Genomic DNA, 144,179 nt, shown 5'->3' with positions numbered 1-144,179 from the left:
CAAAGACGACGTAAACAGATGGAGAGACACTCCATGTTCCTGAGTAGGAAGAATCAATATTGTGAAAATGACTATACTACCAAATGCAATCTACAGATTCAATGTGATCCCTATCAAAATGGCATTTTTCATAGAACTAGAACAAAAAATTTCACAATTTATATGGAAACACAAAAGACCCCAAATAGCCAAAGCAGTCTTGAGAAAGAAGAATGGAGCTGGAGAAATCAACCTTCCTGATTTCAGACTATACTACAAAGCTACAGTCATCAAGACAGTATGGTACTGGCACAAAAACAGAAATATAGACCAATGGAACAAGATAAAGTTCAGTTCAGTTCATTGCTCGGTTGTGTCCAACTCTTTGTGACCCCATGAACTGCAGCACACCAGGCCTCCCTGTCCATCACCAAGTCCCGGAGTTCACCCAAACTCATGTCCATTGAGTTGGTGATGCCATCCAACCATCTCATCCTCTGTTGTCCCCTTCTCCTCCTGCCCTCATTCTTTCCCAGCATCAGGGTCTTTTCAAATGAGTCAGCTCTTCGAATCAGGTGGCCAAAGTATTGGAGTTTCAGCTTCAACATCAGTCCTTCCAATGAACACCCAGGACTGATCTCCTTTAGGAACAAGATAGAGAGTTCAGAGATAAATCCACACATCTATGGGCACCTTATTTTTGACAAATGAGGCAGGAATATACAATGGGGCAAAGATAACCTCTTATATAAGGGGTGATGGGAAAAAGATAGCTACATGAAAAAGAATTAAATTAGAATATTTCCTAAAGCCAGACACAAAAATAAACTCAAAATGGATTAAAGACCTAAATGTAAGACCAGAAGTTATAAAATTCTCAAAGGAAAACATAGGGAGAACACTCAGTGACATAAATCAAAGCAAGATCTTCCATGACGCACCACCTAGAGTAATGGAAATAAAAATAAACAAGTGGGATTTAATTAAGCTTAAAGATTTTGCAGAGCAAAGGAAACTACAAACAAGGTGAAAAGACAACCCTCAGAATGGGAGAAGATAATGGCAACAACTGACAAGGAATTAATTTCCAAAATATACAAGCAGCTGATATAACTCAATACCAGGGGAAAAAAAAAAATCGAGAAGTGGGAAAAAGACCTAAACAGACATTTCTCCAAAGAAGACATACAGATGGCTTACAAACACATGAAATGCTGCTCAACATCACTGTTAGAGAAATGCAAACCAAAACCACAATGAGATACCACCTCACACCTGTCAGAATCATCATCAAAAAGTCTATAAACAGTAAATGCTGGATAGGATGTGTAGAAAAGGGAACCCTCTTGCATTGCTAGTGGGAACATAAATTGATACAGCCACTATGGAAGATTGCATGAAGATTCCTTTAAAAACTAGGAATAATACTACCATATGACCCAGCAATCCCATTCCTAGACATATACCCTGAGGAAACCAAAACTGAAAAAGACATATGTATCCTAATGTTCATTGCAGCATTTCAGATCCTGATGCTGGGAAAGATTGAAGGAGGAGAAGGGGCGACAGAGGATGAGATGGTTGGATGGCATCACCAACTCAATGGGCATGAGTTTGAGCAAGCTCTGGGAGCTGGTGATCACCAAGGAAGCCTGGCGTGCTGCAATCCATGGGGTCACAAAGAGTCAGACACAGCTGAGCAATTGAACTAAACTGAACTGAATCATAGCCACAAATCTGCTTATCATCATTACAATACTGTTTACTCCCAATTTTACCCACCCTACAATCCATTTTCCCTCTGGTAGCCATTAAACTGTTCTCCTTATCTATATGTTTGTTTTTGATGGTTTGTTCAGATTTCACATATGAGTGAAATCATACAGTATTTTTCTTTTCTGGTCTAAAGCAATTCACTTAGAATAACACCTTCAAGATTCATCCTTGTTACAAATGGCATGATTCTATACTTCTTTATGGCCCAGTAGAATTCTACTGAGTATATGTAACCCACATTCTTTATTTTTTATACATACATCATTAAAAACCTAGATCGTTTCATATCTTGGCTTTTGTAAATAACGCTGCAGTGAACATAGGATTGCATCTATCTTTTCAGGTAAGTGTTTTGATTGTCCTTTGGATAATACCCAGAAGTGAAATAGCTGGGTCATATGATTGTTCTGTTTTTATTTTAGTTTTTTGAGGAAATTTCAGTTTTCTGGAGTAAATACAATATTTATAGATCCATCAACAGTGTATTAGGTTTCACTTTTCTCCACCTACTCCCCAATACTAGTTCATTCTTACTTCTTTGATAATAGTCTTTATAACAAATAACTGTGAAGTGATAAGTGGTTTTGATCTGCATTTCTCTTATAACTAGTGATATTGAACATCTTTTCACAGGCCTGTTGGCCATCTGTATATCTTCTTTGGAAAACTGTCCATTCAGATTCTCTATTAATTCTTTCACCAAGTTCTTTCATTCTTGTTGTTGTTGTGTTGCATCAGTTCAATTCAGTTACTCAGTCATGTCTGACTCTTTGCGATCCCATGGACTGCAACACGCCAGGCCTCCCTGTCCATCACCAACTCCCAGAGTTTACTCAAACTAATGTCCATTGAGTCAATGATGCCATCAAACCATCTCATCCTCTGTCGTCCCCTTCTCCTCCCACCTTCAATCTCTCCCAGTATCAGGGTCTTTTCAAATGAGTCAGTTCTTTGCATCAGGTGGCCAAAGTATTGGAGTTTCAGCTTCAGCATCAGTCCTCCCAACAAATATTCAGGACTGATTTCCTTTAGGATGGACTGGTTGGATCTCCTTGCTGTCCAAGGGAATCTCAAGAGTCTTCTCCAACACCACAGTTCAAAAGTGTCATTTCTCAGGCACTCAGCTTTCTTTATGGTCCAAATTTCACATCCATACATGACTACTGGAAAAACCACAGCTTTGACTAGATGTACCTTTGTTGGCAAAGTAATGGCCCTCCCTTTTAATATGCTGTCTATGTTGGTCATAACTTTTCTTCCAAAAAGCAAGCGTCTTTTAATTTCCTAGCTGCAGCTATATATCTGCAGTGATTTTGGAGCCCCCAAGAATAAAGTCTCTCACTGTTTCAATTTTTTCCCCATCTGTTTTCCATGAAGTGATGGGACCAGATGCCATGAACTTATTTTTCTGAATGCTGAGCTTTAAGCCAACTTTTTCACTCTCCTCTTTTGCTTTCATGGTTCATGTATTGCTGAAGCCTGGCTCAGAGAAATTTGAGCATTACTAGTGTGTGAGATGAGCGCAACTGTATGGTAGTTTGAGCAATCTTAGGCATTGCCTTTCTTTGGGATTTAAAGGAAAACTGACCTTCTCCAGCCCTTTGGCTACTGCTGAGTTTTCCAAATTTGCTGACATATTGAGTGCAGCACCTTCATAGCATCATTTTCAGGATTTGAAATAGCTCAACTGGAATGCCATCACCTCCATTAGCTTTGTTTGTAGTGATGCTTCCTAAGGCCCAATGGACTTTACATTCCAGGATGTCTGGCTCTAGGTAACTGTGAGTGATCATACCATCATGATTATCTGGGTCATGAAGTTTTTTTTGTACAGTTCTTCTGTGTATTCTTGCCACCTCTTCTTAATATCTTCTGCTTCTGTTAAGTCCATAACATTTCTGTCCTTTATTGAGCCCATCTTTGCATGAAATGTTCCCTTGGTATTTCAAATTTTCTTGAACAGAACTCTAGTTGTTCCCATTCTATTGTTTTCCTCTATTTCTTTGCAATGATCACTGAGGAAGGCTTTCTTATCTCTGCTTGCTATTCTTTGGAACTCTGCATTCAAATGGAAATATCTTTCCTTTTCTCCTTTGCTTTTTGCTTCTCTTCTTTTCACAGCTATTTGTAAGGCCTCCTCAGACAGCCATTTTGCTTTTCTGCATTTCTTTTTCTTGGAGATGTTCTTGATCCCTGTCTCCTGTACAAGGTCATGAACCTCTGTCCATAGTTCGTCAGGCACTATATCAGATCTAGTCCCTTATATCTATTTCTCACTTCCACTGTATAGTCATAATGGATTTGATTTATGTCATACCTGAATGGTCTAGTGGTTTCCCCCACTTTCTTCAGTTTCAGTCTGAATTTGGCAATAAGGATAAGGAGTTCATGATCTGAGCCACAGTCAGCTGCCAGTCTTTTTTTTTTTTTGCTGACTGTAGAGAGCTTCTCCATCTTTGGCTGCAAAGCTTATAATCAATCTGATTTCGGTCTTGACCGTCTGGTGATGTCCGTGTGTAGAGTCTTCTCTTGGGTTGTAGGAAGGGGGTGTCTACTATGACCAGCTGGTTTTAGAAAAGACAGAGGAACTAGAGATCAAGTTGCCAACATCTGGTGGATCTTTGAAAAAGCAAGAGAGTTCCAGAAAAACACCTATTTCTGCTTTATTGACTATGCCAAAGCCTTTGACTGTGTGAATCACAACAAACTGTGAAAAATTCTGAAAGAAATGGGAATACCAGACCACCTGACCTGCCTTTCGAGAAACCTGTATGCAGGTCAGGAAGCAACAGTTAGAACTGGACATGGAACAACAGACTGATTTCAACTAGGTAAAGGAGTACCTCAAGGCGTTATATTGTCAGCCTGCTTGTTTAACTTATATGCAGAGTACATCATGAGAAATTCTGGGCTGGGTGAAGCACAAGCTGAAATCAAGATTGTCGGGAGAAATATCGATAACTTCAGTTATGCAGATGACACCACCCTTATGGCAGAAAGTGAAGAACTAAAGAGCCTCTTGATGAAAGTGAAAGAGGAGAGTGAAAAAGTTGGCTTAAAGCTCAACACTCAGAAAACAAAAATCATGGCATCCAGTCCCATCAATAGATGGGCAAACAGTGGAAACAGTGACAGACTTTATTTTTCTGGGCTCCAAAATTACTGTAGATGGCGATTGCAGCCATGAAATTAAAAGACGCTTACTCCTTGGGAGAAAAGTTATGACCAAATTCGATAGCATATTAAAATGCAGAGAAATTGTTTTGTCAACAAAGGCCCATCTAGTCAAGGCTATGGTTTTTCCAGTAGTCATGTGTGGATGTGAGAGTTGGACTATAAAGAAAGCTGAGTGCCGAAGAATTGATACTTTTGGACTGTGGTGTTGAAGACTCTGGAGAGCTCCTTGGACTGCAAGGAGACCCAACCAGTCCATCTTAAAGGAGACTGATCCTGGGTGTTCATTGGAAGGACTGATGTTGAAGCTGAAACTCCAATACTTTGGTCACCTGATTCGAAGAGCTGACTCATTTGAAAAGACCCTGATGCTGGGAAAGATTGAAGACAGGAGGAGAAGGGGACGACAGAAGATGAGATGGTTGGGTGGCATCACCGACTCAATGGACATGGATTTGGGTGGACTCCAGGAGTTGGTGATGGACAGGGAGGCCTGGCGTGCTCCGTTTCATGGTGTCACAAAGAGTCGGACCACTGAGCGAATGAACTGAACTGAACTTTCATCAAGAGGATCTTTAGTTCTTCTTCGCTTTCTGCCATAAGGGTGGTGTCATCTGCATGTTTGAGGTTATTGATATTTCTCTCAGCAATCTTGATTCCAGCTTGTGTTTCATCCCACTCAGAATTTCTCATCATGTACTCCATATATAAGTTAAATAAGCAGCGTGACAATATACAGCCTTTACATACTCCTTTCCCTATTTAGAACCAATCTGTTGTCCCACATCCAGTTCTAACTGTTGCTTCTTGACCTGCATATAGATTTCTCAAGAGGCAGGTGAGGTGGTCTGGTGTTCCCATCTCTTTCAGAATTTTCCACAGTTTGCTGTGATCCACACAGTCAAAGTCTTTGTCATAGTCAATTAGGCAGAAGTAGATGTTTTTCTTTGGTTAGTTTTCTGTAATTGTAGTTTTCATTCTATCTGCCCTCTGATAGGCAAGGATAAAGGCTTGTGGAAGCTTCCTGATGGGTGGAACTGGCTTTGGGGGAATCTTGGTCTTATTCTGAATCACTGGGCCATGCTCAGTAAATCTTTAGCCCAATTTTCTGTTGATGGGTGGGGCTGTGTTCCCTCTCTGTAGTTTGGCCTGAGGTGAAACTATGGTAGGAGTAATGGTGGCCTCCTTCACAAGTCTCTTCTGGGGTCGCTGCTCCTTTCTCCTGGGTCCTGGTGCACACAACATTTTGTCTGTGCCCTCCAAAGTTCCGTTTCCACAGTCCTGTACAAGTTCTGTAATCAAATCTACTGGTCTTCGAAGTCAAGTTCTCTGGGAGTTCTAAGTCCCTTTGCTGGACCCTCAGGTTGGGGAATCTGTTGTGGGCCCTAGAAGTTTGTAACAGTGTGAAAAGTACTTTTATATAATTGTTCTATATCTTGTGGGTCATCTACTCAGTGGCTCTATGATGGGGTTAATGGCGACCTTCTCCAAGAGGATTTATGCCACAGGCTGCACCTTCCAGGTCTGCTGCAGCCAGAGCCCCTGTCCCCACAGCAGGACACTGCTGATCTGTGCCTCCACAGAAGATACTCATTTACACAAAGGCAGGTCTGGCTCAGTCTCTTGTGGCATCTCTGGGTTCTAGCATGCACAAGGTTTTGTTTGAGCCCTCCAAGCATCTCTGGTGTGTATGGGTTTAATTCTAAACATGATTTTGTCCCTCCTACCACCTCATGTGAAGAGTTGACTCATTGGAAAAGACCCTGATGCTGGGAGGGGTTGGGGGCAGGAGGAGAAGGGGACGACAGAGGATGAGATGGCTGGATGGCATCACCGACTCGATGGACATGAGTTTGAGTAAACTCCAGGAGTTGGTGATGGACAGGGAGGCCTGGGTGCCGCGATTCATGGGGTCGCAAAGAGTCGGACATGACTGAGCGACTGAACTGAACTGAACCATCTTGTTAGGACTTCTCCTTAAACCGTGGACATGGGGTATCTTTTTTTGGTGAAGTCCAACATTCTCTTGTCAATGGTTGTTCAGCAGTGAGTTGCAATTTTGGAGTTCTCACAGGAGAAGATGAGCACATGTCCTTCTACTTCACCACCTTGAGAATCCTCCTGTATGGGACTCTGCACCCCTCCACACTAACTGCTTCAGTCATGTCTGTAAAAGATTCTCACCAGTCTGATTTACCTGGAGTCTGGGTTCTAGATGAATCTCTTCTTTGAAAGCAATGAGGTAGTGGAGGGCCCCAAGGGTCTTTTCACAGTCAAGTGGTAGTAGCCCAAGGTAGAATGGGGACCCTCTACACAGCAGCAGCCACCCTTGACACTGGTATCACAGAGGAAAAGAGACTTAGCACAAGCTTGAAAATGGTTTCCTAAAAGGAGTGCTGTGTAATAAGACTTAGATTAAGATACGTGTATGTGTGTGTGTGTTAGTCACTCGGTTGTGTCCGACTCTTTGTGACCCCATGGACTGTAGCACACCAGGCTCCTCTGTCCATAGAGCTCCCCTGGTGAGCAAACTGGAATGGGTTTTCATTCCCTTCTGCAGGGGATCTTCCCTACCCTGGGACTGAACCTGAGTCTCCTGCATTGCAGGCAGGTTCTTTACTGTCTGAACCACTAGGGAAGCTCACAAGTATACCTGTACCTATAATTGTTGTCCTATATCCTCTATTTATGCTTTCACAAACATCTTTCCTTATAAGTGGTAGTTACTATATTCTCAAAAAATGTAGAAGTGTATGTAGGTTTTCTGTTGCATAAACAATGAATAGGAAGACTATTATCTCTGAAATTAAGGATAATATACTGAATGTAAGTATAGTGTGGAAAGGAGAATGACAGCACATCACAAGCATGGAGGGAGATAAATTTTATCCTTTTGTTTTGACTGAGAACAGACCAGAGGTCAAAGCTGATACCTGAAATTTATATTTTCATCAGAGTGGGAAATGGATAAAGTTTACTTCAGATAGATCAGTTTTTCAGAAAGGCAAACAATTTGGCTTAGGATTTGGGAAACTAGATCACTGTTTTACACATATACCAGATACCAGGAGGCATGACAATTTAAACAATTCTTTTGTACTCATATTTTAAGTAGGAGTTTTTTTTTTTTTTTTTTTTTTTGCCATGCTGCATAGCAAGCAGGATCTTAGTTCCCTGACCAGGGATTGAACTTGTGTCCCCTGTAGTGGGAGCATGGAGTCTTAACCATTGGACCACCAAAGAATCACAGTGGGATGATTTTTTATATATATATAAATTAAGGAAATCACATTCTGATAGGCTTCAGAGGATATGAAACCTTGGTTAATAGTGAAAAGATTTGTAGAAATTAGTATGACAATGAAGTGATGTCACCTAGCATTCAAAAGTGGGGTCATGAAATAAATCAGACCTGGTTTGAGTCTTGGCTTTTGCTCACTAGTTACATGATATTGGGGAAATAGTTTAAATGGATCTCTCTAAAACAAGGGAACTCTCTACTTCATAGATGATTTAAAAGTTAAATGAGATAATGCATATGCATTACTTATTACAGTTCTGGCACATTTTGAGAAATCAGTAGATAGTATTATTCTTAGCAAAATAAAGAAATTGAGAGTGCCTAAGAGGAAATGTCATATGTAAATACTCAGAAATGTGAAACAGCCTAATGAGTTCTGTACAAATTAAATTTTGGTAGATAGAGAAGTGTGAAGGAAAATGAGGCTAGAGAGGAGTATATGGAGCCAGAAAATGAGTGACCTTTGGTCTTTAGAAAATGAAAACTTCAGTGTTGTTGGGTTACTTTAATGGACCGAAACCTGGTGGTCTGGAATAGAAGATAAGAAAGTGGAAGAAGGAAAGAGGTTAATATTCCCTGGGTTATGCAGCCGGCCTTTGCTCTCCAGGGAATCAGCCAGAAATAGAGAGACAGAGAGAGAGAAAGAAGGACACAGGGACCCAAGTCTCTGGTGGAGCAAGGGTGCTTTGTTGAATTCTGTAAGAGTATATATACCATATTACAAGGTAGCTCCTTCAGATAAAGATCAAAAGACTTGACTTTGCAAGTTACCAAGGAAACAAGGAGCAGTTGAGTCCATAAGGCCAAAAGGCAATCCCTATCAAAAGAGGGTTGTAAATAATCCCTTTCACCAAATGGAAAAGCTAATGAAGGAAATCCTATGCAAGCATCGCATCTCTATGATCTCAGTCCTGGGAGCTGCTTGTCAGCTCCTCTTGCCCTTGATAGGGACTGATAAGGAACAGAGGCCTCAAGAGAGACAGGAAACAGCACACAGGAATCCTACTGTTAAACATTCCCTGACAATTCCCCCTATTTTATTATATTTGTAAAAAAGGTCCTGACCATTTGAGCTTGTTTAGTTTTAACAATTTTTGCAGAAAGGCAACGGTAAACAACAAATATAATTGCCAAGACAATCTCTAGAATTACAGTTCCAGACCCGATGCTGTGGGTGATGCTTTGAAACCATCCTCGTGGGTCTAGCCCAGATAATTGATCAGCTAGGTTGTTCAGCTAAAATTTTCAGATTGGTGGATGAAGGCAGACTTTTAGAGAAGGTTTCAAAGATTTCTTTTTGCAATAATTGTACATTCAGAGAGGCATTATCATGTATATTGTGTAAATGAAATTTGATTCGCTCCCAGTTATAAGTACTATGATTGCATTGAACAGGAGTAACACAGAATTGAGTAGAATTCCAATCACATTTTAGTATCACTTGTTTTTGTACATCTGTTAATTGATCTCCAACCAATTTGATGGTTGTTTTTAGTTCCTGTATTTCATCTTGAGTATCCTCATCTATCTGAGCCTCAGTGGCCCACATAGTATGAGCATCTTTAGTCCAATTTTGGATAAAATTATGGGATTGAATTGAGGTTTGTAAAGCAAAGCCAGCGACGCCAGCAGTGGTGCAAATACTTATTAATCTCAAAATGCCAAAAATCAGCCATCCAATGAATCGTGTAAATCATTGGAGTAATTTAGAAAGTAACTGGGAAGCAAGCCTGGCCATGGGACCTTCTTCCCAGGGCCTTTGGAGATTTACTGGTAACCACAAATTACATCGAGATCTAAGAATCAAAAGGGATTCATTTCTTATGGAAATAGAAGAGTTAAGACAGGTATACAATTTGCAATTTATACAAGTTACAGAACGTAAAGTCTTAATGAATTGTAAGTTTCCTATGGCTAAAACAAAAGGAAGGGGAATACAAGCTTGTATGAAATATGATTGATTATAGCGAAAGAAATAATTACAATGACTACGACTGGTTCCTGTGAAACGTCCATCCGGTCCAAGTTCCAAGTTCTTCGGTGGTGCTCGCAGCAAGTTTCCATGTGTCCCATTGTTCAGGCCCAATTTGTTTATCGAGGACGATCCGAGGATGAGGGGATGCCATTCCACCGTCAAGCCAGCCAAGAAGTTCTTTGTAATGGTCCATCGTAGTGTTAGTAACCTTCCAAGCCACTTGAGTAACATAATCACACACAGTGCTGTTAATATCATCTGAGCAGTTAGACAACCACATACCATGATGTACCCAATCAACAATGGTGTGGCTAGCCACAAATATTAGTTTTCCTGATTTGGCTTGACATTTGTCCCAACGAACAGGAGTATATTTAAAGTTCTTATACGTAAACCCTTTACATATTGTTCTTTGTTCTATCCCTAACTCTTTCCCTAAAGTTTCAGTAGTGTAAACATGGTTCACACACAAAGAAAGGGAAGTAAATAATCCAAGCAATGTCCGAAGGTCTTCTTTGGAGGCGGGACGAGTTTGTTGGCTGATGTTTATGCATAATTCCTCTGCGCCCAGGCACAATGGAAGGACTTCATAGCCTAAAGAAATGTTAATTAGTTTTCCCTCCTCCCCAGGGTGTGAGGGCTCCTTCACATTCCAGGGAAGGGGCATATTGGTGGAGTCGTTGGTTGATACAATCGGTCCATTCTCCGTCCATTCTACAACCTGCAATAAAGGGGGGTTGGGTAAGTAAACCCAGTAATCTGATTAGTTAATTCGGCTGGAGCAGGGGGTCGCAGGCCAACCGAGCAAGCATAGAGATAAGAAGGTTTTCTGGACTCTGAGGCATTCCCTGTTGAGAAACCAGATTTTCAGCTTGATTAGTAAGGGTTTTTATCTGTACCCAAGAGGGGAGGTCATAAGGTTGGTGTCGCCAAGGGCAGTGCTTCCTGGAGATTTTTAGAGCCGACATGGCCCATATTGGAATTTCTTCCTCCTAGGGTTTTTGTTGTTTCATCTCTGTTTTGAATGCCAGGGACCCCCTTGGGTCGAATCTTCCAAAGAGGAAGCCATGTGAGTTCGTTGGATCCATCTGGGGAAATACAAGCATATCCCTTTCCCTGTAAGATTAATTTCCCAGATTTCCATTGTTTATTGAACCCGTCTTGATACCAAATGGACAGAGGGAGAAAAGTGTCCTTCAATTCCTCAAAATGTTTTTCTGCTCTTGTCAAGCTATCTCCTTGTGGTAAGTTTTAAAAATTTAAAACAAATAAAGCTGTATTAAAATAGTTATAGGTTTAGAGAATATCTTATGTTGGAATCTAGTAGAGTCTGCTTTAGAAAGGGAAGATAGCAATGTTCCAGTGTATTCTGCCTTTTAAAATTTTTTTATTTGCAATTTTAGTGTGTGATGTGAATAAGAGCGTATAATTCGTTTTGCTGAGCAGAATGGAATTTGGTATAAAAAACTTTATATTCTCTGAGAGACCAGAATGAGGCTTTAGCGTTCTTAGTCCCTTCTATATAGAAAACTTCAGCTTGAGGTATTGGCTGTGAACTGACGACGTGAGAAAGAATACATTCAGTATTTTTGAAGAAATTCCATAGCTTGTTAGAAAGATAATGTGTAAGGCATAGTTCCAGCGAGGCAGAAAAGGAAAGACGACCTCAACAGAAGTAAGTTACCTTTATTTAGGCAAGGAGGGGCGACAGTCGGCCTAACGACCAGGCTGAGCGCCGAAAGGGATCAGGGAGGCTTCATACTTATAGGGAGGTTTGTGGAAGCGATAAAGGAAACGTCAATCAGGCGGGATATTTTGAGTATTCTTTTGTTGAGATGACACTTGTAGTTGGGCAGGGGGTGATAAGTCTTCTGGGCGGGTGTAAGGGGTGGTAGGTTTTTGGACAGGGGGTGATAAGTTCCAGATAGATGCAGCTGGCCTGGAGCATCAGGATGGAACTAAAGTTATGCTTTGTTCTCTCCGAAGTTAGATGATTCAGCAAGGGGCCCTTGAGACTGTTGTTCTCTTTTCTAGGCCCAAAAGACTCCTTCATAATGAAATGAAATTTCTCCAAAATATTCCAGAAAAAGCTATTTGAAAATCAGTAGAAGTTTGAAGGCATTCTCAAATTGAAATTTATTGACAAGTATCACAATTTTATGGGGATTGGAACCAATTAGAGTTTTAGTTCTATTTAGTCCTATTTGATAATGATTAGAGCAATTAAATCAAGGTAGGGTGCAAGTGACTTTATTCTTCTAAAATGGGTATAGATCCATTCTATTGGGTGTTCTTGTTGGGGAAGAAGTCCTGTGGGAGAATGAAGAGAGGGGAATACAAATAGTTCTAAAGGTAAATCTAGTCTAATGTGAGTAAGAAATTGCTTTTGTAATTTATTTTGTACCAAATAGAGTGCCTCTTGAGAAAGTGCTCAGGGGCTATTTAAATCAAGATCTCCTTTCAAAGTATTAAATAGATTCAGTTCAGTTCAGTTCAGTCGCTCAGTCATGTCCGACTCTTTGCGACCCCATGAATCGCCACACACCAGGCCTCCCTGTTCATAACCAACTCCCGGAGTTCACTCAAACTCATGTCCGTTGAGTCGGTGATGCCATCCTGCCATCTCATCCTCTGTTGTCCCCTTCTCCTCCTGCCCACAATCCCTCCCAGCATCAGAGTCTTTTCCAATGAATCAGTTCTTTGCATCAGGTGGCCAAAATATTGAAGTTTCAGCTTCAGCATCAGTCCTTCCAATGAACACCCAGGACTGATCTCCTTTAGGATGGACTGGTTGGATCTCCTTGCAGTCCAAGGGACTCTCAAGAGTCTTCTCCAACACCACAGTTCCAAAGCATCAATTCTTTGGCACTCAGCTTTCTTCACAGTCCAACTCTCACATCCATACATAACCACTGGAAAAACCATAGCCTTGACTAGACGGACCTTTGTTGGCAAAGTAATGTCTCTGCTTTTTAATATGCTATCTAGGTTGGTCATAACTTTCCTTCCAAGGAGTAAGCGTCTTTTAATTTCATGGCTGCAATCACCATCTGCAGTGATTTTGGAGCCCCAAAGAATAGTCTGACACTGTTTCCACTGTTTCCCCATCTATTTCCCATGAAGTGATTGGACCAGATTAGTCAGTTAATAATTAGCAATGCCTAAAGAGGGTCTCCCCTGGTGGCTCAGAGGTTAAAGTGTCTGCCTCCAATGCGGGAGATTTGGGTTCGATCCCTGGGTCTGATCCCTGGGTTGGGAAGATCCCCTGGAGAAGGAAATGGCAACCCACTCCAGTATTCTTGCCTGGAGAAACCCCTGGTCAGAGGAGTCTGGTAGGCTACAGTCCACAGGGTCGCAAAGAGTCGGACATGACTGAGCAACTTCACTAAAGAGGGTCTAATCCAATTTATATCACCTAAGAGTTTCTGAAAATCATTTAAGGCTGATAATTTATCAGTACTATCTGAGTTAGTTGGGGAGTAGTACGTTGTCTATTAACAAATCCTAAGTAATGATAAGGAGTAGAGGTTTGAATTTTTTCAGGGGCAATGATTAATCCAGAGTTTTTTAAGCATTATTGAGCTATATCAAACATGTGTTAAGTTTCTAAAATGGATGGAGCTGAAAACAATATATCATCCATATAATGGATAACAAGAGAGACAGGAAACTGTTTTCTCACAGGCTCAAGTGCTTTAGCTATGTAGTACTGACACATGGTGGGAGAATTCATCATTTCTTGAGGCAATACAGTCCATTGATATTGTTTAAGAAGCCCGATATGATTAGAATAAGGGAGAGAGAAAGCGAATCTCTCTCGGTCTAAAGGGTGTAGAGGTATATTAAAAAAGCAATCTTGCAAATCAATAATAATAATGTACCAATTTTGAGGAATAGTGGTAGATGAGGGGATTCGGTTTCATAGAAGCATTAACTTTTCTAAGGTCTGTTAAGAGATGCCATTTGTTAGATTTCTTTTTTATAACAAAAATAAGGTAATTCCAAGGAGAGCAAGATTCCCCGATATGTTTCAATTCTAATTGTGTATCTATAAGTTCTTTAGCAGCCTGTAGGTTCTCTTTCGTGAGAGACCACTGCTCTGTCCAAATGGGCTCCTCTTACTTCCAAGTTATTTTAATAATTGTATTATTTGTTAAATGAGCAGGGGCCCTAGGAAAAATGTGGAATGTAAATCTGAGTTTGCCATCACATAAGTAAATCCCTTCCTATTAAACTAAGGGGTGCATCTATCACTTAAGGTTTTAATGTTGCAGGTTGGCCTTCTGGTCCGTCACATGGGTAGATTTGAACACTTTGATAAACTTCTTGTACTTTGGTTTGAGAAATTCCTGCAATTTGGCAAGAGATTTTTTTATATAGGCCAGGATTCGAGCCATAAATGTTTGGATATAATAGTAATATCAGACCCAGTATCAAGACCAGAAAATATTTTACCATTGATTTTGATATTTATATTCAGTCAGGCAAATTCAGATACCAATGATGTTTATAAGGACTGTTTTTGATCTGTACTGCCAAATCCGCCTATCTGTACGTCATTAGAGGAGTTAATAGAAATGTAAGGTAAAAGGAATAATTGAACAATTTTGTCCCCCTTTTTGAATTGCCATAAAATCTGAGATGACATCATAATTTGAATTTCTCCTTTATAATCTGAATCAATTACTCCAGGGTGAACAGTAATCCCTTTAGAAGTCAAACTAGATCGGCCAAGTAAGAGATCAAAGGTGGGGGGGGGGGGGGCAAAAACTCTGGTAGGTATTCTAGAGGGGACTGCTTGAGGGTAAAGGAGAAAATCATTTAGGGCTCGTATGTCAACAGCAGCACTGCCGGCTGTAGAGGGTTTGAGGAAAAAGATGGATCTTGCCCCTGGTTTTTATTGAAGGGGACCTGGGGGGTCCCTAATAGGTTTTCTTTCAATATCAAATTTAGATTTACACTATTTGGCCCAATGCATTCCCCTACAGCAGTGGGGGCAGACTTTTGGAAGTTTTTTATGAACTTTCTTAGGGCAATCCCTTTTTAAATGGTTCTTATCCACGCATATAAAACACCCCTCATTTCCCTTTTTAAAGCAAGCAGCCATTGTTTTAGCTAGCATTTGCATTTTTTTGAGTTTCTGATCCTAGATTGCGACAAGCTTTCAAATAATCAATAATAGTCCCTGTCTCATGAATTGGGGCTATAGACTTTTGACTTTCCTGATTTACATTTTCATAAGCAAGTAACTTCTCTAGTTGCCTTTTAGCTTCTTCTCCGATTACAGTATGGGAAATAGCAGTTTCTAATCTAGCTAAAAAATCAGCATAAGTTTCATTAGGTCTTTGTAATATTTTAGTGTAGCTACTTGTAGGTTCCCCGTGAGGAGTAATTCTATCCCAAGCTTCAAGGGTCACTGTTTTTAATTGTTCATGCAACAAAGGAGGGCACTGTATTTGAGCGTCTATTAGCATCAAGTTGTCTGGTGCCAGTTAACATTTCAACAGTAATTTGGTTTTGGGGAGCACCAGTTCGAGCGTTTTTGTTAGCATGATCTCTGGCTATATCTTGAAACCACATTGTCCATTGAAGATATTCTCCCGGTTTAAGGAGAGCTTTTATTAAAGTTCGCCAATCATAGGGAATAAAGGTTCCAATAGAAGATACCATAGCATTTAGAATTTCTCTAGTAAAAGGCGAATGTGGGCCATACATAGCTACAGCCTTTCTTATTTGTTGCATGTGAAAAAGGTTAATACCTTCATATTGAGGTATTATTTGCCCTTGAGCATTAGCATTTCTAAAAACTGGGAAGGCGGAAAAACAATCAGCTTCAGAGACTTGTGATTGCAAAGCCAGCAATTCAGAGAGCCTCTGTCACAAAGGAGAGTGAGTAGGTAGCAATTTTTTGCAAATATGAGTTTGTGCTAAAGATTTGTCATTATTATCCAGAAAAGTATTGCCAGTTTTGGTGTCACCAAGTATCTCAGGAGAGTCGTCAGAACCATTAGGTTCTAGAAAAAGAGAGACTTTTGGATTCACACCTGTTGTCAGAGGAGGAGCATTTGGAGCAGCCGGGGCAGGGCTTGTAGGAAAATTCTGAAATATTTTGTGTTGTTCTAATTGGGCCTTTTGTAAAGTTTCATCATCTAATTCATATTCATGCAATAAGCATTCTGTCTGTTGTCAAATATCGGGAGGGCTAGAATTGCCTTGAATGAGAAGGCAGTGTCAACCCACTCCAGTGTTCTTGCCTGGAGAATCCCAGGGACAGGGGACCTGGTGGGCTGCCGTCTATGGGGTCTCCCAGAGTTGGACACGACTGAAGCGACTTAGCAGGAGCAGCAGAACTGCCTTGAAATGGCAGAATTACAGCTTGAATGAGAGCCCACAGGGGCCAGAAATCAATTGGAATATTTTTCTCCACATGGTGGCTTGTTCAACATTCTCCTTGACCTGATGCCAAATTTCTAAACCAAAACTGCCTTCTTGAGGGAACCAGGGATTATGTTCAACTATTGTTTGAAGGCAAGCCTCTACTCATTGGCGTGAAACCGAAAGTTCCTGAACTTTAAATAGATGATGCAGTAAAGTACAAAAGTGAGGGCTTTCCAGCCGTTTGACCCATGTCCTTGTACTTACCAGCCTCAATAGACCCTGAGTCATTCCGTCCGAAGTGCCGTGTATACCAGGCCCCTGTTCTCTACTCCACTTGTTGGGGTCCTTTAATGCGCAGCCGGCCTTCGCTCTCCAGGGAATCAGCCAGAAATAGAGAGAGAGAGAGAGAGAGAGAGAGAGAGAGAGAGAGAAGGACACGGGGACCCAAGTCTCTGGTGGAGCAAGGGTGCTTTATTGAATTCTGTTAAGAGTATATATACCGTATTACAAGGTAGCTTCTTCAGATAAAGATCAAAAGACTTGACTTTACAAGTTACCAAGGAAACAAGGAGCAATAGAGGCTATAAGGCCAAAAGGCAATCCATATCAAAAGAGGGTCATAAATAATCCCTTTCACCAAATGGAAAAGCTAATGAAGGAAATCCTATGCAAGCACCCCATCTCTATGATCTCAGTCCTGGGAATGGCTTGCCAGCTCCTCTCGCCCTTGATAGGGACTGATAAGGAATGGAAGGCTCAAGAGAGGAAGCAGCACAGAGGAATCCTACTGTTAAACATTTCCTGACACAGTGTGAAAAACACTTATATGGGACAATTATTTGGAGGAGTACATCAAGTAAAGTTTTTTTCTTTGTTTAATTGCTTCTGTTAAATTGAATGCTACTGCTGCTGCTGCTGCTGCTGCAGCTAAGTCGCTACAGTCGTGTCCGACTCTGTGCGACCCCATAGACGGCAGGCCACCAGGCTCCCCCGCCCCTGGGATTCTCCAGGCAAGAGTACTGGAGTGGGGTGCCATTGTCCCCTCCAATGCATGAAAGTGAAAAGTGAAAGTGAAGTCGCTCAGTCATGTCTGACTCTTAGCGACCCCATGGACTACAGCCCACCAGCCTCCTCTGTCCATGGGATTTTCCAGGCAAGAGTACTGGAGTGGGCTGCCATTGCCTTCTCTGTAAATTGAATGCAAGGATGGCCAATTCAGGGATTCTAATAAGGAAGGTGACTTAAGTGGACTTGGACCTGCCTGAACATATCAGTATTTGGACATGCATTGTTTGCACTCACATTTTGCTTTGATTTGAATCATTAAAAATCCCACATGAGAGAGATGTGGAGAGAAGAAAGGTAGACAGAGGTGGCACATTCATTGGCTGAGTCTTTGTTTGTATGGATGCAAGTAAGACAACAATGAGACTATTAATTTTGGCAACACAGAAATTAGAATGATTACAGAGATTAGCATTGCTGCTATGAAAGAATAGTGTGCAAATTTGCAAAGTGTTTCATATCCTTTTTAGAGAAATCTTACAGGCCGAGTGGAATGATATATTCAAAGAGCTTAAAGAAAAACTGCCAACCAAAAATAGTCTGCCTAGAAAAGTTATCAGTGTCATTCAATAGTGAAGGAGAGGCCTCAAAAGCTCAAGATGGCAGAGTAGGACATGTGCTCACTACTTATGCGAATACCAGAATCACATCTAACTGCTGAACAACCATTGGGGGGGAGGGGGGAATAGAAGCTACCAAAAAATTACCTTACATCCAAAATCAAAGAAGTCACAACGAGATGGTAGAAAAAGCACAATCATGATGAAAGCAAATTCTATACCTGCTGGGTGGGTGACAAACTGGAAAACAATTACATCACAGAAGTTCTCCCACTGGAATGAAAGTTCTGAGCCCTACATCAGGATTCCCAGCCTGGGGTGTTGGTAACAGAAGGAGGACCCCCCAGAGAATCTGTCTTTGAAGACCACCAAGGTTTGATCATAGAATTTCACAGGGTTGGGGAAAATAGACACACCATTCTTTGAGTTCATGCACCAGGTCCCTTGGATAAAAAGCAGTGACCTCATAAGAGACAGGGCCAGATCTACCTGATATTATTGCTGTCTTTTGCCAAGGCAGGGGATGTTTGAGGCTCACTATGGTAGTAAGGAAACTGGCATCAGCAATTCTGGGGAGTATTCAGTGGTGTCAGCCTTACTGGTGGCTACAAATAGCCCGATCAAACAGCCTTTAGGCTCCATTGCTGAGAAGCCTCAGGCCAAACAACCAATGGGGCAGGAACACAGCTCTACCTCTCAGCAGACAACTGGTTTAAAGTCTTATTGAACAGACCAATCACAAGTAATGAAATTGAAAGTGAGATTTAACAACTGTCAACAAATAAAAATCCAGGACTGAAGGCTTCACAGCTGAATTCTATCAAACATTTACAGAGGCATTAATACCTCTCCTTGTAAAATTATTCCAAAAAATTGCAGTGGAAGGACTACTCCCAAGTTCATTCTATGAGGCCACCATCACCCTGATACCAAACCCAGGCAAAGATACCACACACACACACACACACACACACACAAATTACAAGCCAATATTACTGATGAACAAAGACACAAACGTCCTCAAGAAAATACTAGTAATTCAAATTCAATAATATATGAAAAAGATCATACACTATGATCAAGTGGGATTTATTCTGGAGATACAAGGATTCTTCAAAATCCATAAATCAATCAATATGGCACATCACATCAAGAAATTAAAGAAACATATGATCATCTCAATAGATGTAGAAAAAGCTTGACAAAATTCAATACACATTTATGATAAAAGCTCTCCAGAAAGTGGACATAGAAGGAAGTACCTCAACATAATAAAGGCCACATATGACAAACTTAGAGCTAACACCATATACAGTGGTGAAAAGCTGAAAGCATTTCCTCTAAGGTCAGGAATGAGACAAGGATGCCCATTTTCACCATTTGACCACTATTCAACATAGTTTTAGAAATCCTAGTCATAGAAATCAGAGGAGAAAAAGAAATAAAAGGAATCTAAATTGGAAAGGAAGGAGTAAAATTGTCACTGTTTGCAGATGACACAATACAATACATAGAAAATCCTATAGATGTTACCAGAAAACTACTAAAGTTCATCAGTGAATTTAGTAGGTGGCAGGATACAAAATTAATACACAGAAAACTGCTGCATTTCTATACATGAAAAATGAAACATCAGAAAGAGAAATTAAAGAAATAATCCCATTTATCACTGCATCAAAAGAATAAAATACCTAGAAATAAACCTACCTAAGGAGGCAAAAGACTCATACTCCAAAAAATGTAAGATGCTGATGAAAGAAATTGAAGACACTACAAACAGAAAAATATACCATATTCCTGGGTTGGAAGAGTCAATATTGTGAAAATAACTATACCACCTAAAGTAATCTACAGATTAGATGCAATCTCTATCAAATGAGCAATGACATATTTTCTCAGAGCTAGAACAAAAAAATCTTAAATTGTGTATGAAGGCAAAAAGTCCTCAAATAGCCAAAGCAACTTTGAGAAAGAAAAATGGAGGTGGAGAAATCAGACTCCCTGACCTCAGACTGTACTACAAAGCTAAAGCCATCAAAACACTATGGTACTGGCACAAAAATAGAAATATAGATCAACAAAACAAGAGAGAAAGTCCAGAAATGAACCCACCCATCTATGGTCAATTAATCTATGATGAAGAAAGACTATACAATGGATAAAAAGTCTCTTCAGTAAATGGTGCTAAGAAAGCTTGACCTCTACATAACACTTTTTAACAACACATACAAAAACAAACTCAAAATGGATTAAAGACTGAAATGTAAGACCAGATACTTTAAAAGTCCTGGAGAAAAACAGAAGACAGAATACTCTCTGACATAAATTGCAGCAATATCTTTTTGATCTATCTCCCAGAGTAATGAAAATAAACAAATGGTATCTAATTGAATTCAGTTTTTGAATAGCAAAGGAATCCATAAACAAAACAGAAAGACAACCCACAGAATGGGAGAAAATATTTGCAAATTATGAAACTGACAAGGGATTACTCTCCAAAATTTACAAACAGCTCATGAATCTCAACAACAAAAAGGTAAACAACCTAATTAAGAAATGGGCAGAAGACCTAAAAAAACATTTCTCCAAAGAAGACCTACAGATGGCCAATAAACACATGAAAATATACACAATGTCACTAATTATTAGAGAAGTGCAAATCAAAACTACAATGAGGTATAACCCCACATTGATCAGAATGGACATAATCAAAAAAATCTAAAAACAGTAAATTCTGGAGAGGGTGTGGAGAAAAGGGAATCCTCTTACATTATTGGTGAGAATGTACATTGATATAGCCACTATGGAGAACACTATGGATGTTCCTTAAAAAGCTAAACATAGAACTACCATATGACCCAGTAATCTCACTCCTGGGCATATACGCAGAGAAAACCATAATTCAAAAAGTCACATGCATCCCAATGTGCATCACAGCACTGTTTACAATAGCTAGGACATGGAAGCAACCTAGATGTCCACTGACAGATGAATGGATCCAGAAATTATGGTACATATATACAATGGAATATAACTCAGCCATAAAAAGAATGAAAAAAATGTTATTTGCAGAAACATGGATGGATCTGAGGATTATCATACTAAGTGAAATAAGTCAGAGAAAAACAAATATCATATGATACCACATATGAGGAATCTAAAAAGATACAAATGAACTTATCTACAAACCAGAAACAGATTCATAGACTTAAAAATGAACTTATGGTTACCAAAGTAGAAGTTGGGGAGGGATAGACTGGGAGTTTGGGATTGACATGTATACACTGCTATATTTAATAGAAATAACCAACAAGGACTTACTGTAAAAAATAATAAAAATTTTTAAAACACACTAAAAAATGAAGTAGAAACAAAGACTTTTCAGACAAACAAAACTTAAAGGAATTTATCAACACTAGATCTGCCTTACAAGAAAGATTGAAAGACGTTCTTCAAGTTGTAGTTAAAGGATGCTGATTAGTAACATGAAAACATAAAACACACTTGAAAAAGTAAATATATAGTCAAAAGCAGAATACTCAAATACTGTAATATGGTGGTGTCTTAATTGTAATATGGTGTTTCATAGTATAAATGTTAAAAGACAAAGTAATAAAAATAACTATAGCTACTATCAACATAGTCTGTTAACAAATATATAACATAAAAAGAAGTAAATAGATGAATGAATAAAGAAGATGTGGTATATGTGTATATATAAATATACATATATATAATGATTGAACATTAGCAATAAAAGTGAATAAAATCTACTATTTGCAGAAACATAAAAGGAACTATAGGCATTGTGCTAGGTGAAATAAGTCAGACAGAGAAAGATAAACAAAAGTTTCACTTATATATGAAATCTAAAACATTTAAACTCATAGAAACAGATAATTGGTTGGTGATTGCCAGGGGCTGAGGTGGTGGGGAAATAGGAAAATATTGACCAAAGGGTACAGACTTCCATACATAAAATGAATAAGCTCTAGGGTTCTAAAACACGACACTGTGATAACAGTTAAAATAATGAAAGTCGTTAAGGGAGTAGATCTTAAATATTCTCATCGCAAGAAAATAATTATGTGACATGATAGAGGTATTATTTAAGGATATGGTGATAACTGTTTCACAATATGTACATATATCAAATTAACACATTGTACACGATCAGTTCATTCACTCACTGAGTCGTGTCCGACTCTTTGCGACCCCATGAATCACAGCACGCCAGGACTTCCTGTCCATCACCAACTCCCAGAGTCCACCCAAACTCATGTCCATCGAGTTGGTGATGCCATCCAGCCATCTCATCCTGCATCATCCCCTTCTCCTGCCCTCAATCTTTCCCAGCATCAGGGTCTTTTCAAATGAATCAGTTCTTCACATCAGGTGACCAAAGTATTGGAGTTTCAGCTTCAACATCAGTCCTTCCAAAGAACACCCAGGACTGATCTCCTTTAGGATGGACTGGTTGGATCTCCTTTCAGTGCAAGGGACTCTCAAGATCTTCTCCAAAACCACAGATCAAAAGCATCAATTCTTCAGCACTCAGCTTTCTTTATAGTCCTACTCTCACATCCATACTACTGGAAAAACCGCAACCTTGACTAGACGGACATTTGTTAACAAAGTAATGTCTCTGCTTTTTAATATGCTGTCTAAGTTGGTCATAACTTTCCTTCCAAGGAATAAGCGTCTTTTAATTTCATGGCTACACACACTATCTGCAGTGATTTTGGAGCCCAGAAAAATAAAGTCAGCCACTGTTTCCACTGTTTCCCCATCTATTTGCCATGAAGTGATGGGAATGGATGCCATGATCTTAGTTTTCTGAATGTTGAGCTTTAAGCCAACATTTTTCACTCTCTTTTTTCACTTTCATCAAGAGTCTCTTTAGTTCCTCTTCACTTTCTGCCATGAGGGTGGTGTCATATGCATATCTGAGGCTATTGATATTTCTCCCAGCAAACTTGATTCCAGCTTGTGCTTCATACAGCCCAGCGTTTCTCATGATGTACTCTGCATATAAGTTAAATAAAGCAGGGTGACAATATACTGCCTTGACGTACTCGTTTTTCTATTTGGAATCAGTCTGTTGTTCCATGTCCAGCTCTAACTGTTGCTTTCTGACCTGCATATAGATTTCTCAAGAGGCAGGTCAGGTGGTCAAGTATTCCCATCTCTTTCAGAATTTTCCAGTTTGCTGTGATCCACACAGTCAAAGGCTTTGGCATAGTCAATAAAGCAGAAATAGATGTTTTTCTGGAACTCTCTTGCTTTTTCGATGATCCAGCAGATGCTGGCAATTTGATCTCTGGTTCCTCTGCCTTTTCTAAAACTAGCTTGAACATTTGGAAGTTCATAGTTTGTGTACAGCTGAAGCCTGCCTTGGAGAATTTTGAGCATTACTTTACCAGCATGTGAGATGAGTGCAATTGTGTGGTAGTCTGAGCATTTTTGGGGTTGCCTTTCTTAGGGATTGGAATGAAAACTGACCTTTTCCAGTCCTGTGGCCACTGCTGAATTTTCCAAATTTGCTAACATATTGAGTGCAGCACTTTCACAGCATCATCTTCAGGATTTGGAATAGCTCAACTAGAATTCCATCACCTCCACTAGCTTTGTTCTTAGTGGTGCTTCCTATGGCCCACTTGATTTCACATTCCAGGATGTCTGGTTCTAGGTGAGTGATCACATCATTGTGATTATCTGAGTCATGAAGATCTTTTTTATACAGTTCTGTGTATTCTTGCCACCATTTCTTAATATCTTCTGCTTCTGTTTGGTCCATACCATTTCTGTCCTTTATTGAGCCCATCTTGCATGAAATGTTCCCCTGGTATCTCTAATTTTCTTGAAGAGATCTCGAGTCTTTCCCATTCTATTACTTTCCTCTCTTTCTTTGCACTGATCACTGAGGAAGGCTTTCTTATCTCTCCTTGCTATTCTTTGGAACTCTGCATTCAAATGGGTATATCTTTCCTTCTCTCCTTTGCTTTTCACTTCTCTTCATTTCATAGCTATTTGTAAGGCCTCCTCAGACAGCCATTTTGCCTTTTTGCATTTCTTTTTCTTGAAGATGGTCTTGATCCCTGTCTCTTCTACAATGTTACGAACCTCTGTCCATAGTTCATCAGGCACCCTGTCTATCAGATCTAGTCCCGTAAATCTATTTGTACACCTTAAAATTTCACAATATTGTATGTCAATTATACATCATTGAAGTTGAAATAGAAAAATACAGGTGCTGAAGGACATCAACAATGCTAAAATAGAGATCCATATATTTACTACTCTTGCCATTGAGGTTGACCCCCAGAAAGACTGAACTTAGAAGAAAGGGCCAAGCAGTGGAGTAGGGATTATTATAGAACCCATTCTCAGAAAGCCTAAAGCCTATCTCTGACATGAGTCAGAGTTTGAGTCACCCTTAATCAGTGGGGCTAGGGGAACATCTTGGAATTTACACAGGATGCCTTAACAAAGCCTAAAACCAAACCCTGACATGAGTCAGAGAAAAGTCAAGCTGTGATCAAAAAAAAAAAAAAAACAAAAAGATACTTGGGCAATCTTCCAGAAAGTCATAACAGTTTCCTAAATGCGCTTAATCACAGAATTTAACATTATAAAACAAAAAAATTATAGCAAATTCAAGTCAACAATCAAGTTAGATATTTAACCTCTGATTCAATAATTGATAGAAAAGAAGAAAAAAATCAGAAAAAATGCTTAAAAGATTAATACCACTTGTGACCTTTGTGATCTAATTTCCATAAAATATGATCTAAGTTAATACTGTAAAAGCAACAGGAATCTGCATGTTCTTTTCAAGTGTACATGCAATGTTTGCCAAAGTAAAATAAAATGCAAGGACTTTCAGTTCGCATCAGTAAAATTCGTCTGAAATCAGAGTATATTTCATGACCACATAGGACTAAATCAGAAATCAACAATGAGATATTTAGCAAAGTCTCAAATATCTCAAAATTATATTATACATTTTAAAATAAGCTGTTAGTTAATAGATGCCAAGGGTTACTAGAGACAATAAAATATACTCCATAAAGCCTAGGGTAACAAAACAAAAGTATTACTTAAAGGAAAAAGTTTTTAAATGTTCCTATTAAAGAAAGAATAATAACATAATTGATATAAATTTGCATTTTAAAACACTAGGAAAAAAGGGATCAAAGAAAACTATAGTATAAGGGCAGTAAAGGGCTTCCCTGGTGACTCAGAGTAAAGAGTCCACCTGCCAATGCAGGAGACTTGAGTTCAATCCCAGGGTTGAGAAGATGCCCTGAAGAAGGAAATGGCAACCTACTCCAGTATTCTTGCCTGGAAAACCCCAGCTGCAGAGGGGCCTGGTGGCCTACAGTTCATGGGGTCCCAAAGGAGTCAGACATAACTTTTAGCGACTGAACAACAACAAAAAAGGCAGTAATAGTATAAGTAGAAATCAATACATGAATTTATTTTGTGTATTGTAAAACACAAACAGACAAAACAAACAGTAGGCAGACAATAAAACAGACAAAAACATAAAGAAAATTAATAAGGTCAAATGTTGATTCTTGTAAAAGATTAATTCAAGTGGTTGTTGTTGTTCAGTCACTAAGTCATGTCCAAATCGTTCTGACCCCATGAACTGCAGCAAGCCAGGCTTCCCTGTTCTTCACTATCTCCCAGAGTTTTCTCAAACTCATGTCCATCAAGTCAATGAGGCCATCCAACCATCTCATCCTTTGTCATCCTCTTTTCCTCTTACCTTCAATCTTTTCCAGTATTGGGGTCTTTTTGAATGAGTCAGCTCTTCCAAACAGGTTGCGAAAGTATTGGAGTTCCAGCTTCAGCATCAGTCCTTCCAATGAATATGCAGGGTTGAATTGATTTCCTTTAGAGTTGATTGCTTTGACCTCCTTGCTGTCCAAGGGATCCTCGAGAGTCTTCTCCAGCACCACAGTTTGAAACCAACAATTCTTTGGTACTCAGCCTTCCTTATGGTCCATCTCTCCCATTTGTAAATGACTATGGGAAAAAGTGTAGCTTTGACTATGCAGAACTTTGTTGGCACAGTGATGTCTGCTTTTTAATATACTGTCTAGATTTGTCATAGTTTTTCTTACAAGAAGCAAATGTCTTTTATTTCATGGCTGCAGTCACTGTCTGCAGTGATTTTGGAGCCCAAGAAAATAAACTCTATAACTGTTTCCACTTTCCCCCCATTTGCCATGAAGTTACGGGACCAGATGCCATGATTTTCATTTTTTCAATGTTGTGTTTTAAGCCAGTTTTTTCATTCTCCTCTTTCATCTTCATCAAGAGGCTCTTTAGTTACTCTTCATTTTCTGCCAGCAGCGTGGTATCATCTGTGTACCTGAAGTTATTGATATTTCTCTGGGTAATCTTGATTCCAGCTTGTTCTTCATCCAGCCTGGCATTTCACATGATGTTTTCTGCAATACAGCCTTCAGTTCAGTTCAGTTATGTTGCTTAGTCATGTCCGACTATTTGTAACCCCATGGGCCACAGCACTCCAGGCTTCCCTGTCCATCACCAACTCCCAGACCTTACTGAAATTCAGATCCATCGAGTCTGTCGTCCCTGTCTCCCCCAGCCTTCAATCTTGCCCAGCATCAGTGTCTTTTCCAATGAGTCAGTTCTTCGCATCAGTTGGCCAAAGTATTGGAGTTTCAACTTCAGCATCAGTCCTTCCAATGAATATTCAGGACTGATTTCCTTTAGGATGGAGTGGTTGGATCTCCTTGCAGTCCAAGGGACTCTCAAGAGTCTTCTCCAACACCACAGTTCAAAAGCATCAATTCTTTGGTGCTCAGCTTTCTTTATGGTACAAAGCTCACATCCATCCATGACTACTGGAAAAATCATAGCTTTGACTAGACAGACCTTTGTTGACAAAGTGATATCTCTGCTTTTTAATATGCTGTCTAGGTTGGTCGTAACTTTCCATCCAAGAAGTAAACATCATTTAATTTCATGGCTGCAATCACCATCTGCAGTGATTTTCGAGCCCAGAAAAATAAAGTCAGCCACTGTTTCCACTGTTTCCCCATCTATTTGCCATGAAGTGATGGGACTGGATGCTATGATCTTAGTTTTCTGAATGTTGAGCTTTAAGCCAACATTTTTCACTCTCTTTTTTCACTTTCATCAAGAGTCTCTTTAGTTCCTCTTCACTTTCTGCCATAAGGGTGGTGTCATATGCATATCTGAGGCTATTGATATTTCTCCCAGCAATCTTGATTCCAGTTTGTGCTTCATCCAGGCCAGCGTTTCTCACAATGTACTCTGCATAAAAGTTAAATAAGCAGGATGACAATATACAGCGTTGAGGTACTCCTTTTCCTATTTGGAACCAGTCTGCTGTTCCATGTCTAGTTCTAACTGTTGTTTCCTGACCTGTGTACAGGTTTCTCAAGAGGCAGGTCAGGTGGTCTGGTATTTCCATTTCCTTCAGAATTTTCCATAGTTTATTGTGATCCACACAGTCAAAGGCTTTGGCATAGTCAATAAAGCAGAAATAGATGTTTTTCTGGAACTCTCTTGCTTTTTCTATGATCCAGTGGAAGTTGGCAACTTGAGCTCTGGTTCCTCTGCCTTTTCTAAAACCAGCTTGAACATCTGGAAGTTCATAGTTCCTGTATTGCTGAAGCCTGGCTTGGAGAATTTTGAGCATTACTTTACTAGTGTGTGAGATGAGTGCAATTGTGTGGTAGTTTGAGCATTCTTTGGGGTTGCCTTTCTTAGGGACTGGAATGAAAACTGACCTTTTCCAGTCCTGTGGCCAATGCTGAGTTTTCCAAATTTGCTGACATATTGAGTGCAGCACTTTCACAGCATCATCTTTCAGGATTTGAAATAGCTCAACTGGAATTCCATCACCTCCACTAGCTTTGTTCATAGTGATGCTTCCTAAGGCCCACTTGACTTCACATTCCAGGATGTCTGGCTCTAGGTGAGTGTGAGTGATCACACCATCATGATTAACTGGGTCATGAAGATCTTTTTTGTGTAGTTCTTCTGTGTCTTGCCACCTCTTCTTAATATCTTCTGCTTCTGCTAGGTTTATACCATTTCTATCTTTTATTGAGCCCATCTTTGTATGAAACGTTCCCTTGGTATCTCTAATTTTCTTGAAGAGATCTCTAGTCTTTCCCATTCTGTTGTTTTCCCCTATTTCTTTGCATTGATTACTGAGGAAGGCTTTTTTATGTCTTCTTGCTATTCTTTGGAACTCTGCATTCAAATGGATATATCTTTCCTTTTCTCCTTTGCTTTTCGCTTCTATTCTTTTCACCACTATTTGTAAGGCCTCCTCACACAACCATTTTGCTTTTTTGCATTTCTTTTTCTTGGGAACAGTCTTGATTCCTGTCTCCTGTACAATGTCATGAACCTCTGTCCATAGTTCATCAGGCACTCTGTCTATCAGATCTAGTCCCTTAAATCTATTTCTCACTTTCACTGTATAATCATAAGGGATTTGTTTTAGGTCATACCTGAATGGTCTAGTGCTTTCCCCACTTTCTTCCATTTAAGTCTGAATTTGGCAATAAGGAGTTCATCCACAGTCAGCTTCCAGTTTTGTTTTTGCTGACTGTATAGAGCTTCTCCATCTTTGGCTGCAAAGAATATAATCAATCTGATTTCAGTGTAGACCATCTGGTGATGTCCATGTATAGTCTTCTCTTGTTTTGTTGAAAGAGGTATGAATAGTATGTAGACTTTTTAATGTTGCCAGTCTGACTAGTGTGAGGTGACACTTCATCTTAGTTTTGATTTGTGTTTCTCCAGTAATTAGAGCCATTGAGCATCTTTTCATGAGTCTATTTGCCATCTATATGTCTTTTTTGAATAAATGTCTATTTAGGTCTTCTTTCCATTTTTTTATTTAATTGTTTGTTTTGATATTAAGCTGTATAAGTATTTTGGAAATCAATCCTTTGTGGTAGCATCATTTGCAATTATTTCTCCAATTCAGGTGGTTGTCTCTTCATTTTTTTTTAGTTTGCTGTGCAAAAGCTTTTAAGTTTAATTAGGTCACAGTTAGTTATTTTTGTTTTCATTTACATTACTCTAGGAAACTGATTTTAAAAAAATATTGTTGCAATTTATACCAAGAGTGTTCTGCCTCTGGTTTCCTCTAAAAGTTTTAGAGCACACAGTCTTACATTTAGGTCCTTAATCCATTCTGAGTTTATTTTTGTATATGGTATTAGGTAATGACCTAATTTCATTGTTTTATATGTAAGCTATCCAGTTTCCCAATACCACTCATTGAAGGAACTGTCTTTCTCCATTGTACATTCCTGCATCCTTGGTTATAGGTTAACTGACCACAAATCCTTGACTTTATGTAGCAGTACATACTGTTTTGATTACTGTAGTTTTGAAGTAGTCTGAAGTCAGAGACTATGATTCCTCCAGCTCCATTCTTATTTTTCAAGATTATTTTAACTATTTGGGATCTTTTGTGTTTCCATATAAGTTTGAAAATTTTACTTCCAGTTCTGTAAAAAATGTCATTGGAATTTGATTGGGATTGCATTAATTCTATTTATGGCGTTGAGCAGTATAGTCATCTTAACAATATTGATTCTTCCAATCCAAGAACAAGTTATACCTTTTGATCTGTTTGTGTTGTCTTTAATTTCTTTCATCTGTGTCTTATAGTTTTCATAAAGGATATTTTTAATCATATTGAAGAAAGAAATTTCAGAGAAGCTATTACAGGATATGAAATCAAAGCTAAATATTACAGAATTGTTTGAATCTTCAGAGCAGGTAGATTACTTAGTAAATCTAGGCTTCAAGATTTGTTTCAAATATTTGCTCTGTGATTTGATAGGTGACTAATAATTTAAATGCTAGGCACCTCTGATTCATCATCTATAGAATGGAAGAAATATCTTTTATCCCAGAGGAAATTTATCAGAGATCATTTCAGACTTAAATGACCGATGATGTCCCTGAGCATTTCAGAACACAAAGTTACCTGCCTTTAATGAGATACACATTACTGGTCTACAGTAGAAGTGGTTGATCCTACAGGACAAATCCCATGATCTTTGTCACACTCACATACATAAATCCATGTAGGATGGATTTCTGGAACACTAACAAAGGTTAATACAGACAAAACTTGCTTTATTGCACTTTATTGTGCTTCATAGATACTGTGTTATTTTTACAAATTGGGGGTTTGTAGCAATCCTGTATAGAGCAAGTCTATTGGCACAATTTTTCCAAAACATTTGTCACTTTGAGTCTTCTTTTCACATTTGGTAATTCTCATAATATTTCAAGCTTTTTCACTATTGTTATATTTGTCATGGTGATCTGTGATCAGTGAGTTTGATGTTACTACTGAAATCATTTTGGGGTGCCATGAACTACACAGCCTCCTAAGTTGGATAATTTCTTTGATAAATGTTATGGGTGTTCTGACTGCTCCACTGACGGACCATTCCCCTATCTCTCTTTCTCTCCTTGGGACTCCCTATTCCCTTAAACAAAGGAATATTGAAATTAGGCCAGTTAGTAACCCTACAGAGGCCTCTAAATGTTCAAATGAAAGGAAGAGTCACATATCTCTTACATTAAATCAAATACTAGAAATGGCTAAGCTTAGTGAGGAAGAAAAAAAAGAGGTCAAAACCAGGCTTCTTGTACCAAATAGACAAGTTCTGAATGGTCAGAATAAATTTTTAAAGGAAATTACAAATTTTATCTCAGTGAATACATGAATGGTAAGAAAGTAAAACATTCTTATTGCTTGATATGGAAAAAGTTTTCTTAGTCTGGATAGAAGGATAAACCAGCCACAGTATTCCCAGGGTAAGGCCCTAACGCTCTTCAATTCTATGAAAGCTGAGAGACAGATGAGGGTTAGCAGTTTTTAGCAATAATGTATTTTTTGATTACAGTATATACATTAATACTCTTGCACACAATAGGCTACAGGATAGTGAAAACATAATTTTTATATGCACTGAGAAAGCAAGAAATTAGGTGTCACTTTTTTGCAATATTTGTTTTATCACAGTGATTTGGAACTGAACACATAATATCTCTGAGATATGACTGCACTTGAATGCAAACAGATTAAACTCAAAGGCTGGCATATCCAGGCACTCAGAAATGCACATGCTCTTTAGTCTTTTCAGTTCTCGGCCTCTCAATGAGATATCCCAAGCCTTCCTTCACAGCATGGCACCAGGAATAACATTTGCCCCTTCCTTCCACCTTTCCTCCCTTCAACTCGTAATCTTGAGTACACTTGCTCCTTCCTCTCTCTTGTTCTCCAACAACTCCTGCCTGTCCACATTCACTCATGCTGGATATGAGTGCATATCTCATTTGAGGGCCCCAACTAAGAATTGGAGGTGGTGACTCAAAAGAGGAATTCACTAAAAAAGCTAAGAGAGAGGAGAAGAGCCTTCTAGACTGAAAGAGAAAAAGAGATGTGGCCTATAGCAAGTTGACACAGTGTGAATGAAGGAAGAGATGTATAATAGGGTCATCTCGTTGTTGATCTCTGTCTCTTTTTTCTTCAAGGTCACCAAGTACAAGGTAAGGAAGGAACAACCATTCAGTCTTGATTCATATATCGAAATTTTATTAGAGGTCTTCTTCTATATAGAAGCTCTTCTATTTTCATGCCCATGTTCAGATAAGACCTGGATGTCATTAATATTGATATTTATCAGATACACAGACAACACCACCCTTATGGCAGAAAGTGAAGAGGAACTAAAAAAACTCTTGATGAAAGTGAAGGAGGAGAGTGAAAAAGTTGGCTTAAAGCTCAACATTCAGAAAACTAAGATCATGGCATCTGGTCCCATTACTTCATGGGAAATAAATGGGGAAACAGTGGAAACAGTGTCAGACTTTATTTTTCTGGGCTCCCAAATCACTGCAGATGGTGATTGCAGCCGTGAAATTAAAAGACGTTTATTCCTTGGAAGGAAAGTTATGACAATCTAGACAGCATATGAAAAAGCAAAGACATTACTTTGCCAACAAAGGTCCATCTGGTCAAGGCTATGGTTTTTCCAGTAGTCATGTATGGATTTGAGAGTTGGACTATAAAGAAAGCTGAGCGCTGAAGAAGTGATGCTTTTGAACTGTGGTGTTGGAGAAGACTCTTGAGAGTCCCTTGGACTGCAAGGAGATCCAATCACTTCATCCTAAAGGAAATTAGTCCTGGGTGTTCATTGGAAGAACTGATGTTGAAGCTGAAACTCCAATACTTTGGCCACCTCATGCGAAGAGTTGACTCATTGGAAAAGACCCTAATGCTGGGAAGGATTGGGGGTGGGAGGAGGAGGGGATGACATGGCTGGATGTCATCACCACCTGTATGGACATGGGTTTGGGTAGACTTCGGGAGTTGGTGATGGACAAGGAGGCCTGGTGTGCTGCAATTCATGGGATCACAAAGACTTGGACATGACCGAGGGACTGAACTGAACTAATTGTGATAAATTTAAGTACAGAAAAAAAAAAAAATATATATACACATATGTTTGAAATATAGCAATATATATATATACTAGCTATTAATTCTTATGAATGGGGTGTTATGGTGCTTTTCACTTTCTTTTTTAATATACTTTTCTGTATCATCTCACTGCCATATTTTAAATCTTTAACTTTTATAACTTGGAAAAATTAAGCATCATTTGTGTTGCCTTAAATGCGTGCCTCCCTTGGAATCTCATTCATAGGTTTGTTGCCTAAAGACAAAGAGTCTGTGGTTTTTCAAATCATATTGGGACACCTAAGCCTCAAGCAATATTTGAATTTATACTTTGGGTATGAACTTTCCAGGATATAATTGTGGTTAAGAATGAACAGATTGATGCTTCAACAGTACTGGAGCTTTATAAGGCTAACACAAGTTGAGGATTTCCAAAGTAGATGGCAGTGTTCATACGCACTTCCAGTTTATCTCATGATGGAACAGGACAGAGTCTGGAGCCCATATCCAGATTTCCATCTATTTTGACTGAGTCACTTCAGTTCAGTCTCTCAGTCATGTCCAACTCTTTGCGACCCCATGAATCGCAGCATGCCAGGCCTCCTTGTCCATCACAAACTCCCGGATTTACTCAAACTCATGCACATCGAGTGGGTGATGCCATCCAGCCATCTCATCCTCTGTCGTCCCCTTTTCCTCCTGCCCACAATCCCTCCCAGCATCAGGGTGTTTTCCAATGAGTCAACTCTTCACATCAGGTGGCCAAAGCATTGGAGTTTCAGCTTCAGCATCAGTCTTTCCAATGAACACCAGGACTGATCTCCTTTAGGATGGACTGGTTGGATCTCCTTGCAGTCCAAGGGACTCTCAAGAGCCTTCTCCAACACCACAGTTGAAAAGCATCAATTCTTCGGCGCTCAGCATTCTTCACAGTCCAACTCTCACATCCATACATGACCGCTGGAAGAACCATAGCCTTGACCAGATGGACCTTTGTTGGCAAAGTAATGTCTCTGCTTTTTAATATGCTATCTAGGTTGGTCATAACTTTCCTTCCAAGGAGTAAGCGTCTTTGAATTTCATGGATGCACCCACCATCTGCAGTGATTTTGGAGCCCCCAAAAATAAATTCAGACAGTTTCCCATGAGGTGATGGGACCAGATGCCATGATCTTAGTTTTCTGAATGTTAAGCTTTAAGCCAACTTTTTCACTCTCCTCTTTCACTTTCATCAAGAGGCTTTTTAGTTCCTCTTCACTTTCTGCCATAAGGGTGGTGTCATCTGCATATCTGAGGTTATTGATACTTCTCCCGGCAATCTTGATTCCAGCTTGTGCTTCTTCCAGCCCATCATTTCTCATGATGTACTCTGCATATAAATTAAATAAGCAGGGTGACAATATACAGCCTTGACATACTCCTTTTCCTATTTGGAATCAACCTGTTGTTCCATGTCCAGCTCTAACTGTTGCTTCCTGCCCTGCATACAGGTTTCTCAAGAAACAGGTCAGGTGGTCAAGTATTACCATCTCTTTCAAAATTTTCCACAGTTTATTGTGATCCACACAGTCGAAGTCTTTGGTGTAGTCAATAAAGCAGAAATAGATGTTTTTCTGGAACTCTCTTGCTTTTTCAATGATCAAGCAGATATTGGCAATTTGATCTCTGGTTCCTCTGCCTTTTCTAAAACCAATTTGAACATCTGGAAGTTCTCGGTTCACATATTGCTGAAGCCTGCCTTGGAGAATTTTGAGCATTACTTTACTAGCATGTGAGATGAGTGCAATTGTGCGGTAGTTTGAGCATTCTTTGGGGTTGCCTTTCTTAGGGACTGGAATGAAAACTGACCTTTTCCAGCCCTGTGGCCAATGCTGAGTTTTCTAAATTTGCTGGCATATTGAGTGAAGCATTTTCACAGCATCATCTTTCAAGATTTGAAATAGCTCAACTGGAATGCCATCACCTCCACTAGCTTTGTTCATCATGACGCTTTCTAAGGACCACTTGACTTCACATTCCAGGATGTCTGGCTCTAGGTGAGTGATCACACCATTGTGATATCTGGGTCGTGAAGATCTTTTTTGTACAGTTCTTCTGTGTATTCTTGCCACCTCTTCTTAATAGCTTCTGCTTCTGTTAGGTTCATACCATTTATGTCCTTTATTGAGCCCATTTTTGCATGAAATGTTCCCTTGGTATCTCTAATTTTCTTGAAGAGATCTCTAGTCTTTCCCATTCTGTTGTTTTCCTCTATTTCTTTGCATTGATTACTGAGGAAGGCTTTCTTATCTCTCCTTGCTATTCTTTGGAACTCTGCGTTCAAATGGGAATATCTTTCTTTTTCTCCTTTCCTTTTAAGTTCTCTTCCTTTCACAGCTATTTGTAATGCCTCCTCAGACAACAATGTTGCCTTTTTGCATTTCTTTTCCATGGGGATGGTCTTGATCCCTGTCTCCTGTACAATGTCATGAACCTCTGTCCATTGTTCATCAGGCACTCTGTCTATCAGATCTAGTCCCTTAAATCTGTTTCTCACTTCCACTGTATAGTCATAAGGGATTTGATTTAGGTCATGCCTTAATGGTCTAGTGGTTATCCCTACTTTCTTCAGTTTAAGTCTGAATTTGGCAATAAGGAGTTCATGATCTGAGCCATAGTCAGCTCCTGGTCTTCTTTTTGCTGACTGTATAGAGCTTCTCCATCTTAGGCTGCAAAGAATATAATCAATCTGATTTTGGTGTTGACCATCTGGTGATGTCCATGTGTACAGTCTTCACTTGTGTTGTTGGAGGAGGGTGTTTGCTATGACCAGTGCATTCTCTTGGCAAAACTCTATTAGCCTTTGCCCTGCTTCATTCTGTACTCCAAGGCCAAATTTGCCTGTTACTCCAGGTGTTTCATTACTTCCTACTTTTGCATTCCAGTCCCCTATAATGAAAAGGACATCTTTTTTTGGGTGTTAGTTCTAAAAGGTCTTGTAGGTTTTCATAGAACCGTTCAACTTCAGCTTCTTCAGCGTTACTGCTTGGGGCATAGTCTTGGATTACCGTGATATTGAATGGTTTGCCTTGGAAATAAACAGAGATCATTCTGTCGTTTTTGAGATTGCATCCAAGTACTGCATTTTGGACTCTTTTGTTGACTATGATGGCTACTCCATTTCTTCTAAGGGATTCTTGTCCACAGTAGTAGATATAATGGTCATCTGAGTTAAATTCATCCATTCCAGTCCATTTTAGTCCGCTGATTCCTAGAATGTCGACATTCACTCTTGTCATCTCCTGTTTGACCTCTTATAAACCAGACATTGGGACTGAGTCACTGTCTAACTTCATGGTGAAGGAAGAGCATTTGTTAGGTGAACTTATGTAAGCAAAATGTCAGTGGAATGTTTAATCCCTTTGAGATTCCAAGTTTTATATAATGTATGCTATTCATATCAAATAAGTCTTATTTAGACCATGGTACTCACCTTTTCTGTGTAGTTGTTTAAAGAAGATAAAATTGTCTTTTATAAAAATAAAAAATAAAAAAGAAAGAAAGAAAAACAATGAATAGGTTGAACAAGCTGTGCTCCATTCAAAGAAACCCAGGAGGGCGGCAGACCGGCTGAAATCTGATTTGTGCTTCAATTGCCACCCGCTGTTCTAGGGTGGAGTTGCTTTAGTCCAAAACAATGTTATCTTTTCAGAATTGCTCTCCTGGAGGGACATAATTTGTGTACAAAATAAGGCAGCTTCTGGTGATTTGCATGAAGTCGCTAGTATATGTTGGAAGTAATTCTAGCCATGTCTGATGTGAAATAACTGGTTCCACTTATTTATTCAGATACCAACAGCTTAGTAGTTCTCTGGCTACACTTCTGGTCCTCACACATGTGGTCCTATGAGGAAATTGCTCCAGGCAAACACTTGCATTAGGCAAACTCTGAAGAATAACACTGAAGCGTAATTAATTTACTTTAGAACATAATGGCAGAAAGTAGATATCTAACAGTGAAATTTACAATGCATTTTTTATTAAAGTATGGTTGATATAAAGTCTTGTAACATCATAATGTACTGTTTCTTTTGTACAGCAAAGTGTTTCAGTTATACAAAAAAAAAATATGTACTTTCTCATATTCTTTTCCATTTTGGTTTATTATAGGATACTGAATATAGTTGCCCTACAGTTTATTTCTTGATCACATAATTGGTACTTGGTGTTCACATTTATTTTGTGTCACTTAATCTTATACTATGGACTTTCCTGGTGACTCAGATGGTAAAGAATCTGCCTGCAATGCAGGAGACCTGGATTCAATCCCTGAGTTGGGCAGATCCCAGAAGAAGGGAAAGGCTGACCACACCAGTATTCTTGCCTAGATAATTCGATGGACAGAGGAGCCTGATGGGCTACAGTCCATGGTGTTGCAAAGAGTCAGACACGACTGAGCAACTCACATTTTCACCTTCATCATAATAAGAATGTCTTCCATGCTACTTCATTGTCAATGCTTCTTCCAATTCAAGCTTCTGGAAGTCACTGATGTAGTTTCTCAACTTAATCTTTTCACTTTTCCAGCATTTTCTAAAGTGGAAATTTAATTATATATGATATTTTGTCTAAATTCTGTCACTTAGTATAGTGCATTTAGGATTCATACAGTTGTGTGTATCACTTTATCTTTTTTTATTGCTGTGTAGAATTCAATGTGTGGACCCATCAAAGTTTGCTTATCCATTCCTCAAGTGAGGAACAATTGGATTTTTTACACTTTTAGTTAATTTTTCAGTTGCCTAGGAGATTGATTTTATTTTAGGCTTAATTTGCTGGGCTCAGTGAGTATATGTTTGTGTATAGTGGGTTAAATTGGAAGCTCAAAACTAGGGTAAAGACCATGGCCTTCTTACCCAAGGTTAATTTTAGCTTGAATTTTTCAGGAAGATAGATTCTTCCTATCAGTTCCTCTTCACTAAACCTGAGACAGCAGAGTTTAGCCTTAAGCTCCTGGAGGCAGAATCAGCAGGTTCCCTCTCTGGGGCTCTTGGTGCCAGCCTATACCAGAAGCAGTCACACAAGGCTAGTTCCCTGAGGCTCAGAGTCAGAATATGTTATTATTTCTCACTTCTAATAAATTTCCTTATACTAACTCTGTCTTCTATTTTCTTTTTTTTAAGTACAGTTCTGTAATCCTGCCCTATGTATTGGCCTTCTGAGTCAATTAATCTAGTTTATCACTCAACCAATAGTAATTCTGTATTTATAACAATAGTCAGTTGGAATAAAGATCATGTGTATAAATATAAAAATAACCCAGAAGGCAAACATTATTTGCATATGAAATCATCCCTTTCTCAGAAACTACAATGACAAAGGGAAATTGAAGCAGGATTGTGACAGCATCTTGAAAATAAAAACACTTTTAATGTATTTCAGTTTTAGAACATTCACTCTGTAGCTTTTTAGGTTGGGAGGAGTTAATTTGTTTTAGTTTTTCCTATATAAAATTATTTTGAAAAGGATAATTTTTAAAGTCTCTCCAAGATTATAGTGGAGAATGAACTTTCTGCTAATCAATATAAAATTATATATAATTACCTTCTGGACAACAAACAGCTTATTCACGATTGTTCCAATGGGCTGAATTTGATGCTCATGATCTTCGGGGTTTCACCAGCTTTTCTGATAATGTGCTTTGGGACACTGACTGGTTGGTCACCAATATATTTGCCTTAAGTGTGGAATAAACCACCCCAAATTTAGTGGCTTAGAAAAACAAACATTTATTATCTCTTATAATTCTGTAGATTGTCTGGACAGTTCCTCCGATTTGACGGATTCAGTGAAGCTGAATGATTAAATGATGTTTCTTACACAGGTCTGGAACCTCAGTGCAGGTGCTGGGAAAACGATAATAAATGGGGCCTTATCCCTTGTGGTGCTTCCTCGTCTAAGGGCTAAGCAAGGCTTGTTCACATGAAGGCGGAAAGTTCCCAGCAATAAGAGAAGACAAGGTACGAGCAGCTTTCATACCTGTTTTTACATCATGCTTTCTAATTCCCCATTGGCTAAAGCAAGTCACACGCCTACACTCAGGTATTTACTTAATCACTTTTTGATATATTGTGTGTATATATATAAAACAAAATACTGGTATCCAGAATATATATAATTCTCATACACATGTTTAAAAGGCAGACATATCACCAGATAAGTACAAAAAAAAAAAAAAAAGAATTGTCGTTTTGCTAAATAAGATATACAAATGGCATATAACCATATTAACATAAGCATAAATCATATGAACATAAACAGTGCTCAACTTCAAAAGTTGCCAGAAAAATGCATATTAAATACTCTTTTAAAAACGGTGAATAGTTTCTAAGTAAATAAACTGTTTTTAAAAAATGTGAACTATGAATTCTCAAACTGCTACACTTCAGAAAATAGTCAGGCTATTTTCTGTTGGGCTGCTTGCTAAAATGCAATATATACTAACCTTATTGTACAATAGCTATTCACAGGTGTACAGGCAAGAAAAAGACTCACAAACACAGTATTATATATATAATTATGTAACTACGTATGTATGCATATATATAAATGAAAAGACATGTGCATAATACTCATAATATTTAAAATGGGCATAAATGATTATAGCAACATTATTCATAATGGCCCCAAACAAAAACCAACAGTAGACTCTCTCACATATATATATATATGTGTGTGTGTGTGTGTATAAACCTATATATTTAACTTTGTACATACATATATATGCATATACATATGTATATGTACATTGTGGGAGACTTGAGTTCAATCCCTGGGTCAGGAAGATCCCCTGGAGAAGGAAATGGCAACCCACTCCAGTATTCTTGTCTGGACAATCCCATGGATAGAGAAGCCTGGTAGGCTGCAGTCCATGGGGTCGCAAAGAATCGGACACAACTGAGCGACTTCACTTTTTTTCTTTCTCTTTCTTTATGAATATGTATATATGGCTTCCCTGGTGGCTCAGCAATAAAGAATCTGCCTGCAATGCAGGAGATGCAGAAGACAGGAGTTCAATCCCTCGGTCAGAAAGATCCCCTGGAGGAGGAAGTGATAACTTACTCCAGTATTCTTGCTGGGAAAATCCCATGGAGAGAGAAGCTTGGCGGGCTATGGTTCATAGGGTTGCAAGGAATTGGACCCAACTGAAGCAACTGAATATAAATATATGTTATATATATATATATATATATATATATATATAAACCAAAACATGAAATGTTATAGAGCATTAAAGTGAATAAACTACTGCTACAAACTACTTCATGGATTACGTTTTGCTAACAATATTTAGGACAAAAAAAGGACAAAATAATTTGCACTGTAAAAGTCCTTTTATATTCAAAAACAGGCAAAACTAATATCTGGGATTAGAATTCAGGATAACGGCTATCTTTAAGTGTAAGTCTTAGAGGGAGCACATAAAGGACTTCAGTGGTGCTAGTAAAATTTACTGCCTAAGATGGTATGTTATCTTCCAGTTATTTTTTGATAATCTGTTGAGCTGTATTCTTAAAATCTGTGTATCTTCTGTGTTTGTGATATATTACTGTGTGTGTGTGTAGTCAGTCACTTCAGTCATGTCTGACTCTTTGCAACCTTATGGACTGTAACCCACCAGGCTCCTGTCCATGGCATTCTCCAGGCAAGAATACTGGAGTGGCTTGCTGTGTCCTCATCTAGGGGATCTTTCAGACCCAGAGATCAAACCCGGGTCTCCTGAATTGTAGGCAGATTCTTTACCGCTACAGTAGCAAGTAAATACACAGACCTATTCATAAATGTATATGTATACATTTACATGTATAATGTGTATATGTACTTATGTATATTTCACCTGGAAACTTAAATTATTAAAACTAGAGTATCCTCCCTGAATGTCTGTCTATTCACTAACCTTTCTTTTCCAATCTATCACCAAATCATAATACTTCTCAAATCTCTCTCAATTCAGTATATTTTCCTCTATTCCATTTTATAACTAAATCAAAGTTACTATTATTTCTTCCAGACCTATGATAATAGTTACTCTCCCCAAAGTAAACTGGCTACTCATTTTTTCCCAAATAATTTCCAGAAGGATCACTTTAAAATGAAATCTAGTAATACTCTATAGCTGAAAACATTTGACCAATCACTTCTCATTTTTCAGGAAACAAAGAATTCTCATCATGTTCTACAAGGCCTTACAAGGTCTTCTCTCAAGTGGCATCATACCACATCTTCGGAGATTTTCTGTAATGCAGCCTCGCTGGTTGTCTTTCACACCCTTAAGCAAGTCAAACTCCTGCCACAGGCCTTCTTCACACTGTGTTCCCTCTGACTGAAGATACATTTCATTCCTGTTCATTTTCAGAGTTTAGCCCAAAGTCACTTCTCAAGAGAATCCTCAGTTGACTGGCTCCCACTCTAACCCTGGCTATTGTTAGGTTTCTTTGACACTCCAAAGACTGTCTTCCATTCAGTTGGAACTCTTACTTCAGGTTATTAATTCATTAATTTGTGGTCAAGAAAAAGAAATTTCTCTCATTAGAATGTAAGCGCTGTAAAACTTGGATTTGTTTTTAACTCCTGGTTTCATCACCAGAACCTAAAAGAGTTTCTTTACCTATTAGGAACTCAAGGTAAACTTACTGAATGGATAAGTGGATGGATGGGTGGCCCCTCAAGAACACCACCACAGTGCAGCCGGATCATCTGGCTTAGGTGCCCCAGGTCCAGGGCCAAGTTTTATTTCATCGTGAAAAGCCAACTTTCAGTCTCGATTTTTAAAATACACTGTTTCGACATGTCTTTTTCTAATTATTTGGGGGTAAGGGGTATGGAACAGCATTCTTTGTTTTTGTATTGTAGTTCAGTTAATTTACAATATTTTTTGTTTGTTTTTACTTTTGAGCATACAGCAAAGTGATTCAATTATATAGATAGATAGGTAGGTAGATAGATAGATGGTGGGGAGAGAGCAAATTAGCCAAGATGATGTGGTCAGGCTCTGTACCCCACCGTCTCTCACTCTTGCTTGCTCCACATTTTGCAAATCATGTTTATGTAACAGCTGAGATCACTTAGAGCATGGCACATGTGCAACATGAACTATTCTCTTGGTCATGAGCTGCTTTGTGCGGTATGCCCGTAAGAGCTTCATCACAAAAGCCCTGGCTGCCAGGACATTGGGACTACACTGGAGTGGCATCATGGTTATGTTACATGAGGTATGTCATGGATCGTTATTGTTATACTGTGGTTATGTTCTGACTGCTGCTCTGACTGCTGTGTCAGCCAGGAGAGAGGCTGCTATGCCAGCCAGGAAAGAATAAACGTTTGTGTTCCTACAACTCCTTGAGTCTTCTTTCAGCCTCTTAGCTTGTGCCTTGCTTACCCTGGGTTCAACGAACAGTGTGAACAGCAAGACAACTGGCATCACAAACAGGATCAGTGATATATATATATACACATATATGACTTTTTTAAGATTCATTTCCATTATAGGTTATTACAAGATATTGAGTATAAATCCCTGGGCTCCAGATCTCCTCTACTTCACATGAGAGGTTGTGAGAAAAACATTATACAGTAATAAGTGTGCAGACATGCCTGGTTACACAGAAGGAACCAGCAACAGAAGATGAAAGATGAAACCTACAGGAAACAAAGCAAAAACTGGTTTCCTACAAGAATACTTAGGGGTCGTATGGAGCACAAATTTGCTTCATACAAAGTATACCTAAGAATAATCTAGGATGGAATTTAAAATAAAACAGGAACTTAACTGACTTCTTATATGGGGCATAGAGCTACAAGTCATTCTGTACTGGTAATTTCTCTTACTGAAATTACCATTTCAGTAATTACCATTTCATTTCATATTGGATCATTTTTACCTAGTCAGGATAATAAAATCCAAGGATCATTGCAATAGCAAAAGGAGGAAAGATTGTAGTGTGGGAAATTTGGTGCTGTCCTGACAGAGAGAAATGAATTCTTCCTTTGAGAAAAAATAAAAGATATTCCTAAGTATTTTCAGCTAATGTTCACCAACACTCACACTCAGAAAATCACAGGGCTTTGGGTTACATGGAGCAATTACGTGTAATCACTGCCATCTTGAGGCCATCGCTAAAATCTACCTCTCCTAACTTCACAGAGTGAAGGAAAATGCAAGACACAATCAGTTCCTTGGTAAAGTGCCTTAGAAACTAGATAACAATTTATATCTGTGCAGAGCCATGTGCTTTATAGTTATCATTTAATTATAGTTTATCATTTATAGTTTATAGTTATCATTTAATAGTTTATAGTTTACAGTTATCATTTAATTTTTCTCCTCAATGTGTATTTTCTAACTGGGCTTTCTAAGCCTGGAATAGTGTAGATGAAAGCCAGAAAAATATCTCTGTGGTCAACTCATATTTCTCATAGGATGATTTCAAAAAGAAGAAAGATTGAGAATGTTTGTTAAAATCTAAGAGTTTTATGTAAAAAATATAATTGAAGTAAGTAACTTAGAAACATTTTTCCCAAAAGAAAACAATCCAGCTTTCTATAGTACCATTAATGGAGCTAATCTAGATTTTAAAAAAGAAGTAAAACATGATATATTATAGGGAAAGTTAAAACAATCCTGTCCATAGTTCTTTAGGCACTCTGTCTATCAGATCCAATCCCTTGAATCTATTTGTCACTTCCACTGGATAGTCATAAGGGATTTGATTTAGGTCATACCCAAATGGTCTAGTGGTTTTCCCTACTGTTTTCAATTTAAGTCTGAATTTAGCAATAAGAATTTCATGATCTGAGCCAGAGTCAGCTCCTGGTCTTGTTTTTGCTGACTGTATAGAGCTTCTCCATCTTTGGCTGTAAAGAATATAATCAATCTGATTTTGCTGTTGACCATCTGGTGATGTCCATGTGTAGAGTCTTCTCTTGTGTTGTTGGAAGAGGGCGTTTGCTATGACCAGTGCGTTCCCTTGGTAAACTCTGTTACCCTTTGCCCTGCTTCATTCTGTACACCAAGATTAAATTTGCCTGTTACTCCAGGCATTTCTTCACTTCCTACTTTTGCGTTCAAGGCCCCTATAATGAAAAGGACATCTTTTTTGGGTGTTAGTTCTAGAAGATCTTGTAGGTCTTCATAGAACCATTCAACTTCAGCTTCTTCAGCATTACTGGTTGGGGCATAGACTTGGATTACCATGATATTGAATGGTTTGCCTTGGAAATGAACAGAAATCATTCTGTTGTTTTTGAGATTGCATCCAAGTACTGCATTTTGGACTCTTTTGTTGACTGTGATGGCTACTCATTTCTTCTAAGGGATTCTTGCCCACAGTAGTAGATATAATGGTCATCTGAGTTAAATTCACTCATTCCAGTCCATTTTAGCTCACTGATTCCTAAAATGTCAATGTTCACTTTTGCCATCACCTGTTTGACCACTTCCAATTTCCCTTGATTCATGGACCTAACATTCCAGGTTCCCATGCAATATTGTTCTTTACAGCATCAGACCTTGCTTCTATCACCAGTCACATCCACAACCAGGTGTTGTTTTAGCTTTGGCTCCATCTCTTCCCTCTATCTGGAGTTATTTCTCCACTGATCTCCAGGAACATATTTGGCACCTATCAACCTGGGGGGTTCATCTTTCAGTGTCCTATCTTTTTGCCTTTTCATACTGTTCACGGGGTTCTCTAGGCAAGAATACTGAAGTGGTTTGCCATTCCCTTCTCCAGTGGACCACGCTTTGTCAGAACTCTCCACCATGACCCATCCATCTTGGGTGGCCATACACAGCATGGTTCATAGTTTCACTGAGTTAGACAAGGCTGTGGTCCATGTGATCAGATGGGTTAGTTTTCTGTGATTGTGGTTTTCAGTCTGTCTGCCCTCTGATGGAGAAGGATGAGAAGCTTATGGAAGCTTCCTGATGAGAGAGATTGACTGAGGGGGAAACTAAGTCTTATTCTGATGGGCAGGGCCATACTCAGTAAATCTTTAATTCAATTTTCTGTTGATGGGCGGGGCTGTGTTCCGTCCCTGTTATTTGACCTGAGGCCAAACTATGGTGGAGGTAATGAAGATAATGGCAGTTCAGTTCAGTCACTCAGTCCTGTTCAACTCTGCGACCCCATGAATCGTAGCACACCAGGCCTCCCTGTCCATCACCAACTCCCGGAGTTTACTCAAACTCATGCCCATCGAGTTGGTGATGCCATCCAGCTATCTCATCCTCTGTCATCCCCTCCTCCTCCTGCCCCCAATCCCTCCCAGCATCAGGGTCTTTTCCAATGAGTCAACTCTTCGCATGAGGTGGCCAAAGTTTTGGAGTTTCAGCTTCAGCATCAGTCCTTCCAATGAACACCCAAGGACTCATCTCCTTTAGGATGGACTGGCTGGATCTCTTTGCCATCTAAGGGACTCTCAAGAGTCTTCTCCAACACCACAATTCAAAAACATCAATTCTTCGGCACTCAGCTTTCTTCACAGTCCAACTCTCACATCCACACATGACCACTGGAAAAACCATAGCCTTGACTAGACGGATCTTTGTTGGCAAAGTAATGTCTCTGCTTTTTAATATGCTATCTAGGTTGGTCATAACTTTCCTTCCAAGGAGTAAGCGTCTTTGAATTTCATGGATGCAATCACCATCTGCAGTGATTTTGGAGCCCCCACCCCCAAAAAAAGTCTGACACTGTTTCCCCATCTATTTCCCATGAAGTAATGGGACCAGATGCCATGATCTTAGTTTTCTGAATGTTGAGCTTTAAGCCAACTTTTTCACTCTCCTCTTTCACTTTCATCAGGAGGCTTTTTAGTTCCTCTCACTTTCTGCCATAAGGATGGTGTCATCTGCATATCTGAAGTTATTGATATTTCTCCCGGCAATCTTGATTCCAGCTTGTGCTTCCTCCAGCCCAGCATTTCTCATGATATATTCTGCATATAATTTAAATAAGCAGGGTGACAATATACAGCCTTGACATACTCCTTTCCTTATTTGGAACCAGTCTGTTGTTCCATGCCCAGCTCTAACTGTTGCTTCCTGACCTGCATACAGGTTTCTCAAGTGGCAGGTCAGATGGTCTGGTATTCCCATCTCTTTCAGAATTTTCCACAGTTTATTGTGATCCACACAGTCAAAGGTTTTGGCATAGTCAATAAAGCAGAAATAGATGTTTTTCTGGAACTCTCTTGCTTTTTTGATGATCTAGCGAATGTTGGCAATTTGATCTCTGATTTCTCTGCCTTTTCTAAAACCACCTTGAACATCTGGAAGTTCACAGTTCATGTATTGCTGAAGCCTGCCTTGGAGAATTTTGAGCATTACTTTACTAGCATGTGAGATGAGTGCAATTGTGCGGTAGTTTGAGCATTGTTTGGCATTGTCTTTCTTTGGAATTGGAATGAAAACTGACCTTTTCCAGTCCTGTGGCCAATGCTGAGTTTTCCAAATTTGCTGGCATATTGAGTGAAGCACTTTCACAGCATCATCTTTCAGGATTTGAAATAGCTCAACTGGAATTTCATCACTTCCAATAGCTTTGTTCATAGTGATGCTTTCTAAGGCCCACTTGACTTCACATTCCAGGATGTCTGGCTCTGGGTGAGTGATCACACCATCGTGATTATCTGGGTCATGAAGATCTTTTTTGTACAGTTCTTCTGTGTATTCATGCCACCTCTTCTTAATATCTTCTGCTCTGTTAGGTCCATACCATTTCTGTCCTTTATTGAGCCCATCTTTGCATGAAATGTTCCCTTGGTATCTCTAATTTTTTTGAAGAGATCTCTAGTCTTTCCCATTCTGTAGTTTTCCTCTATTTCTTTGCACTGATCACTGAGGAAGGCTTTCTTATCTCTCCTTGCTATTCCTTGGAACTCTGCATTCAATTGGGAATATCTTTCCTTTTCTCCTTTGCTTTTCACTTCTCTTCTTTTCACAGCTATTTGTAAGGCCTCCTCAGACAGCCATTTTACCTTTTTGCATTTCTTTTTCTTGGGGATGGTCTTGATCCCTGTCTCCTATACAAGGTCACGGACCTCTGTCCATAGTTCATCAGGCACTCTGTGTATCAGATCTAGTCCCTTAAATCTATTCCTCACTTTCACTGTAGGAGTAGTGGCAGAGACAAGCTACCCCTCGCCCAAGGTCTGGGGCGGCAGCTGAGATGATCTACCCCACTTCCAAGGAGCAGCGGCTGAGCGGGCACAGGAGAGCCGAGAGGAGCTACCCCACGTTCAAGGTCAGGAGGGGTGGCCGAGAGGAGATACCTCTTGCCAAGGTAAGGAGCAGTGGCTGCACTTTGCTGGAGCAACAGTGAAGAGATACCCCACATCCGAAGTAAGAGAAACCCAAGTAAGACGGTAGGTGTTGTGAGAGGGCATCAGAGGGCAGACACACTAAAACCATAATCACAGAAAACTAGCCAATCTGATCACAGGACCACAGCCTTGTCTAACTCAGTGAAACTAAGCCATGCCATGTGGGGCCACCCAAGACTGTCGGATCATGGTGGAGAGGTCTGACAGAATGTGGTCCACTGGAGAAGGGAATGGCAAACCACTTCAGTATTCTTGCCTTGAGAACCCCATGAATAGTATGAAAAGGCAAAATGATAGGATACCGAAGAGGAACTCCCCAGGTCGGTAGGTGCCCAATATGCTACTGGAGATCAGTGGAGAAATAACTCCAGAAAGAATGAAGGGATGGAGCCAAAGCAAAAACAATACCCTGTTGTGGATGTAACTGGTATAGAAGCAAGGTGCGATGTTGTAAACAGCAATATTGCATGCGAACCTGGAATGTTAGGTCCTTGAATCAAGGCAAACTGGAAGTGGTCAAATAGGTGATGGCAAGAGTGAACATCAACATTCTAGGAATCAGCGAACTAAAATGGACTGGAATGGATGAATTTAACTCAGATGACCATTATATCTACTACTGTGGGCAGGAATGCCTTAGAAGAAATGGAGTAGCCATCATAGTCAACAAAAGGGTCCAAAATGCAGTACTTGGATGCAATCTCAAAAATGACAGAATAATCTCTGTTCGTTTCCAAAGCAAACCATTCAATATCACGGTAATCCAAGACTATGCCCCAAGCAGTAACGCTGAAGAAGCTGAAGTTGAACGGTTTATGAAGAACTACAAGACCTTTTAGAACTAACACCCAAAAAAAGATGTCCTTTTCATTATAGGGGCCTTGAATGCAAAAGTATGAAGTCAAGAAACACCTGGAGTAACAGGCAAATTTGGCCTTGGAGTACAGAATGAAGCAGGGCAAAGGCTAATAAAGTTTTGCCAAGAGAACGCACTGGTCATAGCAAACGCCCTCTTCCAACAACACAAGAGAAGACTCTACACATAGACATCACCAGATGGCCAACACCGAAATCAGATTGATTATATTCTTTGCAGCCAAAGATGGAGAAGCTCTATACAGTCAGCAAAAACAATACCAGGAGCTGACTGTGGCTCAAATCATGAACTCCTTATTGCCAAATTCAGACTTAAACTGAAGAAAATAGGGAAAACCACTAGACCATTCAGGTATGACCTAAATCAAATCCCTTAACCAAATTACTTTTCCACAAAAGTAGAGCAAAACTTTTTAAAATTTATACAGAAATGCAAAAGACTACGAATTGTCAAGCAATTTTGAGAAAGAAAAACAGAGCTGGAGGAGTCAGACTCCCAGACTTCAGACTCTATTCTGAGGCTACAGTAGGAGCATGGCCACACACACACACACACACACACACACACACACACAATCAGAATTTAATTTCAAAAATATTTGTAATTGTTTGATTTGTTTCCTGCCCAAAAGATTTTTCCCCCAGGATTATATGGTTTGCACATATCACTTCCTATTATATATTCTAAATATTTTATGCTTTGTGTTTATTTATCTTTACCTGGTAGAATGTATGTTCCATAAGGATAAAGAACTTTATCTCATTTCCTGTTACGTTCCTGTTATGAGGGTGATTGGCACAGAGTCTAGGCTCAGTGATTAATTTTGTATGACAATCAAAAGAGAGTGCCTTGTTGTAAACAATATTATCATCTTCATTTTAAAAACCTGAGAACTGTAAATCATAATAGGTACGTAATCTGTCCAAGAACACACAGTCGATGGTGGAACCTGGAAAGCCTGCATATATTTGATTACAGAAGTCATGCTCTTTCTACCATGCCCTGCTGCCTTTAAGGAGACAAAGGTTCAGAGTTGGTGTGTGGTCCAGCACAGACACAGACATGTGGATCTTATGCCTTCTCAAGTTCCCTTCTGGCCAAAGAATTATATTCCCCAGGATGAATCTAAATTGCTCTTAACACAACATATTTTTATGTTTGGATTTTGAGTTTTCAGGATATATACTAGGGTCTTAAGGAATCACAAAATGGAAAAGATGGTATAGAAGAGAAGGTATTGGAGCTTAGGGAGGTTGATCTACAGGCAGTCACTAATAATTAAAGGTGAAAGAGAAAAAGAGAGAGAGACAAACAATTATCTTCAGTTTCTAGTTTAGAAACTTAGGCGGTAAACAAAAATAAGTAAAGAGGATCAATTTACCATAGTCTAAGAGATATGCATGGGAGAAGATTAGCATAAGAGATATACATAGGAGATGCCTATAGGCATTTCAAACATGCTACATCATGTTTGAAATGCCTATAGGACTTTAGGGTTGAGATAACTGAGTAACCAGTTGGTGGTCCCTGAGTCTAGAATAACTGCATCTTAGTACAAAAGGTACCTGTCTTTATTAAATACACATTTTTGCATACTTACAAAGATGTGATTGGACCAACATGGCATCACTCTCTCAGTCACATAAACACAGAAACATACACACCCACAAAGAGCCTCCATTGGATTGTTGGTTACACTAATCAAAGCTAAAGTGTCAATGCAAATAATTCAAGTAGAAACACTGACATAATCAAGCACACAGACAGGTACATGCACATTTGTTCCACTTCTCAGATCCCTTAATTCAAGAATCCCTGTATTCTATCTCGGAGTCACAGCATTTGCACCCAGAATACCCTTATTCTAGGGCTCCGCCTCTCTCTCTGCTGCCATGGAGCTCTCTCATGGAGCCATGCTGTGGGTGAGGCAACCATTTCCTCTCCCCTTATCTCCTTTCTGGGACAACTGCCCTATGCAAATGTGTCCACACCGGACATGACTATATCTCTTTTCAGTGTCTAAAGAAAAGTGAGGAGACGTAAAAGAGAAGACATTAAAAGAGATAGGTAAGAGAGAATGAACTGCCTTTGAGAGAACCGGAGGAATGGTGTGCTCTATGGGGAGGAGCAACTGTGTGGGTGACAGAAACTGTGGCTTTCTTATCTCTCTTTCAGGATAATCAAACGTAGAAAAGAAAGAAAGGACAAATAAATTTCAACTTAAATCTGGAAGCTGAAGTAAAGAACCTCCTATCAAAAGAATTAAATGGTATGCATAATGATTTTATAAAAGTTTAAACTCAGGAAAATAAGAGATGCAGTAGAAATATCCCAGCATATGAAGAGTTTTATATTTGAGTCGTGGATTGGGTTGCTTTCTTTTTTAACTTTTCTTCTTTAACTTTTCTTCTTCAGACTCTTCAGTATTTTTTTAAATGCTTTTTTGTATTTTATGAAAACATTACATCCCATAGAATCTTATTTTTAAAAAGATGAATAAAACAGAAATACATAGACTAGAAAGTAAAATGTGTCTTCTACTGCACCCCATCCAGCAATAAATATGTGAAGGGTTGGGAATAAAAAAATCATTTTGCACACAAAATGTACATAATATACAAAATGTATTTCTTTTATTAAAGAATATCATGTTCCAAAAGTGTTGAATATCTCCTCCTTAATCGAGATCCTCTCTGCTATCTAGACTAATGATTTAGGGTACAGATTGACAAACTTTTTTCTGTAGAGTTAAATAGAACCTCTTGGCTCAGCAGGCAGAGGGACTCTGTTCCCACTCGGTTACACCTTAAAGCAGACATGGACAATACATAAATGAGTGAGCTATAGGTGTTCCAATAAAACTTCCTTTGCAAAATGCATGTCTTTTCTAAACACAGTATTTTAATTTCTCCCACAGCCTGTAAGTTGCCTATATCTTAGTTATGACATCAGTCTGGTAGGGATTTTTCCTGAGAATTTTGAATGGCCCTGTGAATTAATACTTCAGATGATAAAGTCATTCAAGCTTATCCAGACATTTTTCCCAGAATCAGGATTCTTGTACATTCTACTAGTCAGCCTTCTATGTGATAGCACAAATCACCCATGGTTTGCCACTGCCTACGAGTGAGGAAAAATGCACATTTTTAGCATTCCTTTGCATCATCTATTAAAATGCCAACTGCACAATGAGAATTATGAAACATTGTTCTGAATTGTGTTTATTGATAACAATATTGTGTGTTGTACACTGAAGTCTCAGCTGAGAACTTTATTCCGCATGAACTGATTTTAAGAAAAGGGGGAGGAAAATGTTCTGAATTTTGGCGATTTCTCCCATGTCCTCTAACCTCTGATCTCTGGAATGGGCTTTCCTGACTTCCCTGAATTCCTTCTTTATGCATTACCTTAACACCAGCTCCATGCATCCTACAGCAGCCTACAGTCAGTGAAAGAAAACAGTGAACACACACATTTTTCTGGACATCACTCCAGATCCTCCTTGCTTTTTCCTGACTTATCCCTACTTTAGAAATGTTATTCAGATGGTTTCAAACCCAGACTTCAATACCCCCTCATGACTTGAGTTTGGATGAAAGTGATTGGTTTTATTTTCTTTAGAAGACCGTAGGTCATCTACGAACGTTGAGTGTCTTTTAGGAACCATTTACAGTCGTGATCTCATTCCACTTGCAGGTCATTGGTGAGTATCTACTAAAATGTCTGCTGGCTGGTGTCATTTATTTGATGTCTCAGGGCTTATGGTGCTCTGGAAGGCATCCACTGTCCTTCACAGAAGTAACACCCAAAGACTTATTGGGACTTCTCATTCCAGAGGTACAGTGTTCATCCAGAATTTGTAAGGTTTCAACGCTGTCATGATATGAACCCACTGCCCACCTCTGTTTATCCATGACTAATGCAGAAGCCATGATGAGTAATTGTGAATTTAATCAGTGAGGTTAAGTAGATAGAGTCAACAGGGCGATTAGCGCCTCATTTCTTTCTAGTATCTGAGGAAGAATCCACATATTTGTAATGATCTTCTTCTTCTGTCAACCTCCAGGTGTGTCAATCATTAACTAGGTGAGCATTTTAGGTCCTGTTTAAACCAATAGTTAATTTATAGAAAAATCACCCTCTTTCAGAAAAGAAAGTGAAGTCCCTCAGTCAGGTCGGACACTCTGCAACCCCATGGACTGTAGCCTACCAGGTTCCTCCGTCCATGGGGTTTTTCCAGGCAAGAGTACTGGAGTAGGTTGCCATTTCCTTCTCCAGAGGATCTTCCTGACCCAGGGGTTGAACCTAGTTTTCCTTCATTGTGGGCAGACATTTTACCATCTAATCCAACAGAGAAACGAGAAGTTTCAGTCAAAAAAACAGTAGAGATAGATGGCTCTTCAAATTTCTCCTCTTGCCACTGCTACCCTGAAAACAGGAAATAAAGGATAAGTAGCCAGCTGACTCACCTTACTTCTCTTATATTTGAGAGCCATTCAAATAAATATAGATTTTTAATGACCCTCATGTAAGTCTGCTGGATAAGAAAATTCTAATGTTAAAACTTTTCATCTACTGATATTTATAATAAAAATCTTTGAGAGTAAGCTTGCCATAATTTTTCATTTTGATTAAGATATTTATAGGAAATAAACTATTTTCTCTAAGGAAATCAAAATCTAAGAACATTGGTATGAGGAGTCTCAAAGTTGTTTCATAACTTCTTTCTCTCTGGGAAAGAACAGCATGAGGTAACCAGCACTGAATCACATTTTTGGAAAACTAGCCAATGTCCTTTTTCCCTTTTATTTTTCAAAATACTTCTTTTTCCTCTATGCTTCAGGAGATTACAAACTCCTGCAATTCAGTCTCTGAGAGTTTTATCAATTTATCATCCTACATAAACAAAATGAACATGATTCCTGCATTTCTAAGGAAAACCTCAAGATGTGGATTACTGTTGAAAATATTTCCACTGAGGTAAGACCAGTAGGGATTTCTGTAGAGAACTGTGGGTACCAGGTTGGTAACCTCAAGCTGACAAGGGGAGTTTTAGTCATGAAGAATTTGGGGGAAAGGTTTGGTATCAAGTATATTCAGGAAAGTGAAAGCAGCAGTAGCTTGATTCTAATCTTTTACTGCCTAGGCAAATAATAGACATTTCATTTCACCACAACTGAAGCCTGAACAAAGGGAGATGCGTTTTGATAATAGCAGATATTAAAATGTATTCCCCAAGGAACTATCAGTGTGAGTTATATTCAGAAACAGAGTTTGGTTTCCTTCCCTGGAAGATGCACAGGAAACTTGGTAGGAGGCCTGGGTAAAAGTCCAATAGGGGCATGATAAAAATATCAGAAAATAACATTCAGTTAAAAAAAATGCAACTGGATATAAAACTGTACTGTATGGCATTATTCTAATTTTAGAAAACACGCACTCACAGAGCAGAGCAATTTTCAATCCCACAAACAGAGATATGCAAAACATTGGTTTTTTACCTCCCTTAAGACAGTTGACAGACTATTTTTTTTTTTTTTTTTTTGGCTCCAAAATCACTGCAGATGGTGACTGCAGCCATGAAATTAAAAGACACTTGCTCCTTGGAAGAAAAGTTATGACCAAACTAGACAGCTTGTTAAAAAGCAGAGACATTACTTTGCCAACAAGTGTGTCTAGTCAAAGCTATGGTTTTTCCAGTAGTCATGTATGGATGTGAGAGTTGGACTATAAAGAAAGCTGAGTGCTGAAGAATTGATGTTTTTGAACTGTGGTGTTGGAGAAGACTCTTGAGAGTCCCTTGGACTGCAAGGAGATCCAATCACTTCATCCTAAAGGAAATTAGTCCTGAATATTCATTGGAAGGATTGATGCTGAAGCTGAAACTCCAGTACTTTGGCCACCTGATGCAAAAAACTGACTCATTGGAAAAGACCCTGATGTTGGGAAAGAGTGAAGGCAGGAGGAGAAGGGACAACAGAGGATGAGATGGTTGGATGGCATCACCGACTCTATGGACATGAGTTTGAGTAAGCTCCGGAAGTTGCTGAAGGACAGGGAGGCCTGGCATGCTGCAGTCCATGGGGTGACAGAGTCAGACAAGACTGAGCGACTGAACTGAACTGAACCGAAGCCAATTTTAGACAAATAGCCTTCAGAATGAAAAGACCAAAACAAAAGAAGGAATAAGGGAAGATAAACAGAAGAGAACGTTCCTGAGCTAAAATCTTCACTGTCATTATCATCTTCATCATCACTGCATTTCCTCATCACTATGTTTAATGTTTTTGCCATCATTCATTGTTGTTGTCCAGTCACTAAGTCGTGTCCAACTCTTTTCAACCCCATGGACTACAGCACACCAGGCCTCTCTGTCTCTCTCTATCTCCTGAAGTTTGCCCAAGTTCATGTCTACTGAGCTGGTGACGTCATCCAACCATCTCATCTTCTGTCACCCACTTCCCCTTTGCCTTCAATCTTTCCCAGCATCAGGGTCTTTTCAAATGTCAATCCTTTGCATCAGGTGGCCAAAGTATTGGAACTTCAGCTTCAGCATCAGTCCTTCCAATGAATATTCAGGACTGATTTCCTTTAGGATTGACCAGTTTGATCTTGCTGCTCAAGGGGTTCTCAAGAGTCTTCTTGAGCACCACAATTCAAAAGCATCAATTCTTCAGCACTCAGCCTTCTTTACGGTCCAACTCTCACACCCGTACATGACTACTGGAAAGACCATAGCTTTCACTAGATGCACCTTTGTTGGCAAAGTGTTGTCTCTGCTTTTTAATACACCATGTAAGTTTGTCATAGCTTTCCTTCCAAGAAGTAAGTGCCTTCTAATTTCATGGCTGCAGTCACCATCCACAGTGATTTTGGAGCACAAGAAGAGAAAGTCTGTCACCGCATCCACTTTTTGGCCTTATATTTGCCATGAAGTGATGAGACCAGATGCCATGATCTTTGTTTTTGTTTTTGTTTTCTGAATGTTGAGTTTTAAGCCAGCTTTTTCACTGTTCTCTTTTACCCTCATCAAGAGGCTCTTACCTCCTCTTCACTTTCTGCCATTAGAGTGGTAGCAGCTGCATATCTGACGTTGCTTCTCCTGGAAGTCTTGATTCCAGTTCATAACTCGTCCAACCCTACATTTCACAGGATGTACTCTGCATAGAAGTTAAATAAACAGAGTGACAATATATGGCCTTGTCATACTCTTTCCTAATTTCAAACCAGTCAGTTGTTCCATGTAAGGTTCTAACTGTTGCTTCTTGACCTGCATACAGGTTTCTCAGGAGACAGATAAGATGTTCTGGTATTTTCATCTGTTTAAGAATTTTCCACAGTTTGTTATGACCCACACAGTCAAAGGCTTTCATGTAACCAATGAAGCAGAAGTAGATATTTTCTGGAATTTCCTTGCTTTCTCTATTATCCAGCAAATGTTGGCAATTTGATTTCTGGTTCCTCTGTCTTTTCTAAAACTAACTTATACAAGTTCCTCTTCTTTTTCTAAACCCAACTTGTACATCTGGACCCATCCGTCTTGGGTGACCCGCCACGGCATGGCTCATAGCTTCAATGAGTTATGCAAGCCCCTCTCACCGTAACAAGGCAATGATCCATGAAGAGGTTTGCCATCGTATTTCACATACTTTTGTTTTGTGTATCCCCTAACAACTTATTGCAGGTATAGATGATTTTACTACTTTTGTCTTTTAACCTTCCCAATAGCTTTATATGTGGCTGATATATGGCTTGTACATGACTAACGTGACTTAGCATATAGGTATATACATACATACATACACAATATAGCAACATACAACTACCTATTAATTCCTAGGAATGGGATTTTATGCTGCTTTTCATTTTCCTTTCTATACTTATCTGTCTCTCAATGCCTAATTTTGCATCTATAACTTTTATAATTTGGAAAAATAATAGACATCATGTTTTTTCCCTAAAAGCATGCCTCCTTAGAAGTCTAATTCATTGGTTTGTTGCTTAAAAACAAATACTCTGTGGCCTGAAAACCAGAGAGGGACACTAAGTCCCAAGCACTATTTGGATTTATACTTTGAGTATGGTCTTTACAGGATATAACTCAGGTCAAGTATGAACAGACTGACTAAGTTGTGCTCTCCTCAGAGAAACCCAAAGGGTTTCTGCAAACCAGCTGCAATCCAGTCTGTGCTTCAATTGCCAACCCCTGTCCTAGGGTGGATTGCTTCAGTCCAAAACAATGACATTTTTATTTATTTAAAACTTTAATTTTGTGTTGGGGTATAGGCAATTAACAATGTTGTGAAAGCTTCAGGTGAATAGGGAAGGGAACTCAGCCATATACATACATGAATCCATTCTTCCCCAAACGCCCCCCTCGCCTCCCCATTCAGGCTGTTACATAAGACTGAGAAGAGTTCCATGTGCTGTAAGTGGGTCCTTGCTGGTTATCTGTTTTAAATATAGCAGTGTGTACATTGTAGAATTGGACTCGTGGAAGGGCCATGACTAGGTAATTTAGTAACCAAATAAGACAGCTTCTGATGTTTTACATGAAGTCAGTACTGTATGTTGGAAGTAACTCTAGCCCTGTCTGATGTCTGATGTAAAATAACTGTTTCCACTTTTTATTCAGGTACAATAGGTCAGTAGCTTTCCAGCTATGCTTTCTGGTCCTCAGTGTGTGGATCCTATGAGGAAGCTGCTCCAGGAAAAGATTTGCATTAGGCAAACACTGAAGAATTTACTTTGAAATACAGTGACAGAAAGTGGATATCTAACACTGAAACTTGTAATGCACTTTTTAACTTTTATTTTATTGAAGTACAGTTGATTTACAATCTGTTAGTTTCTGCTACACAGTAAACTGATTCAGCTGTACATTTTAATGTTCTGTTTTTGTATTCTTTTCCATGATGGTTTGTCATAGGACATTAAATGTATCTTCCTTACAGTGTATTTATTCATTACGTACTTGATACCTGATATTTTGCAATTATTTCATATCACTTAATTTTAAACTAGCTCTAGATGGTTGATACTGTTTTTCTTTCATAAGAAAAGTGTGGGACAGAAGGTAAGATCATAGTCTAATGATTAGAACAGTTCCTTCAGAACAAGAATTTCCTCCAAGCTACTGTATTGTCAGTACTTCCTTCAGCCCAAGCTCCTGGAAACCACTAACATTGTAAGAAGAAAACTTTTATAAACTTTACTCATTTCCATAATTTCCTAAAATGGAAATTAAAATATGTATACTATTTTGAACCTGGTTGCTTTCATTTAACATAGTGAGTTTAGGATTCATCTATAAGTTGTGTGTATTGGTTTTTCCTTTTTATTGCTGTGTAGAATTCAATGTGTGGACCCACTAACATTTATTTATCCATCCCCCAAGTGAGAAACAATTGGATTGTTGACACTTTTGCATAGTTACAAATAAAACCACTGCAAATATTCACATGCAGATTTTTGTGTGGTAACCTGTGATATCATTTCAATGAGTGAAACCCTTGGACTGAGATTGTTGGTCATATGGCAAATGTATTTCAAATATATAAGAAATTGCCAAACAGCTTGCTAAAGTGACTGTAGCAATTTTCATTCCCCAGAGCAATCTGTGAGAATTTCAGTTGCTCTGTATCCTCCTCAGAGTTTAGGATGGTAAGTTCATGTTAATTTTAAAAAACAGTGTAACTCTTTTACAAAGAAGTGTACCATTTAACATTCCACAATTGTATGAGAATTCTAATTCCTCCTCATCCTCACTAATCTTTGATATGGTCAGTCTTTTTAAATTTTTGTCGTTCTAATTGGTGCATAGTGGTATCTCACTGTAGTTTTAATTTGCATTCCCCTAAAGATAAATCAGGTTGAGTATCTTTTTATGTGCATATTTACTGCCTTTTTTTTTTTTTTTTTGGCCTATCTTAAAAACTCAGCTGTTTTTTCTCATAATACTGAGTTCTGAGAATTCTTTATAAATTCTGGGTACAGAATCTTTACTAGCTATGTGGCTAGCAAATATTATGCCTCAATCTATGGCTTGCATTTTCATGTTTTAAAGGTATTGAGAAATGAAGTATTTCCTGCCATATCAGTAAACAAGGATGTCAGTCATCAGTGATTCTGGCCCTCCAGATTCATCCTGACTCAATTTTCCTGGACTATTCAGGATGCAAGATGGCCAGATTGACTCTGAGAAATGTCCTAAATATATCATGTCCTCAAGATACAGCCGGTCTGTGTCTACTTGTAAAAATGTCTTTCAGAAGAATTTGTCCAACTTTGAGGAGATGATCTACATTAGACTTACAGTGTTACCAGTGAAACTGTTGGTAGGGCTATATGGGTACCACAGCATGTGTCTCAACCTTATGAAGCCCATGTCCTCTTAACTGTGTGTCTGGGCTGTGTATTTTCCAACAAGGAAGCTCCTAAGCTCTGTGAGCTGTAGGCGTACTAAATATCAGGGTCTTCCACATTCTGTTCAATAGCACCTGTCCATTTTGCTGAAAACAAACACAAAACATCACCCCTTTGGAGAGTTGACTTTCCTTGATGAAGTTCCCACCTTAATGAAACTATGAACTCTAGGTTTCAGGTGTAGTTTTTCTCCAGTCTTTGATAGCTCTAAGAATGTAAGTTGAAGTTCATTCCCTTCCTTACACTGTATTTTGTTCTCTTTTCCAAGCATCACTGCTTCTATCCTTCCTGTGCTGGCATTTAGGTCACATAATATATGATTCTTCTGTTCTGCTTTCTGCAAAGATAAAACCAACACCAAACTTTTGGTAATCTGATTAAGGAATGCCACATCAATCAGACATCAGAAGTCAGCAACAGCCTCCAGAAATTGATATAAGGCAAAAAAAAAAAAAAATTACAGGCTTGAAACTGGTAGATATATAGTTAATCAGTTCAGTTCAGTTCAGTTGCTCAGTCGTGTCCGACTCTTTGCGACCCCATGAATCACAGCATGCCAGGCCTCCCTGTCCATCACCAACTCCTGGGGTCCACCCAAACTCATGCCATCGAGTCAGTGATGCCATCCAGCCATCTCATCCTCTGTCATCCCCTCCTCCTCCTGCCCCCAATCCCTCCCAGCATCAGGGTCTTTTCCAATGAGTCAACTCTTTGCATGAGGTGGCCAAAGTATTGGAGTTTCAGCTTCAGCATCAGTCCTTCCAATGAACACCCAGGACTCATCTCCTTTAGGATTGACTGGTTGGATCTCCTTGCAGTCCAAGGGACCCTCAAGAGTCTTCTCCAACACCACACTTCAAAAGCATCAATTCTTTGGTTCTTAGCTTTCTTCACAGTCCAACTCTCACATCCATACATGACCACTGGAAAAACCATTGCCTTGACTAGATGGACCTTTGTTGGCAAAGTAATGTCTCTGCTTTTTAATATGCTATCTAGGTTGGTCATAACTTTCCTTCCAAGGAGTAAGCATCTTTTAATTTCATGGCTGCAATCACCATCTGCAGTGATTTTGGAGCCCAAAAAAGTAAAGTCTGACACTGTTAATAGATGTTAGTAAATTCAGATAGAGAAGACAGTTTTTGCTTAAATCCTATTGCCTCTTTTATGCATCTTTCCAGTCCCAAACTCCCTTCCCTTAGGAGGGCAGGTTGGCCCTGCGAAACAGTAATTAGTGGGGCCAGTAGTCAGAATAAGTAGGGGAAATATATTCCAGAGTTGGAGAACAACCACTTAAAGCAACATATCCAGGACAGACATGAGCAAATGAGACAAAATCATAAAGAGTCTAAATAAAGTGTTAGGAGTGATGGGAAGCAGAATAAGTCACCCCCAAATATTCCACTTTGACCTGTGGATTTTGAACTAAAGGCTATTGAGACTCAGCAGACTCACAAAAAGCTCTTCTACCTCTCCTTAAAATACCAAAAAAAGTATTTAGGTAGGTGACCTGTACCAGAAAGCGAGCTATTACCAAATATAAACATTTATATCAGAAAGGTTTACCTTTTTAAATTTATTTATTTTAATTGGAGGATAATTACAATATCATGATGGTTTTTGTCATACATCAACATGAATCAGTCACAGGTATACACGCATCTCCTTCCCACTGGACCACCACATCCCATCCCCAGCTCCCTCCCCACCCCATCCTTCCAGGTTGTCACAGAGCCCTGGCTTTTGGTTCCCTGTGTCATACATCAAACTCTTGCTTGTTTTCTATTTTACATATGGTAGTTTGTATGTTTCAATGCTATTCTCTCAAATCATCCCACCCTCTCCAGAAAAGTTTATCTGCATGGCAAGTCAAACATCTGTTTCCTAAACATCTGCTCTTGTCTTCTTCCTATGAATTGTCTTCCTCCCCTTTGAAGCCCCAGATCCCTACCCTCTTCTCCTTAGCTCAGGATGGCGTATAAGCTTCAATTGCCTAGCTGTCTTTGAGTCTGTTTTTTAGGGTCTTCCATATATACAGAATTACACTTTTTTTTTCTCTTGTTAACCCTTTATGTCAAGTGAATTATTAGAGCAACCAAAAAAATCTAGAAAGAAAGAAGAGAAAATTTCTCTTCCCTTACAGGAATAAAGGACAAGAAATCATTCACAGTCAAGTCCAAGTAAAAAGTGAGCAGAGTGCTGATCAGTTACCTAGAAGACTGATGGGATTTTAAGCTTAATGTAATGAGTTCAATAAATAGAAAGGTGTATGGTTGGCCAAATCGAAAGCTCAAAGCAAGGATAAAGACCATGGTCTTCTTATCCAAGATTAATTTTAGCTTGAATTTTTCAGGAGGACAGATTCTCACTATCAGTGTCTCTTCACTAAACCTAAGGCAGTAATGCTTAGCCTTAAGCTCCTGGGAGCAGAGTCAGCAGGTTCTCTCTCTGGGGCATTTGGTGTTAGCCTCAGCCAGAAGTAGTCACACAAGGCTAGTTCCCTGAGGCTCAGAGTCAAAGTACATTGTTATTTCTCACTTCTAATAAGTCTCCTCATACTAACTCTGTCATCTGTTTTCTTCTATTCATACTCCTTAATCTAGCCTTACTTTCAAGTCAATTTATCACCAACTATAGCAATTCTGTATTCATAACAATACTCATTTAGAATACAAACCATACATATAAATATGAAATTACCTAGAAGGCAAACATTATTTATGTATGAAGTACTTTTGGGGAGCTTCCCAGGTGGTGTTAGTCATGAAGAACCCACCTGCCAACTCAGGAGACATAAGAGGCATGGATTCGATCCCTGGGTTGGGAAGATCACCTGGAGCAGGGCATGGCAACCCACACCAATATTCTTGCCTGGAGAATCCCATGGACGGAGGAGCCTGGCGGGCTACAGTCCATAGGGTCACAGAGTCAGACACGACTGAAGCGAATTAGCACTCAGGCAAGTGCTTTTTCAGAAGCTACAAGAAGAAAAGAAGTTTGAAACAGGATTATGACATCTTCTTGAAAATAAACACACTTTTAATGTATTTCAGTTTTAGTACATTCACTCTACATCTCTTTTAGTTTTGGGGGTTCATTTGTTTACTTTTTCTACTTAAAAATATTTTAAATAAATCATTTCTAAAATCTCTCCAAGCTCATAGCTGAGAATAAGTTATACTTACTAATCAATTTTAGAATAGAAAACTGCCTAGACTACAAACAGCCCATTCACAAGTTGTTCCATGGGGCTGAAATTGAAGTTCACCATCTTTTCTGGTAATATGCTTTGAGAGACTGATCTGGTCAAATTCAATGTCACACACCAGGGAAATTCAGCATCACTTCCAGGAAACAACTGTGCCAATAGTATTTTGATATCATAATTATTTTGCTTGGAGTGAATTTACCCTTGAGCTTCTTACTGAAAACTTTTACAGAAAAGAATTCACTCTCAGGAGACACTGCAGCGTGACGCATCTCCTGCTTCCCTTTCCTGGGCCTTCTTTGCTTCCAGTACCTTGACTGGCACAGGGCCCTACTGAAGCACTCCTGCCTGATGAATTCCTGATGGACCACCATCTGTTTCTGCTAAAGTTGAAGGCGACAGAAGAAAGATATTAGATTGAGTAAAAAAGATACAATTAAGGAGACTTTCCTTCACTCTTCATGATAAACCTCAGAAAGCCATCCAGAGATATGTGGAGTCAAAGGAAGAGACATAGAGGAGTTAGAAAGAGATATGAGATCTAGACTGATAAGAGCCTGTTTAGGGAAGATTTCATGTCCTGCATTCAGAAGACATAGTATAATCCCCTTTGGAGGCAGACTCCCTGATCTGCATCCTTGTTTTTCTACTATATTTAAAGAACACATCAGACCTCTGAGACATTGCAAATTAAGGCAAAATGGTGACTCTCATCCAATCTTCTTCTGACTCCATTAGAGCACAACATGTTCTCAATCCTCCACCAAATATTGTCCTTAATATTCATTTTACTCTGGTAGACAAGCAAAAGGCAAAGGAGAAAAGGAGAGATATACCTGTCTGAATGCAGAGTTCCAAAGAGTAGCAAGGAGAGAAAAAAAGCCATCCTAAGTGATCAATCAAAGAAATATAAGAAACAATAGAATGGGAATGACTAGAGATCTCTTCAAGAAAAATTGAGATACCAAGGGAACATTTCTTTCAAAGATGGGCAAAATAAAGGACAGAAATGGGATGGACCTAACAGAAGTAGAAGATATTAAGAAGAGGTGGCAGGAATACACAGAAGAACTATACCAAAAAGATCTTATTGACCCAGATAATCACGATGGTGTGATCACTCACCTAGAACCAGACATCCTGGAGTGCAAAGTCAAGTGGGCCTCAGGAAGCATCACTATGAGCAAAGCTAATGGAGGTGATGGAATTCCAGCTGAACCATTTCAAATCCTAAAAGATGGTGCTATTAAAGAGCTGCACGCAAATGCCAGCAAATTTGGAAAACTCAGCAGTGGCAACAGGACTGGAAAAGGTCAGTTTTCATTCCAATCCCCAAAAAAGGCAATGCCAAAGAGTGTTCAAACTACTACATGATTGCACTCATCTCACACACTAGCAAAGTAATGCTCAAAATTCTCCAAGCTAGGCTTCAACAGTACATGAACCAAGAACTTCCAGATGTTCAAGCTGGATTTAGAAAAGGCAGAGGAACCAGAGGTCAAATTGCCAAAATCCTTTGGATTATCAAAAAAGTAAGAGAGTTCCAGAAAAACATCTTCTTCTGTTTCATTGACTATGCCAAAGCCTTTGACTGTGTGGATCACAATAAACTGTGGGGAATTCTTAAAGAGATGGGAATACCAGAGCAACTTCTGCCTTCTGAGAAATCTGTATGCAGGTCAAGAAGCAACAGTTAGAACTGGACATGGAACAATGGACTGGTTTCAAATTGGGAAGGAGTATGTCAAGGCTGTATATTGTCACCTTACTTATTTAACTTATATGCAGAATACATCATGTGAAATGCTGGACTGAATGAAGCATAAGCTGAAATCAAGTTGGTGTTGCAAAAGTCTCTTGAGATTCCCTGGGACAGCAAAGGAAATCAGTTCTGTGTGTTCATTGGAAGGACTGATGTTGAAGTTGAAACTCCAATACTTTGGCCACCTCATGCAAAGAAGATTGAAAGCAGGAGGAAAAGGGGACAACAGAGGATGAGATAATTGTATGGCATTGCTGACTTAATGGACATGAGTTCAAGCAAAATTCAGGAGTTGGTGTTGGACAGGCAAGCCTGGCGTGCTGCAGTCCATGGGCTCACAAAGAGTCAGACACAACTGAGCAATTGAATAAACTGAATGGTAGATAAGTGAGGGAGCTCAATTATCTGCACAACCTTCCCAAATTTTTAGAAATGTTCCTCTGCTTGATAAAATGAGAGATTAAGCTAAATATGAGTAAAGGGAATGACCTAAATCAGAGATTCTACAAGTGAGTTATAGGGAGAATTAAAAAGAAGAATCAATTGTATGTTTATAAATTTACCCTTAGAAATAGCAAGCTACCCACTAAGGTGTATAGAAAAGCATTACATCTTGTTATTTATCATTACAAAAATTGAAATAATTTCTTGTTGTTATTGTTTAGTCACTCAGTCATGTCTGACTCTTTGTGACCCCCATGGACTGCAGCACACCAGGCTTCCCTGTCCTTCACTATCTCCTGCAGTTCACTCAAACTCATGTCCATTGAGTGAATCGATGATGCCATCCAACAGTTTCATCCTCCATCATTCCCTTCCCCTGCCCTCAATCTTTCCCAACATCAGGGTCTTTTCCAATGAGTCAGTTCTTCACATCATGTGCACAAAGTATTGGAGCTTCAGCTTTAGCATCAGTCCTTCCAATGAATATTCAGGACTGATTTCCTTTAGATGGACTGATTGGATCTCCTCTCTGTCCAAAGGAGTCTCAAGAGTCTTCTCCAACACCACAGTTCAAAAGCATCAATTCTTCAACACTCAACCTTCTTTATTGTCCAACTTTCACATCCATATATGACTACTGGAAAAACCATAGCTTTGACTATATGGACCTTTGTTGGCAAAGTGATGTCTCTGCTTTTTAATATGCTGTCTAGGTTTGTCATAGCCTTTTTTCCAAGGAGCAAGCATCTTTTAATTGCATGGCTGCAGTCACTGTCCGTAGTGATTTTGGAGCTGAAGAAAATAAAATCTGTCACTGTTTCCATTGTTTCCCCATCTATTTGGCATGAAGTGATGGGACCGGATGCCATGATTTTAGTTTTTTGAGTGCTGAGTTTTTAAGCCAGCTTTTTCATGCTCCTCTTTCACTTTCATCAAGAGGCTGTTTAGTTTCTCCTCACTTTCTGCCATTAGGCTGGTATCATCTGCATATCTGAGGTTATTGATATTTCTCCCAGCAATCTTGATTCCAGCTGTGAGTCATGTAGCCCAGAATTTCAAATGATTTATTCTGCATATAAGTTAAACAATAGAGTGACAATATATAACCTTGATGTTGTCCTTTCCCAATTTTGAATCAGTCCATTGTTTTTGCCTGATTCTAACTGTTGCTTCTTGATTTTCATATAGGTTTCCCAGAAAGCTGGTAAGGTAGTCTGGTATTTCTATCTCTTTCAGAATTTCCTAGTTTGCTGTGATCCACACAGTCAAAGGCTTTAGCATAGTCAGTGAAGCATGTTCTTTTCTGGAATTCTCTTGCTTCTTCTATGATCCAAACAATGTTGGCAATTTGATTTCTTGGTTCCTCTGCCTTTTCTAAATCTAGCTTATACATCTGGAAGCTCTCAATTCATGTACCGTTGTAGCCTAGCTTCAAAGATTTTGAGCATTACCTTGCTGGCTTGTGAAATGAGTGCAATTGTGTGGTAGTTTGAACACTCTTTGACATTGCCCTTCTTTTGGATTGAAATGAAAAATGACCTTTTCCAGTCCTGCTCCTACTGTTGAGTTTTCTAAGTTTGCTGCCATACTGAGTGCAGCACTTTAATAGCATCATATTTTAGGACTTGAAATGGCTCAACTGGAATTCCATCACCTCTACTAGCTTTGTTCGTAGTAATTCTTCCTAAGGCCCCCTTGACTTCACACTCTAGGATGTCTGGCTCTAGGTGAGTGATCACACCATTGTGGTTATCTGGATCATTAACACAATTTTTTCCCCTTACAGTTCTTCTGTATATTCTTGCCACTCTTCTTAATGCCTTCTGCTTCTGTTAGGTCCATACTGTCTCTGTCCTTTATTTTGCCCATCTTTGAATGAAATGTTCCCTTGGTATCTCTAATTTTCTTGATGAAATCTCTAGTTTCCCATTCTATTGTTTTCTGATATTTCTTTGCATTGTTTATTTAAGAAGGCTTTCTTATCTCTCCTTGCTATTCTTTGGAACTCTGCATTCAGATGGATAGGGATTTAATTAAGTAAAATATATTCTAGTCAAACAATAGAACACTATATAAATACTAAAACTGCCTTAGGTAAACTGTGAGGTAAACTGTTATAATTGACTCAAAAAAAATAAAGGTCCCAAACAGAATATACAATGTTTTTCTTATTGGGTAAACAAGTCACACATACAAACACATTAGATAGTTACCAATATCAACTAGGTTTTCTATAGGTGATAAGATTAATACTAATTTTTTCTTTGTTCTTTTCCAAATTAACTTAGATAAGATATGAGGAGGCGGGTTGTTTTAGAAGCAAATGCTGCTTTTGAAAAGGAACTTGCTGTCTAGAGTCAAAGGAAAATAGAGGGAAAAAATGATGCATACAAGGACAACTGTAGGCGCTTCTGAGTGGGATCTCTAACAGGACCTGGAGTGCAGGACGTGTCTACTCACTAGAGGACACTGATGGACAGGGACACAGACTATTTGAACCAATGCAGGAAAATGTTAGATTCACTCAGTCAGTTCGGTCACTCAGTTGGTCCAAATCTTTGTGACCCCATGGGCTGAAGTATGCCAGGCTTCTCTGTCCATCACCAATTCCCAGAGCTCGCTCAAACTCATATTCATCAAGTCAGTGTTGCTATTCAACCATCCCATTCTCTGTCATCCCCTTCTCCTCCTACCTTCAATCTTTCCCAGCATCAAGGTCTTTTCCAATGAGTCAGTTCTTCACATCAGGTGGCCAGTTAGATTCACTCACGTCTACTCAAAGATTTCTCTTTGATAACACTTACCCCTAGTTGGATAATGTGTATCTTCATTACTAATGACTGGAAGGTACCACGTGCATATGAATCTTATCTCCTTGTAAACTGAGAGAAATACTGTACTATTGAGCCACCTGGGAAGCCTGCTCCTCTATAGAAAAGATATCATTCCAGAAACCAAGACCCTCTCCAGTCATCATTCTTGCCTGAAGAGGGCTACCTCATCTTAGCGCAAGTGCCTAAAGATCTTCCTTTCTGCACCTAAATCATGACAGCTCTGAAAGGCACTCCCAGTCCTGAGCTCGCTGTGGAGTGGCTGGGGTCTTTGTCACGATGCAATGGAACTGAAATTCTTGCTCTTCTTCTACATCATTCCATCACAAGTACTAATCCTGAGAACACTCTCACAAGGATTGCCTGAAAACCACTGTCTATCTCAGAATTTTCTTTTTATAGAATCTACCCTGTAACAATGTGTTAAAATGCCCAGAGCCTGGCAGAGATTAGGAGCTCAATAGATGTTTAATCCAATGAATCTGAAGCAATTTCTCTTTTTGTTACCCAGATGTGCCGTTCATATTATAGCCTTGCTGTCTTTACTTGCATGTTGTGTGACAGAGAACGGAGGACTCCAGTGTGGGACGTGACAAGGACAGCGACTGGCGAATGCTCTGACAAGGACTGAGGCTCCTCCACTTGCCCATCACACCTAATATGAGGAGAGACTTCTGGTGGGGCCTGTTCCTGACATCGTTTCTGGGAATTGCAGAAGCATCAGGCATCACTTCAGCTTGACTTCTCTCTTTCACTAGCTTTGTTCCTTTTTTCTGTTTGTATTTCTTATCAACTAGTTAAAAGTAAACAAAGATGTATTAACCCAAAGAGATTGAACAGAGACATCTGAGGAAATGTAAATATTATTTCCCCTCAGGAATAAAGTAAAATTATCTTGAGTCAAAACCTGCCCTGGGATTATACACATACACACACACACACACAGAGAGACATCCTGTAACTGCATCAGCATATTGTAGCAGTAGGTAAATCCTTCGGATATAGAAGTAATAGGAATATAATGACACATGAACTCGTTCTGCCTCTGACAATGATGGGCTTACTTATTAGGAACAAATCCTGTCACAGAAAATAAATACAAAAATTAGAAAATTTTACTTAGAAGAATAGTACTCAAAAGCATGAGAAAACATCAAGAAAGAAAAAAAAAATGATGAACCAAGAACCTAAAGAGTCATAATCAAGAAAAATGAAGGCAGTACAAGCAAAACCACCCATGATAAGATTAGGGAATTAGATATGGGTTTTAAAATAACAAAGATTGTCATGCTAAAGAAAGGAAATGATGCACATAATACTGATGAAAATGTCAATACATCATTTCAACAAAGAATTACCACCTGTGAAAGATGGTAATGTATATTATAAAGATGTATGTACATACAGCCAGTGTATCTTATAAAGATGAAAATACAATATCTGCTTTTAACAACACATTGGAAGGATTGAAGAGAAGACTGAATACAGCAGATGACAAGATTGATTATCTAGAAAACTGGTCAGTGGAAATCACAAAAACAGAATCAAACAAAGAAACAAAATAGAATGAAAAAGCAGAAGAGAGCATAAAGAAATATGTAGAAAGTGTTCAACATGTCCTGTTTGTGGAATTCCAAGGTGGAAGAGAGCAGAGCAGAGGAATATTTGAGGAGATGGTGACTGAGAGTTTGCCAACAGCTTAAAGGGAATCAACGCATAGATTTCAGAAGTTCAGTAAACCATAAGCAGAAAATATACAAAGAAAGCATCAACTCAGTACATTACAGACAAACTGATGGAAAACAAAAACAAACAGAAAAATCTTAAAAGATCTAAGAAGAAAAGCACACATTGCGTTAAAAGGAAATGTAATAAGCCCAATAGCTGACTTTTCAATAGAAATTATGTTCTAGAAGGTATTATAAGGACATCTTTGAAGTACTGAAAGAATAAGAAAGCAATATAAAGTATTTTCAAAAATGGAAGTCAGATATAAATACTTCTGATAAAATCTACAAGAATGCATTAATCAGAAACCTACTGTAGGATATAACAAAGGGAATTATTCAGACTATAAGAAAGAAACATCACACAGAAGCAAGAAATTAATGAAATAATGAAGAACACTTAAAAAGTCAAATATATGGGTAAATATGAAGAGTATTGACAGTTTAATATCACAACAATGATGAGGACAGTGACACTGATGATGATGACATTGATGACATTGTATGTGATTATAACATGTAGAGGTAAAATATATAATAATAATAATAGCAGTCATTGGAAGGACTGATGTTGAAGCTGAAGTCCCAATACTTTGGCCACCTGATGCAAAGAACTGACTCATTGGAAAAGACCCTGATGCTGGGAAAGATTAAAGGCAGGAGGAGAAGGGGATGACAGACAATGAGATGGTTAGATGCCATCGCCAACTCGATGGACATGAGTTTGAGCAAGCTCTGGGAGTTGGTGATGGATAGGGAAGCCTGTCATGCTGCAGTCCATGGAATTGCAGTCAAGACACGATTGAGCAACGGAACTGAACTGAATAATACCACAAAAGGCTGGGAGTGCATTAGTTAATTTTTGCTGTACAATAAACCACTCCATACTTAATGGCTTAAAATGACAAACATTTATTATCTCTTATAATTCTGTAGATTGTCCAAGCAGTTTCTCCAATCGTGACTGGCTCAGAGAAATTCGATGATCACATGACATCTCTCACTTGTATGGGACCTCAACTGAGAGACTGAGAAGACCATGATAACCGGGGCCTCATCCCTTGTGGTACCTCACCACCTAAGGGGTAAGCAAGGTTTGTTCACATGAGGACAGAAGGGTTCCCAGGAATAAAACAAGGCAAGCTCCAATGTACAAGCGGTTTTCACGCCTTTCATGTTTCCTAATGCCCCATTGGCTAAAGCAAATCGCGTGCCTACACACAGTTGCAGAGGTTAAGAAACAGAATTTCCACCTCCTGATGAGCATCTGCAATGCAGGGTGTGATGGTTGTGTTTACAACATACCACAGCGTCACTTCATCCAGTTCCCCAAAAGGGACTATCAAGAGTGTGAAAAGCAAGCCACAGCGTGAGAACACAGATGGATTTCCATGTATTGACTGAGATAGTAGTGTATCCAAGGGGTTCATTTTTTAATATTTTATATTTACAGGTGTGTGTGTGTGTGTGTGTGTGTGTATATATATATAAAATAAAGTACTGGTGTCCAGAATATAAATTGCTCTCATACACACATATTTAAAAGGTAGACACACCACAAGAAAAGTAGGCAAGAAAATGAATTGTCACTTGACAAATAAGATATACAAATGGCTAGTAACCATATAAATATAAATTGTGCTCAACCTCAAAAGTTATCAGAGAAATTCTAATTAAAATACTCTTTAAAATGGCAAATATTTTATAATAAGATTTAAAAAAAAAAACTGTGATCTAAGTAGAAATTTCAAACTGCTACATCACTTCGGAAAATAGTGGGGCACTGTTTGCTAAAATTCAATATATACTAAACTTATTTCCATTAATTACATTCACAGGTATACAGTCAAGTGAAAAATTGACACACATATACAGTATTTTATATATATATATATACTTCTATGGTTGCATATGCTGTGCTGTGCTTAGTCGCTCAGCCGAGTCCAACTCTTTACAGCCCCAAGGTTTGTAGCCCGCCAGGCTCCTCTGTCCATGGGGATCTCCAGGCAAGAATACTGGAGTGGGTTGCCATGCCCTTCTCCAGAAGATCTTCCCAACCCAGGGACTGGACCAGGTCTCCCACACTACAATCAGATTTGTTACTGTCTGAGCCACCACGGAAGCCCAAGAATACTGGACTAGGAAGCATATCCCTCTCCAGGAGATCGTCCCAAGCCAGGAATCGAACTGGGGTCTCCTGCATTGCAGACAGATTCTTTACCAACTGAGCTACCAGGGAAGCCCATATGTTTGCATACATATAAATGAAAAGACATGTATATAATGTTCATAATATTTGTAATGAACATGTGATTATAGCAGCAGTATTCATAATGTCCCCAAATAACAATCAACAGTAGACTCTCTCATATATTATATGTGTAAAACTAAGACATGAAATGTTATACAGAAATTAAAATGAACAAACAACTGCTACAAGCTACTAATGTCATTTGAAAAAAGACACAAAATAGATTAAACTGTAAAATTCTTTTTATATTGAAAAACAGGTACAATAAGTCTCTGCTGTTAGAATTCAAGATAATGGCAATCGTTAAGTGTGTCTTGGGGCAAAAAAGGGACTTCAGAGGTGCTAATAAAATTTACCAATCAAGACAGTATATCATATTACATTTACTTTTTTGATAATTTGTTGAGTTGTAGTCTTAAATCTATGTACCTTCTTTATTGTTTATATACTACAATAAAAATCAATATAAACATATACACATATATATACATATATATATTCAATGTATAAGGTATATTATATATATATATACTTATATATATGTATATTTCACCTAGTAACTTAACTTATTTGGATAAAACTAAAACATACTCACTAACAAAGCCTACTCACCAACATTCCATTTCTAATTATCATCGAGTCTTAATACTTCTCAAATCTCTCTCAATTCAGTATAGTTTCCTACATTTCCAAATCAAAGTTACTATTATCTCTTCCAGGCCTATGGTAATAGTTGTTCTCCCCAAAGTCAAATTGGCTACTCATTTTTTGCCAAATGATATCTAGAAGGATCAGTTCAAAATGAACCCTATTAACACTCTATGGTTCAAAACCTTTTGTTCTACCACTTCTGATTTTTCTGGAAATAAAGTATCCTAACCATGTTCTACAGGCCTTACCAGGCGTCACACCACCCTTTGGAGATTCTTGTACCATAGCCACCCCGGTTGTATTTCAGACCCTTAAGTAAGTCAAACTCCTGCCACAGGCCTTTTTCATACTACGTTTCCTCTGACTGAAGATACTTTCCATTCCTGGTCATTTTCAGAGTTCAGCACGAAAGTCAAACTCAAGAGAAGCCTCAGCTGACAGCTCCCACTCACCCCTGGCTGTTGTTAGGTCTCCTTGACACGCGCTCTCCAAAGAATGTCTTCCTTTCAGCTGGAAGTCTTATCTCAGATTATTAAATTCATTAATTTGTGGTCAGGAAAAAGATGTACCTCTCTCATTAGAATAAAATCTCTGTAAAATTTGGATTTGTTTTTAACTCCCTGTTTTATCACCAGAACCTAAAACAGTTCCTATTACCTATTAGGAACTCAAGAGATATTTACTGAACAGACAAGGGAATGGACGCGTGGATGACAACCTGGCCCCTCAAGACCACCACAGTGCAGCTGTACCATCTGGCTTGGGTACCCCAGGTCAACGGCCAAATTATATTTCAGCATGAAAAGCCAACTTCCAGTCTTGATTTCTAAAGTATCATTTCTCAAGATGTTCTTTTTCAATTATTTGGGGAAGAAGGGGAGGGAAGAACAGGCATTCTTTGTTTTTGTTTTTATTATTGACGTATATTTAATTTACAATGTCCTGTTAGTTTCCAGTACAGCAAATTGATTCAGATATATATATTTCAGATTCTTTTCCACTGCAGGTTATTACAAGATATTGAGTATAGTTCCATCTACTCTGTTCTACTTCAAGTGAGGAGAGGTTGTGAGAAGAACATTATACAGTAGTAAATGTGCAGACACTTCTGGTTACACAGAAGGAAACTTTGACAAAAGATGAAAGATTAAACCTACAAGGAAACAAAACAAAAACTGGTTTCCCACCAGAATAGCTAAGGGTGGCATAGAGCACAAACAAGTTTGCTACATACAAAATATACCTAAGAATAATCTAGAATGGAATTTAAAATAAAACAGGAACCTAATTGACTTCTTACATGGAGCACAGAGCTACCAGTCATTCTGTACTGGTAATTTTTCTGAAATTTCATTCCTTATTGGATCATTTTTACCTAGTCAGGATAATGAAATTCTAGTATCATTACAATAGCAAATGGAAAAAAGGTTGCAGTAGGGGAAATTTGGTGCTATCTTAAAGAGAGAGGAATAAATTATTCAGCTGAGAGAAAAAATAAAAGACAATCCTAAATATTTTCAACCTATATTCACCAACACCTCTAGATTCCCAGCTCACACACACAAAAATCACAGAGCTTTGGGTTACTTGGAGCAATTACATGTAATCACTGCCACCTTGAGGCCATCTCTAAAACCTACATCTTCTAACTTCATAGAGCAGAGAAAACTACAATGCAAGACATAATCAGTCCCTTCTGCTAAATGCCTTAGAAACTAGATAATAATTTTTATCATTGTAGCATCATGTGCTTATGTCATCATTTATATTCATCATTTACATTTATCTCATCAATGTGTATTCTCTAACTGGGCTTTCTAAGCCTGGAATAGTGTAGATGAAAGCCAGAAAAAAATCATGTGGTCAACTCAGATATCTCATAAGATGATTTCAAAAAGAAGAAATGTTGAGAAGTTTTATTTACAAAATATATTCGAGTTAAGTAACTTAGATATTTTTATCTCCAAAGAAAATAATCCAGCTTTCTGAGAAGTAAAACATGATAAAATATAGGGAAATTTAAAGTAATTCCATTTGTATAAATTTGTAAAGTAAGTCACAGCAAAATCAGTCATGAAATTTATTTGAATGCATTTCTGTTAATAGTAATTTTTAACCATAAAAATTTTTTCACTGGAGAATACAATAATAATTTACACCATGGTTGTTCTTTTATTCTGGATATATCAATACATTCTGAAACTACAACATCATACAAGCCCTAAATCACTGTCATAACACTAAGAAGCAATAATTTGCCATATTTCGAGCCCCTGGAGGATCTATATCCCTGTTCCCAAAGTGATCCTATTCTTTACTATACTAGTTGGTAATCCTAAGACTAGAGTGAAGTGCTTACATCAGTTTTGGCTTTATAAACCTGAAAAGTGTTCTTCCTTTGTCATGGCCGGTAAGTCAGTAAGCAATTCCTCCACCAGCTTTCTACTTGCATGTGAATAATTCCTGTCTTTTTTTCTTTCTGACACTCATGAGGTGATAACTTAAGCATTTTAAGAAAGCAAGAACATTAGTTTGGGTGCATAAGAGCTTCTTCCCATGGGCCCAAAATTCATAAGGTCTAATGTGAAACTCAAAGAAAAGGAAATTCTGGATCCAAACACCATTACTCCAATACTTTAAATTATTTCCCTGTACTCAATAAGTCAATATATATCAAGGGAAAAAATACTGTGAAATTTAAATTCTAATTCACTCTGCCTTTTGGCTGAGTAAATCTTAGAAAATAATATATTCTAATAATGGAAGAATCTCTAAATTAGACATTTAGGGTAGGGAGATCAGTGTTTTTCAAGAGCAAAGCATCTCATCTCCAAGTTTAGAATAAAATAATATCTGAGAAAATCTTGAGAGTAAGAAGAGGACATCCTGAAACAAAGCAGAGTAGAGGAATCTTACTCTAGGATGCGTCGTCAGAGAAGCCCGGCTGGAGAATGATCTGTCTCAGATGAAATGATCAAATAGAGGATGAAAATAACAGATATTAAAGCAGAGAAGTGGGGAAATATGTGTTGTCCACTATTGTGAGGTTCGGAGAACAATAGTTCTGGTGATCAGTAAGTAGCAGCATCACTTCGTGGACTTTTCCTGTGCTGGGCTAAGCAGATGAGCTTAATGGTGACGTTTCCAGGTGTGTACAGAAGTTAGCTGTATCACCCCTGATGCTTTCACAGAGGTTTGCTCTCCTCTCCTGCTCCAACACTGGGTCTCTTTATTCCACTTAAAATAGGGAGATTATTGTTAAGTCACAGATGCCAGAATTGACCAGGGTTGATGATGTTAGTTTGGGAAAAAGAAAAGGTAAAAGAAGATAAATTTGAGGTGCAGTCTGCAGAATGGGAGAGAAGAAATACAAGATGGGAGAAGCCTTCAAGTTGGAGAAAAAAGAATTCCACCTTACAATTTACCTGAATTTCCAGTTTTGTGCAAGGGTTCCAGCTTGGCTTTCATGTGTAACCATTGCAACCCTAGCCCAGCTCAGATATAACTTTCACCCTAAATTTTGCACATAACTGCTTGTCACTGCATTTTTTTTTCTGAATTCTTAATCTAACTTCTTTCCTACCCACCATAATATTCTACTCCTGACTTTAAGTTAAAATTTGTTTTCCAGAAATACCTCCTTGCTGTCTCCTGGCAATTCATTCGGTTTGCCATCTTCTGGACCCTAGCTAGTTTCCACACTTTATCTCCTATAAACATGAGTGCCTCATGGCACAAGGATTGACCAAGTAGAACAAACACCTGCTGTGCTAGGCCAGTATAGTCATCCAAGATTATTGTCACTGCATTGACCTTATCTTCCAGCATTTCACTGCAGCCACACTGGCCTCCTCACAGTTACTCAAGCTTCCAGCAACACTCCTATTTCAAAGACATTTGTAACTGTTGGGAGTTTTTCCTGCCCAAGAGATTTTTGCTAGGTTTATTTGCTTTGTAATTATCACTTTCTATTATGTATATTTTACTCAATTGTGTTTATTTTTCTCTACCCACTAGAATATACACTTCATAATAGTAAAGATATTTTTCTATTTCTTTTCATGTTATATTCCCAGCACATGGGAGAGTGACTGGCTCAGAGCATGGGCTCAGTGGTTATTTTTGTATAAATTAATTAACTAATTTAATCTACAGAACAGTGCCCTGATGTAGATAATTTTATTATCTCCATTTTATAAGCCAGGCAATTACAAATCACAGAAACTGTACAATTTGTCCAAGAACACACTGTCAGTGCCAGAGCCTGGATTAATCTCTATTTATTTGATTACAGAAGTCATGCTCTTTCTCCTGTGCTGCCTGTAAGGACTAAAATGTTCATGATTGATGTGTGGCCTACACAGATTCAGATGTGTAGATTTTGTGCCTTCTCAGGTTCCTTTCTGGCCAAAGAATCATATTTTGCATGATGGATCTAGCTCTCAACAGATTTACATTCTTATGTTTGGATTTTGAGTTTCCAGAATGTACACTAGGACTTTAAAGAATTGAAAGACAGAAACAACATTGTGGAAGAGGAGGGATTGGAGCTTAGGGAGGCTGATCCACAGGCACTCACTAACAATTGAAGGTAAAAGAGAGAAAAAAGCAATTATTTCAAGTTTATAGCTTGGAAAATTCGGTGGTAAACAAAAATAAGAAAAGAAGAATTAATTTACCATAGTCTAAGAGGTATGTACTCCTTGGAAGGAAAGTTATGACCAACCTAGATAGCATATTAAAAAGCAGAGACATTAATTTGCCAACAAAGGTCTGTCTAGTCAAGGCTATTGTTTTTCCAGTGGTCACATATGGAAGTGAGAGTTGGACTACAAAGAAAGCTGAGTGCCGAAGAATTGATGCTTTTGAACTGTGGTGTTGGAGAAGACTCTGCAAGGAGATCCAGCCAGTCCATCCTAAACGAGATCAGTCCTGGATGTTCATTGGAAGGACTGATGCTGAAGCTGAAACTCCAATACTTTGGCCACCTCATGCGAAGAGTTGGCTCTTTGGAAAAGACCCTGATGCTGGGAGGGGTTGGGGGCAGGAGGCGAAGGGGACGACAGAGGATGAGATGACTGGATGGCATCACCAACTTGATGGACATGGGTTTGAGTAAACTCCGAGAGTTGGTGATGGACAGGGAGGCCTGGTGTGCTGCAGTTCATGGGGTTGCAAAGAGTCGGACATGACTGAGCGACTGAACTGAACTGACTGAAGAGGTATGTATGAGAGAAGTTTTGATATATTGAGTTTGAGATGACCTTAAGGCCAAGATTTCTGAGTATCCAGTTGGTTCATGGCCCAACTCACTAAGTTCTTTCCCATGTAATGTGTCCCACATTTTGATTACCTGTTTTATATCCCTGATCATGTATTTTCCTTTTTTCCTCATCACTTCATTACTTCTGATTTAGCTTCATAACAACTTGTCTGAAATACATTAAGTGGCTGGAGATTTTGAACCATGCAAATGAAAGTAGAGGAAGGAACACGGTGAGATGAGTGGAGATGAAGCTGGGTGCTGACTCAGTAGGAAGGTTTGTTCTGCTGGAGGCATTAGCATTCCATGGAACTACATTTAGAGAGACAAGACTAGATGGAGTTTGACTCAGGATATGTCAGTACCTAGGACAATCCAATGTAGCAGGAAGTGTCTGTAATTTAAACTGTATGGGAGCCCCATAAAAAATATGACTTCAACAGGGTCAGGCAATTGAGTCTTATACACTATCCTGAGCTAAGGAGAAGGAGGTAGGGGTCTGGTCTTCAAAGGGGAAGAAGACAATTCACAGGAAAATGAAAAGAGCAGATGTTTGTTAAATAGGTGTTTGTCCTATCATACAGATAAATCTTTCTGCTGTAGAAAGGTATCTTTAGTAATAGCTCTTTCTGGTAGTGTCCTCATATCTAAATTCTTTTATGTGGTTCAGGGAGAGGTGAAAAACTTTTCCTAAATCTGCTGGGTCTTAATTATCTTCAACTAAAAATCCATAAGTCAAAGTGAAATATTTGGGGGTGACTTATTCTGCTTCCCCTCATTCCTAACTCTTATTTAGACTCTATTGGTTTTGTCTCATTTGCTCATCTCTCTCCTGCATTTGTTGCTTTGAGTGATTGTCCTCCAACTCAGGAATTTCTTTCCCTTAACTATTCCAACTACTCACCTGACCAATTACTGGTTCACAGGGCCATCCTGGCCTTCTAAGGGAAAGAAGCTTGGGACCTGAAAGATGGACCTAAGAGGCAATAGGATCGAAGTAAAACAGGACTGTCTTCTCTACCTGAATCTACTAACATAAACACAGCACAGCACACTAACTATATATCTGCCAGTTTCAAGCCTGTAGTTTTTCCCTTATGTCTCTTTCTGGAGGCTGTTACTGGCACTTCTGATGTCTGACTGATGTGGCATTCCTTAAATAGATTACCAAAAGTTGGATTTTGATTTTATCTTTGCAGAAAGCACACCAGAGGAATCATACATTATATAATCTAAATGACAACACAGAAAGGATAGAAGTATTGGTGCTTGGAAAAGAGAACAAAATCCACTGTAAGGAAGGGGATAAACTTCAACTTATATTCTTTGAGCTGTCAAAGACTGGAAAGAAACTACACCTGAAATCTGGAGTTCATAGTTTCATTAAGGTGGGAACTTCATGGAGGAAAGTCAACTCTCCAAAGGGATAATGCTTTGTGTTTGCTTTCAGCAAACTGGACAGGTGCTATTGAATAGGATATGGTGTGGAAGACCCTGATATTTAGTTCTGTGAGCTTAAGAGAATTTAGGAGAACCTAGGAGCCTGCTTTTTTAGAAGATACAGACCCTAGACACACAATTAAGAGGACATGGGCTTCATAAGGCAGAGACACACTGCGATACCCACACAACTCCACAAACAGTTCACTGGTAACAGTGTAAGTCTAATGCAGACAACTGCCCAAAGATGGTTAAATTATTCTGAAAGATATATCTTAAAAATAGACATAGTCCAGGTATACCTTAAGAACACATTTCTCAGAGGCACTTCAGCCATCCTTACACATAGTCCAGGGAAACTGAGTCAGGGTAAACCCTTACTCCCAACCTTTCATCTCTCCCTCGTACCAGTACATCCTGCTGCCACCACCTGATCTTCATCCCCAGGTCTCAGCACTGTCTGTACTGGCTGCTATCTCCCTTTTTAAGAGTGGGGTAGAGACGTGAGACACTGGGATATGTGCCCTTGTTAAGTAGGAGTGTATATCTCAAGCCAGATAGTAACTTCAGGAGAATTATCCAAGAGTGAACAATGTACTGGGAGGAAGTGAAAGAAAGTAAAAGTGAAAGTCGCTCAGTCATGTCCAATTCTGTGCGACCCCATGGACTGTAGCCCGCCAGGCTCCTCTGTCCATGGAATTCTCCAGACAAGAATCTTGGAGTGGGTAGCCATTCCCTTCTCCAGGGCATCTTCCCAACCCGAGGATCAAACCCAGGTCTCCCACTCTGCAGGTGAATTCTTTACCATCTAAGCCACCAGGGAAGCCCACTGGGAGGAAAGGAAGAAGATAATTTTATGAGAAGAAAAGAAAAATGCACTTTAAGAGGACAGAGTCACTGAGAGCAGAGGAGGGATAACTGATCAGCCTCATCTCAACCATGTGTATTTTGTCTCCATCCAGGTTATTAAGGTCAGAAAATTGAATTGAAAGGGATCAATTCAGATCAACTGGTCTAACCAAGCATTTAATTGAAGAATACCTGAAATGTACAACCTCTTCAACCAGATTGTGAGTTACTGGAGAGCAACAGCTCACAGGCTGCTTCCTAACTCCTGATGAGTCAGGATAGGATAATTCCTGGATAAACAATTCCAACATTTCAACATGTTATCACAATAAAAGTGTATTTCTCATTTATTGAAGCCCATAGCTGGGTTTAGTTTGAGGTGAGGATAGGGTTCTGCTCTATGTAAATATTCAGGAATATTACAGATGTTCAATATCTATTGAATGAAAAAATAATTAATGGAAAATATGTACTATTTGTAGCTATATAAGTTAATATACATGACAAATAACCAAATTCACAGCAAAAATATCAGAGGTTTAGAGCATGAAAAGATTGTCAACCTCACCGATAATATGAAAAATGAAACTAATATAAAATTTATTTTCTCATATTTTCTATGTTCTACAAGATAACTGAGGTTCAAAAAGAAGGATTGGAAAAGTTTTTCAGTAAAACATCCAATAGTACATATTGGGTTGGCCAAACAGTTATTTTGGGTTTTTATGTAGGGTAATACAGAAAAACCTGAACAAACTTCATGGCCAACCCAATGTTTTAATCTATGTGAGCCCTAAAGTCTCCGTTACAGATGTTTACTTTGCATTGGCTACAAAAGCAGCCATAGACAATCCATAGAGTGTGTGTTTGTGTTCTAATAAAACTGCATGGTAGACACTGAAATTTGAATTTTATATAATTTTCCTGTGTCACATTTGTCTTTTGATCTCCCCCAAGTATTAAAAAATCTTCATAAGAAAAATGTTGATAATTTAAACTTCATCAAAATAAACATGTCTTTTCAAAAGATACCTTAAAAGCATGAAAAGACAAGCCGTAGATTGAGATGTAATATTTGCTAGTCACATAGCTACTAAGGATCCTAAAACCATAATATGAAGGATTCCCAAAACTCAGTATTGTGAGAACAAACAGTTAAATTTTTAAGATGAGCAAAAAAAGAACACAGGTGGCAAATAAACACATAAAAAGATGCTCAAACTAATTTATCTTTAGGGAAATGAAAATTAAAACTACAGTGAGACACCACTATGCAGAAATTAGAATGACTAAAATTTTAAAAGATTGACCATACCAGCAACCGATGAGGACAAGGAGGAGTTAAGATTGTCGTACAATGGTAGCGGGAATATTAAATGGTACACTGCTTTGCAACAGAGTTGGACAGTTTTGTTTGTTTTGTTTTGTTTTTTTTAATTAACATTCACCTACAGTGCTAAATCCTGAGGTGGATGCAGAGCAACTGAAACTCTCACAGATTGCTCCAGGGAATGAAAAACCTATAGTCACCTTAGAAAACAGTTTGGCAATTTCTTACCTATTTGAAATACATTTACCATACAAACCAACAATGTCACCCCAAAAGTTTTACTCATTGAATGATAACATCAGTTCAGTTCAGTCGCTCAGTCATGTCCGACTCTTTGCGACCCCATAAATCGCAGCACGCCAGGCCTCCCTGTCCATCACAAAAATCTGCATGTGAGTATTCGCCTCAGTTTTATTTGTAACTATGTAAAAGTGTCAATAATCCAATTGTTCCTTTCTTGGGGAATGGATAAACTTCAATGAGTACACACATTAAATTCTACACAGCAATAAAAAGGAAAAAAAAATACACACAACTACATGGATGAATCTTAAACACACTATACAAAATAAAAACAGCCAGACTCAAAATGCCACACCCATTTTAACTTCCATCTTAGGAAACTTTGGAAAAGGGGAAAGTTTAAGTTAAGAGGGCCTTCCCTGATAATTCAGTTGGTAAAGAATCCACCTCCAATGTAGGAGACCCTGGTTCGATTCCTGGGTCGGGAAGATCCACTGGAGAAGGGGTAGGCTACCCACTCCAGTAATCTTGGGCTTTCCTGGTGGCTCAGCTGGTAAAGAATCTGCCTGCAATGCAGGAGACCTGGGCTCAGTCTCTGGGTTGGGAAGATCCCCTGGAGAATGGAAAGGCTACCCACTCCTGTATTCTGGGCTGGAGAATTCCATGGACTGTATAGTCCATGGGGTCACAAAGAGTTGGACACAGCTGAGCAACTTTCACTTTAAGCTTTTCTAGATTCCCTACATATGCATTAATATATGTATTTGTTTTTGTCTCTGGAATCTAGGAAAGTAGTGCTGATGAACCGACGTTCAGGGAAGGAATGGAGACGCGGAAGCAGAGAATGGACTTATGGACACAGCAGGGGCGGGAGAGGGTGGGATGAATTGAGAAAGTAGCATTGAATGTATACAGTATTAAGTGTAAAATGGATAGCTAGTGGGAAGCTGCTGTGTAATACAAGGAGCCCAGACAGTGCTCTTTGATGACCTAGACAGCTGGGATGAGGGAGGGGGATATGTATAATTATTACTGACTCGAGTTGTTGTACACAGAATCCAGCACAGCACTAAAGCAATTTCCCTCCTATTATAAAATAACTTAAAAAAAAAAATAAAAAACTATATTAGTGGTTTCCTGGAGCTTGGATTAGAGAAAGCATCGACAATAAAGTGGCATGGGGGAAATTCTTTTTATGATGGAACTGTTCTAATCATTAAAAACATGATCTTGCCATTCTGTCTCTTATTTTTCTTATTAGCAGAGTTAAAGAAAAAAAAAAAAAAGAATCCAATCAACCCTCTAGAGCTGGTATAAGATTAAGTGACACAAAGTAATTGCAAAATATCAAGTACCAAATGTGGGATCAACAAATACACTCTAAGAAAACTATACTCAATATCCTGTAATAAACCATAGTGGTTTATTAAATAATACAAAAAGAATACATTAATATGTATAACTGAATCAGTGTGCTGTACAGCAGAAATTAACATTATAAATCAACTGTACCTCAAAAAAATAAATGTAAAAGAACACACTGTAAAATCAGTGTTAGTTACTTTCTGCCACTGTACTGTAAAGTAAATTAATTATTCTTCAGTGTTTGCCTAATCCAAGTCTTTGCCTGGAGCAACTTTCTCATCGGATCCACACATGTGCGGACCATGAAGTATAACTGGAGAACTACTGAGCTGCTGGTACCTGAATAAATAAGTGGAACCAGTTATTTCACATCAGAGGGGCTAGAGTTACTTTCAAAATGTACTAGTGACTTCTGGCAAATAGCCAAAAGCTGCCTTATTTTGTCAGCAAATTACCCAATTCTGGCCCCTCCAGGAGGTCAATTCTGAAAAGTTTACATTGTTTTACTAAAGCAGCTCCACCCTGGGATGGGGGCTGGCAATTAAAGGACGGATGGAATTTCAGTTGGTCTGCTGTCCTCCTGGGTTCTTTGAGCACAGCTTGCTCAACCTGTTCATTCTTGACCAGAGTTATATCCTATAAAGATCACACACAAAGTATAAATTCAAATATTGCTTGAGGCTTAGGTGTCTCTATCTGATTTTCAGGCCATAGATGACTATTTCCTTTTAAGCAACAAAACAATGAATTAGACTCCTAGGGGTACATACCTTCATGAAAGAAAAGTATAATATTTATTTTTTTCCAAGTTATAAAAGTTATAGATTCAAAATGTGACATTTAGATGTTACAGAAAAGTATAAAAAAATGAAAAGCTTTTCATTCCTAACAAGTAACAGCTAATATAGTACACTATATGTTTCTGTGTATATATATATGTATATATATACACACATTTTTGCTTTAATTGTATCTTAGTTCCATAAACATCAATATTAATGACATCCAAGTTTTTAGAAGAACAGCTCTGAGCAGGTTTCCATATATGACTCAGGATTGTGTGGTTGTTCTTTGCTTGACCTTGGTGACCTTGAAGAAGAAAAAGATAAACAATGAGATGAACCTGATTATACATTTCTCCCTTCATTCACACTGTCACATCCCTTTTCCTCTTCCCACCTAAGAGTCTCTTCTCCAACTCTCACCTAGCTTATTTAGTGAATTCCTAACTTTTGAGCCACCACCCCAATTCTTTGTTGGGACCCTCAAATGAGATATGGACTCATATCCAGCATAAATGCATGTGGACAGGCAGGAGCTGTTGGAGAACAAGAGAGAGGAAGAAGCAATTATACTCAAGGTCAAGAGTTGAAGGGAGAGTTCTTCCTGGGAGGAAAGGTAGAAGGAAGGGGCAAAAGGTATTCTTGGTGCCATGCTGTGAAGGAAGGGTTGGGATATCTCATTGAGAGCCTGAGAACTGGCAAGACTAAAGAGCATGTGCATTTCTGAGTGCCTGGATATGTCAGCCTTTGAGTTTGATCTGTTTGCATTCCAGTGCAGGCATACCTCAGAGATATTATTGGTTCAGTTCCAGACCACTGTCACAAGGAGAATATTGCAATAAAATGACACATAATTTGTTTGCTTTCCCAGTACATATAAAAGTTATGTTTATACAATACTATACTGCAGTCTATTAACTGTGTAAGAGCATCAATGTACATAACTGAATCAAAAAATACTTTATTACTAAAAAACATTAACCATCATCTGAATTTTCAGTGAGTCATAATCTTCTTTTTTTTTTTTCTGGAGAAGGATCTTGCCTGGATATTGATGGCTGCCAACTGATGAAGCTGATGTTTGCTGAAGCTTGGGTTGGTGGTGACAATTTCTTAAATAAGACAATGATGAATTTTGTTGGACTGATTGAGTTTTCCTTTCATGGAAAATCTCTCTGTAGTATGCAGTGCTGTTTGATAGTGTAGAGGAAATTTATCACCCCCAAAAGATGTCTTTCAGGCATGAGGATTAACTTACACTGATTATTTTTAAGAAACAGAAGTCTCTGGAAATCTTTCTTTTCACATCCTCTTTAGTACCTAAAAGATGCTTGCTCCTGGAAAGAAAAGTTATGACCAAACTAGACAGCATATTAAAAAGCAGAGACATTACTTTGCCAACAAAAGTCCATCTAGTCAAAGATATGGTTTTTCCAGTAGTCATGTATGGATATGAGAGTTGGACTATAAAGAAACCTGAACACGAAGAATTGATGCTTTTGAACTATGGTGTTGGAAAAGACTCTTGAGAGTCCCTTGGACTGCAAGGAGATCCAATCAGTCCATCCTAAAGGAAATCAGTCCTGAATATTCATTGGAAGGACTGATGCTGAAGCTCCAATAATTTGGCCACCTGATGCAAAGAACTGACTCATGTGAAAAGACCCTGATGCTGGGAAAGATTGAAGGCAGGAGGAGAAGGGGATGGCAGAGGATGATATGGTTGGATGGCATCACCGACCCAATGGACATGAGTTTGAGTAAACTGTGGGAGTTGGTGATGGACAGGGAGGCCTGGCGTGCTGCAGTCTGTGGGGTCACAAAGAGTTGGACACAACTGAGTGACAACTGAACTGAACTTAGCTACCTAGAGAATTTAGATAAAGAGGCCGTTCTCAGAATAAAGGTCTCATAAGAGGTATCTGCAAAGAATATGGGCTAAGTGTGGTAGAAGAAGCTTTGCAGGGCCCAGAGAGTAGAGTCCACTCTCTGTCCCACCTTTGCATGTCCAGCAAACATTTGTTTACTAAAACATTCATTCTTTCATCTCTATGTGAATTGTCTTTCTCCCCAGTGGAGGTCTCAAACAACTACCCCTGACATTCTCTTTTATCATTAACTGAAGATGGTATTTAAGTTGAGGGTTTCAGCCATCTTGGTGAGCTATTCGTTTTTTCTGGGTCTCTTCATGAATCAGTCAGTTCAGTAGCTCAGTTTCCAATTCTCTGTGAACTCAAGGACTGCAACTTTAATATGCTGTCTAGGTTTGTCATAACTTTTCTTCCAAGGAGCAAGCAAGTATGACATGTATACTCTCCACGTATACATGTTATTAAACTTTTGTTTGCATTTCTCTTGTTAATCTATCTCATTTTAATTCTTAGACCAGTCTAAAAAACTTAGAAGGGCAGAAGAAATTTTCTTTCCTCACCAACAATAGCCATAGTATAACTTTTTTTTTTTTTCAAAATTAGAGCCAAACTTCTCAAACCCTGCCACTGTTTTATCAACTAAGTTTGTGTAATATTCTAAATCCTTTATTGTTTCAACAATATTCACAGCATCATCCTCAGGAGTAGATGACATTTCAAGAAGCTATTTTCTTTGCTCACCCAGAGATGGTTAGATATCATCACCAAGTCAATGGACATGAATTTGAGGAAACTCTGGGAGATAGTGAAGGAGAGGGAGGCCTGGTGTGCCGCGGTCCATTGGGTCACAAAGAGTCAGGCATGTTAGTGACTGAACAAGAACAACAAGAAACAACACCACATCTATTAAAGTTATCATCGAAGTCCAACAATTCAGTCACATCTTCAGGCTCCACTTCTAATTCTATTCATTTTCTGTATCTACCACATCTGCCATTACTTCCTTCACTGAAGTCATGAACCTTTCAAAATCACCCATGAGGATTGGAATTAATTTCCTTCAAATGCTTATTCATCTTGGGATTTTGACCTCTTCCCATGAAATATGAATGTTCTTTATGACATCTAGAATGCTGAATCCTTTCCAAAAGGTTTTTATTTGACTTTGCCTAGATCCGTCAGAAAAGTCATATCTTTCACTGTGACTATAGCCTTGTGAAATGTATTTCTTAAATCATAATCCATGGGCTGCAGAATGGATGTTATGTTAGCATGATAACAACATTAATTTCTTCATATATCTCCATAGGAGATCTTGGGTGATCAGGTGCATTGTCAATGAGCAGTAATATTTTAAAAAGGAATCTTGTTTTTCTTTTTCTGAACAGTAGGTCTCAGCAGTGGACTTAAAATACTCAGTAAAACATGTTGTAAACAGATGTACTGTCCTCCAGGCTGTATTGTGCCATTTACAAGAGCAAAAGCAGAGAAGATTTAGTATTCTTAAGGGCCCTAAGATTTTCAGAACTTAGTCACTGGCTGCACTAGCCCATAACAGTAGAGTCAGGCTGTCCTTTGAAGCTTTTAAGCCAGCACTAACTTCTCTTCTCTGTGAAAGTTCTAGATGATATCTTCTTACAATATAAGACTGCTTCATCTTCCCTGAAAATCTGTTGTTGAGTGTAGCAATCATTATCAACCATCTCTGCTAGGTCTTCCGGATAACTTTCCGCAGCTTCTATATCAGCAACACTTGCTGCTTCACCTTATACATTTACGTTAGAGATAGCTTCTTTCCTTAAACCTAATGAATCAGTTTCTGCTACCTTCAAACTTTCCTTCTGCAGATTTCTTACGTCTCTCAGCCTTCACAGTATTTAAGTGTTAGGGCTTTTCCCTGAGAATGATTTCTATCCAGACCACAAAATTTCCATGTCAACAATAAGGCTGTTTTGTTGTCTTATCATTCATAGATTCACTGGCATAACATTTTTAATTTCTTTAAAAAATTTTTGCATTCACATCTTGTCTGTTACAAGAGGCCTAACTTTTGACAGCTTTTTTTTTCTTTTCTCACTAAGCTTAATCATTTCTAGTTTTTTATTTAATGTGAGAGATGTATAACACTTCCTTTCACTTGAACACCTAGCAGCTTCCTTAGAGTTATTAAATGACCTAATTTCAATATTGTTTTGCCTCAGGGAATTGGGAGACTAAGGAGAGAGAGAGAGATGGGGGAATTGTCCATCAGGGGAGCATTCAGAACACACATAACATTTATCAAAGAAATTCCCCATCTTATACAAGCATGCAGTTCATGGCACTCCAAAATGATTTCAATAGTAACATCAAAGATCACTAACCCCAGATCAAAATGACAAATTCAAGAAAAAGCTTGAAATATTAAGAGAATTGCCAAACATGACACAGACACTCTAAGTGAAAAATGTTTTGGAAAAATGACTCCAGGAGACTTGCTCTACACAGGATTGCTACAAATCCTTTATTTGTACAATAAATAAATTTTAAAAAAGCAAATATCTATGAAACACAAGAACGTGAAGTATAATAAAGCAAAGTATGCTCATAGTAGCCTTTGTTAGTATTCAAAGAATTCATTCCACATGAATGTGTGAGTTTGACAAAAACCATGAAATTTGTCCTGTAGGACCAGTCACCTCTGTTGTTGACCAGCATGTGTATCTCACCAAAGGCAGGTAACTTTGTATTCTGAAAGGCTCAGAGACATCCTTGATCATTTATTAATAGATCTGAAATGGGCAAGTAACTACCCTCTGAGATAAAAGATATTTCCTCCATTTTATAGATGATGAATCAGAAGTTTCTAATGTTTAAGTCATTAGTCAACTAGCAAGTCATAGAGCCAGTATTTGAAATAGACTTAAAAAGTCAAAATTTAATAATTAATCCACCTGATCTGAAAATTCGAACAACTTTACAATATTTAGCTTAGATATAGCTTTTGATAGGCTTTCTGAAGTTTCTCTCTTTAATATGATTTAAAATATCCTTAAATAAAAACTATTAGATGTTAATGAAGGAAACTGAAGATGACACAAACAGATGGAAAGATATACCATGTTCTTGGATTAGAAGAATCAATATTGTTCAAATGACTATACTACCTAAGGCAATGTACAGATTTAATGCAATCCCTATCAAATTACCAGTAGCATTTTTCACAGGACTCCAAAAAGTTTATAATTTGCATAAAACCACAAAAGACCACAAATAGCCAAAATGATCTTGAGAAATAAAAATGGAGCTGGACAAATCATGCTCCCTGACTACAGACAATACTACAAAGCTATAGTCATTAGAATAGTATGGTACTGCCACACACACACAAAAAAAATATAGATAGATAGATAGATAGACAGACAGACAGATAGATAGATAGATAGATAGACCGATTGATCCATCGATCAATGGCACAAGCTAGAAAGCCCAGAAAGCAGCCTACACACTTATGACCAATTAATTGATGATAAAGGAGGCAAAAATATACAATGGAGAAAAGACAGTCTCTTCAGTAAGTGGTGATGGGAAAACTTAATAGGTATGTCTAAAAGAATCAAACCAGAACATTCTCTAACACCATTAAAAATTAAACTCAGGATGGATTAAGGACTTAAATGTAAGTCTGGATACACTAAAAGTGCTATCAGAAATATAGGCAGAATAATCTTTGAAGTAAGTTGAAGCAATATTTTTTGAATCAGTCCCCTAGAGTAATGGAAATAAAAACAAAAATAACCAAATGAGACCTAATTAAACTTAAAAGATTTTGCATAGCAAAGGAAACCATAAATAAAACAAAAAGACAACCCACAGACTGGGAGAAAGTGTTTGCAATGGATGCTAACAACAGGGATTAATTTACAAAATATACAAACAGCTCATACAGCTTAATATCAAATAATAAACCCAATCAAGACATGGGCAGAGGACCTAAATAGGCATTTCTGTAAAGACATATAGATGGAGAATAGACTCATGAAAAGATGCTCAATATTGCTTATCATTGGAGAAATGAAAATCAAAAATACAATGACTATCACCTCACACCAGTCAGAATGGCAATCACTAAAAAGTCTGCAAGTAACAAATGCTGGAGAGGATGTGGAGAAAAAGAAACCCTCTTACACTGTTGGTGTGAACATAAATTGGTGCATCCACTCTGGAGAACAGTATGGAGGTTCCTTAAAAAACTAGAAATAGAGTTACCATATCATCGTACAATCACACTCCTGGGCAAATATCTGGAGAAAACTAATTTGAAGAGATACATGCAGCCCAATGTTCATAGCAGCACTATTTACAATAGCCAAGACATGAAAGCAACCTATATGACAGATGAATGAATAAAGAAGATGGGGGGTAACAATGGAATGCTACTCAGCCATAAAAAGGATAAAGTAATGCCATTTGCAGTAACATGGATGAACCTAGTGATTGCCATACTGAGTAAAGTAAGTCAGACAAAGAAGGACAAATATATGATATTACTTACATGTGGATTCTAAAAAAAAAAGAAAGAAAGAAAGATACAAATGAACTTACCAAACAGGAAAAGACTGACAGACACAGAAAAAAATTTATGGTTACCAAAGGGGATAGTGGTGGGAGGAGGGGAAATAAATTAGGAGTTTGGGATTGACATATACACATTACAGTATATAAAATAGGTAAACAACAAGTACCTACTGTATAGCTCAGAGAATTATACTTTATTTCTTATAATAACCTATAATGGAAAAGAATCTAAAATAAATATATATATATATGTGTGTGTGTGTGTGTGAATACAATATATAAATATATGTGTGTGTGTGAGTAACTGAATCCCTTTGCTGTACACTTTAAACTAACCTACACTTTAAATTAACTATATTTCAGTACAAAAAAATAAGTTTAAAAATATCCTTAAAAAAAGAATGATGAAAATGAACTTTACACCCACTAATGACAAGGGTTAGCTATTCCACCTGCTGGACTCTGTGTAATAGCAGCGGTATCGTTTTCTTAAAGACTTCCACTTTGGAACAACGATGACCCACCAGAAGATCTCACCTTGATGAAACTATGAATTACAGATCTCAGCTGCCTCTTATTCCCAGTGTTTGCCAATTCAAAGCACACGAGTGTGAGTCTATCACCTTCTTCACAGTTGATACTGGTCAGCCGCTGTCCATAAACCATGACTTCCATCACTCCTGTATCATCTTGTATTACATAATATATGGATTCTTTACATACCCACTTCTGCAAAAGAAAATTAGCATTCATCTTTTGAGAACTGGATCAGGAATTACCACAACTTTGAAAAATGGAGGGTGTTAGTGGACACTTTTCTCTCAGAACAGTTAATACGAGCTGGAGGTCTAGTATTACAGGTTTCAAACAGTGTAAGATAGCTTGTTCAGTTTATCCTCCCATTTAAATTCTCTATCTTTTCTTCCTTCAGGTGTTTGTGTGCTGGGTCATTTCTTTCCTAATTTTTCCTGCTTCCATCTAAGAATAGCTGAGATTTCTTAAGGAACTTAGATGTAGTGTGGTCTGATAAGCATTAGAGGCTTTTTTTTAGATTTCCCTAAGAACAGAGAAGAAAGGCTATTCCTGTCTTATGATGAATCTAAAAAAATTGCTACAAATCCTCCTTCAGTTGATTTTTATTTCAATATGTAATTCTTTCCTTTATCTTCTGTATTTATTCATTCTTCGTTAATCTGCCCAAATCTTGACTACAGATCATCTCATTCCACTGTTCTAGTTTCTATGTCACTTACGTTACTCATCAACTCTGCTAATGCTCATGTATGCACAGTCTCTATAACAGAATGCACAAAAAACAGGGGATAAGTAAACAGCCACCCTAGAAGACATATATAATGGAATATGAAACATATTACATAAAAGTTAGGTTACATACATATTACATAAAGGTTACATAAAAGTTAGGTCAGCTAAGTTTAGTATTTCTATGAAGTGTTGGGACTGAAATACCTACTCTGATTCTAAGAATTCACCTAAATTCTACCTTTTACTGTCCATATTAATAAATTTAAAAATGAAGTGACTTGGTTTCTCACATTTTTTCAATATCCATATTTCTCATCTTAATTAATGCTAAAGTTTTTGGCTCAACAATTTTTTGATGAAAGAATGTGAAGATGTGAGAACACTTTACAGTTCAGATGATCAGAATCTTAGCTAATTGCTGATGACAGCAGATTCTAGGGCATAGCAATGTATTGAGTTCTCATCTTGTTTGTCACAGTTGAAATCCAAGCTTGAAAGAACAATTCTTTATTCACAAATTAACCTAAACTGCCACTGAAATAGGTGAGGTAGAACTCAAAAAAAAAAAACACACAATTATAAGAAGTGCTCTATGATAACATGTTAATAATATGTTAGTAGATAAGTATAAATATAAATTCTGCACAGGGTGGCTGTGAACGGATCAGTACAGCTCATAAAATACTATGATTTCTGGTGAATCACTTTCTTAAAAACTTGCATGTTGTTATGGCAAGAAGAATGTTGAAATTATCAGCCCTATATTCTGAAGTGAAAGACTGCACCCAACTATCCCTGGTCAGAAGGGCTTTGAGTTCCTGTATTTATGAAGTTAACTATATTCATTTGGCAGTTAAGACTTTTGAATTCTGGGATTGCAAAAGAAATATTGCAAAACAATGATGTGGACTTACCTTATGCACCAGAAAAACCCCATTCACAAATGTTCCTGGGTCTTGCAGATGAAGATGACTGATTTTAGGAGTTGCCTTTGCCTTTTGAATTAGGCTTTTAGAGATCTCCATCTTTCGTTCAGGGTTAACATCAGACACAGATAAGACATTGAACACTTCCAGGAACCCATTGCGGCCAATATAATCTGATATGGCAATGACTTTATTGGGGATAAACTTCTGCTTCAGGGCAACATTGTAAACCTTCACTTGGAAGAACTGACTCTCAGTAGCCACTGTGGCATGGAACATCTCCTTGCTTCCTGTGACATCATATGTAAATGGTTCCGTTGCCTTCAGCACCATCACTTCTTTGGGGCCCCTCTGGAAGCCCTCCTCTCTGGAAGCTTCTTTAGGTACAGACTTCAATCTTGGTTTCTACTTAGAAGTACACACCAAAAACAGGCACAGTTAAGAAAAGGAATGCAGCTTCATTCCCTAATGAAAACCATCTATGGCTTAATGTTGAACCTCAATAAAGAACATAATTGGGTAGAGTTTGAGGAAAAGAAAAAGAAACTAGACAAACATCACTGACATGGTATAAATAAACTAATGGAATAAAGGAGATGTCATCGGTGATTTCTCTGTTTTTTCATGGGTGTGGTAGGAAGAATATTTTCCTTTAAAAAGTGTTAGCTCAAAAGAAAAAGTACTCTTTTCCCAAGAAGAGCTATGTAGAGTACAGGGGCAGCAGACAGTAGCAATGCTGCTGTGTGGTGATTCCTAGTAGAGATGAGAATGAAAAAAATCATCTTAAATTGTCCCATTAACTTATTTTAGTGCACAAGTTAAGATACAAATCATGATGAAATAGTGATACTGTGCAGGCCTTGAGGGGCTCCTGGGCAAAAGGCTTTTGTGTCCCCCATTTCTTTGACTATAAGGAAGCAGCCTTAATTCAACCTCCATGACCTTCCCTGAGTTCAAGCAACTGTTAATTGAGGAAGGAAGTAAATGGGAGACCAAAAAGAAAGAGTCAAGAGTAGCCTTGGGGCCAGGTACTGTTTCCCCATCAGAGGATACAAACAAAAATATCTTTATTTTGCAGATACTGAATCCTCCTCCAGATGGGAGAAGTTAATTAATGATTAACAATGATATGCTGCCTACAAGCATGTAGATCCCAGACCAGCTGGACTTGAAGGTTGTTGGTGCTGACTCCTACTTAGCTCATCACCAACCCATTAGAAGAATGTCCATGAGCTTATCATGCCTTCTTTTACTATAAAACTTGTCACTATCTTCCTCAAGTTGAGACATATGGGTTTGAGGGCATTAGCCCACTGTGTCCCCCTTTGCCAGGCAAAGCAATAAAGCTATCTTTTTCTACGTCACCCAAAACTCTGTCTCTGAGATTTGGTTCAGCACAGGTGTACAGAGAAGTTGAGTTTTCTGCATCAGTAGCACTCAGAGTAGAGAATGGCTCCAGTTAGAATCCACTGATGTCATCCCTGTTGGTGTTCAGTCACTAAGTCACATTCAACTCTTTGCAACCCAATGAACTGCAGCATGCCAAACTCCTCTGTCCTTCACTGCCTCCTGGATTTGCTCAAATTCATGTCCATTGAGTTGGTGATGTTATCTGACCATCTCATTCTCAGCCACCACCTTATCCTTTGCCTTCAATCTTTCCCAGCATCAGAGTCTTTTCCAATGGGTCAGCTCTTCGCACCAAGTGGTCAAAATATTGGAGCTTCTGCTTCAGCAACAGTCCTTCCAGTGAATATTCAGGGTTGATTTTCTTTAGGATTGACTGGTCTGATCTTCTTCCTGTCCAAGGGACTCTGAAGATCTCTAGCACCACAATTCAAAAGCATCAATTCTTTGGCACTCAGCCTGCTTTATGATCCAACTCCCATATCCATACATGACTACTGGAAAAATTATAGCTTTGATCTTTGGCAGCAAAGTGATGTCTCTGCTTTTTAATACAGTGTCTGGGTTTCTCATAGCTTTCCTTCCAAGGAGCAAGTGTATTTCATGGTTGCAGTCACCATCCATGGTGATTTTAGAGCCCAAGAAAATAAAATCTGTCACTGCTTCTATTTTTCCCCCCTTTTATTTCCCATGATGTGATGGGATTGGATGCCATGATCTTAGTTTTTTGAATACTGAGTTTTAAGCCAGATTTTTCACTCTCCTCTTTCACCCTCATCAAGAGGATCTTTCCTCTTCAAATTCTGCCGTTAGAGTGGTATCATCTGCCCATATGAGGTTATTGATATTGCTCCTGGCAGTCTTAATTCCAGCTTGTGCTTCATCCAGCCTGGCGTTTAGCGTGATGCACTCTGCCCAGAAGGTAATAAGCAGGGTGGCAGAATGCAGTCTTGTTATACTCTTTTCCCAATTTTGAACCCATTAGTTGTTTCATGTCCAGTTCTATAAAAACTATTCCTTCTTGGCCCACATACAGATTTCTCAGGAGACAGGTAAGGAGGTATGGTATTCCCATCTCTCTAGTATTCTCCACAGTTTTTTGTGATCCACGGTCAAAGCCTTCAGCATGGTCAATGAACCAGAAGTAGATTTTTGGGGGGGGGGGGGGGAATTCCCTTGCTTTTTTCATGATACAAAGAATGTTGACAATTTGATCTCTGGTTCCTCTGCCTCTTTGAAACTCAGCTTCTACATCTACAATTTCTCAGTTCATGTATGGTTGAAACCTAGCTTGAAGGATTTGGAGCATAATTGTGCCAACATGTATGGTAGTTTGAACATTCTTTGGCATTGCCCTTCTTTGGAATTGGGATGAAAACTGAACTTTTCCAGTTGTGTGGCCACTGCTATGTTTTCCAAATTTGCTAACATATTGAGTGCAGCACTTTAACAGCATCAGCTTTCAGGATTTTAAATAGCTTAGTTGGAATTCTGTCACCTCCACTAGCTTTGTTTGTAGTATGCTCCCTAAGGCCCAGTTGACTTCTTACTTCAGGATGTCTGGCTGTAGGTGAGTGACCACACCATCATGGTTATCTGGGTCATTAAGATCTTTCTTGTGTAGTTCTTCTGTGTATTCTTACTACCTCTTCTTAATCTCTTCTGCTTCTCTTAGGTCCTTATCATTCCTGTCCTTTATTGTGCCCACTTTTGCATGAAATATTTCCTTGATATCTTGAATTTTCTTGAAGAGATCTCTAGTCTCTCCCATTCCATTGTTTTCCACTATTTCTTTGCATTGTTCATTTTAAAAGGCCTTCTTATCTCTCCTTGCTGTTCTCCAGAACTCTCCAATCAATTGGGCATATCTTTCCCTTTCTCCCTTGCCCGTCACTTCTCTTCTTTCCTCAGCTATTTGTAAAGCCTCCTCAGACAATCATTTTGCTTTCTTGCATTTCTTTTTCTTTGGGATGATTTTGAACACTGCCTCCTATACACCCCAGTAGATGTGACAATTTAAAGATCAAAATTAGACAGTCCTTCTTCAGGAAAGCAGTTATGTTGAAAAAGTATTAATAAAACAGTAATTGGAAGAATCTCATGAATTTTCTGAATGTGGAAATGTCCTGGATAAAGGACATTTTGAAGAGTAACAAAATCAGCCACCCCAAAATATGTTTCCTTGGCACAAGATTATTTTAAACTGATTATTTTTACAAAACAGCATACATAGAGGAAGCTCTAAAACCAGAAATGAAGATGCCTTTTTGTAAGGGAAATTTGTATTTATAAATTAAATCTCCATTTCTAAGTGTGTCTATCTCTGTGTATCAGGAAGAGAAGGAGGACTCTAAACCTTGGGGGAATATTATCACTAGAGGAGAAACTGACTTAAACCTGCATAACAAGCATTACCCTTGTTTACCCTAATTTTCCTGGTAACTTTCCTATAACTGACCTCCCACACTTTTCTTTCTTTTGTCTTTCACTAAAGATGGTATTTTAAATTGGTGGCTTAGGCCTCCTCAGGGAGTTACTTATTTTTCCTGGGTATCTTCTATGTATAGATGAGGTACATCTGTTTGTAAACTTCTGCTTGTTTGTTTTTTTTTTTTTCCTTGTTAATCTCTGTTTTAACAAAGATACCACTCCAATGGCAGAAAGTGAAGAGGAACTAAAGAACCTCTTGATGCATATGAAAGAGGAGATTGGAAAAGCCAGCTTAAAACTAAATATTAAAAAAAAAAAAAAAACTAAGATCATGGCATCTGGCCCCATTACTTCATGGCAAATAGAAGGGGGAAAGGTGGAAGCAGTGACAGATTTCCTCTTCTTGGGCTCTAAAATCACTGCGGTTGGTGACTGCACCCATGAAATCAGATGATTGCTTCTTGGCAGAAAGCAGTGACAAACCTAGACAGTGTGTTGAAAAGCAGAGACATCACTCTGCTGACAAAGTTCCATACAGTCAAGATTATGGTCTTCCCAATGGTCACATATGGCTGTGAGAGCTGGATCGTAAAGAAGGCAGAGTGCCAAAGAATTGATGCCTTTGAACTGTGGTGCTGGAGAAGACTCTTGAGAGTCCCTTGGACAGCAAGGAGATCAAACCAGTCAATCTTAAAGGAAATCTACCCTGAATACTCATTGGAAGGACTGATGCTGAAGCTGAATCTCCAGTATTTTGGTCACCTGATGTGAATAGCCAACTCATTGGAAAAGTCCCTGATGCTGGGAAAGATTGAGGGCAGCAGGAAGCTGCTCTCTTCTAGGACATCAGAGGATGAGATGGCTGGATGGCTGGATGGCATCACTGATGCAATGGACAAAAACCTGGGCAAACTCCAGGAGGTGGCGAGGGACAGGCAGGCCTGACGTGTTGCAATCCATGGGGTCACAAAGAATCAGACACGACTGGGCACCTGAACAACAACAATCTTTGTTTTAAAAAAGGCATCTCAGCTAAGAGCTCAGAAGGGTGGAGGGGAAATTATTTTTCCTCCTTTACACACTCCTGATAGAATAATGGCAGGACCCTGAGGAGAAGAATGCCAAAAGGGAAGTCAGGTGCCAAGGAGCTTTTCTATGACCTTCTATCTACCCAGTGGGTTGCACCATTTCTGAGTTTTAGAAGAGCAGTTTGAATTGGAAGGGAGGCCACTGATCTGTAAGAGGAAGTATGAAGGCAAAGGCAGGCTATGAGAGCCTAGGGACCAGTTCATGGAGACAGGACAGCCGCCTCCACACACCAGCTGGGCTCCTTGTGGTCTGATCTATACAAGCGTACAAGCTATGACCTGTGGGTCACGGGGCTCAACTCTGATAACATTTTCATCACTGTGGCCAATTCTCCCCATATCCAAATACTCATTCCCAGGACAAGTTAATCAGTAACAACAAATTTCTTACTAGTAATATGAGCAGCATCTTGAGAAGAAGTACACAGGACTTAAGAAAAAAATTATGTTCTATACACAGGGTCATGAAAGTAGACCTGATGGACACAGGTTCTTATTATGTTCATTGTATGTATGTGGAATACTGAAATAGCCTAAGGTCAAATAGCAAAGAATTATTGTTTAATTTATAAAATAATCATGCAAGTATTCTTTTATGTTGAAATAATAATTTAAATCTACATTTCTTGAATAGCATTTCAAGATGAAAGAAAAAGACTGAATTATAGAAAAATATGTGTAATGTGATCAACCTGAAACAAATTGATATTCTTTGTATATACATAACAAAAGGTACAATCAGAAAGTCTATTTACCAAAAGAGAGTGTTTGATAGAGGGGAGATTTCAGACAGTTAACACAAATTATCTTTGTCCATGTATCTGCATTTCCTAAATTTCTGCATCCTAATATGGATGATATTATTTCCAAAAGAAAAAAGAAAAAGATGATAGTGCTGTATTTCTATATTTCTCTACACTATTGCACCCTAAGTTCTCTCTTTCATAGTGAGAAAACTATAAGGAAACTTTCTTTCTTTCATAGTATTGAAGGAAACACAAAAATAAAATTAAACAAATTACTAATTACACCCACTACTGAAGAGGAATGATTTAGGTGCACACTAGGCCATAGATTATCCTAAAGCAAAGGACAGTGTAGTGAGAGTCAGAATTTGAATGCCAGTAGGGTCTCAAAGTACACACTCAGTAACAACATGTGTGACCTAATTAATAAAGAACTGGACGCTGTAAGAGATCAGTGAGAAGTTCTTTTATGGTTCTATTGGTCCCTGTCATTATATTGCAGGAAGAGGGAAATACTGAAAATGAGAATATGGTACCTTAGTTGAGGAACTGCTGGATGTGGTTGGTGGCAGCTTCTGAGGAGCCTGGAAGTAATTCTCAATTGTGATTTTGCTGCATGTTGGAATTTCCGGAAGCTGACTCTGCTCCGGGGATAGTTTCATCCTGGGGTCAGCAGTTCTAGTGGTTATGTCTTCTATTTTTCCAATTGAAAGACGTGCAGTTTCTTCTTTCTGGTTAATGATTTTCAATATCATATGAACAATACCATTTCTCTCTTACCCTCTATCTGTCTCTGTATCTGTCTGTCTTTCTCTCTCACAGACACACCACTGTATCCACACTCTACCAATTTTCTCTGGAATAACAAATTTCTCTGGAATAAGAGCACATCTTGTGACACTCCCAATACCTCCCCAGCTTGGAGCCCCACTAGGATTGCAAACTTCTCTCCGCAGATGTTAAAACGCAGGTAATTGCAATGTCATTGGTCTGTTCTGGAATTCTGGCTCTACCTCTGCTGCAACTTCACTAAGACAACACTTGGAGTAATATAATAGTGGAAAATTCTTTCAGGTTATAATGGTCTCAGAACAGCATAGACTGCATTCATGAACATTTTTACTCATTAAGTCTTTCATTACCTCATGTATTTACCAAATAAGCAAAATGGTTTCCATCCTCTACTCTTCAAATCTAGGAAACCCAGGTCTCCATTCATTTGAATGCTTTGTTTGTCAACATACCAGAGATATTCTCTCAAAGTCATAAACCCTTAGGCGGGATTCTGTTGTCTGCATAGTCTCTATCAGGCCACCAAATCTTTCATCGCTATGAACGATGCACAAATCCATTTGCAATTTCACCCAGGGTACAGACCCATACATATACAATTTTAGTACTTGAATTTTTACACTTGTTTAAGCCAGGGCAGGAAGTGTTTATGAAATAATTTATCTTGACTATCTCTGGTTTTACCCATGAAAGACTATTTCTAACATTCTACAGTATAGAGGGCTTCACCAGTGCCTCAGCGGTAAAGAATCTGCCTGAAATGCAGGAGACGCAGATTCTATCCCTGGGTCAGGAAGATCCCCTGGAGGAGGGCATAGCAGTCCACTCCAGTATTCTTGCCTGGAGAATCCCATGGACAGAGGACCTGGCAGGCCATAGTCCATAGGGTCACAAAGCATCAGACACAACTGAAACAGCATAACACACACAGTATAGAATTGCCACAGTTCTTACCACTTCGAGCATTCATTTAACCAATTCGTAAAGTATCAGTTGTTGATAAAACTTTAGATGAGGGACCTGATTAAAATGACTGTCTCTGACATGTAGCTTCTTGATTAGGATACTCTCTCACCTCGCTTGTCACCTCATTTCTCATTAGAAGGCTTGAGAGCCTAGGATATGCAAACAAATCTGAGACATAACATTATCTGATATAAATTTTTAGAGGTAAATTTCAGATATTGTAGCAGTCTATCCTCTGACTGCGGGAGCAATATATGCCATTAAATGCTCATGTTTTAGAATTCAATTAGGCTAGATTTGAATCCTGGCTCTAATGTTTATTTTCTGCATGGCTTAGGAGAAGCTTTTTAACCTCTAGGAACTTCAGTATTTTCATATGTCAAGTGGGATTAACAATAGCATCCTCATGTGGTGTTATAAAGAATAAATGAGATAATGTACACAAAGAACCCACATCTTAAAAGTCTAGCACCATTAAGTGCTCATACATAGAAATATCACTGCATTATTATTTTACAGTAGACATAGGGGTTTCTATTTCTGCTCTGATCCACAGATGTTTCATGCTTAATCCTGGGCTTCTTGATGGAAACCCCAGATAGAAGTGGTATTGGAAGCACTTTATTAAAGAAACTTTTCTATTCACCTCTACTACTAATTTAATCACATTGACAAGAGCATCGTGATTGGTTTTCACAATCAGTTAAAACAAAAACTTCCATCATAAAAGCAGGATTTAGATCCCTAAAATACACTATTTGGGTGGATAGTATTTAAAGATAATAATTATTTTTTTTTCCCTTGGCTTATTTCCTTCACAACTCTACCTGGTTCTTAAATCATGCCAATATGTGGTATTTGCTTTCAGGGAGACACAGTAGGAGGAATCAAAGAAAATACTGGTCTGGTCTCTGAATCCCAAACGTAGCCTATATCACAGAAAAAATAGTTGGGAGACCCTATGATGAAGGAGCAAGGCTTTCCTGCTCTTTCCCAGCAGAATGGCCAGATGCTTTTGTTCCATGCTTCCTACTGAAGTGGCTGGGCCCCAAAGGAGAAATGTCTGCAAGGTGTGTCTAGGTGTATGAGGTCAAGGGGATAGACGGGCCTCTCTGGGATTCCTATGCTCCCAGGAATTTGGGGGGCAGGAGAATGATTCATATGAAAGTAGAAATGACTATTTCACGAGTTTAGGCAGATGCGACCTTAGAGAGTGTCAATTCTAAGCCTGTATGATAGAAAAGTAGAGTTGACTTGTGGTGTAAATGCATGTCATTGTCATAGCAGACTAACAGTGGGTCTGAGGTTTCAATGACTAGACCACGGCCATCTGGACCTAGAGGCAAACAGGCACAGATTACTAGCTCTATCCCATAAATAAAACAAAGAGAGGCTACGTAAGGCATTACTAATTATCAGAGTTAACAGTAATAAAAACAATAACACGTTAAAACTTGAACAATTTTGTCAAAGGAAATGTCTTCAACTGGTATGCTTGGATTTGTAGAGAGGGCTTCAGTCTGGGCAGCTTGGAACTTGGGTGACAAACTATTTTCGTGATTTAAATGCTGCTTTGGCCTATTCCTCCTGTCACTTGCTTATTTGCTGCAGGAATAGGTGTTGTACCCCAGTGTGATGGTGACCACAAGGGTCATATTAGGACGGAATAAAGGCAGGTGAGGATAGGAGTTGATGCACATGTGTGTGTGCTCACTTTTCCATCCTGATCTGGTCTTATCCTGGGCCTAGGGCACGATGAATGAAAAATGCTGCCTGCTCTATCAGTAAACTGAGGATGTTGTGGCCATCAAGCCATCACATTACAGCTGCCCAAACTGCAAGTCCTGAGGGAACTCAGGATAGAAGCAGAATGCCCTCCATCAAGCAGTCAAATACTGCAGCCAATCCAGCCAATCACACCCTCAGGAGACTCAGGGTGATGAAGCACAAGATACTCGCCCCAGATAGCTGAACTTTATACCAAAGGGATTATTTCAGTGAGCTCAGACCCTTGCATCTTTCTGTATATAAAAATGTGTTAAATTTCTTAACTTGAGATGTCAGGTTCTCTTTACAAACAGTAACATTTTGAAGTTCTGACTGCCTGCTCTTTGTTACAAGATTCCGGTATAACTTGCCTCCCCATCTTACTTCTTCAGAGCAGCTCTCTCAGAGCTATCTGAGAATATGTGTCCCCATCATAAGTTCTCATATTTGTCTGCTGAATAAAACATAACTCTTAACTTTTAGGTTGTGCATTTTTTCAGTTGACAGGCACCTTATAATTTATATTACAGTCCAGTAACAAAGAAAAATGTGCATTTATTATAGCTGCTGCTGCTAAGTCGCTTCAGTCGTGTCCAACTCTGTGCAACCCCATAGACGGCAGCCCACCAGGCTCCTCTGTTCCTGGGATTCTCCAGGCAAGAGCACTGGAGTGGGTTGCCATTTCCTTCTCCGATTATAGTTGCAATAAATGCTAAAAAAGGGAAAGTAAACTGACCTTTGAAAGCAAACAAGAGGAATACCTAATATATTCTGAGAGTGGGCAGGTATCAGTGAGGACTTGCCCTAGGAAGAGATTAAAGTTTTCAACTCAAGATAAGTGATTTCAAACATTGAAAGTGTCTATGTCAAAATGTCTGACCTGAGAAGGAGCACCGGACTTTGAAAATAAACCCTGTCATGTGGTCAGTGAGCAAATGGGAAGAGGGCCAAAGGAAAGTGGAATGTATGAAGTAAAGACACACTCATTTTGACTTGTTTGGTCACCTTTCCCTCCTCTTTCTATTCAATACATGAGAGTAAACCTCTCAAAATTGGAGGTTTCATGAACTCATGCTTTGGAAAATAGCCAAATTAACAAGGAGTTAGAATAGAGTGGAATCACAGACTAAACACTGATAAATGAAGGAGTGATTATAATAAATAATAAATGGGATAATGGGAATAAATGGGAAATTCAAAGATGATAATTCTTGTACTTATGTTGTAAGAAGTATAAGGAATAGAATCAAAACGCTGGTACCTTGCTTGAGAAATTGCGGAATGGTGTCGGTGGAAACATTGGAGTGATCTGCTTACTGCTCACAGTTGGGCACAAGCTGGTTGCTGAAGTTCCTGGAAGCTGACTCTGCTTAGGAGATATCATCTTTACTTTTACGTCCTTAGGTTTGGTGACTGTGTCACTTTTTTTCTGGAGGGAAATAGATTTTTTTCTTAGTTCTTGAAAATGATTTTCAAAATCACACAGAATACAGCATCTTTTCTCTTTTTAAATGTTGAATCTGAACTTTTTAATTTTTTCTGAACTAATAGCACATATTCAGATACCTGTATTACTTATCCTTTACCTATCTCAACTAGGATTACAAATTTTACTCTCCAAATACTAAAAGCTCAGACAAAATTTCATTGGTTTGGGGATGGAATCTGAGTCCTACATCTGATGCAAACTGGCCAAAGCAAGTAGATAACCTTCCCCAGCTATAAGAGAAGCAAATCTCAGCCCAAAGTTGGCTGCACTTAAGGATGTCTCTTAACTATGACTTTCTCATCAAGAAAAGACACAAGTGGGTTTCTAATATCTACTCTACGCTTCTACAAACCTACCGATCGTCTGAGAAAGACTACTGGGAGAAATATGGACTCTTGTAACTAATAAGAACAATGACAACAACCACAACAAAGCCACAGATTTAAAGTCCCCTTATCTAGGGGTTCTGTCCTCAAGTGGAATGTGTGGGGGTGGTGATGAGGATATAGCCGGAGTTAGAGGGCAGCTTGAGTCTTGGGAAAGAAACTGTGTGGTTTAAATCTTGCCCTTGTCAACCGCTGACACTTATCTTGGGGGAATCTTTCCCTGCCCATTCATCTCAGACACATGCTCCATAGTCCCAGGTTTCATGTAACCCAGGGCAAAATAAAAATCAGGCTGGGATAGAGGTTGATGCCTATAGCTGTGGACTCACTTTCCCACCCCTGTCTTGTATTCCTTTTTGATAAAGTACCTATACTCCAAGATCATTGTCTAGAAGGGAAGAAAAGCAAATTTATTACAGTCATGATACATACTATAAAGGAATAATAAAGGGTTCTATAAAGGCAATAAAAAATGAGACTATCTATAAGTTTTGGGGAGGGGTTGTCTCGGTGAGGACATGCTGAGGAAGGAATTCAGGCTGGTACCTGATGGTTGAATTAATTTAGCCATTAAAGCAACATGAATCATGAATGCAAATCAAGGAATTAGCCTGTGTGCAAATACCTGACATGGGAAGGAGAATAGAAAGCTGAGAACTAATCTAGAGGTGCGGTTAAGAGAAAACGGGTGAAAGGAAACCAAAATGTAGGGGATAAACATACCCTTATATTCCTGTCTAATTGTCTGGCCACCTCCATAAGACCATCACATTTGTAAGGTCAGCAATTATTCATAAATGTAAAAATTTCCAAAAGTCCAAGGATTTAGAATACACTGAGGCCTCAACATCTTTTTAATTCATTTACTTAATTGGCCTCAATATTTTATTTGATAAGTTTTTGGGTGATTTGATTGCATAAAGAAGTTTGTATCTAGGAAGGGAATACTGAGAGATTCTTTCTGGGTCATGAGTATTCTTATAACATGATGTAGGGAGGGATACATATTAGGAATAGGAAAATGGTACCTTGGTTGAGGAACTGCTGGATGGCTTTGGTGGAGGCATCTGAGGAGTCTTGGGAAGGCGCGCGGTTGACGTTGTGCTCGTTACTGACAATCCTGGAAGCTGACTCTGCTCCTCGGTTAGCTTCATCCTCTTAGATTCATTAGTTTTGGTGGTTTTCTTTTTCTGAAAGTAGGATTTTCCCTGCCTGGTTAGTAGTTTTCAATGAGAAATGAAATACATCTTCACTACTGAGAAAATCAACTTTTTATTACTATATTCTAGTTATACTCATTCTAGTTAATCTCATTCTCTGTTGCCCACTTCTCCTCCTGCCCTCAATCTTTCCCAGCATCAGGGTCTTTTCCAAAGAGTCAGCTTCTTGAATCAGGTAGCCAAAGTACTGGAGCTTCAGCTTCAGCATCAGTCCTTCCAATTAATTTTCAGGGTTGACTTCACTTAAGATTGACTAGTTTGACCTCTTTGCTGTCCAAGAGACTCTCAAAAGTCTTCTTCAGCACCACAGTTTCAAAGCATCAGTTCTTCAGCACTCAGACATCTTTGTGGTCCAACTCTCACATCTGTACATGACTACTGGAAAAACCATAGGTTTGACTATAAGGACCTTTGTCGGCAAAGTGATGTCTTGGCTTTTTAATATGCTATCTCGGTTTGCCATAGCTTTTCTTCCAAGGAGCAAGCATCTTTTAATTTCATGGTTTCGGTCACCATCAACAGTGACTTTGGAGCCCAAGAAAATAAAATCTCTCACTGTTTCCACTTTTTCCCCATCTATTTGCCATGAAGTGGTGGTACAGGATGCCATGATCTTCATTTTCTGAATGTCAAGTTTTAAGCCAGCTTTGTCACTCTCCTCTTTCACCTTCATCAAGAGACTCTTTAGTTCCTCTTCACTTTCTGCCATAAGGGTGATGTCATCTGCATATCTGAGGTTATTTGTTTCTCCTGTCAATCTTGATTCCAGCTTGTGCTTCATTCAACCTGGCATTTCTCATGATGTACTCTGCATATAAGTTAAATAAGCAGGGTGACAACATACAGCCTTGTGGTTCTCCTTTCCCAAATTTGAACCAGCCGTTTGTCCCATGTCCAGTTCTAACTATTGCTTCATTTCCTGCATACAGTTTTCTCCGTAGGCGGGTAATGTGGTCTGGTATTCCCATCTCACTAAGAATATTCCAGTTTGTTATGATTCACACAGTCAAAGTGCGGGAGGGCTGGCAGCAACAGAGAGGGATGACATGCATGTGTAGCAAGCGCTGTGGGACAAGGGCGTCCCAGGCGGCACAGTGGAAAGAATCCGCCGGCCAGTGCAGGAGATGCAGAAGACATGGTTTCAATCGCTGGGTCAAGAAGATCCCCTGGAGAAGGAAATGGCAAGTGACTCCAGTATTCTTGCCTGGAGAATCCCATGTACTGAGAAGCCTAGTGGGCTATAGCCCATAGGGTCACAAAGAGTCAGACACAACTGAGTGACTGAGCATGCACACAGTCAAAGGCTTTAGCATAGTTAATGAAGCAGAGTTCAAAGTTTAAAGTGTTAATCACTCAGTCATGTCCAACTCTTGTTGGCCCCATGGACTGTAGCCCACCAGGCTCCTTTGTCCTTGGGATTCTCCAGGCAAGAATACGGAAGTGGTTTGCCATTCCTTTCTCCAGAGGATTGTCCCAACCCCGGAATCAAACTCAGGTCTCCTGCATTGCAGGCAGATTCTTTACCATCTGAGCTTTTTTTTTTTTTTTCTTTTTTAGAATTCCCTTGCTTTTTCAATGATCCAGCAGTATTTGGCAGTTTAAGCTCTGGTTCTTCTGCCTTTTCTAAATCTGGTTTGTACAACTGGAAGTTCTTGGTTCACATGCTGCTGAAGCCTAGCTTGAAGGATTTTGAGCATAATCTTGGTGGCATGTGAAATGAGTGCAATTGTACAGTAATTTGAACATTCTTTGTCATTATCTTTCTTTGGGACTGGAATGAAAACCAACTTTTTCCAGTCCTTTGGCCATGGCAGAGTTTTCCAAATTTGCTGGCATAACGAGTGCTGCCCTTTAACAGCATCATCTTTAAGGATTTGAAATAGCTCAGCTGGAATTACATCACCTCCCTGCTTTGTTCATAGTAAGGCTTCCTAAGCCCACTTGACTTCACACTCCAGGATGTCTCGCTCTAGGTGAGTGACCATACCATCGTGATTATCTGGGTAGGCTTTGGCAAACTTCGGTAAACTGTTTTCTTAATCTGATTGCTGTTCTAAAACACTTCTAGAAGAGGAGTAATGATTCCATATTTCCATCATTCAGAATTATATTATACAAATTAAAGTGCACAGTAGTTCAGAAACATAATGGTTAGTCAGTCAGTACCTATTAATTTACTGACTCTGAAACTCATTTTCACTCTGCCCCTGGATCCCCTTTTCTCTGATTCTTCTATTTGTACATTGAGAAACGAATAAAGAACTAAGGGTTCATAAAAAGAGCCATAGGAAAAAAACTCCTTCTGTGGGACCTTAGCCATCCTACCTTCACAGGTGTATCCTTGACTGATTCAGGTCCCAAAGCTTCACTTGCGGTGGATGTGGATTGGCCAAGACTGGACTTATCCTGCTTGCGTTTTTGCACTGGAGTTGCTCCTTTTTCCTTGTTTTTCTTTAAAACTGATGCAGTAAAAGAGAACATGGTAAATCCAAAGGAGCTGGTCGAGATACATGAAGCACCTTCGATACTGTTTCCTCTCAGTTCCTGCTGGTGGATCCGGGTATGGTTGTATCTACCTCTACTGCATTAGCCTCACTTGGCCAAAGGTGGCCAAAAGTAGCAACACAGGTACAGATTCTGACTTGAACACCCTCAGTGGTTTCCTTTCTTGTCCCCTGTACAACAAGCATACTCTTTCTATCCTCTGGACTCATCTATCTCAGCCGAATCCTTTTACAACTCTTGTATTCTTTATCTTCCTCTTAATAAACTAAAATTTCATGATGCTAGTCATGGGTCAATACCTATATAAGATCTATTTAAATTATTGAAACCAAAGAAGGAAAATATAATCTAACTTGTGATGGGACAAAATGGTGATAGTGGATTTCACTTTTTCAAATATGTCTTCTAATCCAGTGGTTTTATAAGAGGTGAGTTCTTCACATCTCTGAGAGGTAGATTTTTGCTTAAGTACTGTTTCATATTTATTTCTAGAAAGTATAAAAATGATGAAGTAAATGTGATAATAGAGCATGCATATTAACTGATTTAAATATTTCAAAAACCTACATGTTCTAATTTTGTTTCATCATTGTCTAAACTTTCTAATGCATGGAAGCCTCAGACTTTCTCATCAACTTCTACTATTTTCTTTGCTAACACCCCCAGAATACACCCTTTAAAACACATCAGATTTCTTTGGAGGAAACACATCCTCTAAGTTGTTAATTTTTGGCATCTAAAATTCTACCACTGTCATGGCTACTGAGTCCCAAGTTGGGAAAGAGAGGTCTAAACTTTGACCAATTCGAGGTCAAAGTTGAGGTCAGTGAGAGAGAGTGAGAAATAAGAGTTCTTCCAGTTACCTTTTAACTTCTCATTTCTAAGAGTTTTGGCAAGGTCTTTAATTTCATCTATTTCTTTGACCAACTCTATTAGCTTGTTAACACAGGCAGGTCCTGGGAACTTCACTTCCATCAAGTTAGCAATTTTAACTCTGTCGTATTCATCTTGCATTTTGCTATTCAGTTTTAAATCCTCAGCCAGTAAAGACTTAATCATGTTAAAACATTTATCATTGATGTGCTGAAATCCTTTTAGCAGGATAATTTTCTTGTAGTCATTCCCCATCTGTCAAGTTAGGGATGTGCCTACAAGAGAAAAATAACATACAGTGTTACACCTTTATATAGACCACACACTGGGGTGGGGGGATGGTTTCAGGAAGATCTGAGCACATTACATTTATTGTGCATTTTGTTTCTATTATTATGCTGTGATATATAATGAAATAATTATATAATTCACCATAATGCAGAATCAGTGAGAGACCTGAGCTTGTTTTCCTGCAACTAACAGGCTTCCCAGGTGGTGCTAGTGGTAAAGAACTTGCCTACAAATGCAGAAGACATAAGAGACATGGGTTCAGTCTCTGGGTTAGGAAGATCCCTTGGAGGATGGCATGGCAACCCACTCCAGTGCTCTTGCCTGGAGAATCCCATGGACAGAGGAGCCTGGTGGGCTATGGTCTATAGGGCTGTAGAGAGTTGTAGACAACTAAAACAACTTAGCACGTTAGTACATAGATAGTCCCATTTGGGAGTGATGAGAAACAGTGACACTCAGAGTCTGCTGCTGATTCTCAGTCTACTCTGTAATCTCATTTTGGTTCCAGCCACTGTAGAAAACCCTGCTCCACAAAGATAGGATGTTGGAAATGGAGGCAGGCTTTTCAATGCTTTTGAGGCAATCTCCAGATATCCCACCAGAATGTATGGAGATTTGAAGTTTGGAGAAGGACATGGCAACCCACTTCAGTAGACTCTTCAGTCTGGATTAGGTACCAGGGTGACTCATTAATCCCAACAATAGTGCATCAATATCTTCTGCTATTTCACCAGCTCGTCCAGTTATGATACTAGCTGAGAGAAGAACACATGTCCCCTTTTGAACTGCAGCCTCTCTTAAAAGTTAACAACAAATGTCAGCAGCAGGCAGGATCAACTCTTCACCAGTAATATAGTAAAGGGCTTCTTAGCTTTAGCAATGCGGTTAGCCACTATAGCTTTAGCAATGTGGTTAGCCACTAAGAATGATCTTCTCAGTTCAGACATATTTGATGAAGTGGTGGCCTTCAAAAATTGTTTCTTTTCTTTGTGTAATATATTTTTCTTTTGAAAAAATCCAAAGGCTTGACGTTTAATGCAGGGTACTTTTTCTCTCTGTGGCAAGAAAGTTTTAAAGGTTTCATGGCTTTGTTGGATAGTTAGTCACCACATATTATACAAAGCAGGCTTGGAGAATGTGAATTACCTGTGCAATGAGCTTGTAATTTAAGAGGACTTGGTACTTTCCTTTAAATGCAGTTTTCTTTCTGCCTACAATCTTAGAGTCTTCTGCTGTCTCATCATTGGGTCTTTCCAACTTTTCAAAGTGGCTCTCCAGTGACATTTGTTTTCAATCATTTTGGCAAGGGTTAACTTATGGACTTACCAAAATTGTGACCAAGACTAGCACACAGTGAGGAAAAGAGACCTGGATGTAGTGGCAAATAAAATAATAGGCAGGCCATATGAGGACTAAAATAAGTGTTGAATTCAGACTTAAAGCCAGCCATCAGTTGCAGCTGTAAACTTAAACTACATCAACTCACTTGCCACTAAAATCCTGCCACCAGATGCAGCTTGCCATTTGCCATTCACTAAAAGGGTTTTGATATGTCTGCAAGCAAATGCTTTATTATGTTCTCTGTGCAGTCAAACCTCTCTGCTGAAGACAGTCTGCATTTGCAGCCGCTCTGCAGCACTAGCGTCACCATCTCAGCTCCACCTCAGATCATCAGGCGTTAGATTCTCATGAGGAAAACACAACCTGGATCCCTCACAAACAGAATTCACAGGAGGGTTTGTGCTCCTAGAGCTTACAGCTCTGGTGACCAGAAGGGATGAACTGGAGGGGCAAATAGGGTATGTTCAACAAAAGGTTATTTCTCTAAGGTCAGGAAATGTAACAAATGTAGCAAATACATGGAAACAAAGGAGGAAGTTAGACAAAATGAGGCTACAGAAGGATATGTTTCAAATGATGAAAGGCGCTAAAACCTCAGAAGAAGTAAGTGAAATGGAGATAAGCAATCTACCCAATAAATAGCTCATAAAGATGACAGCAAAGATGCTCAAAAAAAAAAAAAAAAAAAAAAAACTCGGGAGAAGATGGGATGTACAGAGTGAGAAATTAGAAGTTTTTAACAAAAAATTAGAAAATATAAAGAACAATCAAAGAGAGGATAAAGAGTGAAATAATTGAAATGAGAAATACAGCAGAAGGAGTCAATGGTACATCAAATGATACAGTGGAAAAGACCATTGAGCTGGAAGACAGAATAATGGAAATCACTGAAGCTGAACAGAATAAAAAAAGAAAAAAATTGAGGACAGTTTAAGAGAACTCTGGAAGAATATCAAGCATGTTATCATTCATCATATCATTATAGCGGGTCCCAGGAGGAGAATAGAGAGAAAGGGGGGCAAAGAATGTATTTAAAGATATAATAGCTAAATAGCTAAAAACTTCCCTAACTCCAGTAAGGAAACAGACATCTGGGTCCAGGAAGCATATGGAGTCCCCAAAAGAGTAAACCCAAAGAGGACCACACTAAGATACATTGTAATTAAGTTGGCAAAGATTAAAGGTAAGGAGAAAATATTAAAATCAGCAAGGTTAAAACAACATATATAAAAGGGAATTCCCTTAAGGCTGAATTGTCCACAGAAACTCTGCAGATGGGAGGAGAGGGGCATGATATGTTTAGAATGATGAGAAAAAAAAAATCTATAACCAAGAATACTCTAGCTGGCAAAGCATTTATTCAGATTTCACGGAAACATTAAAAGTTTCATAGGCAAGCAGAAGATAAAAGAGTTCAGCACCAGCAAACCAGCTTTAAAACAAATGCTAAAGGGACTTTCCCAAGTAAAAATAAAAGAAACATAAAACATAAAAGGAAAAATCTTATTAGTAAAGGTAAATATACAGCAAAGGTAACATATCAAGCTAGTAGGAAGGTTAAGAGGTAAAAGTTGTCAAATCATCTATATATGCAATAAGATGTTAAAGGATATACAAAACAAAAAGTTGTGAAATATAATGTCAAAATTTTAAACATGGCAGTGGGGAGGAAATGCAATGTTGTTAAAATGTGTTTAAACTTAGATCAGTAACTTATAATAATCATATATATATGAACTAGACAAAGATATCCACTCTCCCCATTTTTATTTAACATATTATTAGAAGTCCTAGTCACAACAATCAAACAAGAAACAAAGAAATAAAAGGAATTCAAATTGCAAAGGAAAATTTAAAATTGTCACTGCTTGCAGATGAGATAAAGACACTACAAAAAACCTACTAAAACTCATCAATAAATTCACTTAAGTTGAAGGATACAAAATTAATATACAGGAGGAAATTTCAAGATGGTGGAGGAGCAAGTTGGAGAGATCACCTTCCTCCCGACATTTACATTAAAAAAAAAATACATCTACATATGGAACAACTCTTGCAGAAGACTTTTGGACACTGACAGAAGACCCCAGACTTCCAAAAAGGCAAGCTTACCTCCACAGAATGAGGTAGGACAGAAGCTATAGAAAAATGAAGAGACAAAGGACTTGGGACAGGGACCTGTGCCTTGGGGAGGAAGCCAAGAAGGACAGGAAGTTTCTGCGTACTCAGAAACCTCTTCATTGGCAGGGATGGGCAGAGCTTCAGAGCCTCAGAGAGGAACACACCAACAGGTCCTCAGTAGGTAGAATGGAGTTGATTCACCACAGAGATAATTGCTGATCAGCACTTTCCAATCAAGACTGTTTGCACGCTCACTGCAGTGAGTGGGAGCTGGGTGCTGAGGCTCACGTTTTGGGGGTTGGACCCTAGGGAGACGACTGGGGTTGAGTTGCTGTGAAGATACTCTGAGGGGGTGAGTATGACAGCTTAGGGAGTCCAGAGAAAAGCCTGGGCCTGCCACAGAGGCAAGAGACTCTCTAACTTTGCATGCTGGCAGATCTAGGACATCGCCTTTGTCAGTGCCATAAGTGGCATGAGTCAAGGCTATGGATTGCAACCTGAGGTAGATATCCCAAAGCCGGAGTAAGTGCCAGAGGTGAGACTACACATAACTGCATTTGTGATTCCAGAGGGGGAACACGGGCCGCTTGGCCACCACCAGGGCCAGGGTAGGTGCCAGAGGCAGAGGACAGGAGGCCACTGCAGTTTCAGCCTCAGGGCTCACAGCTTCCCCCAAGCTGCGTTCAGGTACAAATCACTGCTCACACCCTCCTGGGAATCTGTGCAACTTGGCCCTGCTGAGGGACCCAAGATCTGGGACCAATTCCCCTGGGGAAACACATGACCCACCTCAGACTGTGGCCACTTGCTGCAGATCTCAGCCACAGTGGGCACTCCCCACATACCACGCTGTGTCTGACATACCTCTCCCTCTTCCCAGTCCAACTGAGTAAGTGAGCCTTAATAAGCTGCTACTTTTGCCCCATTGTGTCTGGGGAGGGAACAGACACCAGGGTCTCAGTCGCATCTGACTTTACAACCCCATGGACTGCAGCACACCAGGCCTCCCTGTCCATCACCAACTCCCAGATTTTACTCAAACTCATTTCCATTGAGTCGGTGATGTAATCCAATCACCTTATCCTCGGTCATCCCTTTTTCCTCCTACCTTCAATCTTTCCCAGCATCAGGGTCTTTCCAAATGAGTCAGTTCTTTGCATCAGGTGGCCAAAGTATTGAAGTTTCAGCTTCAACATCAGTCCTTCCAACGAATATTCAAGACTCATTTCCTTTAGTACTGCCTGGTTGGATATCCTTGCAGTCCAAGGAACTCTCACAAGTCTTCTCAACACCACAGTTCAAAAGCTTCAATTCTTTGGTGCTCAGCTTTCTTTATAGTCCAACTCTCATATCCACACATGACCACTGGAAAAACCACAGCCTTGACTAGATGGAGATTTTTTGGCAAAGTAATGTCTCTGCTTTTTAATATGCTATCTAGGTTGGTCATAACATTTTCCAAGGAGTAAGCATCTTTTAATTTCATGGTTGCAATCACCATCTGCAGTGATTTTGGAGCCCAAAAAAATAAAGTCAGCCACAGTTTCCACTGTTTCCCCACATATTTGCCATGAAGTGATGGAACTGGATCCCATGATCTTAGTTTCCTGAATGCTGAGCTTTAAGCCAACTTTTTCACTCTCCTCTTTCACTTTCATCAAGAGGCTCTTTAGTTTTTCTTCACTTTCTGCCATAAGGGTGATGTCATCTGCATATCTGAAGTTATTGGTATTTCTCCTGGCAATCTTGATTCCAGCTTGTGCTTCATCCAGCCCAACATTTCTCATGATGTACTCTACATATAAGTTAAATAAGCAGGGTGACAATATACAGCCTTGACATACTCCTTTTCCTATTTGGAACCAGTCTGTTGTTTCATGTCCAGTTCTGACTGTTGCTTCCTGACCTGCATACAGGTTTCTCAAGAGGCAGGTCACGTGGTCTGGTATTCCCATCTCTTTCAGAATTTTACACAGTTTGTGGTGATCTACACAGTCAAAGGCATAGTCAACAAAGCAGAAAGAGATGTTTTTCTGAAACTCTCTTGCTTTCTTGATGATCCAGAATATGTTGGAAATTTGATCTCTGGTTCCTCTGCCTTTTCTAAAACCAGCTTGAACATCTGGAATTTCATGGTTCATGTATTGTTGAAGCCTGGCTAGGAGAATTATGAGCATCACTTTACTAGTGTGTGAGATGAGTACAATTGTGCAACAGTTTGAACATTCTTTGACATTGCCTTTCTTTGGGATTGGAATGAAAACTGACCTTTTCCAGTCCTGGGGCCACTGCTGAGTTTTCCATATTTGCTGGCATATTGAGTGAAGCACTTTCACAGCATCATCTTTCAGGATTTGAAATAGCTCAACTGGAATTCCATCACCTCCACTAGCTTTGTTTGTAGTGATGCTTCCTAAGGCCCACTTGACTTCACATTCCAGGATGTCTGGCTCTAGGTAAATGATCACACTATTGTGATTATCTGGGTCATGAAGATCTTTATTGCATGGTTCTTCTGTGTATTCCTGCCACCTCTTCTTAATACCTTCTGCTTCTGTTAGGTCCATACCATTTCTGTCCTTTATTGAGCCCATTTTTGCATGAAATGTTCCCTTAGTATCTCTTAATTTTCTTGAAGAGATCTCTAGTCTTTCCCATTATGTTGTTTTCCTCTATTTCTTTGCACTGATCGCTGAAGAAGTCTTTCTTATCTCTCCTGGCTATTCTTTGGAACTCTGCATTCAGATGGGAATATCTTTCCTTTTCTCCTTTGCTGTTTGCTTCGCTTGTTTTCACAGCTATTTGTAAGGCCTCCTCAGACAACCATTTTGATTGTTTGCATTCCTTTTTCTTGCAGATGGTCTTGATCCCTGTCTCCTGTACAATGTCACTAACCTCCATCCACAGTTCATCAGGCACTCTGTCTATCAGATCTAGTCCCTTAAATCTAGATTTAAGAGGACAGGGCCAAAACCAAAGCTGAGCACCAGAGGTTGTGTGACCAAGGAAGAGGAAGGGAAAGTATGCCTGCAGCCACAGGTGCAGTGGATTAAGTATCCACAATTAGCTGGAGACTGTGGACTTTGGGGGCAATTATGGGATTTGGAAGCAAGTACAAGATGGAATTAGGCCAGATGTGAGTCTGAACTGACTCCACAGTGCCCACAACATGTCCAGAGACCACCTCCCTAGAAATATTGGAGGACTTCCTGAGTAGGCAGATTGGCTGATGCTCACCGTGTGGTGAGGACAACAGAAGACTGAGGAGGACATTATTACTATCACTCTTTATATATATATATATATATACATACATATATATATGTATATATGTTATATATGTATACCCTTTTTTTTTTCTTTTTTCTTCTATCTCTTTCTGTGCTGTGTAACTTGTGGAGTCTTGGGTCTATAGTAAGGGTTTGGGCCTGAACCCCTGAGGTGGAAGACCAGAGTATAGGACACTGGATCACCAGAGAACTTCTGACCCCATGGAACATTAATCAGTGAGAAGTCTCTTAAAGGTCTCCATTTCAGCCCTAAGACCAAGCCCCACCCAAAGGCTAGCAAGTTCAGCATCAGATGCCTCATACCAAATCATCAGTTAAACAAGAATACAACATTGCCCATTAGCAGCAGGCTGCCCAAGGCCATGCCAAACCAAAGAAACCAAAAAAAAACAAACCACTGAACGTGGCACTGCCCTCCAGAGACACGAGACCCAGCTGCACTCACCAGGACAGACACCAATCTCCCCAAGAGGAAACTCTCTCAAGGCACAGAGGCATCCCCACCCACTGGGGCAGACTTCACAAACAAGAGGAACATGACCTTGCAACCAGCAGAAAGGAGAGGGCAAATACAATAAATCAAACAAGTTGAAGAAAGAGAGAAACATGCAGCAGATGAGGGAATATTGTAAAAACCCATAAGACCAAACGAATAAAGAAACAGGCAATCTACCTAAAAAAGAATTCAGAGTAATGGTAGTAAAGATAATCCAAAAATTTTCCAAATAAAATGGAGGCACAGATAAATAGAAGAGGCACAGATTGAGAAGATACAAAAAATGCTTAACAAGGATCTCGAAGAAATAACGAATAGACAATCAGCAATGAGCTATACAATAACTGATATTAAAAATGCACTCAAGGGAACAAAAAAAAATAACCAAGATAGAAGAACAGATTAGTGAACTGGAAGATAGAATGGTGGCAATAACCGAAGTCGAGCAGAATAAAGAAAAAAGAAATGAGGACAGCCTCATAAACCTCTGGGACAACATTAGCCACACTGACATTTGAATTACAGGGGTCCTAGAAGAAGAGAACATGAAAAAGAAAGAGTATGAAAAAAATATTTGAGTTTATAGTTGAAAACTTCCCAAACACAGGAAAGTAAATAGCCGCCCAAGTCCAGGAAGCCCAGAATCCCATACATGATAAATACAAAGAGAAAGCACATCAAGATATGTATTAATCAAACTAACAAAAATTAAACACAAAGAAAAAATATTAAAAGTAGCAAAGGAAAAGCAACAAATAACATATATGGGGATTTCCATAAGGCTACCAGCTGATCTTTCAACAGAAACTCTACAGGCCAGAAGGGAGTGGCAGGATATTCTTAAAATGATGAAAGGAAAAATATCAATGATCAAGATTACTCTACCCAGCAAAGCTATCATTCAGATTCGATGGAGAAATCAAAAGTTTTACAGATAAGCAAAGTTAAGACAACTCAGAACCACTAAATCAGCTTTACAATAGATGCTAAAGGAACTTCTCTAGACAAGGAACACAAGAGAAATAAAAGACCTACAAAAACAAAGTAAAAAAAAAAAAAAAACAAACAAACTAAAGTAAATAATGGTAGTAGGATCATACATATCAATAATTAGTGTAAATGTAAATGAACCAATTGCTCCAACCAAACTGGCTGAATTGATACAAAAACAAGGTTCCTATATATACCAAGAGACCCACTTCAAACCTAGGGACACATACAGACTGAAAGTGAGGGATGGAAAACAGTATTCTATGAAAATGGAAAAAGTGGGGGTGGCAATACTCATATCAGATAAAATAGACTTTAACATAAAGATCATTACAAGAGACAGGAAGGACACTACATTATGATCAAGGGATCAATCCGAGAAGAAAATATAATAATTATAAATATATACACATACAACATAGGAGCACCTCAGTATATAAGGGAAATGCTAATAACTATAAAATGGGAAATTGACAGTAACACAGTAATATCAGGGGACTTTTAACACTCTACTCACCAACAGACAGATCATCCAGGCAGAAAATTTATAAAGAGATACAAGCTTTAAATGATACACTGGACCCTAATAGATAGCTATAAGACATTTCATCCAAAAACATTAGTTTTCACTTTTTTTCTCAAGTGCACACAGAACATTGTCCAGGATAGATAATACCTCAGGTCACAAATCAAGCCTTGATAAATTAAAAAAAAAATAAAACTGCATTAAGCATTTTTTCTGACCACAACGCCATAAGATTAGATATCAACTACAAGGGGTTAAAAAAAAAAAAAAAACTGTAAACAACACAAACACATAGAGACTAAACAAGATGCTTCTGAACAACCAAGAGGTCACTGGGAAATCAAAGGGGAAATAAAAAACTACCTAGAAACAAATAATGATGAAAACTTTATAACTCAAAACCTATGGGATGCAACAAAAGCAATGCTAAGAGGGAAGCTTACAACAATACAAGCCTACAAAAAACAAGAAAAACATTAAATAAACAACCTAACCATACACTTAAATCAACTAGGAAAAGAAGAACAAAAAATCCAAAGTTAGTAGAAGGAAATAAATCATAAAGCTCAGAGCAGAAATAAATGAAAAAGAAATGAGGGAGACAATAGCAGAGATCAACAAAAACTAAAAGCTAGTCCTTTGAAAAGATTTTAAAAAATTGACAAACTACTAGCCTGACTCATCAAGACAATAAGGGAGAAGGCTCAAAGCAGTAAAATTAAAAATGAAAAAGTGGAAGTTGCAACAGACAATGCAGACATGCAAAGGATCATAAGAAACTGCTATAAGCAACTATACACCAATAAAATGGACAACCTGACAGAAATGGACAAATTCTTTGAAAAGTAAAACCTTCCAGATTGAACCAGGAAGAAATAGAAAATATTAACAGACCCATGAGCACTGAAATTGAAACCATGATCAAAAATCTTTCAATAAACTAAAGCCCAGGGACAGATGGCTTTATAAGTAAGTTCTACCAAGCACCTAGAGAAGAGCTAATATGTAACCTGCTCAAACTCTACCAGAAAATTGCAAAGGAAGGAAACATCCCACTCATTCTACAAGGTTACCATTACTCTGACACAAAAACAAGACAAAGATACCACCAAAAAAGAAAATTATAGGCCAATATCAGTGATGAACAGAGATGCAAATATCCCCAACAAAATTCTAGCAAAGAGAATCCAAAAAGACATTAAAAGGATCATACAACATGATTAAGTGGGGTTTATCCCAGGGATGCAAGCATTCTTCAATATACACAAATCAATGTGATGCATCATATTAACAAACTGAAAGTTAAAAACCATATGATCATCTCAATAGATGTAGAGAAAGCTTTTCAACAAAATTCAATATCCATTTATGATAAAAGCTCTCCAGAAAGTAGGCATAGAAGGAACCTATCCCAACATAATAAAGGCTGTATATGACAAACCCACAGCAAATATTATTCTCGATGGTGAAAAACTAAATTTATTTCCTCTAAGATCAGGACAAGACAAGGATACCCCCTCTCAGAACCATTATTCAACATAGTTTTGGAAGTCTTAGCCACGGTAATGAGAGAAGAAAAAGAAATAAAAAGAATCCAGATTGGAAAAGGAGTAAAACTCTCATTGTTGTAGAAGACATGATATGATACATGCAAGTGTGTGTGCTAAGTCGTTTTAGTTGAATCCAACTCTTAAGTGACCCTGTGAACTGTAGCCCATGTGGCTTCTCTGCCCATGGGATTTTCCAGCCAAGAATATTGAAGTAGGTTGTCATGCCTTTCCACAGGGGATCTTCCCAACCCAGGGATTGAATCTGTGTCTCTTACATCTCCTGCATTGGCAAGCAGACTCTTTACCACTAGCACCACATGGGAAGCCTGATGCTATACATAGGAACTCTAAAGATGCCACCAGAAAGCTACTAGAGCTAATCAATGAATATAGTAAAATTGCAGGATATAAAATTAACACACAGAAATCCCTTGCATTCCTATATACTAACCAAAAAAAAAAAAAAAAAAAAAATCAGAAAGAGAAATGAAGGAAACAATTCCATTCACCTTTGCAACAAAAAGGATAAAATACAATAGGAATGAACCACCTAAAGAGACAAAAGACCTGTATGCAGAAAACTATAACACACTGATGAAAGAAATCAAAGATGACACAAACAGATGAATATTCTTAAACTGGAAGAATCAATGTTGTGAAAATGACTATACTACCCAAAGCAATCTACAGATTCAATGCAATCCCTATCAAACTACCAAAGGTATTTTTCACAGAATAGAACAAAAAACTTGTTGAAACTAGAACACCTTTTAACACCATTTGTTGTTATTTTTTAGTCGCTAAGTCATGTCTGACTTTTTGCGACCCCATGAAGAGCAGCACACCAGGCTTCCCTGTCTTTCACTATCTCCCAGAATTTGCTCAAGCTCCAACTCTGCATTTGAGTCAGTTGTAGTGAGATGGATGAACCTAGAGCCTATTATACAGAGTGAAGTAAGTTAGAAAGAGAAAAACAAATATCATATGTTAATGCATATATGTGGAATCTAGAAAGATGGTACCAATGAAATTATTTGCAAGGAAGGAATGAAAACACAGATGTAGAGAATAGACTTGTGGACATAGAGGGGTAAGGAGATAGTGGGACAAATGGAGAAAGTAGCATCAACATATATACACTACCATGTGTAAAGTAGATAGCTGGTGAGAACTTGCTATGTAACACAGGGAGCCCAGCGTGGCCCTCTGTGATCATCTAGAGGGGTGGGACTGGGGGAGGAGGGAGGCTCAAGAAGGAAGAGATATACATACAGTTATGACTGATTCACCTTGTTGTATGGCAGAAACCAACACAAAATTGTAAAGCAATTTTCCTCCAATTAAAAAATAAATTAAAAAAACTCTCAAAGTTAGTACAGTACAGAAATCTGTTGCATTTCTATATACTAGCAATGAACTATCACAAACAGAAATTAAGAAAACAACCCCATTTACAATCACATCAAAAAGAACAAAATACCTAGGAATAAATTTGACTAAGGAAATAGAAGACCTCTTTTTGGAAAACTACAAAACACTGATGAAAGAAATTGAAGGCAACACAATCAGATGGAAAAATGTAGATTTAAAGAATTAATATTATTAAAGTCACTTTTGTACCCAAAGCAACATACAGATCCAGTGCAATCCCGATCAAATTACCAATGGCATTTTTCACATAACAAAAAATTCAAAAACTTGTATGGAAGCACAAGAGGCCTCAAATAGCCAGAAAAATTTAAAGAAAGAAGAACAATCCTGGAGGTACAACACTCCCTGATATGAAAGTATACTACAAAGCTACACTAATCAAAACAGTAGAGTGATGGAACAAAAACATATACCTAGATCAATGGAATAAAACAGATTCCAGAAATGAATCCACACTTTAAGGGTAATTAATCTGATAAAAGTGGCAAGAATTACAATGCATAAAAGACAGTCTCAACAAGTGGTGTTGAGAAAAGTGGACAGCTATGTGAAAAAAATCAAACAGGTCTACTTTCTGACACCATGTACACAAATAAATTCAAAATGAATTAAAGACTTAAATGGAAGACTTAAAAGCATAAAACTTCTAGAAGAAAACTAGCACCATACTCCTTGACAGCAGTCTTCACTATAGTTTTTTGGATATATCTTTTCAGGTTAGGGAAACAAAAATTAAAAAGATAGGATTTCATCAAACTCAAAATCTTTTGCACAGCAAAGGGAACTATCAACAAAACCACAAGGCCACCTACTGAATGGGAGACTTTATTTGTAAACAATATATCTGATAATGGGTTGATATCCAAAATATACAAAGAATTCATACAACTCAGCATCAAACAAGCAAGCAACACAGTTGAAAAATCAGTAGAGGGACTGAAGGAATATCTTTCTGAGGAAAACATACAGATGGCCAACAGACTCGTGAAAAGTTGTTTAACATTATTAATCACCAGGGAAATGCAGTCAAAATTACAGTGAGATATCATCTCACACCTGTCAGAATAGTTATTATGTCAAACAGTGACAAATAACAAGTCTTCATGAGGATGCACAGAAAAGAGAACCCTTGTGCACTGTTGGTGGGAATGTAAATTGTTGTACCCACTATGGAAAACAGCATGGAGATTTGCAAAAAATAAAGAATAAAACTACCACATGACCCAGAAATACCAGTCCTGAGTGCCTACCCAAGCAAAATAAAAATACTATTAGAAAACATATACACACCCCAATGTTCATGGCAGAACTATTTGCAATAACCAAAATACAGAAACAACCTAAATGCCCATCAGTGGATGAATAGATAAAGAAGACATGGCAAATATATATGATGGGTTATTACTCAGTCATTTAAAAAAATGCAATCTTGCTATGTACAACATGGATGGACCTAGAGGATATTATTCTAAGTGAAATAAGCCAGACAGAAAAAGACAAATAAAAAAAATTTTTTAAAGATAAAAGAAAGAAAAAGACAAATATTTTATGATTTCATGTGATGTACACTTTAAAAAAATCAAAAGAACAAATATATCAAAAACAAATAATTACAGTTTACAGAGAACAAATAGGTATTCTCCAGAGGCAGGGTATAGCAGAAGCAAAGAAATAAGTGAGAGAGATTAACATGTGCAAACTTCCAGTTGCAAAATAAATGAGTCATGTGTAGGGAATGTACATACTGTACATAATGTAGTAAAATGTACAGTGTAGGGAATATAATCAATAAGAATGTAATATGGTGACAAGTATGTATGGTGACAATCATAGCTAGACTTCCGGTGATTGGTTTGAAATGTATAGAAAAATCTTTTAGAAAGATGGTACTGATGATCCTACATGTGGGGCAGCAACGGAGACACAGATGTAAAGAGCGAATTTTGGACTCAGTGGGAGAAGGTGAGTTTGGGATAATTTGAGAGAATAGCACTGAAACATGTACATTATCATATGTAAAATAGATGGCCACTGCAAGTTTGATGCGTGAAGCAGGGCACCCAATGCTCTGGGACAACCCAGAGGGACAGGGTGGGGAGGAAAGTGGGAGTGGGGTTCAGGATTTGGGGGACACATGTATACTTGTGGCCAATTCAGGTTGATGTATGGCAAAAAAAAAAAAATCACAATATTGTAAAGTAATTATTCTCCAATTTAAATAAATTTAAAATAAAAAAAGAAATATCAAATCACTATGTCGTGTTATAGCAACCAACACAATTTCTTAGGTCAGTTGTACTGCAAAAACAAACAAACTCATAGCAAAAAATGGTAAACCAGTAATCAGGGTGTGGTGGGGGGAAGGGGAATGGAATGAAGGTGGGCAAAAGCTACAAACTTCAAAGCTATAGGATAAATAAGTACTAGGGATGTAATGTACATGATAAATATAGTTACGACTGTTGCATGTTATATGTGAAAGTTATTGTGAGCATAAACTGAGTTCTCATCACAAGAAAAAAAATTTTTGTACATCTTTAATTTTGCACCTATAAGAGATGATGGATGCTCAATAAATTATCGTGTGTATTACTTCATGGTGGTGTATGTCAATTATTGCTCAAAAAAACTGGAAGAAAAATAATAAAATGCAGACTTTAGCCCCTTCACCCCAAATAATAAATTAGGTTCATTAATTATATAGCATTTTCTGAATTTTTCAGATTAGAATTTCACAACATATCTAGTTCCAGGGGTATTAGACAAAGTATTGCTAATCTGCCTTGAGGGAAAAATAATTTTTAGAGTAGGATTTTTAATCTAGTCAAAATGATACTTAAATATGAGGACTTCAATAACTATTTTCCTGTATTCAAGCCTTAGTAGTTTTGACAGATGGAGCACATGGAGACATCTATTGGAAGTAACTAGTCAATAAAAGGGTAATATGTAAGGAAGATGGAGCTTCCCAGGGAGCTCAATGGTAAAGGATCTGCCTGCCAATGCAGGAGATGCAAGAGACACAGGTTTGGTTCCTGGATCAGAAAGATTCCCTGGAGAAGGGGACAACTACCCAATCCAGTATACTTGCCTGTAAAATTCCATGGACAGAGGAGCCTAGTGGGTGCTAGTCCATGGGATCACAAAAAGTCACGACTGAGCAACTGAGCATACACACCACATATAAGGAAGTCAAGAAAAACTGTAAGCTGAAAGGTAAATAAAAGTGAAAACTTAACCTGATTAGGTGTGTCTATGTCTTAAAATTAATAAAGCTCAGTCTGAAGAAAAAAGAAGGAGGAAGTATATCAACATGGTGGAGGGACGGAGGAAAGACAAAGAATATGATAGAACACTAACATATTTGTCTTAAATGTTAAGTAAGATAGGGGTATGAGTAAAAAGCAAAACCAAAATCACTAACTCCTCCCCCTCAAAAAAAGATCAAAAAAGGAGAATATAGAAGTATCATAAATTGAAATGAATAGAAGAAACAAGATAATATATGTTAACTGTCAGCATAGACACAAAGAATTTAACTGGTTAAACTCAAGTGAAAACTTGGTCAACTTGGATTTAGGAAATCTGCCAATGTATTTTTAACAGATCATTTGATGGTGGAAAAATAAAAGAAAAATACTTTATCATAAAATATGTTAAAGAGTACCTAAATATGAAAAGAGTACCTAAAATATGTAAAGAGTACCTAAAAGAAAAGCAGTTTATCTATGTAGTCTAGCTTTAAACAGATCTGAAATAAAAAAGTATCATCAGAGCACAACACAATGACAAAAGGTACAACTCCTAGGGAGATACAACAATTTTAATTGTCTATTTACCTACTAAAAGTAAATATAATAGTATGATTAAGATTGTTTATCTAACATACAGAAGATTCTGAAATGAATATTTAAAAAGTCTTATATTCTAGTAAGAAAAAAAATAAAAATCTTATATTCTAGTCAAGCACATATAAAATATTGCATCAGGTCATTCAGAAAGTCTTTAAACAATTCTAAAAGTAGACAATAGAAATCTGCTTGTAATTGCCTCTCCCTGCATCTCTCCTATGCTGTGCCGCCAAAAAAAAAAAAAGTTATTAATTTTCAGGAAAGCAGAAAGTAACTCAAAAAGTGAGTGAAATAACAACTCTGGCAGCAGGTATAGAATGAAGTCTGAAAGAAAAATTAACTGTCTTAAGGGAGGTAAAGAAGCCATGTTTTGTATAACTGCATTTGTGGAATTGAAACTTCTCTGCTCTGTGGGTGTGTGTTTTCAAATATTAGGATAATATCACACAATATAGTTTTATATCTGGTTCTATTTTTTACTCAATATTATTTTATGATATTTTATCATGCCCCTATCTGGACTTTTACCCAGGCCCCCACCATAGCCACTAAGTTTCCTGTGCATCTTTTAGGGAAGGAAAGCAAATACTGTCTCTAAATATAACTCATGCCGATAGTTCCCTGGGGAATACATTTTAATATCTTCTGTTGTCAAAATGCATCTCCCTTTGTTCAAGCTTCAGTTGTGGTGGAATGAAATGTCTATTATTTGTCTAGGCAGTAAATGTTTAGAATCAAGTTACTGCTATTTTCACTTTTCTGAATACAGTTGATACCAAGCCATTCCCGCCAAATCCTTCCAACCTCCCCTTGTCCTTTTGAGGTTACCAACCAGATACCCAGAGCTCTCAACAAGATTTTCTACTCATCTTACCTCAGTGGAGATGTCTTCCACGGTAGTCCAGATCTTGAGGTTTTCTTTGGAAATATAAGAATCACTGTTTATTTTAAGTAGGATGATAAATCAGTAAAGCTCTCAGAGACTGAACTGCAGAACTGTGTAATCTCCTGAAGGGCAGCGGGAAAATAAGTATTTTGAAAGATAACAGGGAAAAAGGGAACTGACTAGTCAAAACCCTTGATTTAGTGCTGGCTACCTTGTACTGTACTTTCCCAGAGAGAGGGACGTTATGAAACAGTATTGAGACTCCTCCCACCAATGTTCTTAGCTTTCGAGTTCCTCAGTCAGAGAAAATAATTTATTTCCTGTAAATATCCTACTCAAAAACAAAAAATTACGGCAAGGTTACACTCAAATTTGTTTTTAATTATAAATGTTGGCAGATGAAGAGTTCCAAGATTAGAACTTTCTTATCCAGAAGACTTACATGTGGGTCATTAAAAATCTATATTCACTTGAATGACTCTCACATATAAGAGAGGTAAGGTGAGTCATCTGACTACTTACGCTTATTTCCTGTTGTTGGTGCAGCAGTGGCAAGAGAAGAAGCTGGAAGAGCCACCTTTCTACTTTCTTCTCTTTTTTCGTCTGAAACTCCTGGGAGTGATTTTTCTGTAAGTTATCTATTGGTTTAAATAGGACCTAAAACATTCATCCTTATCTCACTCATCTCACATACTAGCAAAGTAATGCTCAAAATTCTCCAAGCCAGGTTTCAACAGTACGTGAACCGTGAACTTCCAGATGTTCAAGCTGGTTTTAGAAAAGGCAGAGGAACCAGAGATCTAATTGTGAACACCCGCTGGATCATTGAAAAAGCAAATGAGTTCCAAAAAGCATCTATTTCTGCTTTATTGCCTACGCCAAAGCCTTTGACTGCATGGATCACAACAATCTGTGGGAAATTCTTAAAGAGATGGGAATACCAGACCACCTGACCCGCCTTCTGAGAAATCTGTATGCAGGTCAAGAAGCAATAGTTAGAACTGGACATGGAACAACAGACTGGTTCCAAATCGGGAAAGGAGTATGTCAAGGTTGTAAATTGTCACCCTGCTTATTTAACTTATATGCAGAGTACATCATGAGAAACACTGGGCTGGATGAAGCACAAGCTGGAATCAAGATTGCCAGGAGAATTATCAATAATGTCAGATATGCAGATGACACCACCCTTATGGCACAAAGCCAAGAACTAAGGAGCCTCTTGATGAAAGTGAAAGACAAGAGCGAAAGAGTTGGCTTAAAGCTCAACATTCAGAAAACTAAGATCATGGCATCCGGTCCCATCACTTCATGGCAAATAGATGGGGAAACAATCGAAACAGTGACAGACTTTATTTTGGGGGAAGCCCAAATCACTGATACTGTTCTGTTCATACTGTTCGTGGGGTTCTCAAGGCAAGAATACTGAAGTGGTTTGCCATTCCCTTCTCCAGTGGACCACGCTTTGTCAGAACTCTCCCCCATGACCCGTCCGTCTTGGGTGACCCTACACGGCATGGCTCATAGTTTCATTGAGTTCAATAAGGATGTGATCCATGTGATTACATTGGTTAGTTTCCTGTGATTGTGGTTTTCAGTCTGTCTGCCCTCTGATGGAGAAGGAAAAGAGGCTTATGGAAGCTTCCTGCTGGGAGAGACTGACAGAAGGAAACTGAATCTTGTTCTGATGGGCTTGGCCATGCTCAGTAAACCTTTAATCCAACTTCCTGTTGATGGATGGAGCTGTGTTCCCTCCCTGCTATTTACCTGAGACCAAACTGTGGTGGAGGTAATGAAGACAATGGTGACCTCCTTCAAAAGATCCCATGCAAGTACTGCTATACTCACTGCCCCCAACCCTGCAGCAGGCCACCACTGACTCACGCCTACACTGGAGACTCCTGAACACTCACAGGCAAGCCTGGTTCAGTCTCTTGTGGGGTCCCTGCTCCTTTCTCCTGGGTCCTGGTGCACATAAGGTTCTATTTGTGCTCTCCAAGAGTCTGTTTCCCAGTCCTGTGTAAGTTCTGGCAGCTCTGTGGTGGGGTTAATGGCGACCTCTTCCAAGGGGGTTTACACCATACCAAGTCTGCTGCACCCACAGCCCCCGTCCCTGTGGCAGTCAATTGCTGACTCACGCCTCCACAGGAGATGCTTTCAAACACTGAAAGATGAACTCCCCAGGTCAGTAGGTGCCCAATATGCTACTGGAGATCAGTGGAGAAATAATTCCAGAAAGAATGAAGAGATGGAGCCAAAGCAAAAACAACACCCAGTTCTGGATGTGACTGGTGATGGAAGCAAGGTCTGATGTTGTAAAGGACAATATTGCATAGGAACATCAAATGTTAGGTCCATGAATCAAGGCAAATTTGAAGTATCAAACAGGAGATGGCAAGAGTGAACATCAAAATTTTAGGAATCAGCAAACTAAAATGGACTGGTATGGGTGAATTTAACTCATATGACCATTATATCTATTATTATGGTCAAGAATCCCTTGGACGTCAAAATTTTAGGAATCAGCAAACTAAAATGGACTGGTATGGGTGAACTTAACTCATATGACCATTATATCTATTATCATGGTCAAGAATCCCTTGGACGTCAAAATTTTAGGAATCAGCAAACTAAAATGGACTGGTATGGGTGAACTTAACTCATATGACCATTATATCTATTATCATGGTCAAGAATCCCTTGGACGTCAAAATTTTAGGAATCAGCAAACTAAAATGGACTGGTATGGGTGAACTTAACCCATATGACCATTATATCTATTATTATGGGCAAGAATCCCTTGGAAGAAATGGAGTAGCCATCATACTAAACAAAAGAGTCCAAAATGCAGTACTTAGATGCAATCTCAAAAATGACAGAATGATCTCTGTTCATTTCCAAGGTAAACCATTCAATGTCCAAGTCTATGCCATGACCAGTAATGCTGAAGAAGCTGAAGTTGAACAGTTCTATGAAGACCTACAAGACTTTCTAGAACTAACACCCAAAAAAGATGTCCTTTTCATTATTAGGGACTGGAATGCAAAAGTAGGAAGTCAAGAAACACCTGGAGTAACAGGCAAATTTGGCCTTGGAGTACGGAATGAAGCAGGGCAAAGGCTAATAGAGTTTTCCCAAGAGAACACACTGGTCATAGCAAACACCCTCTTCCAACAACATAAGAGATGACTCTACACATGGATATCACCAGACGGTCAACACTGAAATCAGACTGATTATATTCTTTGCAGCCAAAGATGGAGAAGCTCTATACAGTCAGCAAAAAAAGAAAATAAAGACAGGGAGCTGACTGTGGCTCAGATCATGAACTCCTTATTGCCAAATTTAGACTTAAATTGAAGAAAGTGGGGAAAATCACTAGACCATTCAGGTATGACCTAAATCAAATCATTTATGATTATATCATAGAAGTGAGAAATAGATTTAAGGGACTAGATCTGATAGACAGAGTGCCTGATGAACTATGGATGGAGGTTCATGACATTATACAGAAGACAGGGATCATGACCACCCCCAAGGGAAAGAAATGCAAAAAAAGCAAAATGGCTATCTGAGGAAGCCTTACAAATAGCTGTGAAAAGAAGAGAAGCAAAGGAGAAAAGGAAAGATATACCCATTTGAATGCAGAGTTCCAAAGAATAGCAAGGAGAGATGAGAAAGTCTTCCTCAATGATCAGTGCAAAGAAATGAAGGAAGACAATACAATGGGAAAGACTAGAGATCTCTTCAAAAAAATTAGAGATACCAAGGGAATGTTTCATGCAAAGATGGGCTCAATAAAGGACAGAAATAGTATGGACTAACAGAAGCAGAAGGTATTAAGAAGAGGTGGCAAGAATACACAGAAGAACTGTACAAAAAAGATCTTCATGACACAGATAATCATGATGGTGTGATCACTCATGTAGAACCAGACATCCTGGAATGTGAAGTCAAGTGGGCCTTAGGAAGCATCACTACAAACAAAGCTAGTGGAGGTGATGGAATTCCAGCTGATCTATTTCAAATCCTAAAAGATGATGCTGTGAAAGTGCTGCACTCAATATGCCAGCAAATATGGAAAACTCAGCAGTGGCCACAGGACTGGAAAAGGTCAGTTTTCATTCCAATCCCAAAGAAAGGCAATGCCAAAGAATGCTCAAACTACCGCACAATTGCACTCATCTCACACGGAAAGTAATGCTCAAAATTCTCCAAGCTAGGCTTCAATAGTACATGAACCATGAATTTCCAGATGTTCAAGCTGGTTTCAGAAAAGGCAGAGGAACCAGAGATCAAATTGCCAACATCAGTTTGATCATCAAAAAAGCAAGAGAGTCAGAAAAACATCTATTTCTGCTTTATTGACTATGCCAAAGCCTTTGACTGTGTGGATCACAATAAATTGTGGAAAATTCTGAAAGAGACAGGAATACCAGACCATGTGACCTGCCTCTTGAGAAACCTGTATGCAGGTCAGGAAGCAACAGTCAGAACTGGACATGAAACAACAGACTGGTTCCAAATCGGTAAAGGAGTACGTCAAGTCTGTATATTGTCACCCTGCTTATTTAACTTCTACGCAGAGTACATCATGAGAAACGCTGGGCTGGAGGAAGCACAGGCTGGAATCAAGATTGCCAGGAGAAATATCAATAACCTCAGATATGCACATGACACCACCCTTATGGCAGAAAGTGAAGAAAAACTAAAGAGCCTCTTGATGAAAGTGAAAGAGGAGAGTGAAAAAGTTGGCTTAGAGCTCAACATTCAGCAAACTAAGATCATGGCATCCAGTCCCATCACTTCATGGCAAATAGATGGGGGAACAGTGGAAACAGTGTCAGACTTTATTTTGGGGGACCAAAGTCACTGCAGATGGTGATTGCAGTCATGAAATTAAAAGATGCTTACTCCTTGGAAGAAAAATTATGACCGAGCTAGGCAGCATATTAAAAAGCAGAGACATTACTTTGCCAAAAAACGTCCATCTAGTCAAGGCTATGGTTTTTCCAGTAGTCATGTATGGATGTGAGATTGGACTATAAAGAAAGCTGAGTACTGAAGAATTGATGCTTTTGAACTGTGTTGTTGGAGAAGACTCTTGAGAATCCCTTGGACTGCAAGGAGATCCAACCAATCCATCCTAAAGAAGTCAGTCCTGAATATTCATTGGAAGGACTGATGTTGAAGTTGAAACTACTTTGGCCACCTGATACGAAGAACTGACTCATTTGGAAAGACCCTCATGCTGGGAAAGATTGAAGGCTGGAGGAGAAGGGGATAACAGAGGATGAGGTGGTTGGATGGCATCACCGACTCAATGAACATGAGTTTGAGTAAACTCTGGGAGTTGGTGGTGGACAGAGAGGCCTAGTGTGCTGCAGTCCATGGGGTCACAAAGAGTTGGACATGACTGAGCAACTGAACTGAACTGAAATCACTGATGGTGACTGCAGCCATGAAATTAAAAGACACTTGCTCCTTGGAAGAATAGTTATGACTAACCTAAACAGAATATTAAAAAAGCAGAGATATCACTTTGCCAACAAAGGTCCCTCTAGCGAAAGCTCTGGTTTTCCCAGTAGTCATGTATGGAAGTGAGAGCTGGACTATAAAGAAAACTGAGTGCTTACGAATTGATGATTTTGAACTGCGGTGTTGGATAAGACTCTTGAGAGTTCCTTGGACTGCAAGGATATCCAACCAGTCAATCCCAAAGGAAATCAGTCCTAAATATTCACTGGAAGAACTGATCTGAAACTCCGATACTTTGGCTACCTGATGCGAAGAACTGACTCATTGGAAAAGACTCTGATGCTGGGAAAGAATGAAGGCAGAAGAAGGGGATGACAGAGGATGAGATGGCTTGATGGCATCACCGACTTGATGGACATAAGTTTGAGTAAGCTCCGGGAGTTGGTGATGGACAGGTAAGCCTGGCATGCTGCAGTCCATGGGGTCACAAAGAGTTGGACATGACTGAGCAACTGAACTGAAAACATTCACCCAGTTAATGATTGACACGCCTGGAACTTGACAAAGCCTTTATTTCTGTAAAAGATCATTACAAATAGATCAATATTTTGTCAGATAATAGAAAGAAGTGAGTACTAGTTGCCCTTCTGACTATGATTAGCTACTTAACCTCACTGGTTAAATTCATAATTTTTTATCACACTTTCTCATGAGTCATGGATAAACATAAGTGGCTAGTGGGTTTATTTCATGGCAACTTTGAAATCTTGCAAATTCTGGAAGGACACTGAACCTCTGGAATGAGACAGGTCTGATAAATATTTTGGTCTATGGTGTTACTTCAGTGAAGGACAGTGGATACCTTCTGGGATACCATACACCCTGAGATGTCAAAGAAACAGCATGAGCCAGCAGACATTATATTGGTTACTCACCAGCTGATCTGCAAGGAGAGTGAGATGACTGCAAATGGGCCCTAAAAGACAGTCAATGTTTGTAGATTAACAGATTGATAACAGATTACTGTTATCAATGCTGAAAACCCTTTGGTCTGCCAAACTAGTTAAGGTTTATAGAATTTCACTCTCAGGAGGATGACATGTATGGCATGGAGGCAGACAGACACTCAGTTGTACAAACCAAGATAATTCAGTTAGAGAGGAGCGATAGGATGGGGGGAGGAAATGTCAGCACAGTTAAGATGTGTGTTACTGTTCTATGGCAGCAAGACACACTCTAGACTCCTCTGAGGGGGGCGTTAGATATTTCATGCCGTGGCCACAACCGGCTTGGAAATTCAGTGGGATTCAATATTAGAGGAAATGACAATAACCAATTTGCAGATTAACATCAATCTTTGGCTTTGGCAATTCAGCTGAATATTCATCTCATCCTTTAGGTTTGGCTTTTATGACTCAAACACACACATATGTACATATACATACACATACATGTATGCATTAGCATACATCATGTACATACATATTCACAGAGACAGCCGATCATTCTCTTGGTTTTGTATGCTTAGAAGAAAGTTCTTCTGTCTTATTTTTTTAATTCAAAAAATATTTAACAATAGGTAATATTTAAGGATCTAAAATACAATATGGTGACTATAGCTAATAATACTGTAATGTATACTTGAAGTTTGCTAGGAGATTAAATCTTAAGAATTTTTACAAAAATAGGTAACTTTTAAAGTTTGTGTATGTGTGCTCTTTTCACTCTTAAATATGAATCACCTTCAGAGAAACCTCTAAAGTGAAAGACAAAGAACAAAGCATTCAGAGAAAAGAACTTGAAAGAAACAGAGGAGGCAGAAGGAAACTGCATATATACACACACACATATTTAATCATCAGAGACAGGAGAAGAGATTGTATCACTGAAACAAAAAGATAATGCTAACAAATGTGAAAAAAAATTTTTTAATTAACAGAAGAGTTTTTAGAGATGTGTCTTTTAAATGTGATAGAACAAATTTACATGTAATAGCATGGTAGAGGATAAATTTGAAGAGTTCCTTTTCAGTGTATACCTAAAAAACAATGAGACAGAGAAAAAGAGAAATGTAGACATTTATGCCTGGGTGAATATGAACCAGATCAAGATGGTTATATATAATAGGTGCCCAAGCAAGAGTGAACCAAGGTAATACAGAAAAAAAGAAAAAAATTATCAAAGAAATAATATCTAGCTTGATGAATGTGCTTACAAAAGCACATCATTTTAAAAACCACAAAACATCAACAAGAGAGCAAGTCTTAAAATTTCTGGAAAAAAAAAAAATAGATCACATACAAGGATTAGTGTTCTGAGACATTTGGTGTTGGCTCACGGTCTCACAAGCAAAAAAAAAAAAAAAAACAATTCACTCCAGAACCAAAGGAAAGCAGTCACTCAGGTCTTTGCAGCAAAGTAGGAGCGTTACTTAAAGTTAGAAGTTAGAGAGACAACTTCTGACATAAATGCCTTAAAGGAATAGAAAGAGACCCCTCCACCCTTTAAGACATCTCATTATATACCTTTTGACTTGTTCATAGCTTTTGAATAGGATTGGGCAGTTAACACTGGGTCAGTTTGCTTTTCTTAGATCTTGTTACAAAGTCTGAAGGCCGGTCTCTTGACAACATCAAGAAAACCAGCCTCTCTGACTCTCCTGTTATCAATTAGTCAGTTCCCCTAGATCCCGCTTCTGACTTGTGTGAATAGACATAAATCCCAAATGGCCACAAATTCCAGGACCAGGGTGACTATGTGACTGGGCCCATGGACTCAGTATCAACCGCCTAAATAATGCTATCTATCATAATTCTTTTTAATCATCCTGTAATACTGTTTGAACTCTCATCCATAGTAACATATTCATTTGATGACAAGAAAAATTAAATTAACTTCACTTACTATGATATTCTCTAGTTGTATCCATGTTGCTACAAATGACATTATTCCATTCTTATTTATGGAAAAGAATATAAAAAAGAGTTTCTATTTGTATGTAACTGAGTCACTTTGCTATAAAGCAGAGTTTGGTGCAACAATGTAAATCAACTATGCTTCAATTTAAAAAATAACAAAAATTTTTTAAAGATTAAATTAAAATATAATGGGCCCTACTAGATACTGATTATAGTACCTTCCCACTTGCTCATTCTAAGGATCTATTAATTTTACACAAAATTTCAAACACAACTTACATTAAGACATAATAGTATTTCAGAAGTAGATTTAATTACTTACAACTAAGAGAATTTGGGAAGCTTCCATTAAGGAAAAAGATACTGGAATGGTCTTATCAGAAAGAATCAGATTTCAGTAAGTGGGAATACAAAAAATGGAATCCTGGGTCAACAGAATGAAATAGTCAATTTCAAGGACCATCTACAATAAGTAGAGTCAATAAGCCATATATTCCCTGGAGTCTCTGATTGCCTCTGGCACAGAGAGCTAAATTTTATCTCTAGACACTAAGTCCTAGGGCCTTCCAAATATTTTCTCCAGTAGCCTCACAACATACCATGTGGTAAAGACATTAAACATTAACTACATCTCATCGATAACAGAACTGAAATTGAAAGAGGTTAATGCAATTGCTCAAGGAACAAACTGTGGAAAATTCTTAAAAAGATGGGAATACCAGGCCACCTTGCCTGCCTCCTCCTGTGACACCTGTATGCAGGACGAGAAGCAAGTTAGAAACAGACATGGAACAACAGACTGGTTGCAAATTGGGAAGGGAGTACAGCAAGGCTGCATATTGTCACCCTGCTTATTTAACTTATATGCAGAGTACATCATACGAAATGCCGGACTGGATGAAGCACAAGCTGGAATCAAGACTGCCGGGAGATATATCAATAACTTCAGATAAGCAGATTACACCTCGCTTATGACAGAAAGCAAAGAGGAACTAAAGAGCCTCTTGATGAAAGTGAAAGAGGAGAGTGAAAACCCTGGCTTAAAACTCAACGTTCAGAAAACTAAGATCATGGCATCCGGTCCCATCACTTCATGGCAAATAGATGGGGAAACAATGGAAACAGTGACAGATACTGTTTTATTTTCTTCGACTCCAAAATCACTGCAGATGGTGACTGTAGTCATGAAATTAAAAGATGTTTGCTCTTGGAAGAAAAGCTATGACAAACTTAGACAGCATATTGAAAAGCAGAAACATTACTTTGCCAAAAATGGTCCATATAGTCAAAGCTATGGTTTTTCCAAGAGTCATGAATGTATGGGAGAGTTGGACCATAAAGAAGTCTGAATGCCAAAGAACTGATGCTTTTGAACTGTGGTGTTGAAGACTCTTGAGAGTCCCTTGGACTGCAAGGAGATTAAACCAGTCAGTCCTAAAGGAAATCAGTCCTGAATATTCCTTGGAAGGACTGATGCTGACGCTGAAGCTCCAATACTTTCGCCACCTGATGCAAATAGCTGACTCATTAGAAAAGACTCTGATGCTGGGAAAGATTGTAGGTAGGAGGAGAAGGGGACAACAGAGGATGAGATGGTTAGATGGTATCACTGACTCAATGGACATGAATTTGAGCAAGCTCCAGGAAATGGTGAAGGACAGGGAAGCCTGGTGTGCTGCAGTCCATGGGTCACAAAAAGTTGGACATGCCTGAGTGACTGAACAACAGCAACCCAGCAAGCTAGTGGTGGAGACAGAATTTAAAGTCAGTTGTTTTCTGTTAAATGCCCATTCTCTTTATATCACTCTGCCCTGCCTTTTAGAATATTTGCAAATAATTTGTATATTTGACACACCAATATACAGAAATCTTTTTTGGGGGGAGTACAGACAGATCACATAAACAAACTCTAGAGGGGAAGGCCCTGCATTCACCCACATCCACCCTTTCTATGTCTCTCTCACCGCACCGTTTCCCGCTTCAGGTTTCACACAGCTCAACACACAGAAAAACATTCTACTAAAGAGGAAGCAACAACCTCAGACTGTTCAAGATCCTTACCAGAAGTTGTAACTAGTGTTTTTTTTTTTTTTTAGTTTGTCGTACAATGTAATGATATAGTGAATCAAAGGGATTTCATTAAAGGATATTAACCTTTCTGATCACTGGGAAAGCTGAAAGAGCAAAATCAAGTCTAAACTCAGAACTTCCCTGGTGGCCCAGTGGTTAAGAATTCGCCTGGCAATGCAGGGGACAAGGGTTCAATCCCTCCACATGAGGCAGGGGAACTTAGCCCATTCCTTTGCCACAAGTACTGAGTCTGCATGCAGCAACAACTGAAGCCCTTGCAGCCTATAGAGACTGTGCTTTTCAATAAGAGAAGTTATTGCAACAAGAAAGCTGCATACCTCAAGGAAGAGAAGCCCCTGCTTGCCACAACTAGAGAAAGCCCGCATGCAGCAATGACGGCTCGGTGCAGCCTAAATAAAACACTTTTTTTTTTTTTTTTTTTTTAAGTCTAAACTCACACAAAAAAATTCCACCATGGTTCACACACCTCTTCATCCCACCCACATTCACACACTCCAAACAAGGCAGCAAAACTGTTTTGAATGAGCAAGCTCAGTACTTCCACCACTGCATACAAGATGTCAAGACCTGATTTCACCTTATTCATGAAATCTGCAGTACTAATGCCACTCCCATGTAGGGAATTTGACTTTGTGATTACTGCTATCACCTAATACCCTCATATATTTGAAACCAGCTGTATCCGCCAGAAGGAAGCCCCATGTGTATCCCGGTTCTTCTGCTGATGACTTCTAAATCAAGCCTCACTTGGAAGCAGGTGACAGGGCAAACCTATGCCACATGTATCCAACTGGACTGCAAGAGAACTTGAGAGTTTGACTTCTGAGTTGGAAGGTGGGAACATGTGGATTGTTTAAAAGATGTTGGGTAGCCATGAATATGACTTGTCTACTCTAAACCCATTCAAAAGACATAGGAGCCACATCATTCACAGATTTCTAGCTCAAGAACGTAAGAGAATGAATGATGGGCTCATTACAGAGGATGGGAGCACTGTAGGAGGAGTACGTCAGAACAGGTGAAGAGACGTGGTTTTAATGCTCGAAGTGTTGAACTCGAGGCTCCTGTGAGATGTAAATGGAGATGCTTAATTGAATAGATGACCCTGGAGCTTAGATGAAAAGTCAGAACTCTAGATAATAACGTGAACAGAGTCAGAATAGAGATGACAATTGATCCTCTAGAACAGGATGAGATAGTCAGGGCATGCTGAGTGGGGAAAGGGTAGGCGTTGGAGCCACAGGGAGGTCAAACAGGAAATAGCTGAGCAGAAGAGGAAGTCAGCAAAGAGAACTAAGAAAGAAAGGTCAGGGCAGAATGGAAAGGAAGCAGCAGCTACTGGGGTCTGGAAGGCAAGCCAGAGAACATTTCAAGAAGGGTGGGGTTCAGACCCAGCAGACCCTTCTAGAATCAGTTATTAGGTAATTATTCATTTCCTCCAAATTTTATCCTTCATTCCGTAACTTTAGTCTGGTTTGTGTTGGGTCACAATAAACTGAAACAGGGTAGGTAAAAATACAACATGACTGAGGCAACAGTAAAAACTTGAGAGCTGATCCTAAGGCTCTTCCAGCTTCTGAATCATATTCTTTCCCCTATATCCTCAGTGCCTCCTGCTCTTCCTATCTCAGGAACACAGGCCCTTTGTGGTGTGTGGACATCTTTCTGTTCTCTTCCTGGCCATCTTATCCAGAATGCTCTGTGATCAGGCATTCCCCGATAACTCTCTGCCCTAATAGACTAAGCTCAGGCTACCCTTATCATACCTGACCTCCATTTCCTCCTTATCCTTCATTTTGTTCATTTCTATTCACCTCCAGGTCTTTCTTTATATTTCACTTCCTCCAAAATTATTTTCAAGTCCTCCCAGCCTAAATCAGGGTTAAGTAATCCTACTGCCAATCCCCACGAAACTTAGGATTTCCTATATATTAACATTGTGCAAAGAAGTGCCTGGGCTCTGGTTCTGCACAAAATTAAAATCCCTACTCCACTACCTGTGTGAGCTTGGAAATATCTCTTACCCTTCTGAGGACCAGTAGGGCCCAATCCACGTAGGTGCCGTGAAAATTGAGTTCACACATTTAAAGCACAAAGCAAAGTCACTGAAAGACAAAAAGCAGTTGGCAAACACTGTGCATTATTATTGTCAGTATCGTCACTCTCATCGTATTGTTTTATGAGGCCTAATATCTGCCTTCTTCACTGAGATATAAACTCTATCGGGGCATAAATTGAATCTAACTTGTCTATAAAATGAAAGAAAAAAATCATCACTGGGACTGGAATCTAGTAAGACTTGGATGCACATTTGTTAATTATATGATTCCCATACACCACATGTGAAAAATAACCCTCTTTCCACTAGACTTTTAAAATATATGACCTAGTTTAGCAGTAATATTTTAAAAGTTATCAGAAATCTGTTTTGTCAAAATGTTCTTTCAATGACTCTTCTTGAAGATGTGGCAGTTTTGCAAAGTATGAATGATACCTTTGCTACCTATGAATGATAAAGTTCTTAAAAAGGCAAGGTTAAAGATCTGATTCTTGGCAAAGAAGCTTATCCATGTTGTTGTGACATACAGCATTTTAAAATAACAACTAAAAGTAAAACATAATACTAAGACATATACAAATTTCAGAAACTTTATAAAAGTTCTAAATTGCCTATGTTAATAACATTTATTCATACAGTATAATCTGAGGAGGTTTATCACTCATTTGACAATGTTTTCTGTGTAATCTAACCTACCCACAAATTCTGGTCAGTTTAATAGTAATATATTTTTTTTCCTGAGGTGCCTCAGTGGCCCGCTGAAGCATGCCAAAGCTGTGTGTGCTATGCTTAGTCAGTCAGCCGTATCCGACTCTTTGCAACCCTCTGGCCTGTGGCCTGCCAGGATCCTCTGTCCATGGGATTCTCCAGGCAAGAATACTGTAGTGGGTTGCCATGCCCTCCTCCAGGGGATCTTCTCAACCCAGGGATCAAACCCAGGTGTCCCGCACTGCATCTGAAGTCAAAAGAACTTTAATTAGAATTTGATAGGAAGTTCCCTCATAGCTCAGTTGGTAAAGAATCCACCTACAATGCAGGATTCCTCAGTTTGGAAGATCCACTGGAGAAGGGGTAGGCTACCCACTACAGTATTCCTGGGCTTCCCTTGTGGCTCAGCTGGTAAAGAATCCCCCTGCAATGTGGGAGACCTGGGTTCGACCCCTGGGTTGGGAAGATCCCCTGGAGAAGGGAAAGGCTACCCACTCCAGTATTCTGGCCTGGAGAATTTCATGGACTGTATAGTTCGTGGGGTCACAAAGAGTCGGATACGACTGAGCGACTTTCACTTTCACTTTGCATCAAAATTATCAAAAAGTTAAAAAAGAAAAACATTTGGTCAGATAGAATCATAGGTCACTGTGAATATTTAAAAACAAATATAGATCAGTTAAACCCTCATTGGTGACTCAGTGGATAAAGAATCTGCCTGCAATGCAGGAGACACAGGAGTCACAGGTTCAATCCCTGGGTCAGGAAGATCCCCTGGAGAAGGGTGTGGTAACCCACTCCCGCATTCTGCCTGGGAAATCCCATGGACGGAGGAGCCTGGTGGGCTACAGTCCATGGGGTCACAAAGAGTTGGACTCGATTGAAGTGACTGAGCACCTAGAAATCAGTTAAAGGCAAAAAAGTTCACACAATCTATTATCAAAAGCAGCATTCTTGTACACTTGTTCTCCTAACAGAGAGAAACCAAATCTAGTCCTTCACCAGTCTAATTTTAGTAACAATCCATTTGACCAATTAAGTTTAATCTAGTCTCAGACTGACCATGCTCACAAATCCTTTTTACTCAAAACATATATCCCAATTTCCTACTGTGTAGTGTAATGTTTTAATATTTTCAGTAACTTTAATTATATATTTAAATGAAAATCCCTAACTATTAAAAACCTTAACTTCAGTGAAAAGTGAAAGTGAAAATGAAGTCGCTCAGCTGTGTCCAACTCTTTGCAATCCCATGGACTGTAGCCCATCAGGATCCTCCACCCATGGGGTTTTCCAGGCAAGAGTACTGGAGTGAGCTGCCATTTCCTTCTCCAGGGATCTTTAGTGAAAACCAAGAGGCAAATAACTGTTACCAAAATCGAGAGACTATTTTAGATAATTTTCAGAACACAATTGTTACTATAGAGTTTACCTAAAAGCTCTTACCGTATTTGCATTTAGTTCACTCATAAAAATTTTATCATACCAAGTCATGTTTCTTGCTAACAAATTTGCCATAGATACTCTTCAATTCCAAGCAACTCAGATTGATTAAATGAGCTCCAGAGAACCCAGGTAGATCATTTACATCTCAAATTTCTCTTGTATCTGCTTATACAAAACCCAGTCATCTTGGGCTATTTTCAGGGAACTTTCTTTTTTCCCATTCCCAAATATCCACCTCAGTTCAAACAAACAAGCAACAGTAATAGACAGAAAATAGTACATATCATCCTCTCACATTAGTTTGCCCCCCTTGAAGCAAATCAGGAAGGGATTTGGACATAGGTACCAAGACACTATTCACATATATATACATACACCCCCAAGATAAAAGCAATTGCAAAAGGCACACCTCTATAAAATAGCGGAGCCATCAAGGGACTTTACTCTCCAGATCTCAGGGAGTTTTGAGGTGTTTTCTTTCATTTAGCAAACTTAGCTAAAGATCTCTCAGTTTTGCAAAAGTACCCCACGGGACTGTAGGATGGAACAGAGCCCTGATCATCCACACTTAATTATTCATGACCAGTATTATTAAATCTCAAGCAAATAGCAATTAAAAGTACAAATTCCAACATAAGTGCACACGAAACAGAAGCAAATGAATCAGTTCTAAAAATGGGTTGAGTCCTACAACACTTTCCCTCTCCAACAGGGTACCCCAATCAACAAATTGGCTAGTCTCATAGAACGAGAGCCCAAATTGAGAGGGGAAATTGTTCCTGGTTGTACTCAGGAGAGCGACTTACCCTCAAGCAAATGGAGGTCTCCACCCCAACATAATACACACAAAAACACAAACAACAACTAAGCTATGCTGACACAGTCAGAAAATCAGAGGAGGTACAGTCTAGAATGCCCATTTCCACTCCCAGATGGAGGCCTTCAAACAAATTGGCCAGACTCTCAAAAGAGTGGATGGCGTGACTCACTGCAACGGAAGCCTCCCAAATGGGGTGCGGAGAATTCCCAGCATGTGCAAGCCAGAGCTGTTGCCAAAATCTTGGCTCCCTGCCCAATGTCAAATAGAAATGCAGAGACAGATTTTGGAAGAAATAGAAAGAGTGGCTTTTCTTCTGTCTCCTGAGCAAGAGGAGAGAACACAACAGGCTAGTGACTCAAGAACTGTGCCCACTTCCTAGGGGAATTGAGAGATGTTATATATCCTGGGTCTCGTGGACTAAGGCAGACTATATAGCTCAAAGTAATGAGGTTCTTGCATTCTTCCTCTTCCTGCCTTATTTCAAAACACTCACAGCTGGCATCTGGCAGCCCAGTAATTGGGTCTGTTTGTCTCTGGGTTAAGAGCCTGAGACCTTCTTTCTGAAATGCAAGCAGTTATAGGGGGTGAATTGCTACAGGAGAGAGAAGGGAGAGCAAACACCAAGTCCAAGATATAATTGACATAGTATTAGGAGGTGATAGTTTAGCTTCATGAAGGACAGATCTAGTTGCAGACACCACAGATTAGCAATAGTTAAAATAAAACTAGAAGTGATTAACCCTTTCAGGCCCGATTATATTTCTTCTCTAGCCTGTTCACTGTTTCCTTTACTTTGCTAATTCTCAAGAGAGAAAAAGCTTCATTTAGACTTTTGCTGCAACAGAGCAACTCACCCAACAATACCAAATGTGGACCATGGCTCCAGATGTTTCTTGGCTCCAAACAACCTCATGCCATGGGCAGCCGGCACCTGTCAGGGATAGTCCTTCTAAAATTCCCAGAACCAAATGTACTCTGGCTGCTGCTAGGGGCTCAGAGAAAGGACTCTGCCAGCCTGGGGTCAACCGTCTATAGGCACAGACTCCTCGGCTGGCTCCATGCATGCCGGAAGCAAAGTGAGGCCAAACAAACTGATACTTGAGAGTTTGGAGCAGAGAAAGATTTATTGCAGGGCCATGTAAAGAGACAAGGTGGCTCATGCTCTAAAAGGTCCTGAGCTCCCCAAGGGTTTCCACAAAGCACTTTTAAAATCTGGGGGGTGAGGGGTTGGAGGGTATGTGATCAGCTTGTGCACAAGTCTCTGACTGGCTGATGTTGGAGTAGCGGGTTGTGTCACGTGGGTAACATTATCAGGTCCTAGGCTCCAGAAGGCCTAGGGCTATGCGCTTATGATCATCAAGCGGTTAACATCTTCCATTTGTGAGCTGAGAGGGGATTTCACATCTGCAAAACAGCTCAGGAAATGTGCCTCAAATACTATTATCTGGGTACTAAATAGAGGAGCTAAAGCAGGGGATATTGGGGGAAGGCTTGTTCTGGGGAGGCCCCATAGGGTCCTGCTCAGTTATGAGAACATCCTTCCACAAGCCTCCTGCAGGCAAATCTCTGAATCTTTTTCAGGGAACCCCCAACCTAAGACAATACTCAACTCAGCGTCAGTGATATTCACAGATACTGTTGAAACAGGAGGGAAGGGGTTAGGGCACAACCTTTAAAAGAATGGCTTAGCCATTGTTGTTGTTGTTGTTGCTATTGTTGTTACTTAGTTGCTAAGTTGTTTCCGGCTCTGTAATCTGTTGGGCTCCTCTGTCCTTGCAATTTTCCTGGCAAGAATGCTAGAGTGGGTTGCCATTTCCTTCTCCAAGGGATCTTCCCTACCCAGGAATTGAACCCGTGTCTCTTACACCTCCTGCATTGGCAGGCGGATTCTTTACTGCTGAGGCACCAGCACATAGGACATGACAAGGACTGGTCAGAACAACTAGGTCCAAGATGGCAGGAGATTCCCACCATGACAGTTCTGAGGCCACCTATAAAAGGTCAAAAAGTGAGCTGTAGTCCAGTTCCTGAAAATCCCCAACCCTTCTCCCAAAATAATTGGAATAATCCTCCCACCTATTAGTCTATGAAATTACTCAGCCCATAAAAACTAACCACCCCATATTTCAAGACTCTTTTACTCTGTCTCCTTCTGAGATAGCCTACACAGTCTGTGAAGTGTGTTTCTCTATATATAAATCCACTTCTTACCTATCACTTCATCTCTGAATTCTTTCATGACAAAGCAAGAACCTCAAATTCACCAGCAACATTGTCACTTTAAATAAGATGCAAGAGTGCAGTGTAAAGATATATATCAGCAAAGCATGTGGATATATAGTTCAGAAACACACCAGGAGGTAAAAGTCATATGGAATTGGGAATCAATCAGTCTGGCCTCATATGCTGCTAGAGTGTGTGACCACTTCACATTTCATAACTTTGTAATTGTCATCACACCATAAAAGTTCCCTGCCCTTCAGTTTTTTATTTTAATCTCTAATAGGACTTAATTAGATGTTTTCTTTCACCACTTTAGACCAAGGCCAAAATTTTACCTGAAATCTTCATAGTGAAAATAGTTAGTCTTTCTTACAAGGTTGTGTTTGATGGTTTTCTTTTCGTTTTGACCTTGAGCTACTTATCTGGTGTTCTGATATGTTGATTAGACACAGGTCTTTTCGATCAGTATCAACATCAGACATGTGCTAGGCATGGTTCAACTTTAGGAAACCATTGGGACAACAATTTTTGATCCCACTTTGGGATAAAATTCTCTTTTAAGTTGATGATAAAATTTTTCACTAGGAAAAACTTACTCTAATTAACCACATTAGCATAAAGTGTCTCAGTCTCAAAGACTCAAGCCCAAACTCCTCCTGGGATCCCTGTTATTCAGGAACTTCTTATTGACCTTCTTTCCCTTTTAGTTTCTTCTTTAATTGAAAACATGAGAGTAAAGATACACTGTCGTCAGGAAAGATAAATCACTGTTAAATGAGAAACCTCAACACCAACATTAAACTTACAGAACTTAGTTTGTGTTGTCCTAAGGAAATGTTAAACTTAGGAAGACAATAAAAAAATTAATTAATAAAAGATTAAGGAACTTAAATAACAGAGAAAAGAATGATGGGATAGAGGTTAAAGTTTCTATATTCAGACATTCTTGGTCTCATGGGTGAAAAGGATAGAAAAATTTTTCTTCAGTCAGATTAATACCATGCATTGTTGTGACCCCTGAAAAAAGCAGGGCAGAATCAGTCCACAGTGACATGCTCCTCATGGTATGCCTTCCTGGGTTCCATCTTTCCTTTTTCATATTACTATGAGCCTTTTCACTGTTCCCATCAGGGAAGAAGAGGAAGAACTCCTGCAATCCTTAAAGATTCACAAGTTACAAGACCATCATACATGCCTGAGGGTGGGCAGCATGAATAAAATTATGTACTTATAAACCAAAATCATTACTTGTATCCTGATTATCTCTATTTTTGGAGCAACCTGGATAGCAGGAACAAAAGCAACCAGCTCAAGGTTTTCCTCCCCAGACACCCTTTTATTTGGAAAGTGACTTAGGAGGCTGAAGTATAAGAGTGTGTATGTGTATGTGTGTGTGTGTGTGTTAGTTGCTCAGTTGTGTCTGACTTTTTGTCAGACTCCGTGGACTGTAGCCCGCCAAGCTCCTCTGTCCATGGGGATTGTCTCTCCAGGCAAGAATACTGGAGTGGATTGCCACGCCCTCCTCCAGGGGATCTTCCCAACCCAGGGATCAAGCCCAGGTCTTCTGCATTGCAGGCGGATTCTTTACAGTCTGAGCCACCAGGGAAACCCTGTGAACTATAAGAGAGATCCCATAAATGTTGTGCAAGTGTGTGTGTGTGTGTGTGTGTGTGTGTGTGTGTTCATCAGATGCCAGTAACTGCCAAAACAAAGGTGGCTTTGTCCCTCTCCTGAAAATACCCTCTTTAGGAGGTGACCATTAAACTGGTTGTTGTGGTGGTGTAGTCACTAAATCACCCCCAACTCTTGCGGCCCGTGGACTGTACCCGCCAGGCTCCTCTGTCCATGGGATTCTCCAGGCAAGAATACTAGAGTGGGTTGCCATTTCCTTCTCCAAGTAAACTGATGTTACCTCTAAAAGTGTTCGGTCATGTAGTGGCTTCAAGGACACAAAGAAGAGAAAGTGAATGGCGTCCCTGATGTTACACAAGAGAACAGGAAGTGAAGAGGGCGATTTGTCCACAGACGCTCACCCTAATGATAACCCTTTTCCTTTCATTCAAATTAAGGAAGGAAACAATTAAAAGGTGAAATTGTTAGGCCACAACAATTAGGTCAGTCTGGATTTTACAATGAATTAAAGATTCTTGACAAAAAAAGAGCAAATAATTAGCAATCCACTTCCTAGAATTGACCTTGAGAAATTAAAAATGTGAATCTTTAAAGATCTAAAGAAATGACTATTCATCCTAACACAATTATAGCAGTAAAATACAAAAATATTTTCTGAACAAAACTAAGAGACAAGTCACCAGGATGGTATTGAAGAATGTAACAGAGGAAAAGGTTCACCATGCTGTGCTATCTGAAAAATACTACATAATATATTCAACAATTACCAAATTTCATGAACATATGTGCAGCTGGAGTTTGTGATGGCATGTAACAGTTTTAGCCCTACCTAGACATGAGTCAAACCCCACAAAACATGCCCCACAATCATACAGATTAGAGACTGGCTCCCATTCTCTGCCCACCCCACTTTATCAGACTGAAGCAGGCTGAAACTCTAATCTGGGGGAAGGGGCGAACACAGTGAAGGGAGCATGAGGAGTGAGAACAGAGCCCCATGCAAGTAGCTGAGAGGGGAAAGGTGTATCTTCATGTCCCTGTGTTCTCCAGGCCCAACCACAGCCCTAAGGATAGAAATAATCAGTGTCTATGTTCAGACTGAGATACTAAGACATAAAGAGGATAGGTTACTTTCCTGAGGTTACAAAAATATGAGAAGGGTGTAAGAATTTGATCCTAGGTAATCATTCTCTAGAGCCTAAAATTTTAA

The 144,179-nt window shown here is 38.9% G+C and overlaps 1 protein-coding gene across 1 annotated transcript; it reads right to left on the bottom strand.

The window, feature by feature from the left end:
• Positions 1–81,869: 81,869 nt before the first annotated feature.
• LOC133040568 (interferon-activable protein 203-like) lies at positions 81,870–123,843 on the bottom strand. Its single transcript, XM_061120424.1, has 9 exons — positions 123,583–123,843; positions 106,812–107,096; positions 105,769–105,902; positions 103,252–103,413; positions 101,610–101,777; positions 97,360–97,554; positions 91,141–91,557; positions 89,498–89,689; positions 81,870–82,839 (listed from the first exon to the last, which is right to left on the bottom strand). Exons 2-9 carry the CDS (start codon positions 107,074–107,076, stop codon positions 82,801–82,803), a joined length of 1,572 nt encoding a protein of 523 aa, XP_060976407.1. The 5' UTR covers positions 107,077–107,096; positions 123,583–123,843; the 3' UTR covers positions 81,870–82,800.
• Between the last annotated feature and the right edge of the window lie 20,336 nt (positions 123,844–144,179).

The sequence above is a fragment of the Dama dama genome, chromosome 20 (genome assembly GCF_033118175.1).
Source record: "Dama dama isolate Ldn47 chromosome 20, ASM3311817v1, whole genome shotgun sequence".
NCBI lineage: Eukaryota > Metazoa > Chordata > Mammalia > Artiodactyla > Cervidae > Dama > Dama dama.
The sequence above is the reverse complement of the archived record's forward strand: the minus strand, read 5'-3'. Positions and strand labels throughout refer to the sequence as shown.

What these genes read in the sequence shown, in the direction of transcription:
- LOC133040568 (XM_061120424.1), bottom strand. Translation starts at nt 107,076, where the DNA reads ATGGGGAATGACTACAAGAAAATTATCCTGCTAAAAGGATTTCAGCAC. An exon ending in CCAGCAGTTCCTCAACTAAG is followed by an intron (nt 91,558 to 97,359) that starts GTACCATATTCT and finishes ACTTCTAAGTAG; the next exon opens with AAACCAAGATTGAAGTCTGT. An exon ending in GGGTTTTTCTGGTGCATAAG is followed by an intron (nt 89,690 to 91,140) that starts GTAAGTCCACAT and finishes TTTCTTTTGCAG; the next exon opens with AAGTGGGTATGTAAAGAATC.